Source organism: Micropterus salmoides, unplaced genomic scaffold (genome assembly GCF_014851395.1).
Source record: "Micropterus salmoides isolate LMB-PRFRI ecotype aquatic unplaced genomic scaffold, ASM1485139v1 Ms_hic_scaffold_20, whole genome shotgun sequence".
NCBI classification, from domain to species: Eukaryota; Metazoa; Chordata; class Actinopteri; order Centrarchiformes; family Centrarchidae; genus Micropterus; species Micropterus salmoides.
This window is the reverse complement of record NW_024041151.1, coordinates 26,340,734-26,484,912: the sequence shown is the minus strand read 5'-3', so window position 1 is coordinate 26,484,912 and position 144,179 is coordinate 26,340,734. Positions and strand designations below refer to the sequence as shown.

General features: G+C 39.7%; 7 protein-coding genes across 10 annotated transcripts in view; 2 read left to right on the top strand and 5 right to left on the bottom strand.

Annotated features, from left to right (window-relative positions):
• tmc2a (transmembrane channel-like 2a) overlaps nt 1-3,656 on the bottom strand; it is a 12,730-nt gene extending 9,074 nt beyond the window's left edge. The window contains exons 1-6 of the mRNA XM_038734552.1: nt 3,620-3,656; nt 2,492-2,530; nt 1,920-2,370; nt 750-908; nt 239-329; nt 45-126 (exon numbers count right to left, since the gene is read on the bottom strand). Of these exons, the coding sequence (XP_038590480.1) occupies nt 45-126; nt 239-329; nt 750-908; nt 1,920-2,370; nt 2,492-2,530; nt 3,620-3,656 (859 nt within the window). The remainder of the gene's footprint in view (nt 1-44; nt 127-238; nt 330-749; nt 909-1,919; nt 2,371-2,491; nt 2,531-3,619) is intronic.
• A 5,897-nt stretch (nt 3,657-9,553) lies between these two features.
• LOC119914275 (AN1-type zinc finger protein 5-like) lies at nt 9,554-17,095 on the bottom strand. The gene is made up of 6 exons (XM_038733473.1): nt 16,885-17,095; nt 13,893-14,077; nt 13,631-13,760; nt 13,169-13,272; nt 11,761-11,889; nt 9,554-11,012 (listed from the first exon to the last, which is right to left on the bottom strand). The coding sequence occupies exons 2-6, from the start codon at nt 14,047-14,049 to the stop codon at nt 10,864-10,866; spliced, it is 669 nt and encodes a 222-aa protein (XP_038589401.1). The 5' UTR covers nt 14,050-14,077; nt 16,885-17,095; the 3' UTR covers nt 9,554-10,863.
• A 1,876-nt stretch (nt 17,096-18,971) lies between these two features.
• On the top strand, nt 18,972-22,292 carry ccnb1 (cyclin B1). The gene is made up of 9 exons (XM_038733472.1): nt 18,972-19,068; nt 19,314-19,442; nt 19,759-19,866; nt 19,991-20,179; nt 20,260-20,418; nt 20,555-20,791; nt 20,873-21,013; nt 21,317-21,427; nt 21,535-22,292. The coding sequence occupies exons 1-9, from the start codon at nt 19,048-19,050 to the stop codon at nt 21,637-21,639; spliced, it is 1,200 nt and encodes a 399-aa protein (XP_038589400.1). The 5' UTR covers nt 18,972-19,047; the 3' UTR covers nt 21,640-22,292.
• Nucleotides 22,293-48,491: 26,199 nt separating this feature from the next.
• pmchl (pro-melanin-concentrating hormone, like) lies at nt 48,492-49,113 on the bottom strand. The gene has a single exon (XM_038734306.1). It carries the CDS (start codon nt 49,020-49,022, stop codon nt 48,615-48,617), a length of 408 nt encoding a protein of 135 aa, XP_038590234.1. The 5' UTR covers nt 49,023-49,113; the 3' UTR covers nt 48,492-48,614.
• A 7,172-nt stretch (nt 49,114-56,285) lies between these two features.
• spag8 (sperm associated antigen 8) lies at nt 56,286-63,141 on the top strand. Of its 3 annotated transcripts, XM_038734592.1 has the most exons (7): nt 56,286-56,701; nt 57,877-58,036; nt 58,318-58,363; nt 59,984-60,098; nt 60,873-60,973; nt 62,199-62,261; nt 62,626-63,141. In XM_038734592.1, the coding sequence occupies exons 1-7, from the start codon at nt 56,492-56,494 to the stop codon at nt 62,630-62,632; spliced, it is 702 nt and encodes a 233-aa protein (XP_038590520.1). In that variant the 5' UTR covers nt 56,286-56,491; the 3' UTR covers nt 62,633-63,141. The 3 variants fall into 3 exon arrangements, with proteins under 3 accessions (XP_038590520.1, XP_038590519.1, XP_038590521.1); XM_038734591.1 differs by lacking the exon at nt 60,873-60,973 and having other exon boundaries at nt 56,303-56,701; XM_038734593.1 differs by lacking the exons at nt 56,286-56,701; nt 60,873-60,973 and adding an exon at nt 56,822-56,906.
• A 3,670-nt stretch (nt 63,142-66,811) lies between these two features.
• On the bottom strand, nt 66,812-124,550 carry LOC119915036 (atrial natriuretic peptide receptor 2). The gene is made up of 22 exons (XM_038734589.1): nt 123,517-124,550; nt 114,007-114,188; nt 110,961-111,074; nt 110,440-110,575; nt 109,153-109,247; nt 105,871-106,006; nt 104,779-104,863; nt 99,208-99,328; nt 97,946-98,020; nt 96,424-96,501; nt 91,309-91,413; nt 89,391-89,462; nt 88,426-88,585; nt 88,160-88,315; nt 84,217-84,385; nt 74,774-74,920; nt 73,865-73,988; nt 71,975-72,043; nt 71,654-71,828; nt 70,221-70,319; nt 68,469-68,560; nt 66,812-67,084 (listed from the first exon to the last, which is right to left on the bottom strand). Exons 1-22 carry the CDS (start codon nt 124,211-124,213, stop codon nt 67,022-67,024), a joined length of 3,150 nt encoding a protein of 1,049 aa, XP_038590517.1. The 5' UTR covers nt 124,214-124,550; the 3' UTR covers nt 66,812-67,021.
• Nucleotides 124,551-127,496: 2,946 nt separating this feature from the next.
• alad (aminolevulinate dehydratase) lies at nt 127,497-135,014 on the bottom strand. 2 transcript variants are annotated; one of them, XM_038734226.1, is made up of 12 exons: nt 134,863-135,014; nt 133,647-133,772; nt 133,387-133,437; nt 132,219-132,315; nt 131,772-131,907; nt 131,578-131,661; nt 130,892-130,980; nt 130,270-130,325; nt 130,087-130,174; nt 129,913-129,999; nt 129,567-129,696; nt 127,497-128,081 (listed from the first exon to the last, which is right to left on the bottom strand). In XM_038734226.1, the coding sequence occupies exons 2-12, from the start codon at nt 133,763-133,765 to the stop codon at nt 128,023-128,025; spliced, it is 996 nt and encodes a 331-aa protein (XP_038590154.1). In that variant the 5' UTR covers nt 133,766-133,772; nt 134,863-135,014; the 3' UTR covers nt 127,497-128,022. The 2 variants fall into 2 exon arrangements, with proteins under 2 accessions (XP_038590154.1, XP_038590155.1); XM_038734227.1 differs by having other exon boundaries at nt 134,859-134,880.
• Nucleotides 135,015-144,179: the final 9,165 nt, after the last annotated feature.

Sequence of the window (144,179 nt, the reverse complement as noted above, 5' to 3'; positions counted from 1 at the left end):
GAGTTGCTGGGAAACAATACAATGGTGCCCTAAACAAAACTTACTTTCCACCTCTTTGATCTTCCTCTCCCAGGGGATACAGGCTGTTCTGAAATTCTCAAAATCCCTCTGGAACTTGATCCATTTCTGGGATAAAAACAACAAAAACATAAAGACTGAATATTATAGAAAGAGCACACCCACGCACACATCAACAAAAAGCAGAGAAAATGTAGAAAGTGTGAATGTTGTGTCTCACCTTTGTCATCATCACTTTGTAGGCGTACCACTTCCTGCCTTTTCCTTTGCCCAAAGCGCCTTCAAACTTATCCACAAATGCTTGAGCCTCCCTGTGAAGAAACAAGGTCACGCGTGAGATAAATCTCTGTTAAACTGAGCTGGATTCATGTTTTTTTTTTTTTTTTTTTACACATTGATTTTAATTTAGAGCCACAAAGAGAAATATTAATTCCATGTGAAGTTTTCAGATGAGTAATGATTTCAGACTCAAATATTTGGCAACTGCAAGTTTGGGGGAAGTGCACATTTAATCGTTTGAGACGAGAAGTTGTGTCACACGTAAAATTCAAAGTGAGTGAACACATGCTGACTTTCATAGCGTGAAAATGTAAAATTTCCAATTCACCAAGTGATATTTGTATTTTCTCTTTGACCTGAGATAAAATGTTCACATGATGGTTCTGTGATTCTGGGTTGAGGCAAAGAACTTTTATGTGAAGCTGGAAAACAGGTCAGGTATAACAGGTTACTTCAAGTGCGTGAGCCTCCGCTTCATCCTCCACGGCTTGTTCCTGATGGTGGCGATCAGTTTCTTTTTCTCCTCCACCTCCTCCATCAGCCGGGCCATCTCTCCCTCTGACATGGACTCCTCCTCCTCCTCATTAGAGTCAGAGTTGGAATCAGACGAGCTTGAGGAAAAAAGGCAGATGGAGACGGAGAAAGGAGGGAGGGAGTGTGTCGTAAAAAAAATACAAGTTTGTGAAGAGGAATTTCATGAACAAAGATGGAGGTGCAAACACACAACAATGGACTGCAGTTCATTTACTTCACTTTACAGCTAGATGCTTCTCTGATCGACTGTCTACAGCCATGCCAGTGGCTCTGTGAGGCTGTACTTTGGCTGGTGCTTTGTGTAATTTCAAAGATTAGCTAATTAGCACTAAACACAAAGGTTATCTGAAGTTGATGGGAATGTCTTTAGTTTTCCAGGTATTCATGGTGCTATAGGAAAAGTCAGGGGATTACTAAAATCAGTAGGATTCATCCTCTGGGATCTATTAATATCAAACAAACCACAGCATGGTGACAATCAATCCAATAGCTATTTTGTACTGGCCACTACCTTGGCTAACCTTAACTACCTTGGTTGGTCAAAACCTGTGAACCTGCAAATGGTGATGAGGGTTGATAAGTAGACATTGCTTTTTTGAGGTGTCACACGCCAAAAGGGAAAGTAGCTAATTCCAAGTATGGTTCTTAGCATAAATAAGCTTTTTGGCCTGCTATCAGCGGGGTTGTAGATGTTGTTCGATCTGTTCGTCTGGCCAACACTTTGGTCCAGAGTAACAGATCTTATTAAATACACACACAATGAAGTTTGTTGGGGATGTTCATGCTCCCTAGATGATACACTGTTTTCATTTTGGTCTATCCTTGAGCATTCCAGTAGCACCACCTCACAAGACTTCAACTTTGTTTACTTAAAAATACTGGCAGGAGTTCCATGAGTTTTGGATGCCATGACATTTGCTGAGCCCATTAATGGCAAGAGGATGAACAAATGTCACATATTTGGAAAAAGAAAGGCTTAAAAAATAGCATCATCCAAGTTCATTCTCATATTGTGAGGTGTAATGAGCACTACACAATCCGCTAGCAGCAGTAGTAAAACTTTGGTAGCTTTAATTCCTCTGGCCTACCTGCCGTCCTTCTTCTTCTTCTTCTTCTTGTCCTTGTCGTTGTCCTTATCTTTCCCCTTCTCCTTGCCTTTGGCATCCCCCTTCTTACCCTTCTTATCCTCCTCCTCCTTCCCTCCTTTCTTTCCTCTTCCTCCCTTCTTTCCCTTCTTTCCTTTCTGCACATCGCTGTCCTCCTCATCACTGTCCTGGACTTTGCCTCCTTTCTTCTTATTGGCTGCGCCTCCTCGCTTCTTCTTGGGAGCCTCGTCCTCGCTCTCATCATCATCGCTGCCGCCACGATTCTTGGTGGGCTTCTTCTTGTTTGCTCCCCTGCGTCTCTTGGGAGGGTCATCATCCTCCTCATCCTCCTCATCTTCATCCTCGCTGGCTGTTTTTTTCCCCCTACCTCTTCCCTTTGCACCTCCTCTTCCAGCTGCCTGCCTCCTGTTTGTTCTCTTCTTGGTGGCACCATCTGTAGATATTAAGATCAAATGAAACACAGTACGGCACTTGAAATTCTGGTTATTAGATGTGACTCTGTGACTATCATTCTTTTTACATCAGTTGCATGAAATGCTGTTTTTTCCACTCACCGTCACTGTCACTTATATCCCCATCTACCTCTATCCCAACTGAGGAAGGACACATAAAAAAAAAAAACACAATCAGATTTACAACAAGTTCAACAAAAAAGAAATTTCCAACTGAAAAAAGTAATGCTGTTAGTATTGAGTCAGTCAGTCTGCCATCATGGTTCATACTGAAATATGTCTACAATTAGTGGGTGGATTGTTATGTTCAGGTTTCATGTCACAGACAGGATACACTCTAATTACTTTGCTGATCCCTTCATCTCTTGCCATCATCAAGTCCAATTTTCAAATACTTTGCTGACACCAAAACAAAAGCTTCCCCAAGTTTTGGGAAGGAAGTGGGAAGTCCAAATGAAGTCATTTACAAGTCATTTAAACTGTATAACTAACTATAATTATAACATTTTTATGTGCCGTCAGGTAGATGAGTGAAGTCAGCAGTTGTTGGACAGACAACAATAGAAGGCACAGTATATTAATATCCTTTCATGGTTTTGATGGCCCCAGCATGTGGTGGTCCTTTGAATGGCCTCCTCCTCCAGAGAGCCAAAATGAAATTGGAACATCTTGGTTTTCCTCCAGAAGTATCTCAACAGTATGATGGGAAAAGACAGAAGAGGTGAATCCATGAGTGAGTATAGGGGTTGCAGATAGCTTCAGAAGAGAAGAGAATGTTGCCACAATTTCCTTTCATGGGAGCTGTAGTTTTTTCTGTGCTCCCAAAGTTATCATTAGTAACCTTTGTTAAAATCACATGGTTTAAAATGTCTTATAACAACTGCTGTAGTGGAATGTCGATTTGTCTTAGAACATGGGAAGTAAACTTCAGTAATATGCTTTTCTAGAAGACCAATGAAAGAAATGCTGAATGAGAGACTGCATTGAGTTACAGAAATGCTAGCTCAGACATGACGACATGCGTTCAACACTCTTTACTGAGAGGGTGGACATCTTGGTTTGTCCACCAAGTGTTCTCCATGGTATGTTCATATTTACAAAGTAAAGTGCACTTTAAAACACAAATTATTCTTACAAATTTGCTTTGATACAAAAGAAGCACTTTCCCAAAAGGATACACCCTCTATTTATCTATCACCATTATGACCATTATCATTACCTACAACTCACCTTCTTCTATTTTAGCCAAATCACTTTTTCTCGGCATGATGAAGATAAAGAGCGTCTGTCCTCTGTGTCCTCTGCACCGTTCACCCAGTCTACCCCCCAGCAGGTTGGCTCTACTCTGCCTTGGCTCCCCGGCAGCACCCAACTCAGGTATCTGACAGTGCCGTCACCATGACGACTGCTGCATGTGACACGCTCTCAACAGGTGTACTGGATAGGACCGATAAATTCTGGAAACCAAAAGCTAAACCACACAGCAAGGCTGTGTTATTCTCCAGGAGCTAGGAATTTATATTCTCATTACTACATAGAGGTGGTGGTAGTAAAACGCTGGATCATTTCAGTCCCATATTGATTCTTGGAAATGAAACAGCATTCAATGTGACTATTTAGCAAGGCTTGACTGTGTCCTGCTTGTTTTCCCTGAATGGCAAAATAGCCACATCATCCAAATTGCCTAGAGACACTCTCACTAGTTTTGTTATTGGAGAACACAAACCCACACACACACACACACACACACACACACACACACACGATGACCAGACGGCCTAAAGATTTAATGAAGGTTTAGGTTTCCCTCTGCGAGGCTCATTAGGCAAACAGTAAATATCCTGAGATGTCATTTTCAAGAGAAATACAGCAGGTAAAGAGTCAGCCAACCTGCAGCAGAGAGTGAGAGAGATACCTGCGTGTGCAGAGCTGGAAGAAACACCTCACAGCTTCATTACATAGCAGAGGAGAGATCATTTTCCCCATCCAAAATGATTCAGTTACACGGTTGTTAGTTTCCACAGGTGAGATGTTGACCACAGCCTTTAAGACTTATTATGGCACATGTTGAGAAAGTGTATACAACAGCATGATATTACTCTCTTAGATGTTGCCAGAGTACTGATTACATCTGCGATGGTATAATTAGTTTAGATCATCCAGCCCTACTGTAAATCTTGGTTGTCAGTTAAGCGTAAACTGACACCACACAGACCAACCTAAATGTAAAACCTAACCTAAACTTATATAGCACATATAGCCTACACCCTCATATATATTAGCTTTAACACCTTATCCCCTGTGCTTTTTGTGCGAGGTATGTGTATGGGTACGCGTGCATCTAGTGGGAACTTTTCTGATATTATAAGGAAATGCCTTGTGTTTGTGATTGTGTTGCAAAGCAATTTCCCCACGGGGATAAATAAAATATGGTTCACGAGCGGTGTTAGGTGGGCGGAGGGTATGGAGTGTCCAAATAGTGCCCTCTTCATGTTTTTCCTTTTTCTTTTAAACCTGTATTAACTGATTTCTTTGGCCACTTGGGGGCAGCAAAAACAGACGATATCTAAGGCATAACTCCAGTTTTATTAGTATGTCCATAGGAGGAGCCTCAATGGGGGAAACCAACAGCAAAACCCCTAAGAGTGAGAAGCACATATTAAAGAGAACCGAACCCGTGAGCGTTTACCCCATTGGTACAGTTTGTTTGGGTTGGTGTGAATACCTGTCAAACCGTAACACAGGTCGAGCTCAGGGAGGACTGTGAGACTGGCAGTCAGATCAGGCTCCTTCTATGGAAGCATCGAATCTTTGACTATTCGTGGTCACCCCTGAATGATGTATTAATGAGGTCATATTAAGCTTTTTGGCTTTTTCTCTTTTCTTTATTGTCCTATATAATAGGTTTGCTATGGGGAAAAGTCCAAAGTCCACCCTGAAGGGAGTTACCTTCTCCTACAGAAAATGAAGCTCGGAACCGCCGGAAAACAGCTTGTTTGTAGTCTAGCCTTTTCTTCCATAACCTATCTGCGTCACTATGTGACACGCGTCTTAATGCTCACCTATAGCAACTTGTCAGGCACGCCCTCAAAAACACTGCTGGAGAAACACACTGAGCTGCAGCACCAAGAGTGACAAAACGTCCGCCCACTGCCTCCCCTCACCTCCACCCTCCCTACTTAGCAATAAATAAACTTTGAACCGTGTCTGTCGCCATACATACAGGGAGGACAGAAACCTCCCAAGGAGCAGAAGGGAATCTTGATTTTCAGAATGAATATAGAGAATGGAAAAATTACAATCAAAATATGAAAGACATACTATAAAACATACTATAGCAACAAATACAGTACATACAATATATAATAATAATAGGCTAATAATTATAATAAGTAAAATTTATTCTTGATGAAAGATTGGCCTTGATGAAAGATTGGCCCCTTTATATATTGAACTTTATTTACCATATTGAAGTATTTACCATGTAAGTATATATGCATTCATTCATTTAATAAAGGAGATAAATATGGATTATAAACACAAGCTGCTTGGCCTGACCAGCCATTTGCATGGTACAACTTCTTTTTGCATGTTTGCAATAGTGGCCTACTTACTTCACTGGTCCACTTTTATGACAAACAAGTTGTGGTGTGATATGTGCTCAGAACATCAGCAGAGTTTCTTCCTGGAAATGCCTGCATTATTAATGTATTTAATACCATCTGTCTTATGAGACGTTCATATGCGTGACCCTCTAAAGTTGGCTGATATGCACAGAGCAACATCAATATGAACCTGATGGTGCCCCTTGATGAAATCCAGGTAGTAAATTTGAAGAGGTTTGTTGTTTTTTTACCCGCTGACTGTATGACCAATAATCAAATGACATTTCCACCATGGCTTATTTGTACAATTATAGTATATTATATAAGTATGTCTGGTGAAAATCCAATACAGCTCACCATCCAAATAACACCATTCCTACAGTAAAGCATGGAGGTGGTATTATCATGTTATGGGGTTGATTCTCTGCAGCAGGGACTGGAGCACTTATCAGGATAGAAGGAAAAATGGACGGGGCAAAATACTGTCAAATTCTTGAGGAAAATCTGCTGCTCTATGCCAGAAAGTTGTCAATGGGAAGAAGATTTACCTTCCAACATGCCACTGACCCAAAGCACACAGCAAAACTGACCACACAGTGGTTGAAAGAGAAAAAATCCTTGCATGGCCTAGTCAGAGCTCAGACTTAAACCCCATTGAAAATCTGTGGAATGACTTGAAGACAGCAGTCCACAAAAGGTCACCATCAAATTTAACTCGATCAGTTCTGCAAAGAAGAGTGGTCAAATATTGCAATGTCTAGATGTGCAAAGTTAGTAGAGACATATCCCAACAGACTAAAGGCGGTAATTAAAGCAAAAGGTGGTTCAACAACATACTGAAACAAGGGGGTGATCCTTTCTCCAACTCAGTGATTATGTTTTTTTATTTTTTTATGACATATTGGTGTTATATCTTTCACTTGGATGTTATAAGTTGCACTGAGTAAATACAGCTAAATGAAACAAAAACTGTGTCTGTCTTCATTTCAGGCTGCAAAGCAACAAAATGTGATTATTTTACAGGGGGGTGATTCTTTTCTATACCCACTGTAAGGACTGAAAAAGCAAATAAGGCATAAACAAATTATAATGCTATTTTATTTCTTTTCTGCTCTTTTATTTCTTTTCTTATTGTCTGTTGCCTGCTACAGTTGGCAGTAATATTGTGAAATTTAGCAACTCTAAAGAATGTAAGTACTGTTTAAGCTGTTTGCATGTATGAATGTGTTAATCACATTGTCCAAATAGTGCTGTCTGTATGATGTTCAAAGTTTAATTTATTTACAGTTACCAGTTTAGGTCTTTGTTTATGGTATTTATTTGTTGAGAATGTCATAATTTTACACCAAATGCATGTTTAAGAATACATTCATATTTGGGTTTTTTTTCTAGTGCTACATACAGTTTGTTAAATGGCATTGTATTTGTCTATTGTGCCACCTAGTGGCTATCCACTAAAAACAAAAGACTCAAAGATTGACCCAAAAATGTAACATTACCATAGACTCTGAACATGTATGCTACAACTGTCTGCAACTTAAGGAGTCTGCCTAAAATAAAAGTGTAAACACAGGCATTACATGAACTGAAGTTGCATGCACTCTGAAATTGAAAAGTCATACACAATCTGTGTGCAGTTACTTTACACTGAGGTGTTACTCAAAAGCTTTATTTTTCTTTAAATGTAGTTTTTGCACTTTCGGAGACTTATCATTTCAGTAGCAGTAGCTGCTACTAACTTTGTATTATAAGGGTTTTTATGCAACATATAAGGTTGTAAAATATTAAAATGTTTACTTAAACCACAAATGAGACTTTAAAATGCGGATCACATACATAAGCATGTATGACAGCAGACTGCATAATATTAATTATACAATAGAATAATTTATAGTCTATGATAATAACATATTTATCACTTATCCATTCTCTAGAGGGAGTACCTTTACTTGTAACTTTGATTTGTTAGCTTTTATTCTTTATAGATTTTTTTTAATCCTGTCTAGTAATTTTGAATTGATTGTGAATACTCTGAGTTCTCCAGGAAGCAACCAAGTAAATAAACATCAATCAGTGAGGCAAATATTCATTCATTGCCCTTTGTATGATTCATTGATATGAGTAAATCTGGCTTGTTCCATTTCTAACATGTAATAACGTACTGCCTCCTACTTACTTTATGAATGCAGACCATTTTAACACACCAGGGTAACTTGAAATGATCTTAAAATGATTGTAGGTGCACAACAATTTGAACTATGAACCTCAGAGAAGAAACAGCAATACTACTGTAACAGTAATATCAGAGCAATACTAGGTCATAACAAAATAATAAAAGGTTTAAACCCGAAAGCAGAACTAGAACACTGATTTGTATGTTCGAAGTGAAAAGATGAAAGCTCTGGGTGGTCAGTGTTTACTTCCGCAGAGACATGAGATTATTTGGGGAACCTTTTCTACTAATCCTCGGGGGACTGAGGGAGAACAAGACACCATGTGCTGCTCATGCTAATGAACAAGTACACTCTGCACGTGTGTGAGTGTGTCAAAACATACAGTCCACATGGTGAGACAGGGGAGTGGGTGTCATAACGTGACCCGAGGTCACACTCACTGCAGCAGATCCCGTTTCCCCCTGCAGAGACATGAGTCTCATGGAAACACAGCCGTGGCAGATGAACTGACAGACAGCAGCCTGTGAATGCCCGCTGGATGTTGCAGCACCTGAACCTGTTCTAGGAAACTGTGTGGGTGTAGGTTGTGTATTTGCTCCATAGTGTGTTAGTGCAGACTACATGTGCAAGCCTGGCGCTGTGCTGTTTGCCTCTATTTCTGGTCCACCTTTAAGCCCACATTCATTATACCACAACCACTACTGCCACCTGTTACCTGAGAAACCGACTTTCTACCTATTTTACATTTATATCTATTTTCACTTGGCCAGCACGGTGAGAGCGTGGGTTTGACGAGGTGGCAATGGACATCAGGTGCGGGTGGCTGAGGGGCCAAGAAGAATACATTTAGTGTAGTATTGCTCTCTTTTCTTCCTCTGTTGAATCTTCTTAGAGAAAGAAATCAATTAAAATATTTAAATTAAAGACAAACATAAATGGCTGTTAAGCCTGCTGAAATAATCCAGGGAATCTAAGTCAAGCAAATATACATATCGCAGATGCATCTTTCTTTCTTGACAAATGCCGATTAAAACTAATACTCATTCTCTAGGTCTGCTGTGCATTTTACTCCCACACAGGTTTGTGATTGATAACTGATGGCATGTGGTCAGATGATGCGAATCTTTAAACCGCAACACATTTGGGAGAAAAATCCGCAGTTTTAGTGTGCAGGTTCTTTCAGTGCATTCAACACAACTTCAGAACTGTCAGATGAGCAGTTATAGCTGATTGATTGATAACTGAACTGGTAACATTTCCTGGAGGTTGTTTGTTTTCACTCAGGACTCTCATCACCTTCAACAGTGGACACTAAAAGAACCTTATATAAAGTAGATATATCTAGAAGAGGTTAAAGGTTTAGGAATAAAGGCGTGAATGCTTGATTATATATTTGTGAACATAATTTATTTACATCATACAATTTATTCTGTATTATTGGAGGGTTATGCACACTGCAGTATATAAATAAAGATGTTTGTACAAACTTGCATAACTAAAGGGTAAAAAACACAACAAACTGATTAAGCAGCCAGACCAATAATCAACAAAAACTTAAAATTAACCTAAGACCACCGCGGCACACAACACTCACACCGGCCCTCCACATCTACTCCCACAAACACACACTTGTGTTTGATACACAGAATGCAACGGTCCAACGTTGTGAATTTGTCTGCTCACATTAAAAATAAAGGAAAACATTCAATAGTGAAGTAAAAGATGAAAATATTAGTGGAGCTAAACCCTTCCAAAGGCAAAAAATTAATACAAGTTTAGGCTACTTGTCATACAACAGCACACACACATTTTTGAAGAAAGATGAAGCAATGTGTATCGTCGTGACTTCAGTGGATGGTTTTAAAGATGAGAAGGAAGTCGACGTGCCTGCCATCCAAATCCAGGGCACAGAGCAGGTCACAGCATTCAGCCAAAGATCAACAGGAGAGAACTAGAAGTAAACTGTCCATCTACATCTTGTTTTTGGTGCCGCACACACAGCAGGAGGCAAGAAACACGAGCCAGCGAGAAAGGGCCAGCAACAAAAGTCTCTTTTTTGTTTTTAAAGTCTCTTTAGCAATATGTCTGAGCTGTGTGTCAAGGGACGAGATTCCAGCAGCACAGAGAAGCATTTCATGTCGATAAAAACTTACCAGGACCGAAAGTCTGACAAGTAAGGAGGGTTAAACTCTGACAAAAAAAAAAAAAGAGAAAAAAAAAGGACAATATCAACTTTGCTACTCAAGCCAGCAGAGTGCAAGCATGGCTGAGATGGCGCCATCAGACAACAGCAGTAACAGTCTGAGAGTCCAAGCAGGCCCAAAGTGTCCGAGCTTTTTCCAGGCAAAGTTCAAGCGATCTCAAAACAGGCTGGGCAGCCATCAACAGCATATTCTAAAAGGGTAATGACTTTATCTTCAGCAATCACCCTCAGTCCCTTCCCATGATAGGGACTCTCCCGTCCTCACATACACGCTTTGTTCAATACAACCCTTCAAAAGTGTTCACACACAAACAAGAATGAAAGCTGAAAATATATGTGAAATACATGCACTGGGGAAAACAATCCTGAATGTGTAACAAACAAGAAGGGGAAACAAGGGGGGAGGGGGGATGAGACAGGTTCAAGGCTCAAGTCCATTTTTTTTCTAAAGCCAATCGCTCCAAGTATTAAAAGTCAAACTGAGAGTCCTCTTCATATTCTCTGGATCTTGTCAGCAACAACCACAGGGTTCTCTTTGCGAATCTTGTCCGCAGCTTCAGCTTTGTAGTCGTACGGACAGTTATGCTTATCGGAGTAACGGTGAAGTCCACAGAACAGATTCCCACAGCGGCAGTCGAAACCTGCAATGCCACAGCAGAGGACAGACAGTGTCAGATCACTAGCAAGTCCTCACAATGGCAAAACATCCTTTACCGTACACATCCTTAAAAACCTTAAAAACTATCACCTGTTGCTGGGGATGGTGTGATCAGTGAACTGCTGGTTAGAACAGGTAAAGCACAGTTTTTATTTTGGATGTAACAGAATATAACACGCTGTAATGCATCACTGCTCCCCCTAACATGTTACTTTTAAAATGAGTGACTCCTAAAGGGATCTGTCAGGATTTTGGAGTAACGACACTTGGACATTAGATTTAAGTGGTGCCTTTTGCATGGCCTTCAAGGCCTCACAAAAAAGGAACTTCAGCTTCTAGGAAATCTTTAAATCTAAAATCAATAACTTCTGAACCAATATTTATACTCATATTTCTGTCTTTCTCCCATTGCTGCAGAAGACTGTGATGGATAATGTGTGTATCTTCTACTCACATTCTACAGTGGACAGTGAGGCAAAATGGCTGAAAGGCGTAGCGCGCTGTGCAGAGGCTCTGGTTTGACCACATTGTGTGGCGTTCTCAGCCAGAAACATAGCTACTACACAGAAAAATCTCACTGTCCAGCCACAGAAAGGGTTCCAGTTTGAACACCAAACGACACTCCACCTTGTACTTGCAGATTTCATGAACATAAAAACCAACCCAGAAGAAAGAGGAGTGATGAAGCATTTTCTAATGACATAAACTAAGCTATTGGTGTCATTTCTTACCTGTAAGGCCAACCTTTTTGCGACACATAAAGCATCGATTCTTCTTGGGTTTTGGGGGCTCTTGGCCTTTGTAGTGCTCACTGCCAGCAGTGGAGGGATGGGAGGCTGAGAATGTGGGCTGACTTAACACTGGAGACGCACAAGAAAAACATTTTACTCATTTAAGTATCTATCTTACTAAACTAGGGAATACACACTATTCCTTAAATAAGAATAAATTATAATTTAAAAAATATGAATTTAGTCTGTCAAATCAAGGTAGTTCATCACATCGACGTACCTTCCCTCTAATCCCAATATTGCCATGAAGTAGTTCTACTCACTGTAGTTCTCCTCAATGGGCAATCAGAGATATTTAAGTAAAAGATATCTCACTAGAAACCAAATGTGGATCATCTCATGGTACATACAATCATACTTTATTTACACTGTACTCAATAAACAGGTATGCTTTTAACTGTGTTGGTATAACTCAGATTGGTATAACATCCTCTACGAACAATAACAGGTACATTATGTGTAGAGGTGGGTAGCAACAAGTTACATTTGCTCCATTACATGTACTCAAGTATTTGGTATTTGACGCCCTGGGATGAGACTGTATTGGTGCAGCGGGTTTCAGTTATGAAGACAGAGAGCAGTGTCATATTAATGCTAATGTGTTTAATAATAAATAGCTACACACAGTTTATCATGCTAAAAACTCCTGCGGCTTTCTGCCTTAATGGCGTACCAGCAGTCTGCATTTAACTAATCATGCTCATTGGCATAGCCTGATGAAGACAGACCAAATTATGCACACACAAAAAAGACAAACTACTCTCATTTCATGTGGATGTGCCTGATGTAATGTTTCAACCAGAGATGACCTTCCTCAGGTATAAAGTGAAGAAATAAACACACCTGTATTAATAGGCAATAAATTATGAAACATCACAGCATTATCTCCTAATCTGATTTGTTTGATATCATAATATCAACAATTGCTTTTTTTAAACAATATTTATTTATAGGAGTACTCACAGACTTATAATATTAATGTGATATTTTGTAATCCCACTTGGATACACACTGGCAATATTGTGTATGGTGTATGTGGCAGGTTATCTAATCAGGAGATGATGACTTTTAATTTCATCACAAATAAATACAAAAGTAAGTTCACTTCTTTACCTTTACCTGAGAAAGACCATTTGACGTAATTCTATCCACTTTTTTTTTTTTTTGAGTTACTCACGAAGTTACTCACTACTCAAGTAATTTTAAGTAAATACTTCTATACTCTTACTCAAGTACTTATTTTGATGACTACTTTTACTTCTACTTAAGTACTTGTTTTAGCAATGTTTTACTGAGTACAGAGTACAGTTTTTGGCTACTCTACCCACCTCCGATAATATGGACCCACCTGGTTCTGTGAGCTCTACTTTGCTCCTTGATGCACCTTTCTCCTCACAGGAAAGACTCATCTCAGTCATCTGCTTTGTTACAGAAATGGTAGTTGAAACCCCGCTGCAAAGAACAAACACGACACAATTAATAAAAAGCTTTAGTGTCACTGATTTACATATATCTTATCGTCTTAATCTGCGGAAGAGACACTCATGAGATACTTTTAGGGATGTATTGTGTCAGGTTTAATGCCACCTTTAAGTATAGTTGTTTTTATGCGAAGAGTCCACGTGAATGACCCCACTGATGTGGTATTCATGAGAGTTTGCAAATTATGACATTTGTTCATTGTTTTTTTAATCTTGGTGCCTGTGGAAGTTGTTCCATACAAGCTTTGAAGTTAAATACATATTTCAAGACTGCGACCTCACAAGCTTTGTTTGAAGGTAGTATGATAAACCCTGGTGGGTCCCCTCACCTGAGAGCCTCAGTGGCAGCAGCCTCAGCTGCCACCTCTGCAGCAGCTACTGCAGCAGCTGCAGCATTATTCAAGGTGGCCTCTAACCTCTGGATGGCAGAAGCCTCAGCTGTGGGGCCACTGCTGCTGCCTGAGGGAGACAATTTCACCACATGTTCCAGTCAGACACTGAGGACAAAGGCAGTACAGCTACAGACAGGTCGGCAGTCTTGCCTTAAAAATGTCCCAAAAACAAATCTGTGACAGACACAGCAGGCCTTACCCACAGTACTCAAAGAACTGACTCCTCCATTGTTCTGTCTTGACAGGTGCTCCTTGTGGCACACAGAGCACATGCCATTAGTCCTTGGGTTACCATAGAAACCACAGCCGGTGGGGCAGAGCATAGGAACCGGGCTCTGATTGGTTTCCTGGGCCATGGCTATGTGTGCCGCCTGGTGAGCTGACCTGGAGACACACACAAACGACACACGCTGGAGAGATGAGTGTTTGTGTGGCTACAACCAACATACAGGAGGGAAACTCTGACCTGAAATGTATTAATAGATACATTAAAATAAAGCTCCAAAATAAATTCAGAATTTTCAGTTGTTCAAAAACTTCAAGATAGCTCAGTGCGAAGATTATCAGTCTGTTACACTGCAGCCCCATCCACGCTACTGCGTATTTGTTTTAAAACGGAGACCTTCTACTACGTTAGCACCTCCGGTCCTGACGGCAAAAACGAAGACTTAAACGGAGACGTTTGAAAACGCTGCTGACCCCGTTTTTCGTATTAAAACTCCGGGTAGCGTTTTAGTGCAGATGGGCAAAAACGGAGGACTTTAGAAACGATGATGCAGACGCTCAAGTTTGGCGCTCTGACTGGGTCTCATAAGTCACGCAAAGCAAAAACAGAATGCTACTAAATTTTTGATTTTGTATTTTATACCATTTCCCGGTACTGTTAGGCTGACTTCCAGTATAAATATATATTGGCATTTCCTGCAAAGTGGGCGGGGAGTGGGAGGGGGGGGAACATATGAAATTATATCGGTATGTGTCATTATACCGATATACCGCCTAGCCGTAACTGTGAGATGTGGTTTAAAGCCCTGTAAAATGTAGTAAGTGGACCTTGAGTTAAGATAATTTTGTCACACAAATTTAAGACCATTTTATTGGGCAAAAATCTTGTTCTTCTGCTTAGACAACATTCAGCATTTGAGAACTTTGGTTTCTTTTGTTAACTACAGTTTTGTAAAAGAAAAATGTTTATATTTGTCAAAGTAAAACAAAAAGAAAGAATTGTTTATCAGAGGTGAAACTCAGTAATTGTCTCTGCGTAAGTATTTATAAAAATCCCAGCTGTAATGTTACAAGTATGATGAGTTAAAGCTCCTGCATACCTATTGTGTCACAAATATGCACATATAGGTCTCAACACCAGAATATTTAGCCAATATTGATATTAGTACAGCTTACTCCAAGTTAGAACAGAGTCCCCTCTTCTCTGGCAAAATTCCTCAAGTAAACATGAACTTGCATCAGCCTCATAATAAGATTTAAGGAAGTTGTGAGCATATCACTAGAGAGGGAGGGTGTTTATAATCACTCGTAAAACATGAGAACCATAAATGGAAGTTGCATCAGAGGCTTCCACCTCTCCCCAAAACTGTCACCAACTCACAACAGCAATCTGCACGTTCACGTGTGTGCGCCTGCAGACTGCAGTGCTCCATGCAGCTCCAGGCTCACATGGACCTGTGTACAGTGGCTTTCCTCTGTCACAGGAGTGCAATGTGACACTGTAATCTTAAAGGCGCGCGCGCGCGCGCGCACACACACACACACACACACACACACACACACACACACACGAGTTACCTCAACACAGGATGTGAAGACATCTATTTAAAGATAACCTCCTGAGAGTCCTGCACACATAGCCAATACCATGCCAACATCAGAGCAGGTTTTCTCCATCAAAGATACCATCGGCTTACTAACTCTGGGGATGAAACGTATTAGTAAGACTGATTCAAAGTCCTACACAGTTTGGACCCTGTTGTACTGGCAAGGGGACTCGTGGGAACAGATATTGACATACAAAATTCAGCACAACGCCTGTAGATCGCACAACAGTCGAGCACGTTCATCAACGTGAGAAAAGCCAAAAGCACTCGTTGACCCCAAGATGTAACGTTAGTGGTACTTGACGCATGCCAACGTCAACTTCGCTGGCTAATATCATCCCGAGGCTTAACAAAACAATCTCTACTTACACGTGCTCAGTGGAGATGGTTTAAGCAATCACTATAATTTAGCTCGGTTGCTTCCTGACAAACACCGGGCCACCGCAGTATCACTTCTACAAATCCACTGAGTCATGCTAGCAAGCTAATGGCTGCTGCTAACGTGTGTCTTTCATGAGCTAAGCTAACTTTACATGGCACCATAACGTTAACGCATGAACACTATCACCTCTGGGTCAGTAGTTAAAACAACAACAACACGCAGCCATAGTGTGGTTAAGTCCAATTGTTCGTATGCTAACGGTAGTTAGCCACAACTATGAGAGCAGATTCTCGTGATCTCGCTAATGTTAGCATTCTAGAGGTTAGCTAAAACAGAAAACTGTTAGCACTGTCGTTGCCTTTGTTTTGTCTGCTCTTTGTTTTTGTTGCTACCACACAATGAGTACCGCAACATTACCAACAAGCCTTTAAGAGTATAGCCATGGGAAATAAGTACATGAATCAAAGCGGTTAAACAGACGCATCAAATAATCGCAAAACCTTGCTATAGCTAGACAAGAAGACACCATTAACTCGAGTAACGTTAAGTACACAACTGCTCGTGGTGCTGCTAACAGATTAACGTTAGCCAAGTTAAATACAGATTGTCCTTATTTTTAGTAATGACAGCTCGGTGTTGAAAACCAACAAAAACAAATTAAAGTTAATATTAAGGTTAGTAGCTAGCTTAGCTGTTACAACATAGGAACGTTGCATTTAATGTAACGTTACAACAATCTCGTAACGTTCGCAGAAGAAAGTTTTCAGCGACACGTGTTAAATTTACCAATCGGAACATAATGTTACCTTTAACTAAGAAAGGCAATTCGACATTAACGTCAAGGCTAATCAACTAAAATTGGACTTTAATATTGTTTATGTTAGTGTTTCACTGTTCGTTTGAGGAACTTCCCAAACAACCACGTATGCTAGCTGGCTTTGGTTTAACTAACGTTAGGTTAGTTAACGTTAACTTACCTTCTGTGTCTGAGAAACGTTGGTTTTTCAAGAAACTTTTTGGATTGACGGAATAACTAGGTTTATGTTGCAGCTAACTAACTAGGGCCGTCTAGGTACGTCGTTGTTTGTGGCTTTCTTTTCAGTCTTCTTACACCGACGCAGACTCCACTCCGCCTGGGAGTACCTTCAACTAATGACGTTTTCAGACTGTCGCTGATTTGTGGTGGCATCTGTTTTGCTTTACGTGATGCGTTTGCGTCTTGTCTTTTTCCGGTGGACGTCACGGAAATTGTGATCCTGATTGGAAGGTACGAGTGTTGGAGTATGGCCACAAAAGATTTCAGGCCATGGATGTCCTGTACAATAAGACCAGAACATTTAGCCTGCTGCTTCCGCCAACTAGACAGACCATAGATTCATTGTTGTGTAGTTAAAAATCAGTGTTACTGTTATCAGGAAGGGTCCAGGCAGACGTGCTGTTTGCAGATCCAACACAACCAGTACGACGAGATATGTTGCCTTCAAATGCTCCTCGAAAGCGTCACTTTTCCCAGGGATGTCTGTAGGATCACCATTCAGCTTTGATTTCTTGTTCACTCTACCTAACCATGGTTCTTTGTCCTGTATTATCCCATGGACAGTTCAGTAAAGTGAACAGTATATGGTACCATCATTGCTAGATGGATGATTGAACAGGCCTAGACACAGGAACAGGTCCAATTGCCCAAGAGCCTCTGTTTGAAGTAACTGTTACTAGTGTACTTTTTGTTACAAAGTCACAGAGCTCAGGTTAAAGCAGGGTTGGTCTGATCATTTAACAATGAGTACCAAGTCTGATATTTTTATAAATGTTTTAGTTAATATCCCCCTATTTTCTTTCATATGTATTTTTATATGGACAAGTAGACACAATAGCAAGGGCCGGGCCAACAATGTCATATACAGTACCACACCATTTATAGTTTGCAATGCCCATCCCAAGATAGGCCTTTATATAAATGCACAAAACACACCAAGAAAATACATACAAAACACAAACAATGATACAATAAAACTCAATGGCAAGCACCACATCATATGTGAATACATGCCTGATCCTTTGGATTCTGTGTGAAGTGGTTTCAAGTTGAGTTTAAAATGATGTTCTGTGGGTAAGTCCCACATATCGATCCCCCAAACAGAAAATACAGCTGCAAAGTGCATAGTTACTTAAAATTAATACAGCAATTTGATTGCTGTATTAATTTAATCTATTATTGTTATTTATTATTATTATATTCACCACACATGATGAAGCATTCTTAAGGCTGGCAGAACTGCAAGCCACTGGTCTCCTTGTACTTATTTGCACATTCCCTGATAGATTGTTTTTGAATAAGCATCAATTCTGTTACTGTGTATAGAAAGCCTCCATCATTTCTATAAAACAGTAGTTGAAGTTCATTAATAGGGTTGCCAAGCTCATATCTGTTCCCTTTATTTGTTCAACCCATTCAACATTTTTGAATGGGTTTGTGTTGACACAGTTCACCATAATTCACTTGAGGCTCAGAAGCTTACCAATGTGCTTTTAAAAAAGTTTGTGCAGAATGAACTTGGTCTGCAAAGGAAATAGAGATAGGCTTTCCATATTTTCTCCTATTGTTCACAAACGCATACAATGTAAAAAGCGCTGGGCATGTCTGTGTATGTGCTTGTCTTTGGGGTAGGGGTCAAATGAGAAAATAAGCCTTCTACCGACATATAACTGCTGATTACATGCCAAACCAAAACGAATGTAATGTGGGACAACACATGTAAACGCGTTAGCATTTTTCTTTACATTAACTAACCCGATTGTTTTGTTTTGTTTTTGAGCATGTAAACGCGTTCATTAATCTCTTCATTTATGTAAAAAAAAAATTAAAAATGAAACAGTATACGTTTAGAAAATGATAATCAGGACGTAACAGGAAAAGGAAGCAGGTGAAGAAAATCTAAATCATGTGACCACTGGTTGTCCGGGGAACGCATTTGAAGCAGATGTGCTCGACCAATCAGACGCTCGGAGAAATCATGACACAGCGAATCAGCTTGTAGGGAGCGAGGATTTAAACCAAGTCGCTGAGTCTAAAAAAAATACATCCCACCGTTCTCCATTACGAGTTGGCGTCTTTTTGTTGAAGCAGCACACATTTCGAAATGGCTCTTCGAGTTACTAGAGTAAGTACTTCAAGCTTTTTGTTTTGTTAAGCATGGCTGGAAAGTCGTTTAGAAGAAAAATATCTTTGTTTAATTTTATTTTGTTCAAATAATTACAATATTAAATGCCCTCGTGCGTCGCTGTAGGGTCTGCTCTCGTGCAACTATTCCATAATAGGAATTCGACTGAGACTCCACAACCTCGTTTTATAAATGAATAAAAGGCAATATAACTGAACGCTAAATGCCTTTTTATCCCTCTGCAGAACCGCTTGGCTTCCACCAGGTCCGACCTCAGTGGAAAGGCATGCTCGGTGGCTGGGCCCACACAGAAGCCTCGAGCGGCGCTTGGCGAAATCGGAAACATCGCAGTGAACAAAGAAGTACAGAAGAAGGTAAAATATCACGTTGGTAGCCTTTTATTCAGATGGCAAATTAAGTAAGTTAATTCATGTTGTTCCGAAGTACAACACAAACGTTATGACGTTAGCCATGCATTAAATTTCGTTATAAGCTTTGTGTACTGATTAATACTAACTTGAAAGAGGTCTCATTGTATTCATGTCTCAAGTTTAACTTTATGTTAAAGCTCCACTGGCTTTACCCCCTGATTATATGCATTTGTAGGTGCATCTCCTGATAGGAAGACATGAGAATTATTTAGACAACCCATGATATGTCAACTGTTAACTAATCCGTTTTCCATTTTAGACTGTCAAGACAGAGGCCATAAAGAAGGCCAAAGTCGCACCTAAAGTTGAAAAAGCAGTAGTTGAACAACCAAATGTTGCTGCTGTTAAAGCTGAGATTGAGGCGCAGGTGAGTGAGATGCCAGCAGCTATCTGGCCATTAAGATGAATGACTGCAAGGTGTGGAGCTGATCTGTAGTGGTTTGTATTGTGTTTTTTTTTGGTTTAAACTCCTGGGATTTCCACCCTTTCAGGTTCTACCTGAACCAGCATCCCCCACTCCAATGGAGACTTCTGGCTGTGAGCCTGCTGATTTGTGTCAAGCATTTTCAGATGTAATTCTTCACACCGCTGTCAGGGATGTGGATGCAGATGATTATGACAACCCCATGCTCTGCAGCGACTATGTGAAAGACATCTACAAGTATCTCCGAGAGCTTGAGGCAAGTAAAATATCTAAACTGTTGGCCACATCTGTCTGTGCACCACCTCCTTTGGGTTTAACCCATTTTCCCCTCTCCAGATTGACCAGAACATCAGACCCACCTATCTGCAGGGGCAGGAGGTGACTGCTAACATGCGGGCCATTCTCATTGACTGGCTAGTGCAAGTGAACCTGAAGTTCCGTCTACTGCAGGAGACTATGTACATGACTGTGGGAATCATCGACCGCTTTCTTCAAGTTAGTTTCTTTATCAAACTTTAGCCCATCAGTTGTCTGCATGAAATGTGCAGCATCTCCTATATAAGTACTAGCCTTCTGCTGACATGCTACATGCATCAGTTTCTAAAGTCGGTGTGTGATTGCCCATCAACAGGACCACCCAGTCCCCAAGAAGCAGCTGCAGCTCGTCGGTGTGACAGCCATGTTCCTTGCTTCCAAATACGAGGAGATGTACCCCCCAGAGATCTCAGACTTTGCCTACGTGACTGACAGGGCCTACACCACCGCTCAGATCAGAGATATGGAGATGACCATCCTCCGGGTGCTCAAGTTCAAACTAGGCCGCCCTCTTCCCCTGCAGTTCCTCAGAAGGGCCTCAAAGATTTATGAGGTTTGTAGCAGTGTCTTAAGCAGAAACTGGATTCGGTGGTTTTGTTCTACCAGGCACTAACATAACTTGTCTGTCCTTCAGGTAACTGCTGAGCAACACACCTTGGCAAAATACCTCCTGGAGCTCACCATGGTTGACTATGAGATGGTTCACTTCCCACCGTCCATGGTGGCGAGTGCTGCTTTGGCGCTTACGCTCAAGATCCTGGATGCTGGTGAATGGGTGCGTTATACTTTGAGAGTGAAATCTCTCAGGCCTACATAAGAGCTCCTCAAACCATCATAGCTTAAATGTTTTGCAGCTACGCATTTCTACCTATACATAAACCTGACCAGAGGTGGGGTGTTAAAAATGGGCTAACTTAATTACATGTCACTCTTACAGACTACACTATATATTTACAACATGCAAATATGAGCATGATCAGTTGGCCTCCAGGTCTAAAGTTGATATGGACTAGCCTGTGCTCAAATAGAAAAATGCTCAAGACTTCTTGTTGTGACAAAATTCTGAAATGTCTCTTAGGATGTGACACTGCAGCACTACATGGACTATACAGCAGAGAGTTTGATTCCTGTGATGGCACACATTGCAAAGAATGTTGTGAAAGTGAACGACGGGCTGACCAAGCACATGGTAAGTAATGCAACTTGCATAATCCTGATTTCCCTGAAACTTAAACAATACTACATCTGGTGCATGATTGGTACACTTGGTTACTGTTCTTTCTCTCCCTCTTGTAGGCCATTAAAGGAAAATACTCAACTTCAAAGCAGATGAGGATTGCCACCATCGCACAGCTCAAGTCTTCAGTGGTTAAAGATTTTGCAAAGCAGCTCACTCGGTGAAGTAGAGGTGTCTGGCACCATGTGCTAACTTGTACAGTTGTAACTTAAAACTTTTTTATTGTGACTGAAGGATCAGTGCACCAAGGACCATGTCAGTGGTTTGCATGTCTTAACTAACTGAATTGTGTGAATTTTTACTATTTTCCAAAGCATGCAACAAGTTTTAAATTTTCAGTTACTAATGTGGACCACCCAGACCTAATAGCCCACTCAAAATGGCAGTTTAGGCCATAGACATTGTGGTGGTCAGTGAACCACATTACCTTCAACGTATTCTGCATGAGGCTCACTTACCACTGACACTGTAATGCCAACCCATATCTTTGAGCTGAATTGTTGTAAATGGACTCTTATACAATGTACCAGCATTAACTGACTAAATCTTGAGGCATGTTAAAACCCTTCACTAAATGGTGCCCCAAATGTAACTTGACCAAGTCAAACTTGTGCAAAAGTAATTCTCTAAGTTATTTTGATAGCTTAATGTAGCAGCAAATCTAAAACTTGTGGCATGCTCTGAAAGGGTCCAGTGGGGGTTTTAGCTAAAATGGGATTGTTTGTGTGGCAGTGTAAAATGTACAGCAATACTTTTTAAAATGGGTTTTATGTCCTTGAATGTTTTATAGCATCTATTAAATGGTTCTGACCAGAAACTTGCTTTGTCGTCTTTCACCACTAGAGGTTGCTCTAAGACTAGGAAGTTCTCTTCCCTGTATGATTTCTGATGTCTATACACCACTAACTACATGTCAGGTATTTGACACAAGGAAAGTGACTGCAGCCCCAGCTTTCTCCTGGGTGGGGGTTTGCTGTCAGTTGCAAGTACATTGCAGCACCACTATACTCCTGTGCAGTTAATCATACCCCAGCATCTGAAAGGATCTGTCCAAGGAAGTACAGATCAAACAATGGCCAATAAATCTAACTATGTCAAATGTACATAGTTTGTGGTCAGCAACTGGAAATTTTCATTTGTCTGCTCTGAGAACTTGATCAGTTGAACTCATATTGAAGTTCAAATTGGTGTGCAAAGCTTTCTCATATTTTAATTTGTCTAAAGATTTAGGCTCAGTTTCAAGCAAGCCAGAATACCTTATCCCATCACCCTGAAACAAATGGAACTCAGCAATTTACACCTGTGGAAAAGGGGCAGAAAAGCTGTCATTACCTGCTTAGCAGAAATATCCTGATTACCTTTGAATGGCTGTTTAATTTACAGAATACATCAAATCTGTGTTCTGACACTTGTCAGCATAATCTAGACAACTCATGTAAACTATTGAAACAAAGGCTCTCGCTTCAATTATGCCTCAAGCCACAAGTGTTCAGAGTGAGAACGATTATCACTTTAACCCATTCACAGCTGAGACCGTGGGGGAAGCATCATCTTCCCACCCCCAGGGGGATACCAGGAGAGCTTTTTTTTCCCTTGCTCTACAAGACCATCTGCATGATGTGAGTCATGGTGTACATCAGGATCATAAAGCCTGCTGCATAACAGCTTGAATCCATCTGTTGCCATATAGGCTCAGACCATAAATCATCTGAAAGGGGGGGGAAACATTTGTTTGGGTTTATTGTAGTTCATGCATAGTTTATACAATGAAATAGGAGTGCCATGTAAAAGATCAATGGTACTTTCACTATCTTGTGAGGTAGAAACAGACAAACCATGCTTTGATAGTAATGTAATTACTATGGCATAATACTGGTGTTACAATCTCAGCTGTCTGTTACCTGACATAATGACATAGGCAGTAGTCTTGACACGTCTAGAGGACTTCCCTTTTATCCATCCAGTTCTGAGCCTTCTGTTGTTCTCCAGAGATGCATGATTATTAGTCTGTTATCCTGGAAAGCCAGGCTTTTAAATCCACTGATCATATTGAGAATTCATACTTGGAGGCTGAGGTCATGACTAGGCAGCCATATCTGTTTACAAGACAGATTCCTCCTGTGCGGGGCTCCAAACCATATACTCGCAGCTGCCTGGAACGCTGTTTGGCCTTTCTGACAAAGTTTTAGCTGTGACATTTAATGATGGAAATTTGAACATGGTGCCCGTGCGGTGCAAGACACCTCAGCAACTGAATACTTAAACGTCATGTTTAGTAACTGTGCTTAAAGGGTTAATTCACCCAAATTACAAAAAGAAAAAAATCATCAGTCAACCCTTCTGGTATCGAGCCATAAAAATATTTTTGGTTTTCTGTGAGAGGTTAAAGAACAGCCTCTGAGATTTCTGCTTTTACCCCAGTGCAATTGGGATGAATGGAATTTACTCTTGTGGTGTTCAAAATGCTCCACAAAAATGAACAGAAACCTGTCACTAGCAGCACTGACCAGGTCCGAGCTGAACAACAAATGTCATTTGGTAAACCAAAGCTTTATTATAAATTACACATTACAGCTACATTGCAACTTCTTTTTTCATCTCTTGTTAGGTTAGCAGGCTTTTCTGTTTGCTTTCCACATGCTGTATCACATCGATACTGAGTTTTCATTTATGGCGAGAATTAGCTCAGTTGGAGCAATCAGAGCAAATAAACATATAAACACAACCAAGAGCCAACGCTATTCAACAGGACCCTACTTGACCTAATTTAACTGCCTATTATTCGGACCGACTCCTGTCCTGGGTGAGATCCTGGACTCTAGGAACCTTCTCGGTGAACCTGTGAAGACCTCCACACTTGTATAATCTTGGGTTGGGCTTAGATGGCCAATGGCCCCTGTCGTCCCCCCCCTTCCATCTTCAAACTTGGCCTTCATTTTGAGCTCAACAACACACATGTTAAGTTTTGCGAATACCTCTTGCATGATTATGACGCGATCAGCATTGGGACAGTACAGGAGTGAAAAGTCGCTCCTCTGTCACCCTCAAACACACACAAACAGACTAACAAGGTCAAAACAATGCCAGCCACGCTGTCGTGGTTGGTAATAATCAAGTCATTCAATTTGCTCGTCAAAACAACAACAGAGACACACTGAACTACTTTATTCAGGCCACACAAATTCAAAATATTGTTGTTTGTGTCATGATATTTAAGCTGGTTCACAAGGGTTTGATTTATTTAAAGAAAAAAGCAACTTTAAGATTGGAGAGAGTGTTGAAAGCATGAATTCTTTTAGCAACAAACACAGTGAACTCCATATCTGTTTATCTGAATTTGAACTACTCCTGACTTTGGCAGGAGAACAAAATTTTGGCTCCTATTTTGATGATCATGCAAGAAGTTAATTTGTCTGCAAGCCTTAACAGGTCTCATTAAAGCAGTATGCTTCATTGCAACCCGTTCTCAACCCAGGGCATCACATGTGGACGCTTGGTCAAAGCCCCTTGGTGTCGGTTTTAACACCCTGGGTACCCTTTGGCATCGTTTTTGCACTTATAGGCCTCTGCGGTATGCAATGTCTGGTTACCCTTTCAAAAATAAAACTAGTGGTTAACTTTGTGAAATGTTGCAATTTGGTAAGGTTTAGGCACCAAAACTACTTGCTTAGGATTAGGAAAAGATCACGCTTTGGGTTAAAATAACTACGTTACTTACATAACTTGCGTAACATAACTAAAAACAATCGATATTAACTTTTTGTTTCACACAGGAAACCTGGGAAAGTTCGGTTTCTGACCCACCAATCCACCCAACCACCTCCTTACTCTGATTTTCTGTTATTTATACTCGGCCTACTTTTAGCGTTCAACAATGAAACTTAAGGGCTTCCCCCACTGCGTTGAACAGTGACGCCAAAGGGTGTCGTGTGTTGATAGCAGATGCTGAAGGACGTGACAAAGCGTAGGTATTTGAGGCCCTGGGAATGAGAACGGGCTGTTCATTCAGAGCAGTAATTGCTTGTGGAAGTTTGTGGTGGGGTTCCAATAACTGTTGTAACATAAAAAACAATCCAGCTCTTCCAGTTAAGAGCAAAGCTGGAGGACTTCATAAATATGTCGAAATCTTGTTTTTGTATATCCCCAGTATCAAAGGTCACTTGAGGCAAATATTTGGACTGAAATGTACATTTTATTTTTATTTTTATACACTTGATTAAACATCTCAGTCGCCTCACTGTAAGAATTTTGTAGACGCTTGGGTTCAGATATTCACGCCCCCCTCAAGATGAATTGATATACTAATAAAACCAAAACTATCGGTATGGCTAGATTCAACAACTGAATGGTAAAACATGTTGATTGAACCAACCACTTAAATGACAACAATGTACAATCACACACTTGATGGCTTTACAAGATCTCCAGTGACATTAAACACACATCCTGTGACAACAATTTGAGAATGTTTATGTATTCATTCACATTTCAGTGTCCTTAAAGCCCAAATGATTCTGTCCTTTTCCATGTTTATTCAAACTCTCCCCATTAAATGAATTTGCAAGTCAGCTCTGTGGTCCAGAAAGAATGCAAAGCTTGGCTTCAGACCTCTCAGTATTTCAGCAATACAGATTTCACCCACAGGCGGATCATCCAAGACCAGAGCCAAAGGTTTGGAACCCCTTCCCAGTCTAAACATCGTCCAAGATGGCCAGAGATTTAACAAGTGCACCCTTCAAAATGAGTCAATGCCCATTCTCACCTCCCGTCCACCAAGTCTGCGTGTCTCAATTCAATATGACAAAGTCAAACAAACAGCCGTCCCGTGGCAGCACTGTTAGGGTTTCTGAGGGGTGTTAATAGGTTGGCAGCTGGCAAGCAGAATGAGGCCTCTGGGCTCGAGAGTGGAGTGAAGCACAAATAAACACAGGGGCATTCATTTTCACAATTTATAGATTTTCAAATAAAAATCATGTGCTTCCTGAACTTTACTGACCTTGGACACTCAATGTCACCTGAAGGAAAGAAAGGCTCCCATTGTGGAACAGTGGAGTGTTTGAGCCAGGTGTGAATAGGATTTTCCCCAAATCACCTTAACCTCTCTGTCTCCGTGCTCGGTTTGAATGGCGGGCAGGAAGTCATCTTCTCCTCACGACTGAGGTTACACTTAAATGTTTGTGCAATCGTCGCAGAAAGGAGAGTGTTATCTTTCAAAAGACATTGCGTTGTGAGAGCACTTTGGAAGGAGAGCAGCAAGCTTTAACATTTTAATGCTAATATCAAAGAATGAATTTTTGGGCCTATTGTGTGTCCTGTCCTCTGTGTCTTCTGTAAATCATTTGACACAATCTCTTCAGTCCATTTAGTATCTGTTCTGGAGCTTTCTATCATAATAAATGAGTCATCAGCAGATTTAGACCGACCTGGATAAGAATTCCTCCAACTGCTCAGAGTAACAATGAAAATGGAAACATCTGCAGTTTCAGGACAACTGGGCAAACTCCAGAGGCTGATGAAGATCATGCGAAATGACCAAGTGGGGAAAGCAAAGTAAATGATTCAATGTGGATGAAGTCTCAAACATCAACCTTTACATTGGTTAAAAAATATTTCAAGGCAGGTCTATGTAATTTTCAACATAGAAAGGTCACATGACAGCCATTTATTTACTGCATTAAGGACATCCTGGATACACAAACAAAGAAATTCAAGTCAAGACGTACAAAAAAAAGCCGCTGTAGAAATCCAGATTTTTATTACATGCATGCTTTGGCAAGAGATGTTGTTTTGGGGAGACAAAACTAGGTTATTATCTTGTTTGAGCCCTGAGGGTTGTTTTTGGCCTCTGAGCAGCTCCACTGGACCAGTTCAGAGTACAGTGTGGTTGCAGGGATGCGAGCACTGTTGGTTGTTCACTTCCCCATCTGAGATTTTTCCACTGGCTTTCACTACACACGTTCTGCGGATTAATAGGTTTTAGATGCCAGAAGACTTGTAGTTCTCATAGGAAGAAACCAGCCAAAGCTTTTAGGAAGGATTAGTTTGTTGCTGGAATGTCCACTGTTAACGACCATCGGTTGTACTGTGATGTGTTTCTCATCAGTGAAAATGTATCAGGTGTGTTAGTGGGACTACATGCAAATAGTGTACCAGACTTGCAGAGGTGACTGGATTGCAGGCTACCGCTACTTGCAGGTGATTGGCTCCTGGCCTCCTCCCAACAAGCCACACTTGTCTCTATGGCATCATAGTTCATTCTGTTTATTCTGTCCTGTTTATTTTATTTAGAGAGGTAAGTTATTGGAACTACTTTTTCTTTCTGCTGCCTGTATCACTTCTCCAAGCCCCACCCATGAAACCCACAAGATGGAAACTTGGAATGGAATGGAAAAGCCCGTGTAGGGTTTGCTCTTCCCACCAAGAGCCTCGCCAAGACCCCGGCCCATCTCACTGAGAGTCCCCTCCAGTGCTTCGCAGTTCTTTTATTGCTAGTGGTTATTTCTCAGACATTGTGAACTAAAGATATTGAGCTTAACTGAGTGAGAGCATGCGCGAGGTAGGGGGCTGTGCAGTGTGTGCACGAGCAATGATTGACGCTACGTTAGAGACTCTTCCTGGCTCCGATTGGCTGAGTGGTGGATTCTTGCAAATGTCAGTAGGAGTAGTAGGAGGGGCCAGAGGAACCAGATTATTTTAAATAGATTTTCTGTCTCATGCACCACTGTGCACCACTAGCAAATATGCGAAAAAAGTGATTTTTATAAAAGTTACCTATTGCAGCTTTAAGTCTCAGTTTTATTACAGATTTTTAAAAATGTGTAAAATGTTATCAAGCTCCAGGCAAGTCTTACAGAAAGTGCCTTTCATTTTCAGTGTTTCAGCTGTATCAGAATTTGATTTTAAGTAATGAGAAATGTCATCAAAGGAAAAGTTCAGATTTTTGTTCTGTCTTAAAGCAATACTCACATTCCCATATGTACAGTGAAGGTTGGTTGCTGTATTACTACTGTGGAGAGATCCTTTAGTGCAGCCCCACAACAAAAGGCACCTCAAAGTTCTAATGAACTTAATATGTGGCTTCAGCAGTAATTTGGAATTGGCCAAATCAGTGTCATCTTGTCAATCAGCAGTCGTTTGCTTGTCTTTAAATTGTTCTAATCTGTCACGTACAGCACATGTTGATGTTCACATTACATCATAGTGACTGATTTTAACCAGAGACGTTTTATAGAGCCTATGAGGACTTTGTTTTAACCTCACATCGCTGTGCAACATAATAACCACTTAAGGGCTATTAACTTAATGTTGTCATGCACCGTAACTATCAGAGGTTATATCGCACTTGTCGTTATACTTAGAAGGAACTAGGCCGGTGTTTGTGTTTTGATTCACGAGATCAGTAATAATGAGAACAAGACTGCCCCTGAATCCAGTGCCTGGTGCCGTTATTGGAGTTTTGTTTCCATTCTTTGATGACAACGGGCCATGTAATGCAGTGCTGTAATTTTGGGGTTTTGAGGTTTGCTTTGTTAATTTTGATAGCATGTTTTTAAACATTCCTTCTACACAAAGAAAAATGTTTGATTTTCTTCCACACAAAGTAGTAATGGTGCCATTTTCTTCTTTAATTTTAAAGAAATGTAAGCAGTCAGTATGGCTGATCTTCAGAGATGTCTTCTATAGTTTGTTGTAATCCGACCTGTTTGGTGAGTCAGATTGCCTGGCAAACGTCACCTCTGAGCTGTGATAAATCCTCAGTGTTCTGGGAGGAGGGGAGGGGATGTCCTTCTACTCCTGCTGACATATTGTAATCTACCTCTGGGGTCACTTGGTCATCTCTTTTTTGTTGTCTGCATGCAACACAGAGATTGACAGAGACTGTCCACCTCTGGACCTTGGCACCTCCACTGCTTGGCTGCCTGACTGTCTGCTTGTTTGTGCAAACCTATGCGGCCTGCATCCATATGTGCATTGATAAAAATTATTATATCATATAAATTATCATTATCTATTTTAGCATTTTTTTCCTATTCGTTGAAGTTTTACCCAGTGATTTTTAACTGAAGAACTATGCAGAAATATACTATAGAACTGAATAGTTGGGTCTGCTATTAGCAGGGCTGGCCCAAGCCTTTTTTGAACATCACCCACATGTGAACAATAACAATAAATTACATTTTATGGAACTCCATAAATTTGATCTCAACACTCCCACTTTGTCCTTTGTTATGATGCAAAACGTAGTTAGTTAATGGCGCTGTAACATAATCAGGGAGTGTACAGTATCTTTAAATTATCTCCAGTTTGTGCGCCTCATGTGTCATAATTAAATTTGAGTTATAGAGTATCCATTTATCTGAAAGATAAATCACAGTCTTTCAACAAGACTAACAGTCTACAGCCATGCTCTATGAGGCTGTCCCTGTGCACATGCTAAATGCTGACATCAGCATGCTAACATGGTCACATGATCATGTAAACATAATGACGTTTAGCAGATGTAATGCATGTTTACCAACTGATGTCATGCTTTGCAGGTATTTGGTCATAAACAACAAGTATTGGGCAGAGGTGGCCTTAGCTATGTTTCACCCGTTTAGGCTACAAATGGCCTTAATGGATAAGTAGGCCATTTGTCACGTCACTGTCCTCTCTAAGACACACAGCCTTCTCCAAAGGGCCCTGACTGACATGAAAGAATTGAATAATTCACCCACTTGTAAAATAATTTAGGCTTACTAATTTAACTCCATGTGTAGAGACGTGGACACGGGAAGAAAGGGCACTGCAACCTCCTCAGCACCCCTAAAACCAGGCACTGTAAAAAAAACATCAATTTGTAATAAAAAAAAAGTGTGATGCAGACTGGCGGGGAGAAGTAATAGAAATACCAAGAAATAATAATACAAGTAAAAATTTTCAGGATCAAAGTGGTGGACTGAACAACCAACACTGGAAAGAATGTTTGGTGGACTTCATGGTGTCTGAGGCACCCTAAGCAGCCACACCATTTTTAAAGAGACAGAAACTCAATTCAAACAAATAGTAACAGCAACAACAATAAACATGAATGGACATACCAGAAACAAACTACAACAACACAAATCATACAAAAGCCAATGTATATCATCCAGCCTAACAATGTAATGATATCTCAAAATTACAAGAGAAAAGGAAATCTAAAATATCCACATTATTCATATTAATGGCGTAATTATATGGAAAACTGGACTGCTTCTAAGGGTATGGAAATATAATTAATGAATTTATAATACCAAGTTCCACTATAACACTTATCTTGCTATCACCAAATCATTTTTGTGTTGCTTACATCTAACAATGTTTACAACAGCTCTCTGTGTACAGTGCTGAGTAAGCACTTTGGTAAATTAAAAGGGATTTGTTTTTTCCTTTAGCTTTCACCTCATGAATGCGAACTCCTCCTCTGAATGAACATTTGGATGACTCTCATCTTACTCAAGAAGCCTTGGATAATTAGGCCATTTGTCACGTCACTCTGCTCTCTAAAACGACACTGCGTTTAATTGATTATGGAGCGCTTTCCTTGTTAAAATTGCCGCATCAGACACTAAACGCATGTAGTCTGTGGAGCTTCTTTTTTGCCTTGCCATAGGGAAATTATGTTTCTGATTGTTACATATGGCTCCTCGCTCAACAATGTCAAGAATGAATTAAAAAATTGCTCCAATTATTCAGACAGACAACATCTGCTCATCATTTTGTAGAGAATCTGAGTTAGAGAAACCAAATTTCCAAACTAAAGTGTAATTATGTTGGGTTACTTTTTTTGTCGTTCTCATGAGTGTTTTCTTGTAGTAGTCACCCCCCACACACAGTGACCTCCAGGGACACAACAGCGAACAGAAGCACACTTATTGATTACATTAGTCAATAAAGGCTAGTTTCCTCCCTGACTATTATACTAATGCACTTAGGGTGAATGTCCCGGCTAGCCTTGCAGGCCAGGTTATAAAGTGCACCAGAGCTCCTAAATTATTCACAAGGCCCCTTCACCAGCTCCGGGGCTCCATTAGAGACAGCAGGGGAAGAGGGGAAAAGAGGGGGGTGACGATGATGTCACCCGGCCCCATGGAGCCAGACAAGGGCACCTGGGACTGAATGATGGAGTCAGCTGTGGAGGACCACAGCTCTGCCGGAAGAGTATGTATGAAGAGACGAGTGCTATGCCTCCGCAGGCCACGTCACCAGCAGACCCCGATGGTCAAGAGGGAGAGCTGTAAATATTGTGTTTGTGTGTGTGTGTGTGTGTCTGTCAATACAAGCTTATGTAACCATGGTTCATAATGACTGATGACAGCTAAGGGTGAATAGAAGTAGCTGAAAACTGAAAATGGAGAGACATTTTTGACAAGAAAGAGAGGCTCCAGTTCAATGCTTCACACAAAAGCTATACAAGTACAGATGACGAATTAAAGGCAAAAAATAAACATGCCGTGTGATACTAAGGTGTTTTTCCGCTAGAAGCCCACTGAACAGCTGTAGTGCTCATGCATGCATGCACACTCCTGAACACAGCAACATTGCACCGCAGCTAACAAAATGGGGTTCGCTAATGTCAAATAACGACCACCTCTCAGCACAACACAGACTCCAACAAAAACTCAAAAGGATAAAAAAAGGAAAAAAACAAACAAGTTTTTATATGCTGAAGCCGTCAGGCCAAACCAGAATCAGATGGACATTGGGCAAAAACACGGTCAACATCAGAAAGGCGTTTGAGCCATGGAGAGACCTCTGCTTTGTTTTGGATATAATATATAATAATATTATAATAATAATTATATAATATTGGACAGGTAAGCTAACATTACTACAATGGCACCCCATGTGAAATATATTTTTGTGAAATATATTTTATGTTTTAGATAGCTTAAGTAAGTTGAAGTTATTGAATGTTATTGACCACAGTCTAACTCTTATACCAAAGTGTGGCAACAATCTCACTTGTATTATTCAGTCTAGCTCACTAACCATTTTTTTTATCTTCCAATAAGTTATTGCTATGTTGACATTGCTGAGCCTCTCTTGTGAAAGATACACAACCCCGCCATATTGTGTTGGCTAAATGCAGTCAATGTAGCATTATTTTGTAACGAGCATGGATAAGTACAATGTCAAGCTGATAAAAATATTACTTAACATTGCAGCAGGAGTTTATCTGTGTGATGCCTCTTGTTATGTCTCTGTTTTGGCCGATGCTGAGTGCTCATTCATTAGGAGCACACACTTGGAAACTACACATGGCCCCTTAAATACCACTTCAATTTGAGTAGCTGTTTTTTTTACACTAAAGCACACAGAGGATTGATCAACAACACTTGCCATGGTGCTGCTGCCATTGGTTTAAAGTAGTCAGCTAACATTAGGTCCGTCTCATTGATCATGCTGATGTGATGTGACGTTTACGCGCACTCCTAAGTGCAATTGCCTCTCTTAGGCAAATTTAGTATATCCACTAATGTCAGCAAATGACTGGCACCCACACATGAAAACTACGGTAACTCACAGACCACAAATGAGACATGAATTAGGTTGTAAAAACGATAGATGCCGCCAGAGCAGAGTATTTCAGGGGGCCAAGCCTCAATTATTAAGTTATTAAGGCTACTCTCCAAAAACACAACTTTATAATTATACAGGTTTTGGTGAAACTGGATAATATTTTGTGGAGAAAACATTTTCTGGTTTTCCCTCTGATGTTCTCCGGCTGCTCTGCCTCAACTCACAGTGATTTACAGAGTTTCCTGATAGATAGCTTTACTTGTTGCTAAAATAACTAACTGATAACTGTAGCTGCCATTAGCAAGTTAGCTCAGTTAGCCATGCAGCTAGCAGTCCTATTAGCTGACTCTGCCCGGACTAGGAGCTCGGAGCAGCGGGGGGAGTGTTCACACCTCTAGCACAGGAGCTTTGGAGAACGAGGTTTTCAGGCCCAGAGCGGGGAGCAGCGCCAGAAAGAACATCAGTACCAGAGCCGAGTTGCCTCCCAGTCAGCATGGCCGGACCGAACAAACTATATAGCTTTGAGAATATATGCTGTCATCAAACTGGCCTCCATCGGTCTCGGAGGCTGTGTCCCGGTCTTTCTAAGTATTCCACATAGAAACTTTAAAGGAATAGTTAACCGACATTGTCTTTCTGCTAGTGAAATGAGAAGGTACTAAACTCATGTAAATGCGTTAAGCTTACCCCGAAGCAGGAGGAAAAAGCTACCCTAGCTAAAACTATAACAGCCAATAATACCTGAAAATCTCACAAAGTAACATGTTGTATTGTCTTTGTTCAATACGTAGGCCTACACAGACATTAGTTTGTGGTTTCAGGTGGAGTGCTGTAACCAATTCCTTTCTTCAGTTCTGTCAGAACAGTCTAATGGAAATGCAAATAGAAGTAATCCACCGTAATACGTTACGTGTTATGTGTTCTTCTGAATGTCAACACGTCTGTATTTGATGTAAGACAGGGTGAAGTGGAGGAAAGCCTGGCTGAACTGACTCAACTGAGCGTTCTTTTGTCCTACACAAGTATCACAGAGTCATTAGCAGGTCTCTTCATGAAGATGAGAGCTTTTTGTCCTGTTCTGATGACTTGTATTGATGCTGCTGAATAAGAACCTCCATATACATCTCTTGACTTCAAGTATTCCCACTGTACTTGTTACATTATGAACTCAGGGAACCTTTGTGAGAGGCTATGGAAATGAAAGAAAAAAGGTTGTTAATTTAACGTGGGCAATAATGTCAAAATACAGGCAATACCCTGACACTAATCGAAATTTAAAGGCACATGAAATAAGCCATGTGTGTTTTCAACGTAGTGTGAGGTATTTCTGCTCTCCCGCTGGTCTCCTTCTGTCTCATTTCTGGGAAGTTCAGCTCGTAGAATACACAGCAAAAACACTAAAACACAGTGGAAAGTCAACACAGTCAGCAACAAAGTCAAGAGAGAAGAAAGTAATCCCCATGCCAAGACTCATCTTTTTTTCTCTCTCTGTCTCCCTATCACTCTGTCTGCCGCCCTCCGGTCGAACCTGGAAAGGTCTTCAATTCACTGGCGCAAGCAAACATTACAGTGTGTCACTGCTCTGATATCTGTGGGATGCAGGATGGATGGTGTACTGGGCCAACGGGGCCAGTATCCAAGGGCCTCTGACTATGGGAGGAGTCGGTAAAGAGTGAGGCCCCAGGTGGTCAGAGGCCCCTGAGTATGGGGCCAAGAATCACAAATTTAAGATCTTTGTGTGAATGTAGTGCTTGATTCAGAAGGAATATGTCTAATTCCTGGTCGAAAGCGAGATTGGTATATATAATACCACAACACTAGTGGATACAAGTTTCTCGGGGTGCAACTCAACAACAAACTGAAGAGGTCAGACAACACTGAGGCCCTCTACATGAAAGGACAGAGCAGGCTGTTCCTTCTAAGGAGGCTCCAGTTGTTTAAGGTGTGCACTATTTTCTACTTGTCTGTACCGGCCAGTGTTATCTTCTTGGCTGTGGTGTGCTGGCGATGGTGGCATCAGGACTTGTGGTGCCAACAAACTGGGCAAGCTGGTAAGGAGGGCCAGCTCTGTAGAGGCACAGTGTGGAGGCAGTGACAGAGAAGAGGATGAGAGGGAAGCTGAAAGCTGGCAAGGACAACCCCTCTCATCCTCTCACTGCTGAGATGAGGTGGTGCAGGAGCACATCAGGCCACATGCCTCAAAGCGCTTAGTGCCATAAGCCATCAGACTCCAAAAAGACCACAGCACCCAGTACCTCCTACCTCTACCGATTAAGACTCAAAACCACTCCCAGTTACACAGAAAATCAAACAGTGTGTATAAACTCTATACTGTACATTTTAGAAACATTGCACATGTATGTACACACAGATCTATTTATGTATATAATTGTCTTATTCCTATATCTTATTTTATGTTCTCTTTTTACTACACTCCCTTGTGCTGCCTTGTCAAATTAAATTTCCCCTACCGGGATCAATACAGGCACATTTTATTTCAACTTGAACAAAACTGGTGGCCCTCCCTAGAGCCCTACCGGAATCTGGCAACCAGCCCATTCTACAATCCTTCATAAAGAATTTCAGATACTTCTTGAATCTTGAACTTCTTGATGTTCAACTACATGATTTGTGCTGGACATGTAACCATGATACCTCATATGAAGAAGTCAAAACGGATAATGGTTTGATAAAGTGGTATGTACAGAGTAGCTAGGATGCAGGGTGGGAATAAAAAAGGAGCTGGATGTTAAGGTTTAAAGGGTTGGGCTAAGGCCAGGCTAGTCTAGGCTTTTGCCTTAATTTTGTTGTTTTCCACAGTTTTAAGTGAAGGTTTGTATGGTGTACCATAAAATGTAATGTATGCATTCATTTCAGCCTGGAACGGTTGTGGCTTAGGAGGTAGACCATGTGGTACTTGTATATGTTATCACATTATGATTGCATCTGTGGCATTGCAATCTTTTAATAACCTTCTAATGAGAAAGCAATGCACTCTATATTACAGCTGAGCTGACAGTGGTGCTTTCCACCAATGAGAGGGGATCCGCGGTTGAAATTTACAGTCAGCTTCATTCAGAGACAATGGGGATTCAGTGTTAAAGATTTGTTTGTAAATGTGCTGAACATCTCTACACTGAACCCTGAATTGCTCCTGAATACCAGGACAATGCCTCGCAGAGCGGCGGAGGTGCCATTGGTGTGAGAGCCATTGGTGAGTGGCTCCAACATGTTGAGCTGTTAAACTGATTATTTAAACTGACTGAGAGGAATTTAATTAGCACGGGACATCGAAGAGCCCTTTGGCGCCAGATGCCATGTAACTGCTTGACCAAACTATTAGAGTGATTGTATTGGGGAACAAAGAATTGAGGTGGACCAAATTAGATTACATTATCAGGTTTCATTCACTGCACTTAATGCACTAAATCTAGAGAGTAAATACAACGTTTATGGCTTGAGACAGATGGTAGAGCAGATGTTCACCTCTAAAATGATTTATTTCATTGAAGAATAACTCACTGTGAAAGATTATTGGCCACTATGTGCCTCTCTCTTAGAATCTCTTAGATTCTAAAAAGGTCATATAAAACTTGCCATGAATCAAATTTTATTTTATCTATATATTGTATAAATATATTATTATTATTATTATTGTTGTTGTTGTTGTTGTTAAAATAATAATAAAATAAAATCACAATGATAGCAGAAATATAGATATTTATTGTATTTCATGTTCTACTCTGTGTACTAACTTGTACATGATTAAGTGATATTTATTCATGCACAGGTTTATTATTAAAAATGAACTTTAGTAGTCTTGATGAGGATAGAAAACGATGCTATAATGGCTTTTTTTATCTGGCAAACCTATGTCACGTGTGTGAGGTTGTGTGTACATCTCTGTGAATGTACTGTATATACGCACATATTTATATATATTTGCGAATGTACTGTATGTCTACATACAGTGAGGAAAATAAGTATTTGTAATAAGTATTTTCCTCACTGTATGTCTACATACAGTATACAGTGGGTACGGAAAGTATTCAGATCCCTTTAAATTTTTCACTCTTTGTTTCATTGCAGCCATTTTCCAAAAATCAAAAAAGTTCATTTTATTTCTCAGTAATGTACACTCAGCACCCCATCTTGACAGAAAAAACAGAAATGTTGAAATTTTTGCAAATGTATTAAAAAAGAAAAACTGAAATATCGCATGGTCATAAGTATTCAGACCCTTTGCCGTGACACTCATATTTAACTCAGGTGCTGTCTATTTCTTCTGATCATCCTTGAGATGGTTCTACACCTTCATTTGAGTCCAGCTGTGTTTGATTATACTGATTGGACTTGATTAGGAAAGCCACACACCTGTCTATATAAGACCTTACAGCTCACAGTGCATGTCAGAGCAAATGAGAATCATGAGGTCAAAGGAACTGCCTGAAGAGCTCAGAGACAGAATTGTGGCAAGGCACAGATCTGGCCAAGGTTACAAAAAAATTTCTGCTGCACTTAAGGTTCCTAAGAGCACAGTGGCCTCCATAATCCTCAAATGGAAGACGTTTGGGACGACCAGAACCCTTCCTAGAGTTGGCCGTCCGGCCAAACTGAGCTATCGGGGGAGAAGAGCCTTGGTGAGAGAGGTAAAGAAGAACCCAAAGGTCACTGTGGCTGAGCTCCAGAGATGCAGTCGGGAGATGGGAGAAAGTTGTAGTAAGTCAACCATCACTGCAGCAATCCACCAGTCGGGGCTTTATGGCAGAGTGGCCCGACGGAAGCCTCTCCTCAGTGCAAGACACATGAAAGCCCGCATGGAGTTTGCTAAAAAACACCTGAAGGACTCCAAGATGGTGAAAAATAAGATCCTCTGGTCTGATGAGACCAAGAGAGAACTTTTTGGCCTTAATTCTAAGCGGTATGTGTGGAGAAAACCAGGCACTGCTCATCACCTGTCCAATACAGTCTCAACAGTGAAGCATGGTGGTGGCAGCATCATGCTGTGGGGGTGTTTTTCAGCTGCAGGGACAGGACGACTGGTTGCAATCGAGGGAAAGATGAATGCGGCCAAGTACAGGGATATCCTGGACGAAAACCTTTTCCAGAGTGCTCTGGACCTCAGACTGGGCCGAAGGTTTACCTTCCAACAAGACAATGACCCTAAGCACACCGCTAAAATAACAAAGGAGTGGCTTCACAACAACTCCGTGGCTGTTCTTGAATGGCCCAGCCAGAGCCCTGACTTAAACCCAATTGAGCATCTCTGGAGAGACCTGAAAATGGCTGTCCACCAACGTTTACCATCCAACCTGACAGAACTGGAGAGGATCTGCAAGGAGGAATGGCAGAGGATACCCAAATCCAGATGTGAAAAACTTGTTGCATCTTTCCCAAAACGACTCATGGCTGTATTAGATCAAAAGGGTGCTTCTACTAAATACTGAGCAAAGGGTCTGAATACTTATGACCATGTGATATTTCAGTTTCAATAAATTTGCAAAAATTTCTACATTTCTGTTTTTTTTCTGTCAAGATGGGGTGCTGAGTGTACATTACTGAGAAATAAAATGAACTTTTTTGATTTTTGGAAAATGGCTGCAATGAAACAAAGAGTGAAAAATTTAAAGGGGTCTGAATACTTTCCGTACCCACTGTATATGTACTTGGTATTTTATTTTGTCCTTTGTTGTTAAATTTTTTTTTTCACTGTTTTCACTTTAATTATTGTATTTCCTTATGCATGTAATTAAGTGCTAAATAAATAAACTTTATTATTATTATTCTAAACACTGACTAAATTCAATCTTACATTACTGTGCATTTATTTAGCCCACAATTTTGTCCATGTAGAGGTTTGGGAACACACTATGATTAGATTGGAGACCTGCAACATATGATCCACAAATCCTGTTGGCCCCGAGTGGTTTTGCTACACAGCAGTCCTCAGGCTAATTAGGTGACTCTCTCTCACTCCGGCATCTCAGTGGTCTGACCGACCACTGTTCTCTGTGCTCTCCCCCTGATGGAGGGAGGAAGTGTGGCAGATCAAGTGTGGCAGAGGAAAAAACTATGATGACCACAGTTTTCCACTGTGACCTGCTGCATTTGCCAGGGGTTAACTATGTTTGGGTCAAGATATTTCCTAGATTTAACAGCAATTGCCATATTTCAGAAAATATTTAAGCTTGACGGTGTCGTTAATTATTTTCAGAAATGTAAGGAAATTCTGGTAAATGGAATGCATTCATATGGAGCTTTTCTATACCGACCACTTAAAGCACACAACACATGCAACAACAGCATTCACCCATTCACACACATTCAAACACTGATGGCAGAGGCTGTTCCTCAGGAGCAGTTAGAGCTTCAGTGTGTTTCTCAAGGACACTCTGAAAGAGCTGAGGATTTAACCAGGACAAAAAGGCAAATGTATCTCCCTTGTAAAATAACCCCTAACTGTCAGGCTTTTAATGTGAAACACATACAGGAGGTTTTCTGTTCTGGAAAGGAGAAGCTGTTGTAGTACTGACAGAAAGAACGGCGTGGAAAGGTACAATAGTGTGGCTGTACAGATGCTGGTGCAGCAACCCAAGGAAGTGCCTGTGCAACAATGGGATGTTACTCTGTAACAGTAGATAAGGTAAACGTTAATTTCTGACATTTTAAAGACCCTATGCAATTTCTGTAGTGACCTCGTGCTGGACTAGTAGACCTAACCAAAATATTCAAGGTATATAAGGTAGTTTATTTGTCATTGTACAACACAAGGTTGTATAACAAAAGAAAATGTGTAGTCCCTTCATGCTACATATACAGAACTTAACAGATAATTAAATGTGTAATTAAAATATGGTAACATATAAAATAATTAAAGTAAAATATAACAATACATACAGATATTTATTTACATGTACTGTACACGTATACACCCACAACATTCCGCAGTGCTTTTTTTGAATTTGTGTATGGGGTGAATGTAAAAAGCAGCAACAAGATGATAATATGGTTTCATCTTCACAATAAACAGTCTGACATTTGGGAAACAGGTAAAGATGTGGGCTCAGTCTCTGATTTCCATTGCTTGGCTAACATGAGCCCCATTTTGTTAAGACCAGATCTTTAAGAGAAGCCTTAAGTCAAAGCTGGGCCAATATGGCTCCTATCCCAGCTCTCTTTCATCTCTTCTGAGCGATCACCGCAACCGCTATGGTACCTGGTCTGGTTGATCTGGTTGGTGTCTAACATTTATTTTGCCAACCAACAATGTCATTACAAATGTTTGTCTTATCACATCAAACTGCCTCTCTCTCCATAATTGATAGACTTTGGTTTGCACTTCATGGTTTAATGTCCCATCCCAAAATCCCTTTTCAAGGAAGCAATTATACCATTTCATGTGATGTGACCACTTCTGCATCCTTGTTGTCAAAAATCACACAATGCATTGTTATGTGTGATCAAGGTTACCAACTTACATGTAAATAATTCTTACGATAGGAGCAGAGTTGCCATTTGTTAAACAATGCACTGATTTTCAACTTGACAGCCCAGACAGAATAATCACTGCCAAAAATGGGTTCCAGATGTTCTCTCCCCCTCCCCCCAAGGTACCCCATTGAGGGTGAAAGCCATTTGTTGTAAACTGTGCAAAACGACTGTTGAACAAACAAAAATTTGCAGGAACCATACACAGAGGACCCCTTTCCAGCCATAATTAGCCTTCATGTGTTCACCTCCTTTCACTGCGTCAGCTGTTTCACTTCAGACAATTGCAGCCCTTCGCTGCCACAGCTTGAGTAATCTCTCTGTCCAAAACATTAGCATGTTAAAACCACCCCTTCTCTCCTCTGTAATGGTAAAAATACCACTAATACGGCTTTGCACATCAGAAAGCCACACCAGGAACTGATCAAAATTTAAAAGGTACTAAAGATAAGATAATAGATAAGTAATTCATTTTTCTGGTTTGCTTCCATTGTTGGTTCAGCAACATGCATCATGTTACATTTTTCATTCATTCATCATTCACTCAACTGAAAACATGTATAAATTATCAAAGCAAGATCACCAGCCCCCACTTTGCAGGACATAGCACATTTGTTTACATTTTTTGTGTACATGGGTTATATATAGTCTGTTTGCACATGTTTTCTTTCTCATTTTATCTTTTGTTTTCTGTGTTCCCCAAAAGTCCCAAAAGATTATTATTTTTTAAATTATCTTGTGTGCACAAGATGTAAATCTAATCATTTGTGTGCACAAGATAAGAAGGATGTTTTTTCAAGACTTCAAGGGCTCTGTAATTTTAAAAATAATACATAAACAAATAATAATAGTAGTACACAGGCAAAAACAACATAAACAAAAATAATAATTGAAAATCACAATAAAATAGCCTACTCTTTTTTTCTGTACTGTTACCTACAAAAGCCCTGGGATTTCATTGATTTCTCCATGAACTCTAAACACAAGGTACATATATTGTGCGTTAGCAAGTTATGTAGTAATCAATAAATGAAATACTCTAAAGACAGGATCAAAAACTATTTTCTTTCCCCAGAATTTCTTTTTTTCTCACTTGCCTCTCAGGGCTTCTGTAGTAAATACCAAAAATGAAATGAAATATAAAAAACAGCACCAAAATGATGCTATGATACAAAGGAAAACAATAAATCATGAAAAGGCATATAAAATAAAATGAAAGTACATACTGATAGAACAGCTATACACTTTTTTCAGTACTTACAAGGCCTCCCAACCCTTTGATCCATACTACATTTAAGAACATATTACTTACATTGTTGTATGAATATAAAACATACAGTACATACAGTTTGTAACAAAAATAGAAGGACTTTGTACTGTGTCCATGTGGCTTTAAACTCAACCCTGTGCTCACAGGCACTGTTGCTTCTCTTCTTGTGTCCAGATTAGTGTCTGTGAGATGAATGTCAGTGTACACCAGGTACAGAGAGTGGACAACTTCCATTCTCCATTCAGGAGATGGAAAATGTTCTGGGCTTCATCAAGTCAACACTTTGGTTAAAGGTCCAGTATGGAATATTTCTGAGGATTGATTGACAGAAATGTCATATAAGATCCATAACGTTGTTTGGAGGCTCCATAATGTTTTTAGTGGTGTATAAAGACCTTACATAATGATGTATTGAATGTTTTTATTACCTTAGAATGACATTTCTATCTACACAACCGCGGGTCCCCCTTCCATGGTGGTTGCCATGTTGTGTCGCCATGTTTCTATAGTAGGCGAAAACGGACAAACAATGCTACAGAGTGCGTTTCGTCGTCACGGTGTTCTTCGGCTTGTATAATTCCGGCAGTGTAGATGCCTGTCACTACATTGAATGCATAAGAAGAAGAAATAGAGGAAATCATAATAATAATAAACAGTCTCTGAGTAGTCATCTGGTTTATTAGACATAAGAAGAAAAGCGAAATTTGGACAAATGAAGGAGCACACATATTATTTAGCACGAGAGCTGACAGAGTCGGGACAGATGCAGACAGATGACAGCAGAAATCACGGATATAATTGGCGTGGATTTTCCCAGATGGAAGGTTCTTATGTGGGACAGATGTTTTCAAAGCGGTGCTGAAGTTGTCTGTAGTGTTGTGGTCAAGATCGCCCAAACCAAGACCAAGTCAAGACCAAGACCAGAGTTTAATAAGACCGAGAAAAGACCAAGACTTTTAGGGGCTGAGATCAAGTCGAGACAAAGACCAGTTTCCCACATTACATGACTCACAATAAAATGTGAAACGAGATCATAGGTACTTCTCAAACTGATCTGAAAGATCCACATTCCGATTAAAACACCCACATGCAAACACAATGAGCTGAAATCAACGTAAGCATCTTTATCCAACACTCCTTTTCCATGCTTACCATGGCGGGGAGGGGGGAGGGGAACACATTTTTAATTAGCGTTATTGGTTGCATTTGAAGCAATAAGTTTTAAATCCAATCAAAGTTAGGATGTTAACAAACAAATCAGACAACGCAAAAGCAATTTAATGATATTCCCAAAGTTATGGTCTTGAAATAAAATCCAGAGTCCTCAATGTTCGAGACATTTACATTTACATTTACTCATTTGGTGCTTTTATCCAAAGTGACTTACATTTGAGGAACAACATACAAGCATCAACAGAGCATGAAATACACATCTACAACTGACAATACATACTAGTAAGAGCAGCAATAAATACTAGTAAGAGCTAATAGCACATTTCACATCAATGGGCTAAGTACCTAGGGAAAGAAGTAAGAGTTAACAAAAAAGTGCAATCAATGAAAGATAATTGTAAGGGGATAGAAGAAGAAGAGCACAGGACGTGCATGTTAGAGGTTAGAGGTGTTATAAGAGGAAGTGTTCTTGGAAGAGTTTTCAAGAGCTTCTTGAAGTTAGAGAGGGACGCCCCTGCTCTGATGGTGTGTGGTAGCTCGTTCCACCATTGTGGTGTCACGGATGAGAACAGGGACTAAGATCAGTTTGTGTGAAGTGATGGCAGAGCCAGGCGGCATTCGTTGGAGGATAGTAGTTGCCGAGAACGAACGTAAGTTTGTATTATGGAGTTTAGGTTTATGCAGACCCAGTGGTCACTCTGTATGCAAGCATTAGTGAATCTGATTCTGGAGGCCACGGGGAGCCAGTAGACGTCACTGAGTAATGGAGTGACCAGATCCAGACGCGCTGCTGCGTTCTGAACCATTTGTTTGGGTTTCACCGCACAAGCTGGAAGACCTGCTAGGAGGGCACTGCAATAGTCAAGACGAGAGATAATCATGGCCTGTACCAGAAGCTGGGTGGCAGACGGCGTGAGGTAGGGCCTGATTTTTCTGATGTTGTATAGAGCAAAGTGGCATGACCGAGAGACATCAGCAACATGGTCTGAAAAGGACAGCTGGTCATCAATCATGACGCCCAAGTTTCTCAGCACCTTGGTTGGAGTGATGGTTGAGGAGCCAATATGGACCAAGACAGAGACTAAAATCGAGTAGCATGCAGTCGAGTCCAAGACGAGCCCAAGACCATCAAAAAGTGGTCTTAAGACCAGTCTCGAGTAGAACAACATTAATTTTCTGTTTTCTGCCGGTAATTAAGTTAGTCAGACTTTAGCGAAGCCAATGAAAACTGTTGTTCTTTAGATTGAAGATGGGCATAATCACAGAGAGAAGTGACGTGTTTCGCCTGTCAGTGTTGTAAAATATGTAGTTTGATTAATTTAATGTAGCCTTGTTATTCTCCAACCTATGGACAGCTGATCAGGAATTGGCAATAAAATGGCAGCTTCCAGCTGGAAGCTCAGATCAGCCAGCTAAACTTTTACTGCCCTGGAAGAAAAAATATGTTGTTGGATTTTAATTTCATGTAGTTATTCTCCGGCGCTCTGTTATGGCTTTGCTACGTGGACAGAAATGTGCCCTCTCCTTCCTGAGACAAACAGCTCTAAATTTTATTGGCAACAAAACGGAAACAGAAGCTCAGATCAGCAGCTAAACTTCATATTTTACTGCCCTGATGGAACACATGTATTTCTTTTTACTGCTGATGGTGATATATAACAAGACCGTGTGCCTATCAAGTGACCAATAATAAATACTTTCTGAATTTGCATTAAAAAATGTTATTGGATATTGCTTCCCACTGTGCACACAAATGTGTAATTAGTACTTTCACATGCTAAATGCACATTAAAAACGTTGCACCATTTTACCACAAGCTGAAATCATGGCTTTCAGTACTAATTTGTGTTTCTGTTGTATTTCAAAAAATAAAAAAAAAGACATTTTGGCAAGATTTGCATGCTTATCTAATTAAGTAAAGAGAGAGGAGCCTTGATCTAGAGACCTGTGCGGGACTGTTTTCTTGATCCCGCTCCCGCCCACTAGCGCTGATTTTGTTCCCACACCCGCAACATGTGTATCCATACATCCATATATATATATATCACAGACGACATCTTTTGTCCTGTCTCAGGCACCGTAGCTATACTGCTAGCTTGGATAGGGGAGAGGGGTTGTAATTCGTTGTAATTCAATATCCTCACCGCTAGATGTCACTAAAACTCACACACTGAACCTTTAAGTCATTTTCTGTGCCATAACATAGTACTGTTGATTACAATCTAATGTGTCTTTTGTAATACTGAATATATGATACCTTGCTATAACCATGTTTGCAATTACTTTCTCACATTTCATAACATATGAAATGATACTTATTTATTTAATGTCTGATGCATTAATAACATGTTAACTGCGCATCTGCAGGATATTGTTTAACCTGCCTTGTGTCTTGTGTTACAGCTGCACTATGAATGAAAATGGACTCAACACTGACAGTAATGTCTCTGCAGTCCTTGATTCTAATTTTCTGTGCTTTTATTATCCTCCAAAAATGATGTTATTCTAATTATTTCTTTTAAATCCCCACTCAAGAAGTATCACACTCATTAAATCCACATTCACTGAGCTCAACTGTCCAGAGGCTTTTTAAGAGCCTTGTCATCCTAAACGGAACTGTTCAGGGGAAAAGGGTTTCTGAGTAGTGCGTAACATTGAGCAGACAGCCAAGCTGTGCTTTTCACTCTTTGATAATGAAGTCCAAGACAGTTTCAATGGATAACTAACCTTTCTCCTGCTGTTCCTCAACTATTAATAGTGCTATTCCTCCGGAAGAAACAACAGGCAAGGCAAGCAAGCCTTACAATGCCTCCCTGCAGAGGATTTAATCCCTCCGTTAACTGTAGCAGTGTAGGGTGCGTGTTTATTCTGAGGTGTAATTAAAAAAAAACTTAATGGGAAATCATCAATAATGAATGTCCTTGATTAAGGCTTTAGTGTAGTTATGTAATAATTAGAGCTTTTATGTCAAGTTTACTGTCATCAGTTTACAGATACAGTAGCATTATTGTAGCTGCAGTACTGTATTTCATTCTGGAATAAACTTAAAACTACTAAGCAAATGGTTATCATAATTTTTCTACAACGTTAAAGAAATGAATTTATTCATCCACAGTGATATGCATCAAATACAGTTATGTATTCTCTGATGGTTGAGAAGGAGGACCCTGCACCCTGGAACAAAGAGAAAAAACATTGACCCAATCCATAGCAATGATTTTTCTACTGCCATTACTATACCACACTTTATTACAGAGAGTGATGTACCAAGAATGTGTTTTTATATATTTATTTATTTGTCTGCCAGTGATTAAAATGTGGCATTTTTTAATTTTTATTTATATAAACAAAACTCTTGAGAAATATCTCAGGGAGGTATTTGAGATTCGTCAGACTGATAACATTCATGGCAAGTTAAATTAAGAATCACATATAATAAAAAGCTGATTAAAAAAAGTCGCACAGTCTCTTGTGTAACAGTTTCCAGATGTTGTTCCCCACTGTTATCGGTAAAACAAAACACCTTCCCATAAAACGTTTATCTGAATTATATACTATTATAAGGTAATTAAATGTCAAAAGGCGCTCCTTACAATTCGTCATAATTTTAAAGGGCAAAGCTTTTGTAGGTCTTGAAGCATTATGGCATTGTAGAGCATGGATGACAAACAGGAAAGCACACGCTGCGGTAGGTATTTCTATCTGTTGGAAATTATTTATGTAGCATAATTCTGCTTACGCTACATTAGTAAATCGTCTCAACATTATGACTCATTAGTTACCATGCTAAAGCCATTTGTCCACAATAAAACAAAACTAAGAGTCTGCAACCACCCTAGCAGCTCTCTGAGGCTGTAGTAGTCATTGATATGAAAACTAAATTAAGGTTTAAGTTTGTTTTTGGTCCTCAGCAGTTGTGGTAAGGTAAATGTAAAAATGGTGGTGGTTGTCATGCTAACATACTCACAATGACAATGTTAACAAGGTGATATTTAGTAGGTATAAAATCATGGCATGTCGTCATGTCCCAAAGGTGAATAAAATAATTTTCTTCTCTTGAGGAAAACTAATATTCATTAAAATTAAATGATTAAGTTTGCAAAAACTGTAGCCATGTTGTCACACAGGTCATTATGTAGTCTATTATAGTTTACAAAGGCCCGTGAGGCATTTAGTCAGCATAGGCATTACATTTTTCACGTGCTGAATATCTTTTTCTAATTGTTTTTCCAACCAGGAGCTCATTCCCAACTACCAAAAAGGTGCAGATATTCCCAGAAACACGTCTCCCTTTGTGCTGACTCACTGCTCTCACTCTGTATTTTGTGAGGAATGTTCTGCAGTTGTTGGCTGTGCCACTTTGACAGACCCGCAACAATCAAGAACCAGCTTTTAACCAGTGATTCTTGGCATAGATGCATGACACACACGCCATTCTGCACCAGCAGCGCCTTTCTGACCCACAAGGGTTTATCTATTCTCTCTGGCGTCACAGAGAGCTCACAAAGAAATAATGAATTATGAGCATTATTCGTTGAGACCAAAACTCCTGGGCCTCATATGTCGTGAATAATGACAGAAATGTAGAAACAGGGCACAGAAGAGATGGTTTTAAAATCTTTTTCACCAAATTTCATTAAAGTTATATGGCACGTTTATGAGATCTACTAATTCATAAATAGGTCAGAAAACAATATTATTGGTAAAGGTAAAACTTCAAAATTTCTTAAACCCTCATAGATTGAAAGAAAATGCACAGAAGGAGATCTGTGTGAGTCTGTAGATCTACATTAGCTGCATTTGGAAAGGCAGGAATGGGCCAAACCACCTGTAATTAATGTTAATCGAACATCCGGAAGCTTGATTCCTCTCCTGATTGATTGAAATTACATTTCCTATCAAATCCTGCCTCTGCTAATTGAAGCCAGATGTCCAGGACACATCTGCAAAGCTTGGGAAATCACTTAGCCTAATGCTGTGGCACTATTACAATGCACACCTCCATTCTCATGGAAGATGAGCTCTTTGTTCTGCAGGCAAGAGGCCACCATCACACGTAGAACAGCAGTCATTTACCAGTATGCAGGATCTGATGTAACAAAATCTGTCTGTAATTTTAGAAGAAAGGGGAACTGCTGAAAATCAGCAAGTCATAGGGGTTATCAAGGCGTCTCCTCCCATCACAGATGTTTTTTGTTGAACCAGACCTACAATAACTCCAGAAGCTGTAGCAGCTGCAGTAACAGTTTGGCTCGGGCTGTAGTTTGTTGTTACTTCAGGAACACATTCTCCAAAGTCCAAAAACTTACCACCACTACAACTCACTGATTTACACAGATCTTGTCAGAGAAGTAACAACAATTAGTGCTGTTGCTATTTCTTGAACAATAGCTTTTCCATTCTTCTATGCCAGTGCTTCTATGCCATTACTTATGAACGTCTGAAACATCTCAGTTTTAGTTGTAAGAGTGTAGTAGTAAGACAGATCACCGATCATGCACGAGACATAAGGTAGAATTAATTTTTATTTTAATTCTCAGTTTGCAATAATTGAAATATAGATACATAGTTTTTTGGATTATATGGTATAACTAAGGCAGTGTGAGGCAGGAAAGGCTGTGGCAGCGGTCCTCTGTTTTGGCGAGAAGAGAAGAGCAAACAGTCCTAGACTTCCCAGCATGGCCTGTACACCCGTCCCACCATGCACCTCATTGTGTCCCTCCTCAGGATGGGGATGGTCAGGTCCTGGCCGGCGTCTCTGTGCTCGATGACCTGGCTGCTGTCATCAGCTCTGCGCTTGTAGAGGGACAGTCCGTTGTGCAGCACCCGCAGGTCCCTCCACAGACTGGGATCGGCAACAACGATTACCCTCGGCCCTCTGGTTCTGCCTGTCGCAGCCAGATCTGCGTCAGTGAGGCTGTTTTCTGCCACCTCGTCAGTCAGCAGCGAGGTGAAAGCATCCTGCTCCAAGGAGCCGTCATCAGTCTTGCCCATGGGTAACGCCACTGAAAGTGCATGGCACTCGATTAAGAGTGCTGCGGCAAAGAAGACAGACATGAGTGACTGTCTCATGGTGAAGATCTTCCAGGAGGTGCAAAGCGTGGGCTTTGTGGATGAGTTTCTTTACGGTGCTCTTGCTTTGTTGTTCTGACTTGGAGATCATATCATCGTCTTTTATACCATTTTGGACTTGTTGGATTGGCCACGTTGAATCATTTTTCATCATTGATTCTCCTGTTGTGTTCAGGAAATTAGTTAAGAGCCTTAAAAGGCAGTTGGGTAAGAACTCTTGCAGTGTTCAAGAGTGTTGTTTTTGGAAAGTTAATTAAAGTCCTCCCCAACATGGTGGCTCTTGACAACGAAACAGTGGGAATTCTTTGAACAGGTGACAACAAGAGAAACATTGATCCCAAACTACTGCCCTTTAAAACAACAAGGATGGATTACCCACCCGTGAAGCTCTTTGTGATATCAGATACTTGGTGATAAAATCTGTTATCTCATGGCGTTGCAACACTCTTCATAAGGGATTTAAACGCGGATTAGTGCAACAACAAAAAAAGCCAGCAAAAGTATTTGTGTGTTCGTGGCAGCAGCTCCTTGTTGACGTGTCAAAGATGAAGCGAAGTTAATATATAGTAGATATGCTCCTGGGGCTCTGAGGTGGAAGCTGATTTGATCTATTGCCAAATCACAGCGTAATTACAATCCTACCTAATTAAGGCTGCCAGTGTTTTGAACACCTGGGCTTGCACAAGATCCAAATGAAATTAGTTAATGTAATGTATGCAGGTGCCATTTGAGTCAGATCAAACACGCTGCCAAAATAACAACATTTTATTTTGTATAATTTCATGGCATTGGCTTTTTCACAAAAATGTGAAAAAAGCAGTTATGTCCTCCAACCAAGATCTTTGTCATAGAGTCTGTAGATAACAAACCAAAATATGTATTACACTTAACACTATTCAACACAGTGGGCAGAGAATGGATTTGAGATTTTACTGACATGATCTCCAGCATATTACAAAACGTTGATGGCTAGACATATAATTTGATGTCATTAAATTGTTAAGGTTATTTTAGTCTTGGTAATGTGCAGCTGGGCAGTTCAGATGGGAAGTGCTTTGGACCATTTCTTATTGAAAGCCATGTCTGTGGTTTCTGAAAAGTCTGGCATTCAAGAATCATCTACACCCTGTTTTTATTACCGTCTGAAAGGCCTTGTGTGGTTTTTAGGAGACAGATGGTTTTTATTTAAATCTTATCTTTCATTCCTGGATGTCAGCCTGTCATGTGTGTCATTGATGTGATGGGTGGAGTTCTTCTTAAGCAGTAGGTGTTAATGGCTCAGAAGAGCTTGTTGCTGTTTTTTGATGAAAACCACATGGATCAGTAAAATAGATGTTTTAGGAATGTAAAGAATAATGGCTGTTTTACCCCTAAAGATAATAATTCTTTGCCAACACCTCAAATCCACATTGTAAGTATGCCAGTAACAGGACTAACAAAAAAGATAATTTAATTTCTCAGATAAAATGTATTTAGAATAGTTCCTCATTTATTCCCTTTCATAAACTTTATACAGTTTTTTACAGTGTGTAATATTTGATGTTTTGGCAACTAAAACTGGTTGGTTAAGCGTAGGGAAAGATTGTGGATTAGGTTAAGGCAAGGCAAATAAATAATGGTTGGGTTACAGTTAAGTTATTATCCACAGAAACATAGTGAGATAACCAGGCTTAGGAAAGATACGCACAAAATCAACATAACAAGTTTGCTTGCAACTAACAAATTTTTTGGAGCTACTGGTGTGCAAAAATGGAAAATCACACACAGAATAAAGGCTTAACATTAATGGCTATGATATGCAGATGGGTAAAGGAACATGTTTGGAGCTCAGTGCTATTTCAGGCAACTAAAGTGGTGACGGTTAAAGGAAACCAATATTGGCTGCTGGGAGTAGACGAAACGTGAATCCTGGTCTGTGTTGGTCTTATGTGCTTTGGACAGCTCCCCCCTGATGGTGTGCTCACTGAATACAAGACAAGTTTTAGAGGCGGTGTGATTTACATATAAAGTCAACGCAGAGATAGAAATTTGCTCTGAGCTGTATGAGATGAGGCAAAGGGACTGTGTAAACGTACAAATAAGATGGTGGAGGGGTCTGGACGAAGGGGTCTGACAAAAAAGAAGTGAGGTTTCTGATAAATTCTGAGAGCAGTCAGATCTGAGCTAACATCATGCCATGTGTCTTAAGCTTATATTTTCAACATTCTCAATGCTAACCTACTGAATTCCTTCTTTGGATTCCTGTTTTAAAATAGGGCAGATAAAATACAAAAGCAGGGAACATTTTCTATGTTTGCCCTTGGGTGTAAGGGAGCAGCTGCCCACTGAAGGTGTTGGTGTGCCACAGACAGTGCTACACTTAGTCGAAAAGAAGATGGATTAGAAAAAAGGGGATTTCTGAAAGCAAGAGGCCAAGATGTGCTGACCAGCTGACTAGACTGACGGGCGCCAACCAAAACTCGAGGCCTCTGCTCGGGTGTTTGAAGAGCCAACCGTGTGCTGAGGGAAAACGTACTTAACTCCAGTCCCCTTCAGCACAGCAGCGCTTCTCTTTATTACGATACCGAGCGGCAGGCCACACGGCACAAGCTCAAGTGTTATTCCAGCTAGGTAAATACAGCACACAGATCTGACAGCGGTGAAAGCATTAACAGGCACAAATTGAATTATGCTGTTGAAATTCCAACACGGTGTGTCTTGCCAGCCCGCGCTGAGGTCTGACCGATTGAAATCTCAGTTTTCATTCGCTCACAGGTCGATTAAGGATTTCTATAGACAGCAACATACACAGAGGACTTTGTTTACGGGATAGGAAACTTTGGCTAATATTCACTGCATGTTCTCAAATAAGCAAATAGAAAATTCTGCTTTTACACCAAGGCAGAGGTGGTATTGTATTATTGTATTTAAATTCTGTTTACTTTTTCTCAATTACATTTCAGAGGGACATTTTGCACTTTTTACTCCACCTGAACATTTGTTTTTCAGATTGTTTGCCTTTATTTGCCAGTGGGCAGTAGAGAGAGACAGGAAACAAGGTGACAGACAGAGGGCCCATGACATGTAGCAAAGGTTCTTGGCTGTAAATCGAACACATGGACACTGCAGTTGTCCAACCATTGGGGTGCGCCACTTTTACACATTTATATGAACTAGAGGGAAACAGTCACCTATTTGGGGTGACTATATGATCACATCAAAATTCACTGTCGCTCTCCTTCTGAATTTTGTTGACATTAGCTCATATAGGTGTACTAAAATGACCAAAAACATTCTGAAGTGGTTATAGTAGGCCTTTGGCTTCATGGACCAGCTTTCTTGTCCACTTTCTCCCCTTGGTCGATTTGTCTTTCCTTTATTATTTTCTTCCTCCCTCAAGTGTTTTTCTTTCCTCCTGTTCCTTCCTCAGCTGATCAGAAAGCATGAAAACATTTTTCTCCTGACAGCCAATCTAAACTCTACTCTTCTTCACTTGTACTGTTTGTGATCTTGGAAAAGGTTAATCACTGTCACTGCTAAAGTAGTCACACACGTTCACAGCCTGGTTCCAGACTTCTAAATAATTGCCCACATCTCCAGTCGGCTAATTAGAGGTTTGTAGGCAGAATAAAGAATGGGGGATGTCATCTTCCTACATAGCTAACTAGTTACCTAGGGTAAAACAACCCCCTCTAATGTGAACATCAATGTCAGGCTGACTGAGTGAAGAGAAACACAATGGCAAATCAGTCTGATTGTCAGGCTACCCCTTTTGCTTTATACAGAATAATTTGATTAATTACTAATATAAAAACTATTGTTTAGTGCATCTGTACATAAAGGATTTTTGTAGTTCCTCTCCTACTGCATGAAGGGAAACTATTATTGCAGGGCTGTTTCCTTCTTGAAATTTATCTTGGATCACTCAGAGGGTCATCACACATTTGTGCTGGAACTGGAATTTCAAGAATTCACTGAGGACTTAAATGAGCATGTCTTGTCAGTCTGTATCCTGAAGATGATAACACCTCGAAGAGCCTGAAGATGAAACACTTCTTTTAGATAACTGAGCCCTCTACTAACAACGGCAGACGTTGTCAGAGTTGGTCTCGGGGTCAGGATGTGACTGCAGGGGAAGAAGAAAGTAAAGAGGGGAGAGCTGATGTTGGATCTGGCACTACATCTCAGGGTGATTTGGCAAAAGCACAAAGCATGAAATTCCCACAGACAGTGACATCTCCTAAGTGGGCGCCCATCTGAGCTGCGAGACACGAATGCAGGGTTTCCAACTGAGAAGAAAGAGCGAAAAAACACATTCATGTCGGATCAACATATCTGCAGAGCTGGTAGTCATGGAGATGCTTAGTTAACATGTAATCACAATGTGATACAGAAATAGCAACACTGGCGTTCTGTGTGTTGTTTAGGAGAGACAGAGAGGGGGAGGGCGGGGATATTAAACTACATGGTCAGGATTTGAATCTGATCCCCGTCCAGCTCACACTCGCTTCAGTGACCACACATAATCCACAATGCTAATGTTGTGTGAGCTCCTTACGCACTTTTGCTGTGGGAAAAAATCATAAGCTATTTTTGGTGTAGAATAGAAGGACGTGTCATTTCATATACTACCCTGAAAACCTATTACTCTTAATCAGGTAATCATGTAAACGAGAGAAACATACTGTATTTCATTCATTCATTTCATTTTAGTTGTGTGGTTGTTTTGTCTGTGCTCTTTTTTCACTGCTTTGAAAGACTAGCTATTTTGGTAAAAGGTGAGGAGCTATTTTCATGGACCGATGAGAATTTAACAATATAAGAATCAGATACAGTCTTTGTCTGAAGTCACTCCCTATGAATGAGTTAAAGTCTGAATAAGATCTAACTAAGGATGTTTTTGCTGTTATAAAGAAATGCCTAGTATTTGTTGTCTTACATGTGAAATGTTTGAAAAACACTTCATTTTTAATATACATTTGAAATGGTAGATTCAAAAAATTATTTCCTAGACTTTACCTCTTTGCTCACATCTTTGTATCTTAGTTACGCTCCATGAAAAACACTGCATAGAAACTCAGCGGAAAAAATTGTGCCAACTTTTAAGTGATGATTTAAGAACCTTTGAAGAGGAGGCTATGTGTCAAATTCCAAAGTATGAATTACTTAGACACTAAGTTATAAAGCCAATTCTGTACTTTTAAGTAATAAGAGCAGTGAGGCTGTGCTGATGTCTGATAAATATCGGCATGTTAACATTGTCATTTTGACCATGCTTACGTTAGCCTTGCTCTGCCTAAGTAGGGCTAGAATGGCTGTAGACTCATGACAATATAATAAACTACTGTATAGTATGTACATTTTTGAAATATCCTTTTCTTCTCGTACTGCGCTGTTTTTCCTTCCTTTTTGTATTTCCTACTTTATCCATGGGGGAAAAAAGATTTCTTCTAGAAAGGTCTTGGTGATTGCCTTACCCCACCTCTGATGAAACATCAATATCACATTGCGCTTTTGTTTCAGCACGTACTACAGTACATGTGGTATTTACTGCCAACATAATCACAGTTAAATCACTGTAAAATAATGGGCACTTATTAGTTTGCGTGGCGTGACGAGGCACAGTTTGACAGTCTAGTGTCCATAAAATATTAATTTGATTTCTGACTGTGCTTCATGCTGAGGTGGTTGACTGTTCCAGACACTCTGGCTGACAGTGAAAACCCCTCTGCTGTTTCTCAGCAACAGTTCTGTGTCTCATATCCACAGTAACAAGCAGCCAGTGTTAAATTTAGCAGGGTATAAATTGATATGAATAAACGATATGTGATTCTCACTGAAGAAGTGAATCAACAAGGTTACTGAGCCATTTAATTTATCCTCAAATTGTTTTTTTCAACCCAAATTATGAAGTGGTTCCTTGGTTTGGCAGCAAATTATGTTCACCTTTAGAGTGAGCTGTAGCACATACTCTGTCAAAAAGTGAGGTGATGTTCAGCTTTAGACAGACATGGCAGGTTGTAGGTGAGCGGGAAACAGAGAGCAGTACAATCCAATGGAGTTACATGGATTTGTCAAAAATACTATGAAAATAATTAAAAGAAAAGATTTTCACATTAACATTAGGTTTACATCTTATAATCAAGGAATGGGCTTTTAGGATTTAAAACAACTATGCATTGAGTATATATGTGGACTGCCTAAAACTCTCATATTGATTTTATTAATTGATGGTAACGGTAATAATACGCCTACTCAAGTCTTTCGTAAAATTGAAAACACAAATAATAAGTAAATGTTATTCTGGCAAACACAATTTTTCTCAAACATGGGAGTTCATTCTTGACCCTTGGAACAGTATGTAGAGTATGACTAATGGTCCACTTACTAGCTTTTTTTGGAGCTTTCAGCTGCAATCTCACAGTTTTCATCAGCAAATTGAACTTGCTCAGTTGTCATAACATAACCTGGAACTTGGTCATGTGACAACAGGTGGTCATACAACTCCCCCCTCATATGACCACCTTTAGTCTCTGTTCAAATATGGTCCGGAAGGAGTTTCATGATTTGAAATTGTATTTTGTTTTACTGCTAGACTTTTGTCACTTTGAACTGAGCTCTGCCTTATGCATTGGAGGAACATGGGAGTTCAATGAAGGGAAAAATTGCAATGGACTTACAATGTTACTCCAGTCGCCACCACTACCATGGCTCAGCAGGACAGATGTAACAATGGGTGATGATCGAATGGAACAATCAGTAGATGGATGTAAAGACATTTTACCACATGATCAGATGAAAGCAGTGTCATCTCTGTTCACTTTAATTGCACCTCAGGGGACAATGCTTTCACCCACAGCTGTCTCCTGGAGATGTGCTTCTGTGCTCACTTGAAAGAATCACTTCACCTTCCCATCTGAAGAAACCTTTTATAAATGTGGCTGATAAACTAGTTAACATATAGCCAGCCACTGTCACATATTCTGAAAAGACATACAGGCCTACGTTTTCAATCTAACAGAATCCTACTGATGAAGAGCCAGTAGCCTACTGCTTTCTATCCATTTGGAAAAATTAAGATAATACAAAGGCATTTAAAATTTCACATTTGAATTATGTGAAAATTCTGATTTGATCATCGCATTTTAATTACAAAGGATTAAATGCATGTGGAAAAATACAATGTGCAATTTTAATATAGTTCCTTACCTTTGGTTTGTTTGGTTTTGAAACAATACTATGTTTTGACAAGATACTGGTGCTGGATATAAAATATATGATTCTGCACTTGAATATAGCTGAATAGGGCAAGAACAGCAGTGGTGATGAAAATGCTTTCGTTCCCATTTACTTTCACTTGTGATAGGTTTCATGTAAATTTACATATGAAAAGCTTGTTTGTTTCTTTAAATGAAATGGGACATTAAATATGTGATTTCTGTCTTCTTTTATTTTATAGGCTTTATCTTACATTATTTTGTATATTTTTTATGTTTTTGTCTGGAAATAAGAATCGCCGTCGTTATGGCGACACTTCCGTCAACAGACTCCGGTTGATAAGTGGGATTCTCGGCAGGTACAGAGGACTTTGGCACATTCAAGTCAAGTCGAGCAGTCATCCTGGTACTACGATGACCGAACGGCCAGCCACTGTGGAAAATAATGTTGGAAAATGTATGTTGCGCAACTGGGAAGAAGAGGTGAGTGTAGTTAAGGTTGCGAAGTTAGTCTCGCTAATGTTAGCTAGCCAACTGTCCGTCCAGACTGCATGACACGTATGTCTTTAAACAGAAGAAAATAGAACATGTACATGGTGGTATGCTGTGTTCTGTGACCTGGATCCACCCATGGTTAATGTTAATGTGGCTGCACAAGTCAAAATGCTGTGTGGAAGGTAGTAAGTAAGTAAGTAAATAAAGTTTATTTAATATAGCCTTGCACCTTTGTGCATGTGTATTGCCACAACAATAATTTTTTTGTTTTGCTTCATTTAGTTTTATTGTAACTATTTATATAGCTGTTACCAAAAATGGTGAGCCAGTATCCACTCTATGGCCTCATCATCACCTTGTGTGTGTGTGTGTGTGTGTGTGTATCCATCCCCACCTAGAACAAAAGATAGAAATTTTAGACTATCAGAAACAGGTGTAGTTTGTGGTGTGTTTTAGTTAAATGGTACCTTTTATTTGATTCTTTTTTTTCTGTCATTATCTTAATGGCCCTGGGACTTTTCTCCCTGCATCATTATGTTGAAAAGTAGTTTATAAAAACAGCTGACACATGCTTATGAAAGGTATTCTATCCTATTTTCTTATTAGGTGTTCATACACACAAGACAAACACAGATATTTTGAATAGAGCTATCCAAGTTCCCAGAGAAATATGTCATCATCATCAATCATGGAAAACAAAGAAAAGCAGAAAATCTTTGCATTTCAGAGGTGGAAACCAGCGAATATTTTAAATTTTAATTTTTTTTTATTACCTGTCCTGCTAAGCAGCCTGGTATAGACTATGAGGAGCTGGTTACCATGTTGTACCAGACAGATTTTACTTTAGTATTTATTTAGTATTATTATACTCCTTTGTTTGTTATTTATTAAATATGTTTTTGGGCCGGACAGGGGGGCAGAAATGGGGATGGGGGCACAAACACTGCACAAACAGACAACACAGAGAAAGGACAACACCTAAAAGCATAAAGAATAATTCTACCTGTGACAACCAGGGACCTAAATTTGTATGCGTGTGTGATATCTTCATGTGAGTGCGTGCGTGCGTGTGTGTGTGTTTAAGCCTGTTACAGAATGTAGTTGTTAGTGAGAGTGGGAGTGGGATGTTTGTTCATCTAAACTCTGTCTGTCCATTTATCCAGAGGGCCGTTGCAGCTGTTGACACTGAGGAGTCGAAGACACAAATCCAGAGACATGGACACAGAGGGATTCTCACTATGGACCAGGAGTCTAAAATGGAGACTGTCACTACGCTTAAAGCGGCTTACATCCCTCCGAAAGGTCCAGGTGTGAGGCTGCGGGGTATGTATCTTTGTCTTCTTTGTCTTTCACCAGCAACAGTATGAACCTATTTCTGCCCATACATTTAAAACCCATGTACAGACTGGACATATATTTTAGAAGAGTTTATTCAGGCGATGTATCTTAAAGAATATGACACAGGTTTCCCATAGACACTGAAGGCTGCTTTGACTCTTTTCAAAAATTTGTTTCAGATTTTTATTTGACTGTTCAAATCTTTTTTTAGATGATTTTTCTGTGCATGCTCAGTTAATGTCTTCTTTTATATTTCCATGGTTCAGGCATCAGAAGCGAGCTTTTGGAAAAACATATCGCCCAGATGATAAGGTAAATCAACTGTGAAACAAGTCCTTTGATGCAACATAAATTGTTGCTGGAAGTTCTTTGTTTATGGAAATGGAGAACGCCGGCTGGCCGTGTTTCTTGAGGGGGAAAATGATGTAATACACGTCTGGGTTTGTTTTACTGTTCAATCACAGCTGTAATACCCTTTAAATCAAATTTTATTATGTTATTTTGCATGGAGGCCAGTCATCCTAATGGGGTTTATGGAGTCTGTCCCCACACATCCCGCACAAGTTAACTGCTCCTGAAGAATACAAAGCATCATGTCTTCGATGCAAACGGCTCGTCACGCATTTGACAATGTCTCATCACTCAGTCTTGAGCCATGAACTAAATTCCCTGGACTTTATAAGTACACACACCAACGTTCCTTGATTCATGCCGGTTTGGACCTCTTCTCTGTGTGGACATGAACAGACGGTGCTTGACTGGTATCTTCTTACACCTGTTAGAGCTAGACATCTTCCGCTGTTACCGTTTCTGTGGACACATGATGGTTAACTTAATCGTACGTGTTACTATTCACGTTGTCAAACCATCTAAATAGCCTAAAATAGCAATTTTTATTGCAAGTGAAGTGAAAGTGAATTGGTCTATGTCATTTCGCTAATTGAATAAATTTTAGTCAATATTGGATATACAGATCCACTTATACAGTGAGACCATGAACATTTTAGATTGGGAGTAACATTACACCTGATTTAGTTACGTTGTTATTGGTCTGCACATGCTGGTTTACGTGTGATGTGTTACGGTGATGCGGTTTCAAAACAGCCTATAGCATCCAATCACTAACAGATATCCAACAGAAGGGAGTGACAGTCAGATAAAAGATGTCCTGTAGGATGGTTTTATGTTTCCTTTCTGATGGCTCAACCCTCATCAATCCTGAAAGCAGAAAAGAGCACTGGTACGTCCTTAATGATGGCGGATGATTTCCGGATCACACGAGGCTCGAGGAGTGGTCAAATTATCTATAGTAATTCTTTTTATACTCAAGTACCTAAAACCAAGTAAAAGTAACCAAGCACATTTACTCAAGTAAAATTTTGAGGCACTTTACTTGAGAATTTCCACTTTTATGCTACTTAGGCTGCTATATTGATCATCCACTACAACTCTATTATATATAACTCTACTACAACCTTTTACTCCACACAACTCTATTATTACTATTTATTTCCCATTTTCAGATTAATAGCAAACAACAAAATGCAATCAAAGAAATTATGAAGCATTAGTGTAGGTTAAGATAAGACTTTATTTACTTTCACAATTCACAAGCTACCCAGCAATATATAAAGTATTTAAATACAGTGATGTAAACATTAATGCAGCAATTATTGGAATTCAATAATATTGTCACGGGGTGCAAGAGAGTGCAATGTGACAAATATATTGAACTTTATTTTGAAATGGGTCATTCTACATAATGACTACTTTTACTTCTGGTAATTTAAGTATATTTTTATGCTTTTACATAATTAAAATTTTGAATCCACGACTTAGAACAAAGTATTCCTACACTGTGGTGTTGCTACTTTAACTGATCTTCTTCCAACAGTGCCGAATGCTGAGGCTGATATCTTCCTGTTTTCACAGTGAGAAGATTGACGCTGAACGGAGCCCACCGACTCCCAAAACTGACTTCTGCTCCACAACCCAGCGGGATTACTGCGTCGAGGGATTTGTGCCTCTTACCCCTGAAATAACACAAGTAAGTGTATGTGTATAATACTCTATGTGTGCATGCAAGTTCAGTGATGAACAGTGATGAGCTCAAATATCCTGTGTTGAATCCAAAACAACATGTTGTTTATTGTTATGTGCCTAAAACACAACTTCGGTATCAGGACATGCAAATGTAATGCCCAGTATGTTGCACCAGGTTGATATTTGTATGATTCATTTCTTTGTTATGTTAGCGTGTGTTTTCATCTATTTTACATATAATTGCTTTTGTCAGTTTGAAATTACTAGCCAGTGTTGAATGAATGAATGAATAAAGTGAGTGCAGGGCTGATTATGCACTTAAAAGACTCACTAAAGTAGACATCCATTGTAGTGTGAACAGGCATTTTTTCCCCTCCTGCCAGTCAACCTAATTAAAAATGTAAAAGCTGACTACACTGTCAGGGATCCTGTAGAAATTCAAAGAAAGAAGCTCAGTGCAATTAATATGCAGCTGTCTGCATTTATTAGGCTGCTGGTGTGGTAAACCACACCCATCAGCCATAACATTACAACCACCTGCCTAATTTAGTGGAGGTCCCGTCTTTTGCCGTGAATGTGGTCTGTTGGATCGGACCACACTAGCCAGCCTTCGCCCACCACGTGCATCAATGAGTGCTATACATCTACGTAGAATGTTAACTGATTCTACTTTTATTGTATTTTGTTCTTCTTTTTATATTCCTCTGTGCTGCTGTGCTAACTTGAATTTCCCTTTTGGGGGATTCATAACGGAACATCTTATCTTTTCTTTTCTTAGCCTCCCATGACCCTGTCGCCTGTTTACTGCTTTTCCCTCCTTGGACCACTTTTGATAGGTACTGACCACTGCAGACTGGGAACATGCCACAAGAGCTGCAGGTTTGGAGATGCTAGTCTAGCCATCACAATTTGGCCCTTGTCAGAGTCGCACAAATCCTTACGCTTGTCCATTTTTCCTGCTTCTAACACATCAACTTTGAGGACGAAATGTTCTTTGCTGCCTAATACATCCCACTCACTGACAGGTGCCATGGTAACAAGATAATGAGTGTTATTCACTTTACCTGTCAGTGGTCATAATATTATGGCTGATCGGTGTATAATCATCATTAGTCTGATAGTATAAACCACAAACTATCTTGATTGTTAGAAACCCCTGTTTTGTACCCTGTTCTGATCTCACTACTTTTCTTTGCTTGTACACACCTCTTCACTTTATTGTAACTAAACTGCATTTATAGAGCACCTTCTTTCATGCCAACAGTCAGAGAGCACAGGCTGCCATGCAAAGTGCCAACATGCTCATCAGTGTCTTGCTCAAGGACTCTTCGACACTCTGATCGAACCAGGAACCGCTCTGCCTCCTGAGCAATGCTGTAAACTCAATACTTTTTTTCCAGGTCAACATCCTGTGGGAATAATTTTGCTTTGATCCTCTGAACTTAACCTGTGCCATACCGGTTGCCATGGTGATCTTCCCAGTTTATAAGTGGACCAGCTTTGTGACACCGGTTAAAACCCAATGATTGCTGGTAGACCCACTAATCTCTCACTTTGTGATTGGATAGGTGTGTTTACACTGCAGGCAAAGCAATTTTCTGCCTCGTTTTTGTAGCATAAATTTGAGTGTTGCCATGTTTTAGCAGTTCGGGTCTATTCACCCCCAAACAACCGCCAGATATCACTGTATTTTGTACAGATATAGCTGTAGTTGTTTGTTTATGTGTCTGTGTGACCACTCAACCTCTGATATTATATATATTCATCATTAGACATTTTTTTACATGATGACTCTAAATGTTGTTGACCTCTGGGTGCTGCTTCCAGCTTCTCAAATGTGAAGACTTGCGGTCCCCCCCCCTCTGTCTCAGATCAGTGTAAAGTGAATCATTCTGGGTTTTGACATGTTTTTCATTTTGTAGAAAAAGGAAATGAGTGATGAGTGGTTTATATATATATATATATATATATATATATATATATATATATATATATATATATATATATAAATTGTCTTTTTTTTTTTTGGTAACAATGCTTCAAAATCAGGAGCAGAAAGAAGACAATCTAACTCACAATGGCATTCTTGTTGTCTCATTTCCAGGCTCATGATTATAAAACTGACCAGGCCATCACATTTTGGAGTGAAAATTACCAGCGGATACAGGTGTGTCAGATTGTTCCACTTTTTGGACATGGGGTGTCATGTTTTGCTGTTGTCATTACATTTTTGTTTAGGTAGACACTAAAAAAAAACATTCATGGGCCAAAAGGAATATACGATGAGTCATTTTCTTTCTCATGCTGAACTCTGTATGTGCCTAGTGTCTGAACACTAAAAATAACACTAATGGCACCATTTAATGTGAGAGGACAATGCAACAACATCAGCAGCTCTCAGAAGTGCAAAGTGTCCTTCTTTTTAATTTTTCGCCAGACTTAGCCTTACTAAACACACGTCCTGCACAGTAAGATCCAGGAAAATGATTAATCGTGGTTTCACATTATTCATGCGCTGTTTTGTGTAACAGGGTGTGACCGCCGTACAGACCCCGACCGCACCTTTCAGGAAATCGGCCCTGTTCAGCACTCCCATCAGTGAGCGGCTGGATGAACTCCAGCTCCCATCTGATAACTGAGGCAGCATATCAGATCATCACATTACATCACTTCATTACCAGTTAATATTAAAGTCCTAATCCACTTTAAAGGTCTCTGTCATTCTCAACGGCAGTGATACCTCCGGTGTATAAAGATATAAAGATGTTTATTAAAAATGAGATGACAGTTTCAGTATCACTGTCTGATGAAATACTGACATTTGGACTTTAAAACCTTCCAAACAAACCATCTCTGGACTTAATAAAACACACCACTAGGTTTCTGTTGTACAGATTTGCAGAGAAACATTTGCCTCCATGTTTGGATCCTAAAAATAATAATTTACTGTATCTCTCAGCACTGTGTCTAACTCTGGTCGGTACTGACCCAAAGCATATACAGTGACACAGTGCAGACCACAGCCAGTAAACAAGTGAAAGAATGAAGAGATGTCGCAACATTGCTCCTCGTTCTCCTTTCTCATCTTGTTTTTTCTTGACCAGATAATCCTGACGTTCAGTGTACAGTTGACCTACTTTTGACCTTCCTCTGACATATTCATCTCCTTTGGATCTCTGTAGGTGTCACATGCACTACCAGTCTGCTGCTGCCACTGATGTAAATATTCACCATATCATTTCCAGCACATCTACGTACATAGATATATCTAAGTGTAAGCATTATAACCACATGTAAATGCTTTCGTGAAGTGGAAACAGGTTGCATTAGTAGCAAAAGTGGGATTTATTTGCATGGAATGTCTCTGAGCATAACTAGAAATGTAGAAATATAGAACCTGTCACTATTAGAGTATCAACATCGGCGGCTGGTTGCACCAGCTTGTCTTAGACTCAAAATGAATTTATTCGGAAGTGTGAACAAGGTGGAGATTTACAAATCACTAGATTTAAGATGGGTTGCATCACACAAAGTAGTTCTTGCATATTAGTTGTTACTAAATATTTTCCCAGAACTAACTGACAAAACTAGTTTGCTACAAAACCAAATACCGTATATGACCCACTTAAAGTAAGTAGAAGACAGAAAAATATAGTATAAAGAAATGCTGTTTGAATAATTGTTTTAACTAGCCTTACAAGTTTTGGTTCTGGTTTTAGTTTGGAATACATTTTAAAAGTACAGAAGTAAAAGTAAACAGAAGTTTCCCAGGAACTGATTTGCACATTACTGTCTTCTGTAGCTGTGGCAGTCCTTATGATTTAATGTAAGAACTTGTTAAGGATCTTTCACACAAACTTGGATTTACAACAAGCTGTCTGGGGTGTACCTTGTCTCTCGCCCAATGTCAGCTGGAATGGAGCTTGCAAAGAATAAAGCAGGTTTGGCTATGCGTGATGGAAGGTGTGAGAACAACCACGTCATGCTTTCGAAATTTTGATTTTTCTTTCAAAGTTTCAAAATTGATTGTTTTGTAGCTGGACTGTTGTTTGCACTTTTTCTTTATGCTGCCTCTGTCTGACCAGGGAGCGTGCTGTATTTACAGGCTCCATTCATCTCTTTCTATCGCTTCTCTGTTGCCTTTTGAAACCTCCTATTATTGTAATCGAATGGCGCTGAGCAACAAAAAGCCACTCTTTCCTTCTGCACCGGATAAATATCTTGCCATTGTCCTTGAAGAGAACAACAAGAAAAACCTATCAGGACTCAGAATAGCACAGAGCATGTTCTTCCACCTTTACAAAGACGTGTGCTCACAGGCCCACAGCATGCAGATGTGAAACACTGTGCATTATATGGAATAACACAGTGTTTGCCACAGATTCACATGTGTTCTGTCAATCAGAGGACAATTCAAGGCGCTGCTCATCCTTTCTGAGCTTTCAGCAGGGATTAGTAGGCGGTAGCTATGGCGACAAGTAATTTTAGCTTATATTTATGCAGCTTTTTCTCTCCAAACATTTCATTATCTCATGGGATGATACAGGAAAACCAATTTGCCCCTGAAACACGAGGCCTTGAAGCAAATTCAAATGAAATGCGACACAGCAATTTTCACTTTTGTTTCCCCACTTTAATTTCAATTCTGTCTCTGTTGTTTTTGTCTCTCTATCATTTTGGTCTTTTTGTGGGGGGGAGAGAAAAAGTCAGCCTTCAAACAGGATGTGCAGGGGAACCTACTGTATATGTGCGATGGAGTTTCCTGATCTGAACCCTCAGATGACCCAGTGAGCACTGACTTGGTCAATTCACCGCTGCTTCAACACTATTTAACATAATTTCAATGTGAAGCAGGTCCTAACTAGTGTAAGTTTGTGCCTCTCACGTATTGCCATTACATTCCAGTCACTGAGCTAAACATCCAATTTCTCTTTGAAAAATCCAGAAGGCTTAACAAGGCTTACCTCTGTTTTGAAGGTATTTCAAGAATCCTTAAGACCTTTCTACCATCTGGATCAAAAAAATAATAATTATGTCAGATGCACAGTAAAACCCTCTTTTTCTAAGTCGCCACTCTATATCCTAATTGAAACATAGATTGTGACGTGAAATGACGTAGACTACAACAAGCTGTACAAGCCAGCCCAAATTAAAATTCACTATATTTGTCTATATTAATGCTGCGTTTATTATATATTATATTATATATTATTTATTATTTTATATCTTCACGCACAATAATGCATTCATATTATTCATGTTTTTTTCAAATTGAGCAAGGAACTATTTCACTATCTACTGTCTTTGTTTGATTTAGGAAGTAGGCTAAAGGTGCAACTTGGCAAAGTGGTTACTGTTTTTTTTATTGTACAGCAGATGGTTAGAAGAGTCAGAGGATTCTGGAAATACCGTCTTGGTTTTGCCAGGAATACTTCAAGTCCTCTGCCACATGAAAAGGCAGAAAATAACAAATGACAGCATGACAGACAGCCTGGTCAGTTGTGAGGAGTTGGCAGGTCAGCGCGGGATTCAGCAGAGACCTTTACTCTGCTTGCTGTGGCTCTAAAAGGCACCGGCGTTGTGTCACTGTTGGAAAGTGGGCGGTAATTACAGCCGATGCAGGAGGGGAAGATGTTCTCCTGCAGAGATGAAACGCACAAACACAAACACACACACACACACACACACACACACACAGTGCCCATGCCCCTGTTTCACAACTGATAATGAGCAGGGATGTCATTACAACAAACACACAGCTTCCTGCTGCCGACTCGCTTTTCCCCACTTCCTTACTTATCTGTCTACAACTGCTTGCAGTTAATTAGGTTCCAGACACTTGATGCTCTGTTTCTTCCTGGCACATGTGTTATATTTTAATAATATAATAGTCCTGGTAGTATCGTGAAATGTAAGGCGACAAGGCTAATGTATGTCAGATAAACCTGAACTAATTGTCCCAGTTTGCGTGGGGGGAGGAGAGCGCAGCTGATTTTTAGTAGAACATGAAAATAGAAAATAACATCAGATGTTCCTGAAAGTTAGACTGCCCCTCTGCTGAACTGGCTCCTACACTTCTACATTAGCTCTGTGAGCACTTCCTGCCTTTTAAATGTGAAATTCTAGAGGGACAGCCAATATTTCAGTGTGGGGAGGAAGGATAGCACAAGGTCATTTATAAATTCTTTCTGGGTTAAACTTAGATGAAAACATTTGAGTGACTATTGTCAGGGGAATATGGCCCAGATATATTCAGAGAGTTCACACTTTAAAGTTAGTACATAAATCCTGAAGGGCACAGACTCGCTAGGGCTCTTCTATGCCTTTCTCATAATTTCTGGATGCAAATATCAATAACTAACCCCACTTCAAAAAGCAAATGTATAAAAATGCTGCCTGACCCATAAATGGAAAAAGAGTGTTTTACTCAGTTTATTGAACAAAATATTTTACAGTATCTTGGATATACATATATACATATTATCTTGTACTGTGTAGCACGGTTGATGAACCCCTGCAGTGACATCAGTTGTAATGCTGTGTCTCCGAACTTCAATGGATGTTTCAAGGAAATATTAATACATCATTGACTTCCAAACACATTATACAAATCTTAATATAGAAAGCACAAAAAATAAGAATTTATCAGTGAAAAGTACTCACTCTCAAGACAGAAAGGTTCCTCATACAAAAAACAACTTTTACAATTTTTTTTTCTTTTCCTTTTTTTTGCAGCTACAGTATGCAGGTAATAAATATACCTGGAATTCCCTCTGTTTTTTATTTTTTATTTTATGGTGTCGTTCTCCTTTCCTCTGCACGGAAATTACCAATAAGGACTTATTCTAGAACAAATAAAGAAGCGGCTCGGCCACCGGAGCTTCTGCTGTCGTCTCCACTGCTGCTGCCACATTATTAGCAGGCCTCTCAAATAACATACACATCAGTCTTCTCCCCAAGAAGCCAATACGTTCTCATTTTGCCTTTGCCCTGGAAAAACACAGAGATCAATAGGTTCATCAATGGAGATCAGGGGGGTCGGAGGCGGGGGTGATATCTTTTATTAGGCTGCCCTTCGTTTAAGAGTGAGAGTGGTGGATACTGCAGCTCATCTTACACCTCCACCTTTTCCCATAAATGAAGCATAATCAGAGTTAAATTCACCACATCATCGCACTACTGTGAAAACCTTGTTTCTCCAAAAGATCAAAATGTGTCTCGATCTAATTCTGAAACAATCAGTGCTCTAAGTCAATATTTTATCAGCAGAAAATCATGAATCATCAACTATTAACCAATATTCGCTGTTGAGGATACTATATATATATATATATGTATATATATATACATATATATATATACATATATATATATATATATATATATATATTTTTTTAAACTATTATCTGACAAGGCCATAACTCGACCCACATTTCCCTGGAACAACCTCACACTGCCAAGTAATGCCAATTAGACACGGGAAGCTCACATAATATTTATTAATTGAACTGTTCAGTTGTATTTTGTTGTTGGTAAATTGTGTCTTCCAACTCTTTAATCTAAGTGCTGTTTTAAAGAGGTAATATTATGCTTTTTGGCCTTCTCCCTCTCCTTTATTGAGTTATATACCTTTTTTGTGCATGTAGGTTTGCAAAGTGAAACAGCCTCTGAAACTCTTGCTCCAGTCCATGTTGCTAAGCTGGTAAGAGGAACACATACAGTTGAACCGAATCCTTGTTTAAAGAAGATTTTGAACCTGAAAATGAGCATAATATGACCTCTTTAAAGAATTCTCCATGCTGATGGGAATGTAACTGTGGGTGAAATCCCTGCGTTGTTTTAATTTTACCTTTTGTAACTTAACTGAAATTCTTTAAAGATTTTATCACTAAAGAATATCTGAATAAGCCTAATACCCGCTGTGTTTAATGTACAGTATGTAATTGCTAAATGTAAACTCTTCCTCCGAAGGTTGTTAAAATCCCCACATTCTCAAGAACACTAAGAAATACTGAGGATATAACCTAAATGGTAGCTACTCTCAACAGTAGCTGCGGCCCTGACTATCTTAGTCCCAGACAAAGATATATATAATAATATATATTAAACTATATTATTGAAAATAATATATAGATGTAGCCCAATCCACGACACAGCATAGGATTCTTCAATTATTTAAACTTTTTCATTAAAGGTATAAAAATTTGAGATGCAAAGTCATTATTGAAACAAATGGCACCAGCAATACATGTCATTATTTCACCCTGTCTGAATGTGAGGTGTACAGATAGATGTTTTTAGCAGTGTGAGCTCATTTTATTTCAAACACAAGCGGGATAACCTTTGTAAGTGCAATGCCAGCTTTTTTTCTTACCTTCATTTCTACATCTCCTCGTAACTGGAGCTCAAAGTAGCCAAACTCATCCAGCACTTCTTTGGTGGCTGAGGATACGTGGATCTTTAAGGCTGTAAAACACATCAAGAGTACAACAGACAAGACTGAGCGTTTTCACACTGCGAATGTATGCTCTTACAATATTTGAATTACCACTACACTGCTTTCCTCTCAGGCCTCAGGACATGCAGCAGCAGAGGAAAGTGAGGAGTGATACGGGACCATGCATTCAGACATCAGCGGCTGAAATTCTAACGGAGATGAAATTTTTTGTCCAATTAATGCACACTGTGCAGAGATGTGAGATGTGATTCCTGCCTGTGAAGTTTCAGGCTACACAGTTTATTGCTGGCTAAGGGCCTTTAGCTGTAAGTGCTATCAATTATTTACCAGTGGAGGCACACTACAGGAAGCGACTCAGTAGTTAATCAATATATCTGAAGATCTGCTCGCAAAATATCCAACCACACTTTCATAACAATAGTTCCTGTCACTGCCAGTTAAGAACATAAATGTGAGGGTAGAGTATGAGACAGGCCAATACGTCTCATATTCAGCTTTGAAATCATATTTTTACTGAAGAATGTTTCCATCCAGCCACATTAGCAGATGCTCATTTAGGGGAAAAAATTTGTTTACAATTTCAATAAAGATAGAGATTAAATCACAGAGTGTGTTCTGTGTACTGACAGTGCACAAGATTTAATAAACTGTTCAAACAAGTGCTTATTCTCTGTTTACTGTGATCCCCATGAATTGTTACCTTGGTTACAACTACTCCTCCTCCTTAGTCATACCGTTATAATCTCTCACTCTCCCCATGACAGCAAACAAAAAAAGTTAGAGGACAAGTCAGGCATGAAAAGACGAAAACCAGTGAATTGATCTCACTAACAAGTGTGTATCCATATACAGTATGTGTATCCAATGCCTGATGTATCCTATTCCGTGCAACAGAGCCTCCACTGTTGTCCAAAAACTATTGGAAAACACATCAGTGAGCCACACTGTTGCACTGGCTGATATGTTCCTTCATTACTACGAACACACACACACTGTAGTTTATTGTGACTCAATCCCATACACACTATCCTGCTGCTGTAAATACTCAATAGAGCAGCAAATGACTGACTGACAGAATTACTCTGCAGCTGAAAATAGTCCCCAACATGTGCACAAGTTACTCCTGCTAATTCTAACTACGCCCAGCTCCATCCATTATATTCTATGGACTGTGGGAGGAGCACCCGGAAAAAAACTCTGCAGGCACAGGGACAACATAAACACTCCATACAGAAAGGCCCAAGTTGGCAAATCCTGAATGAAAAATGTCTCATGTGCAGTAGAGGTGATAATGAATTCTTACATAAGGTAATTTGTTACGAGCTCTAAAATCACAGATTTGTCTTAGGGGGCTTTACAATTTGTACAACGGACTACACCCTCTATCCTGGATGAGGAAAAACTTCTCAAAAAGAAAAAGAAAAGTGAAAAAGAAGAAGAAACCTCAGGAGAAGCAACAGAGAAGGGACACAGTAGTAGGAGAATCACAATATGGTGAAACTGAATGACAAATATACAGTATATATAATACACAGCAGTGATGCCAATGTCAAACTACAACACTGAAGAACAGCAAATAATGAGGACAATGTCACCAGTTTGTGAAAAACATGTGACCTAGAGTCCAAGTGAAAAAATAAAACAAAAACAAGTGACAGTGACACTCACCCTCTCCGTTGGACTCCATTCGAGATGCTGTGTTGACAGTATCTCCGAACAAACAGTACCTCGGCATTTTCAATCCGACCACGCCGGCACAGACTGGACCTATAACACACAAGCTAAAAACAGTTACATTTTGCAGTGGGAAGAAACAATCATGTTTGGAGCTGCTGTCATTATTGTACAATTATATATTTTTTAAACGGGACAACAGAGGTGTGAGTGAATTGAAATTGTGCTCAGAATGATTTAAATTACTCTGCCAACACAAGTACCAGCCTTTCTGGTGCGTGTCAAGGGTCTGAAAAGGAATATAAACAGTGCCGCCGTGAGCTGATGCAGTCTAAATACTGTGTTAGAAGCCTCTTGTAAATTACATCAGACTAAATGCTGCAGACAGATCAAGATCAAACATCCTCAGTGTTTATGTCCAGTCAGTACGTTGGTTATCCATAGGCAGCAAGTTACAAATCACAGCTGCCCTACACTAAATGTGCACTCAGTTGCCAGTTTATTAGACACATTTAGCTCAAACAAATACAGGCTAATACAGGAGTCCTGCAATAAATCCTACTTTTATGAAGGTTCTCAATAAAAGCACTATATATATATGCTTTTAGAGCACAATAGTTGTCACATTACTGTAATTTCAGTTTATCCTTCTTGGACTCACAGGAGCACAGGCATTTTGGTAGCTATGAAAACCTTTAATTACACAGGAGAGGAGATAGAAATATGCTTCGGTTAGTCCAAGTTTGAAATGCTATTGCTCTTAATGGCTGAATTGTTTTGCAAAATAAATTATTGTAGCCAATTTTAGACAAGACCAGAACCCTTTTACTGATTCATTTATCCAGAAAATACATACTTTGACAGCTAACTGTACTTCCTAGTAATGGAAGCTCGAACTGAATGAGTTCTCATAATTATAATATTCAATTAGCCTGGTTTAGACCTCTGAATCACGGCCCGCATCTTCGATTTGTTAAACAGTTCAAAAAGGTCTGGTGCTGTGCCCATTACCGGCTGTTTTCCCACAGGAAACACAAACACAAGGCAGGGTAAAGAATGGGACAGTCATGTTCCCGTGCCAGAGCGAGAAAAATAGCAACAGAAAAATGGCCTCAATAATGGGGATGGAAGCACGGCTGAGATCGATGTACACATCGTTGCAATTGGACTCACTGTACAAAAGTTAGAGAGCTTCAATCTGAATTTTTGCTGATTATAGTAAAAAGTGCAGCTTTGTTCCAAATGGAAATGATTTCAGCAGGAGAAAAAAGACTATTATGGACACACACAAATCCCCTGCATGTAAAAGAAAATAAATGATGGTGCCGACTCATTAGTAAAATGGACACTAGCCGTTATGAGTGACCATCTCTGCGACCTTGTGGTTGCGTACCCAGTTCCAGATCAGGCCGAAAATTCAGACTCACCCGTGTGTATACCTATCCTGAGTCTCAGCTGGTCGTTGGGTCTGTGTCGGATCTTGAACGTTTTGACCTGCTCTAACAACGCCAGCGACATCCCAGCAATCTCTCTGGCATGCAGCTTTCCGTTCCGCACCGGCAGCCCTGACACCACCATGTAGGCGTCGCCGATGGTCTCCACCTGAGGGGCGAATCATAACAGGCATCAGAGAGTGGAACTAAAACCTAATTTATATGACTAGATCACAGAATTGAGGCTATTGGTGTTTGTGGTTGTGTTTCCTCGACTTAAGATTAGAAACAAATACGCCAATCATCCTGACTCACCTTGTATACATCAAAGTTATCTATGATGGCATCAAAACAAGTGTACAGATCATTGAGCAATGTGACGACCTGTAGAGAGAGACAGAAGGGTTTTAATTATATATATTCAGTAAAGCAACAATACTGGAAGAAGTACTGAAATGTTACAGCTTAAGTATGTCAGCTGTGTAATTGTGACATAAATGAAGACCTTAAAAATACAGACTGTAAATCCAACATTTGACACAGTTTTCTTTTGTTTGAAGGTGAAAGTGTGTCTGCGAACCCCACATAATATCTGTTTGTCTGTCGCTGGACTACTGCCCACTAAGGCTCACTGACAAACACATTTACAGGACCATAAATCAGATCCACAGATGGAATACTACAAACACAATCTGTCTTAAATGTAACATATTGTGTGGCGTAATAATTGTAATGCAGCAGTAATGTCAGAGGTTGGCTGTTTATTCAAAGACCATTTTTTTAATTTAGCCTTCATCTCTAATGTTCATTTTTCATAATTTTGTATGCAAATAAAATCCAACCCAGCTGGCTCTTTAGCTGGTCAGGACATTTTGTACTTTTGTACATTTTGTACTTTTTTGTAAGAGTGAGCAGTGCTGAGTGAATGAGAACGTGTAAACTGTAAAGGACTTGGATCTGAATTGTGAGAAACGCACAATTGTTTTGTCAAAACTGAAGTCTTAAAGGCACAATCAGCAATCCAGATGTGCACTAAAAGGCCGCCACACAGAACTCAGGATTAGAACCTTGTGTCACTCAGATGATGGACAGATCTTTTAATATAGTGGCTATAAAGTAGACAACAAACGAACAACGAAATCGAAGTCATGAATGTTAATCTAACCAGCTCAATCCTTACTTTTGTAGTGTCTCATAAATAAGGAGGCACTGTTGCATGTAGTTCAATGCATTATGAATTTTTTAATCCCTATGTATTTATATTTGTCTCACAAGGCACATATCCTTTTTATTTTATGTTGTATGTAATTCATTATTGTATATTTGGTTTACCACTGTGCTGTTTTGTTGGCTACATACTTATACATATGTTGACTACAGCTGTGTGCAGCGCTATTGCCCAAGCCAAATTTCCCCCCGTGGACTATAAAGTCTTCTCTCTCCTGATGCTGTTAAAGTTCTGTTTACATCATTAATATAAAAACAGCATTAAAATGGGCCTATATGCTAAATTGTGATAAACTAAGAAACATAACAAAAGCACAACTCTTCAGGAACATCACATATACAACAGCATGGGAACAAAGCTGTCATTTATAAGGTTGAAAACTAACAGATGGGACATTTAAAGGTCTCATGTGAATTTTTCTTGCAAACAAAAATAATTTACATATACACTTTACATATTGTGTCCATCTGTGAGGCCTAACAAGCAGGTTCAGCAGAGAAACGAGATGAAGGAGAGCACATGTTTGTTCTTGGGGTTATTCCACTCCTCCTGCAGGTGTCAGATAGGCCCTCTGCCTGGCATGTGAGATCATGATTATGTATTTGGTGTAGAAACCTCCCTTTGGTATTCAAGTGAGAGGGAGATAGTGGCATGATGTGACTCAGCTCTGCGTCAACGCACTCTTCCATCTAACATCTGTACTATTCTGAGTTGCAGCCCGTGTGTGGGAACACACGCTGTGGGAACTATGAGACACACTGTAGGTAGAGACCTAATACTGGTGAGCGCTTTCATGCACGAATAGAGAAAAAGAATTCTCTGTGAGTGTGATCACAAACAGTGATTTTTAAAAGCTTTTAGATCAGCTCGGTAGATGTTGAGGACTTTACATCGAATTTTTAGAAGTTACACAGACAGGAGCAGTGAGTGTGCATCATTTATTGGAGGATCGCAGTGACATATTGATTGTCGCGTACCTGTAGCGGTGTACTCTCTGCGGACATGGATGTGAAGCCCACAATGTCGCTGAAGTAAATCGTGACGCTGTCGAATGCCTCTGCCTGCACAGTCTCCCCTCGCTTTAGCTGCTCTGCTACTGAACTGCACGCAGAGAGGGAAAGACACAAGGTCAAACATGTGTTCAAGCTGCGAAACCATAAAGATATGTTGAGGAAAATCTAAAAGCCAGGCAGGATCAGAGGAGAATGCCTCAAATGTCTGAAAAAATAACGTCAAACAAACAAACAAAAGAGTTGATGAGATGATGACGTCAGGTTTAACATAAAATCCTCAAAGAGTCGTTCTAAAACACAGCCACAGAAAGTCTGGCAGGTTCAATTATCACCGCTTGTCAGTTCATCTTTGCTAATTCTGCTCACGTCAATTTTCTCTTTTTAAAATAATACCAAAGGCGAAAGCACTGTGGCAGCAGTCAGCAAGTCTAATCCACAAGTGTGGTGAGAAATGATATCTGTCCTTCCTCTCAGGCCCTTCTCTGAGTGCCTGGATTGCTTTGAAGGACAAAAGATTCCTCATCGTGGGAAAGAGGATAAATGAGTGAGAAAGATGGGATGGTGTTATCCAAACGCCTAGACACACTATCATGTCTGCTCTTCTGTCCTGCCTTAATGAGCGGTTTGCCTGTCAGCTCTCTCTGTTCCCTTTCATCTACAGTGAGATTGCTCCACGCAGAAATGTGGATCTGTTAATAAAGTGTGGTGTTGGGAGGCATATCGAGTCTTTAATTAATACGGCGGATTTGACAAAGTGTCATTGAGCCTCACTGGTAACACGGCTGTAACACTGCATTACTGTTATTGCTGGATAAATTGGAGTTTTTGGGCGGAAGGACAAAAGTGTGAATGTGATTGTGTTTTTTTTCTTACTGTGGTAAAATTTGATAGAGGAGGTTTTCAGCTTTCCTTTTCTCCTCCAGGTAGGCTTGTGTTCGCTCCTCTACCAGGTTCTCCAGGTTGTTGGCGTACTGCTCCATCCTCGACAGCAGGTTGTTAAGAATACTGGTGCTGCCCTCCCTAAGGAAAACAGAGTAGAATTAGCTGAGATCTAGGTATGCGGCAACATCACCTAAAGGAAGTCTGAATGGCCAGGGAAAACACGATCAGACAAGTTTAAACAAGCCCCCAGGTTAGTCAAGCTTATTTGTAAGAGAAAAAGTGAGACAAAAAGTACAATAATCATAAAAAGGGACATTTTTTAGAGCACTCACTTTCAAATCTATCTCCACATAAACTGGTTTAGATAATCTGGCTCAGTCGGAGATTCGGGTAATGCTAGTAGCAGCTTGAGCCGCTAGCCTAAAGCAGAGATGAGGAGGGGGCTACTGAAGTCTGGTAAGTTCACTTCTTTCCAAGTCCACACCCTCAGATTGTTCTCAAACTTGAATGCTGAAGTGAAATCACATGAGGCAATTTATGAGACTTCACACAGATCCCTGTGGGGCCAAAGGCTTTGAAAAAAACACCTTTTTTCACATATAAAGTAGTAATCCTCGACACCTCTGATGTGTAACATCGGTGGAATTCCTCTTTAAATTTTTGGTTATCTGCAGCTCCATCAATCATATGTGAGGGACAAACAATACATATTTTTACCATTTGGATTGAAAAATGTTTGTATAAAGACTAAAATAAAATGTCTTTGTCACTTAGCAAGGTGAAACCTACTGTTTATACTGTAAATGTAAAACCCTGTAAATGTCAGAAGTGGCCAAGCCCAAGGACTGATCCTTGTGGAACCGCTTGTCTCAACAAATTGAGCCTCTCTCAACACTTGAGAGAAGCTGGGGAAGTTCCACTCGGAGGTGTTATTACGATTCAATACATTGTGTGAAAACAAAGAATGACAGATTAGTGGGGATGGAGTCCTGATAGCAGGTGGAAGACATCAGCTGCTTGATAACTATGATCCAGATCTATGGAATTTAATATATATTCCAGTAGTTTAGTATTGCAGCACCATAAAGTTGGGAGATACACAAAAGACAAAATAATATTTCTTTAGTTTAGTCCTTAGTGTGAGCTCCAGAAATTCTAGATCCCACATTTCCCATAAAGCAACAGTCACTTTTTGTTAGACCTTCCCTGACTGGTAAATGCCCAGTTTGTGAAGTAGCTCTCTGTTATTACTAATATTTTTAGTGATGAGGTCATCAGGATTATTTTCTCAGATTGGACAAAGCTCCTCCAGGCCCACAGGAGACACCCTGCACACTGTTTTCACATGCTGAGTAGTACTAACCATGGCAAGTAAACAGACCTGTATGTGTAACAGGTGAGCAGTATTGCAGTTTGATAATTACAGGCCCAGCTTTAAGAATTTCATTTTATAATTACTGCAGTGATTTCCGAGGTTAAATTGCATTGCACATGACTGATGATGAAATCTAATCATTCGAAAGCCTCAAAGAGTCTTTCTCTCCTCCAACATGGCCATTGGCCACCGCTTTTAAAAAAACAACCTCTTTCTGCGCAGTAGTTAAACCGAAAAACACCAGAAATGTACATTACTGCAATGAGATATTTGTTCTATGTTTGTTTGTATTTCCTCCCAACATGGAGGAAAAACAGACACTCCAAACGGTCCGTGAAATGTCTCAATTTACGTCTCAACTGCTGTGATTGTAGCATTTCACATCTATTTAAGAATTATATAATACGTGTATTGTATAATGTGTGTCTCAGGATATTTCTACATTCATATGCTTACGCACACACACACACACACACACACACACACCCATTTACTCTGATGGAGCAAGAAGGTGAGTCATCCACACCACTGTGGCGGCTAAAAGCATCAATGCCTGGCATCCTGCCATGTTTCTTGTGGGTCACAGATCCTACACACACCCACATGTTTAAGTTTAAAGAACAAAACATCAGAGGGAGACATGAAAGACAGTGATGAGTATCAACGCGCTGAATGCGATCATGCAGGCCATACAGTGTTTACTGCACCGAGAATCACAGACATCCATTTTTTTTCCCACCATTCTCCCAAACTAATAGTAACAGTGGAAAGTAAGACCTGTCTCTATAGTAAGCGTGATGCTAAAGAGACGAGAAGCCATAAAATAATCATTTCAGCCAGGGATTTAATCCTGCATTGTGTTCTAAAACATCATTCTGCTCACAGCAAGTGAAAAAAATTTGTCCAGATGGATGTATTTGTTAGTCTGTGGAGGGCCGGCCATGGACCAAGGAACCTTTGGTGTCAGTAGCGCCACCATCTGTCCATTTATAAAACACTATTTATTTGAACATTCAGACCGCGAGCAGTAACCAGTGTAAAAACAGGCAGCTATGGCACCGAGGTCAGTGGTAAGGGGAGACGGGGCAGTTGCTGCTCTTGTCTCTCGCATGACGTCAGAGTTGACAACACTTGAACTTCTGTGCTACCGTGGATCGCCATGTAACCATGACAACCACAGAAACCACACTGAGGAAAATCATCCAGAAGCTAATCATGTCATACAAGCTATAATACGCTCCTTTAAGCTATTTAGTTGAGGTGGTCGGTAGCCACCCTACTGCTGCCCAATCAAAATACCGAACAACAACATCCCTGGGCAGCAGTAAATCCGATTTCGTAAATCCTCCAACCTGTTTCAACCAATATTCATAAGATTTTGTCCATAACATATTTGGATGAGCTTGTTAGTAAGTTGCTTATTTCCTTATTACTTGAAATGTGATGTAATTTGGTACACATTTTATGGAAAATGGAGACAGTTTTCAATTGAAATTTGATTGAATTTAACCAGATTAATAATTTGACTAAATTCCACTGAATTGCTAGCATAACCTAGAGAGTATTTTAGTCAGTGAGTCACTGTCAAAGGTTTCCAATAATAAATGATTATTTACTTGGGTTTGAAGGAAATAAAATTTCTCTGGAATTCAACAACTGCTTTATACTCACAACAACTGGCTTAACTCAAATAACATCCTCTGAATTTTGACCCTTTTTAAATTATTTCCAGGAAACGCCCTACAAATTATAAGAAAATGTCTGACTAATTTAAACCACAACCAACTGATGACCCTTGAACAAATTGTGCAACCTGCAACCAAATGCAGATGACACATACATATGAAATTTGAGTGATCCTGCAAAAAAACGACCCTGCAGCTATTTGATACATTTAGACAGATTAAAATAACTCAGATCTCAAAATGTCTGAGTAATTTGTAGAATGCTGTAATTTTCCCAGACAGGATTTATGTAGATTCAGGAAACCGTGGCATCATCAGCCAGTCAGCATGTTTGTCTATCACTGTGTCTTTTGATGCAGATCTGGATCCAGATGATCCGACTATTTAAAAAACAAATGTAGAGGGCTTTACAGTCTTGGCGGAGCTATGCCCTCTCTGAGTGCTTTCTTGTTTACAGAGCAGCTAAACATGCTTCAGGACGTTTTCCACAAAGCTGCTTTGCCGGTTGTTTCAGAAAAAATTTCAATATATTATTTTACAACATGTTAAAAAGGAACATTTCAATGCTGAACACAATAAAAAATACATATTTTTTTGCTGTAGTGTTGGCAAACAGTGAGAGACTTGATGTGCTCGGGGAGAGGTCAGCTATTCATGCAGAGCGAAGTGTCAGCTCCCTGTGTGGGTTAAACCGAACCCGTTTACTGCTGAACACCCCTCTTGTTACTGTGCCCTTCAAGCCCAAGCTCATACACGCTCCAAAAATAACAGCACATCCATCACGTCATGTCAGCAACATACATTTACCTAATGAAAATAACAAACATTGTGCATTAACGCATAGGCCTGTGTGGCGAGGGGCTTCATACACTGCAGCTGTCAAGAGCATCCTTGAGTGCCTCAGAGGATGTCAATCACAAAGAGCTCTCTACTCTAAGCCACGATAAATGGAAAGCTATACATCACTGGGCTCATCCAGCATTGACTTACAGAGCTAAGAGAGGAGAGGTCAGGCTCAGAGGAAAAACACACCAGCCACACAGCTCTGTTTATAGATTCCCTTCCAAACCACCTGTTTTTACATTGCTACTCCACCAAATCAACGGCTGTCACGCTGATTCAATCTTTAAAGGATCATAGCTTTTTGGTTTTACTCTATTAACCACAAATCATGTATACTTTACATTTCTGTCAACCACTTATCAAAGTGAAATATATTTTCTATATGTATCGATCGTGTGAGCATTTACCTTGCCTTTTTGTTGTCCACGTTTGATTCTTTATGTGCAGAGGAACTTTTCCTTGTTGGTAAGGTAAAAGCTGGTCAGTCAGCTGAGAATAGCCTTTTAGTGCAAAAAATAGGTGTATAGGTATTATTTACGTAAGTAACTGTGTACACTCACCGGCCACTTTATTAGGTACACGTGTTCAATTGCTTGTTAACACACATAACTAATCAGCCAATCACATGGCAGCAGCTCAATGCATTTATGAATGTAGACTTGGTCAAGACATCTTGCTGAAGTTCAAACAGAGCATCAGAATGGGGAAGAAAGGGGATTTAAGTGACTTTGAACGTGGCATGGTTGTCGGGAGTATTTCAGAAACTGCTGATCTACCGGGATTTTCACACAAAACCATCTCTGGGGTTTACAGACAATGGTCTGAAAAAAGAGAAAATATCCAGTGAGCGGCAGCTGTGTGGACGAAAATGCCTTGTTGATGTCAGAGGAGAATGGGCAGACTGGTTCCAGATGACAGAAAGGCAACAGTAACTAAAATAACTCGTTACAACCAAGATAAGCAGAATAGCATCTCTGAGCGCACAACACGTCGAACCTTGAAGCAGATGGGCTACAGCAGCAGGAGACCAAACCTGGTGCCATTCCTGTCAGCATGCTGACCATGTCCATCCCTTTCTGGCCACAGTGTACCCATCTACTTCCATCAGGATAATGCACCATGTCACAAAGCTCAAATCATCTCAAACTGTTTTTTTAAACTTGACATTGTACTCCAGTGGCCTCCACAGCCACCAGATCTCAATCCAACAGAGCCTTTGAGATGTGGTGCAACAGGAGATTCGCATCATGGATGTGCAGCCGACGAATCTGCAGCAACTGCTGGATGCTATCATGACAATATGGACAAAAGGCTGAGTGTTTGCAATACATTGTTGAAAGTATGCTCCAAAGGATTGAGGCAACTCTGAAGGCAAAAGGGGGTCCAACTCAGTACTAGCAAGGTGTACCTAATAAAGTGGCAGATGAGAGTATTTACATAATTTCTTTTCTTTATATTTTATTCAATACTAAATGTAAATATTTGTATATACAGTATGTTCGATGTGTGTGTAGCATGAAACGGCTACAACTTACATTTCATTGTGAAATTCTATTTTTACAAAATGACAAAGAAATGACACACAATGACAAATTACTTTGTTTGTCCTTCGAGGCTCAGCAGTAATTGTACAATACAGGATTGCACAAAGAAACGCAGCTGTAATCTTATGGATATGATCTCACAACAACGTGGCTCATGAATGTAATGGTCTTTGGCATCCTACTCTCAAATCTGTGATATCAGAGTGGCCTTGAACTCACCAACAAGGATTCATGCTCACAAGAGGTGATGGTGCTTTGACGAGGAACAGTAAATAACTTTGCACCCCTATAACGATAGATAGGTGAGTCGGAGGGGGACAGGAGAGTCAAAGGTAGCAAAGAAAAACTCCCGCACACTGTCTAACTTGCAAAAAAATATATATTGACACATTAATGATAATGATAATGAGGATTAAACCTTCATCAGACAAATGGTGTTACATAGTGAGAAGCCATCTTTTGTAGGAGGTGACTTATTTGTCTACACCAATCACCTACTTCCTCATAAAATAAGGCAGCCATTATAAAACATTCATTCATATTTCCATAAGATGAATGTAGATTTTGGTATACTGAATGTACATCAAAACAATATCATAAAATGCAGTCATAAATAGTCATACTGCAAATCTTACTGGTGCCTTATATCAATAGCAAATAAACATAACGCTAGATAAATAGAGGAAAAAACCTAATACATACGACATATGACCCAAAAAACAACAATCTCATACTTCAATAATGTAATGGTAAACTAATATTTATAAAAATTCCAGAACAAGAGGAAAACAAATCACCACAAATGTCAAAATCTTCACATTATTATATATGTGCAACAAATAAGTTGTAGCAGTGCATACATATATGGAAATAAAATGGGAATGAAATCTTCACTGTGGCGGATTACTTGTTTCAAGCACACTTCAAATCTCTACAAGCTCATTTGCTCTGACGCTTTAGTATTATCTGTGCTGATTATAAAGTGCCCCTTTAAGTCAATAGCAAGATCTCCTATCAAGTAATGAATAAGACCGGAATCACCACTGGTGCATTGGCTGTATTTGATACCTGGCTACAGGGCTAAAGCTGGATTCCAGCATACACACACACACACACACACACACACACACACACACACACACACACACACTTCACAATGGTGATTAGTCAGCTCGAGCTGCTTGTGTTTTCTCCTATGCCGGTGGAAATTGTTGACAGGTGAGGAAGACATCAGGCAAGGGGAAGGAAGGGTCAGTGATTTTCTCAATTTCAATAACAGACTTCGAGTAAAGCGCCCCCCCCCCACCCCCTGCACACCTCCTGGATTGCCACTCTCTATTGCAGTGAATGAAAGAACATCAACATGATTACTACTGACTTCACGGTAACAGTGTCCTATTCAGCAGTGAGACAAGGTTAACCTTCCCGTCATCGCTTAATATCGCAAAGTGACCTGAAGAGGTATAAAATTAAAGCACAACCTAGCCTGATTATGTGTGACACATCTGTCCAGTGGCTATAACAGGTGAAAATCAGAACAACTACAAATCTGTTCCTTCTCCAGAGGCACTTCCATCTTAAGCTGAGCTAGCTACCATACAGCGTGACCATGTTAGAGGGAGAAAGCTCCAAGCTGCCATTCAGTGTAATGAACCATGACCTGTGTTTTGATCTTCATGTCACAACTCACAGGCCAGGAAGGTCGACGGCACCTTACGGGCAGAACACTACAACCTCTGGCAGCTAGGCACTGCATTCACTCAGGCACTCTGCTTAACCTCCTGATCTACCCTTAAATATACCTTTTCCACATTATATGTGGAATCATAGGTATGGCAATGTTACACACATACAGTATAAATTTCTGTATCTGCTTGTTCCAACTTATTATTGAAACTATGTGATGCTTTGACTAAGTGAAATATTAAAACCCAAGACGTTTGTTATGGCACAGCAAGTTGAACTTTTCCAGATGTCTTTAAGCATTATTTTATACACATTTCCTCGCAGTTTTGCACCACATTTAGGTGTTTTTGGAAACTTTGGGCTCTTGACTGGACCCAGAACACTTATTTTCTCAGTTACTTTCTTACTGTGAGTGATGGGGACTGTTTTCTGCCAAAGTCAGAACACTTTGGTTATTTCCCATGATGAGATTGGTGTATTTTGTCTTTTTCTCTGTGCTGGCACAGTTGTGATGTGGTTTGGCGATGGTGCAGTGGATAAGACACAGCCTTTGGTATGAGAGACTCAGGTTTGATTCCCACTGTGACACATCCACCAATGTGTCCCTGAGCAAGACACCAGTTACTCCAGAGGAGTGTGTGTATATATATATATATACACACACTATACATTATACAGGTTTGAACAACGAATATTCACACAACATGCGTTTGTAATGATGGATCCCTGCATTGCACCATTTGACCGACCTTTTCTCATAACAATGTCTTAGCAGAAAATATCTCGCAATTATGGGAAAGCCGAGCTATTTCTTCCCCACCCAAGTCCCGCCCCACTGTGCTGTGATTGGATGCTGACTACGACGACAGAGATTCTAGGCGCTCCTTCGCCTGTGACGTATTGCATTCATTTTCTAGTTTGTCTTTATTAGGCTACAAAATAGGAAAGATCTGATTTGTTAATTACCCACACTGACGCTAATACTTCTGAGGGCCATACGTTAAGATAATAAAATAACCCTTTGTTTTCTCGATGGCAACACATGGTTCAAGACTGAGTGTAATATGAATAAAGTGATGGTAATGAATACATGATTGCTGAGCAGTAAATTCTATATGGGTTAAATTGTGCATTAAATTGAGTTACATCCCCTCTGTAGATGTAAGGATTTAAAATATATTATACTTGTGTTATTCATGGCAAACCGTCACAGGTTAATTACAACTCTGCACACATAAACAGGGAACTGTCTCTGAGAATGAATGATTTCATGATGGTGATTTATTCCTTTATGATTTTATACTATACTGTACTATATATACAGTATATATGTACAGTATATATATATATATACACACACATTTATTCTCTGTCATGGTCTTTCTTTACCACCATATTGTGTTTATACAGAATGAATTATAGCATTGTACACTTTCCCAAACAGCTGCTACCTGCCATTAGTTCATATCCAAAAATGTGCTGTCAATCGTGTATATGTGTGTTTGTGTGTGTGTGTGTGTGTGCTCAAATGGAACTTTGCATCAACAGGGTTGCTTTTTACAGTAACTCTTTCTGACAGAGCTGCCCTACTCAAGAGAAAACATGCCTGCCTCTCTTCCTGCGTCGACATGAGACTCAGAACCAAAATATGCATATGAATGATTCATGGGATGATTGAAAACAATACCAGAAACAGGGACTCGCACACGGGGATTGTGTGAGTCCCTGTTTCTGGTATATATTTCTTACACAAACACAGTTAGGGATGAAAAGGCAGCAAATAGCACTTCCTGTCAAGAGCTGTCTGTCAGGAATTACAAACAGCCTTTTATCCAAAACCGTCTCAGTGATTTCCAGAACATGATTATTTTTCCCGTTTGCCTTTTTGAATCTCTTAAATGTATCAGCCTGCACGGCAGTCTGGGGGGACATTGGGATCTTAACACAGTGTTCACATGTTGAGCTTGGCAGGGAAGATACTGATAGTCTGGGAAAGAACAGCCTCGGTCGATTTCAATTTGTCAAGTTATCGCCGTTAAATGAATCAAGTGCTTCCAGCACCCTTGTGTTTTGCTATAATTTATTCCTGTCATGTAAACGATCAGTTTACCCAAATTATAAAAAAAACTGTTTCTCACTGACCTCAAGTAGTATCTTGCCATGCAGATAGCTTTGGTTTTGTTCGCTGAGTTCTCTGTCTTTGAGATTTCTGCAGTTGTTTTTGTAATTTCAGTGAAGTGACTCTTTAAGGACAGGCAGTGTCAGACTGGGTAACGAAAACTTGCGACGTGTGGGGCTCACTTGTTGAGTTTGGCAACGTAGATCTTGATGTGGCCAAAGTCGGGCCTCTCTGCAGGGTCCTCGGCCCAGCAGCCCTCCATCAGGATGGTCAGCTCCTCCGAGTGGCATTTGTTGTCCGTCGTCGGCCGGAAGTACGGTTTCTGACCGTTCCTCACCTTCTGTATGATCTCTGCAGCGGAGAGGACAGAGGGTGTGTTCTCCAGTGCGAAACATAGTGTGTGTGTCAGGAAGTTATAATCATCAGACTCAGTTCACATTTCTTCCTGTTCTGTTTGACTTGATGCTCTGTGCTGAACACCGCTGTGTCAAATGTGCATACAAAGGGTGGACAAAATAACTGAAACACCACATGCAACACAACAACTCTGCACTTAACAAACCTTAAACCAAGTTCAACCAACACTTCTGATGTCAGTTCAACTCAGAGCTCATTTCTGCAGCTTAACTGTCTTGTGAAATTGCTGCCCAATGAAATCCATGTATCTCCAAATTTGGTGACATTGAATTTTTTAGATGAGCATTTAATGCTTCTTCTAATGGGTCTTCCTTAAATGTTTTCTCATGTGAGCTAATAAAGATTTACTGAGCATGTATTTAAAGGTCCAGTGTGTAATATTTAGGAGGATCTATTTACAGAAATGCAATATAATATCCATAACTATGTTTTCAGTGGGGTATAGAGACCTTACATAATGAACCGTTATGTTTTTATTACCTTAGAATGAGCCATATCTATCTACACACCTACATAGACGTCACCATTTTGCACCGCCATGTTTCTACAGTAGCCCGAACAGTTAAACGGCGCTACAGAGCGCGTTTCTTCACTATGCGTTTCTTCACTATGTTGAATATGTACGAAGAAAAAGAAAAAGAAGTCAAGTTATTATTATTATTAGTAGTAGTAGTAGTCATTGTCTGGTTTATTAGAGAAAATTTGAAAAACTTGAAAAAATCAAATGGAGGAACACAGTTATTATTTAGCACAAGAGCCGACAGGGCGTGTCACCACTGTAGTTTCTCCTGCATGCTTAAAAAGGGAGGGGTGAAAGGTGAATGATGGTGCGTTCATGTGCTGTTGGAAGAATAAGAATATTTTTTTCCTCCTTAAATCTTTATTGCAAAAAGAGAAACAAAACGTAAGTGGGACATAAAGAAGTATGCAGAACGTTGATTCATGCAAAATCATATATTGCATTCACATATTTTGCATAAATGTCATATGTAATATGGTTTTAAAGGTTAGTTTGCTGTCCAGATTAGATGTCTGTGTGTTGTTTATATGCTCTGATAATGCAAATCCAACACATCTTTGCAGTACACATACCGATTTAAGAGCACATGAACACACTGAAGAACGACTTCACAACTCGTGAAATGGGACCATCCGAGCAGCACGTGAATGCACAGTGATAGCAATTCGCAAGCAGTCACCACTAGATGCCACTAAAGCTAACACACTGAACCTTTAACTAATAGCTCCTTAGTGATCTCATAATGCCATCGCAGTGTTACTAATTTCAGTAGGACGCATTTCCCTCAAGATTTTTTAAGTGCAGGAGATGCTGTGCACAGTGACTGCTCAACTGAGTGAACTTTCAAACCTAGATTCCTGTTTTCAGGAGTACTGATATTCTTTTGATAGTTCTGTATTTGTGTCAATGTTCCTTTTCTGCCAGGTGAGCCTTAATCTGTTCGGCACTGCTGATCATCTCTTTGTTTCTCCTCTTTGATCCATTAATCATATAAATTTAGAAAGTTTGTAAGAGACATCCTTTCCCAAAATGATTTCTCCACATCCTCTCTTTTCTGTTATTAGTATCATTCTGAAAGACGTATAAAAGTAATTAGAAGATTCTGCTGTCATTTGAAACCACAAAAATATCATTACAGCTCTGGAGTTAACACATTCAGACACTAGAGAACAGGTGCCTGCTTTCACTGCTTTCAGCCTGTTAATGGATAAGTAGCAGGCACTTGTACAAGCAGCACAAAGCGTGACTATGAATAAAAGGCTATTTAAAGTCATCACATGGAGGATGTGCCTAACTTCGGATGTGTAAAAGTTCAACTCCTGATCCTTAATTGCTTTAGAAGTTAGAGTTTTTCCTGCTGTCACAAAGCAGAAGCAGCGGTGGAGGTAAAAGTAGATGCTGGTGAAGAAACTGGTCAAACCGCAACATCTGTGCAGTAAGCTGAAGAGCCAAAGTGTCAGCAGATATTAAGCTTAAGCCTTATTTAACCTAAGAAGATAACAAGGAATTCTGTCACATTGGCACTAAGCCCTGTAGCTACTGTGGACCGGTCCGTTTTTTCCTTTGCTGATGGTTTTTGAGGTTCAACCTACCAATCTAGCACACAAATGTATCATTTTCACAAAGGTTTCACTGAGCCAATGTTGGAAATTTGTCTTTTTTAACTGTAGTGTTGGTAAAGGATGGTTTCACAGCCTTTTTCAAGCGTGTCTTAAAACAACACTCACAAAGTCACAACAAGTCCTCCAACCTAAATGACAAAATAGGTCGTTTGTCCCCCTCACCAAAACGACACATATGAGCGTCTGTGACCAGCACAGGCAACTAGACCTACTATGTTACATAAGTCATGTGACATTTAACAGACAGTTAACGTTGTGAAACTGTGTCAGTTTGGTTAGATATAGGCAAAAAAAAATGACTTGGTTAGTTTTAGGAAAACATTGTGGTTTAGATTTAAATTAGTATGTTAAGTAAGACGTAAATCTTGTGACAGAAGTCAGTGATTCTGTTTAACTTCTCCTCTGTCAAAGTCCTGGGTTCTACCCCTCCACTTCCACTCAATCCACCTCTTTACACGGACAGGCTGTCAGTGTACATTGAAAGCATTACTGGTCGCTGGAACTGGTCCCTCTGTCCATACTGGTAATGAACACATACCTTTGTAAATGGATTTCAGTGCACGTGATATTGGACTAAATCCATTGTCTTATTTCTGTGCAAATCAAGTGGATATCTTTCAAAGTCACAGTCTTTTTAGTTTCATTTTTTTGGGGCAAAGTCATCAAACTTTTTCAGCGTTTTTTATCAGATTTTACTGGTGATTCTATACATGCAGTGTTTATGTCTCTCTCCCTATTTATTACCCGGAGGCGTTACCAAGATTGGTGCCGATTGGAGGGACTTGCCTATAAGGACTTTAGTTTAACTCAGAGTACTGAAGCCTTGTAGTAGCTTTGGCAGTCACTTTTCCCTTGAAACTGTTTTAGAAAGAAAGGAAATTAAAACTACCGATAGTGCCATACGGGTTTGTTTTAATTTGAAAAATGTGAACCCATCCTTTGAGGCATCATTAGGCAAATACCAACTTGCCTCTTGGTTGCTTTTTTATTTACCTAGGGTATCAGTTTTGTTTCTCCTTCTATGCTCTTGGATTTCTTTGATGTAATGTCAATGTCATATCTTTTAGACATTCAGACTACACTGACAAGTTGACTTTTTACATTTGTTTTTACTTACATTTTTTATTTTCCTTTTCTGTGCTTTGTTTGGGTTGTTTCTCATAGTCTCATATCCCAAATATGAGATGTGTTGGACTCCACCTGCCTTTGACATCTGGCCAACATGTGTTCTTTGTTTGTGTACATAGCTGCGGGGCCACGGTATAAGAGTCTGACCTTGTGGAGCTCCACTTTGGAAATGCCAGTGAAAAGCCAATGAATGAAGTTCCTATTTTGTGAACTTCCATCTTTTCTGTCCTTGTCAGAGGAAACTGTTAGTCTGATATTTCTCAGACTAGTCTCTTATAAAGCAGCTTAAAATGTTACAGAGACATGGTTTAGTTTGGGACACAAAACGTGTTTGTGCTGATTATCCGTTTGATTTACTTTTCTTTTGTGTTCTTTCTTTTTGATATATCCAGGGGTCAGCTGACTTTCCTGCGGCCTAAAAAAGACAGTTGTGTTTACCTTTGGGGCTGAGGTCCATGCCTTCCACATAGAAAGGGCCATTCCTCAGGGCTATTTCCTGCAGTATGATGCCAAAACTGTACACATCACCCTTCTGTGTCCCTTGAGGAGGATGGCGGTCGTATATGAGCAGCTCAGGAGCCGTCCAAAGCTTCTCTGGGAAACCAAGCACAGTCAGAAACACTCGGAAAATGTCGGAAATACAGCAGGAGCTGCTGTTTTTGTGAATGAACAATTCAGTGACAGAGTAAATGAACTCGACTTACTTGCATAGAGTGCGTGCGAGTCATCGTTTTCACAAGACGAGCGGAAGCTGGCCAAGCCATAATCCGTGATTTTCAAAACAAATCGACTGTCCACCACGCAATTAGATGACTTCAGATTTCCATGGCAGCCAATGTAGCTATTGTGGAGATAGTTCATTCCCTGGTGGAGAGGAGCGTTAAGTCAAGCATTAAGGGGGTTCTCTTTCTCTCTCTCTCTCTCTCTCTTAATTTTTTCCTGTACAGCAAATCATACATGAAAACACAAAAATCCAGACATATGGAAATAATATGCTTTGACAAGTAGATGTATGCTGAAGGTTTTGAGAAGAGGCCATGTTTCTAGGATGACACCGTCACGAGGGAATTTCTGTGAAATTACTGTTAATGCCTTCGCGAAGGGGACAGTGAGTACTGAATGTACTCATGTTCAATATTTTGTGGAAACAGTGAGTCAAACATCCCTCAAAGCTTCACCGGCGCCTCTTCTCTGCAGAACGCGGCTATCTGTGTGGAGAAATGTAGACGGAACCCATCCAAGAGGCCGCTCTCTTGACAAAAAGCCTCTTTGTTTATACAAATTAAAAATAATCTTCTAAAGTATCCATGATTAGTTTTGATTAAGCTGGAAGGAAATTTTTTTGCAAAGTTTATGATTATGTTTCTGTTGTACTTTACACTATATAACAGCAATATTTACTGTAGTTTCATCCACTGTCCTGTGCCAAAAATAAATTTTTGTGCATGCGAGTCCCTCTTTCTCTGCCTCTCTCACTCTTGTCCATGTGAAACCATAGCAACCTAGACATTTTTTTCTGTGTCTCTAAGGCGCACAAAGCATCTAATTCAACACTGAAAAGTGACCTTTTGCCAACATTTATATGAAAACGGCATAAAACTCAATGCTCCTGTACTGCCTTTGATTTCTGCTTTTTGTTTACAGCGCTTTCAATCTGACCAGCACGCACCTTCACTATGTCATTGATCAGCGAGTAGCGAAACATCCAGTCCAGGTTGATGCTCTCATTCTCCAGAATGTCCTGGAAAAACAAAAACAAATCCAAAATGGAGCAGAAAACTTTTACAGACAAGAAATAAAAACTAGCTTCTGCTTTATCTTTTAAATTTACAAGAGCCTCTCAGCAGCCAAGACAGACCCAAAGATTATTTTCTAACTAAATACAGAACCACCTAACATCCAGATACCATTTCTTTTATATACTCATAGTCACAAATTTAGCCCTGCAGCCGGCCAGTTACTGGAATATGGGTCTAAGCTGTGACATCCAGCAACGTCAAGTGTTCTTCTCTAGAAGTGTGAGTGATGAGTGAGTTTCCACTGTTTGCAGCTCGTCCATTTTAAGAAGCTGCTAGCATGTAGGAACTCCATGCCAAGAACAAATTCACTTAACATGGGTTTCTTACTGGAATTAAAAAAGACAAATTGCAACGATTGAATACAAGACAAAAACGTGTCAAAGGTAAGCTGGCCACATTCTGTAAGCTCACTGTAGGCTAAATAAAGGGATTTCACTAGAGCTCGGTACAAACACAGCTAGAAATAGCAGTTTGACGAGGCTGTCCGTGCTAAAACAGTTCACTATCACGGTACTGCAGCAAGAACAGTCCATCAGTTGGCTTCTCCTTCCAAAGCCACTCCCCCAAAACACGTTCATGTGCAGTGATTGCACGCAGTTAGGCAGGTAGGCAGGTAAGCTCATTACAAGCTGTGACAGCCACAAATATCGGATTTTTTTGAAATGTCTGGTCATAAGCCAAGAAACAAGGGATTTGTTTTTTTGGTGTTTTTTAAATTTCTTTAAAGGACTTCGTATTGGGGAATTACACTAATATCAAACAAAGAAGATCAGCTGTTTGACCTTGTTGTTGAGCTCTTAATTATTTTCAGGTAACCAGCGGTGTGCTTACAGTGTGGTAATATTGTGTCTTTTCACACATTGACAACATATGGGGGAAAACATCTGAATATTTTATCAATATATTTGTTTTCAAACTCTGCCACCAGTTCAGCATTGAAAGCATATCGCTTACTTTCAGGCCTGTTAAAAAATGTAGAAACGCAATGAAACCACTGCCAAGCTGTGGCTTAGTAGCTTATTTGCATTAGTGACGTTACTGTTTTTTTAAAGAGCACAATACTGTTTTAGGCAAGAGCCTAATTATAATTTGAACTACAGTACTGTATTACTGTATAGTGTATTTGAATTATACAGTAATTTAACTTGCACCGTAATCAGTGTTTAAAACCAGCTATGCTGTATTTTTAAAGTCAATTAAATTCAGTAAATAGCAAAGCTGCCCATTTTATTACTTTATATTCATGTAATAAATATACACATCTCAATTATCTGCATGAGAAATAAAGAAAAATGTGTTTATTCTTAAAGATCCCTTCCAGACGTTTTTCAAGATGTATAAAGATACTCTGCTATGAATAATGTGTGTCTCATATGGTTTATCCACAAAAAGGTAAAAAAAATACATAAAAAATTCAGTCTTATTAAAAATGTAATTTATTCCTTCTGCCGCGTTGAAAGATCCAAAATCTATGAATATGCAAATATTTAAGCTTAACTGCTGAACACAAGATGTCTCTTGCGTCACTGAAAGGTGTAATGTGACCTGGAGTTTAACACATCACACACAGCACACCACACATAAGTTGCGTACTGGACCATGAATGGTTTCCTAACGAGTTGTGGTGCCACAAAATCTTGTTCGTACACACATCATGTCTTATAGAGACCCTTCCCTCCTTCAGCCGATAAATGTGAAAACAGTGACGCTCAAACATCCGAGTCAAGTAACAATGATTGTGGCACTAGTAATGTATGAAAGTAAAGGTATAAGAGCAGGAGACATTACCTGCAGGCTGCCTCTGGGACAGTACTCTGTTACGATGCAGATGTTGGGAGGGTCAATGCAGGCTCCGATGAACCTGGTTAGATGGTTGAACTGAACGTCTCTCATCTGAAAATAACCACACAAACACACTGCAACTGTGAGTGCAACTCTTTCCAAACATCACATTCCCAAACCCCATGGAAACAGAGGACGGGGGAGAGGACTGACGGTTCATTTATATACAAAGTTTTGAGAATAACGCTGCCAGCAGTTCATCAAAATAGTCTATTTGCAGTAGACTGGTTGGCACTACGTCTTTTTCTATGTGTTGAGACGCATTCCTGCTCAGGGCACCCAGTTGAAACTTGTGCATGTGCATAAATTGCCCCTTGGAGGTTATGAATGAGCCTGTGTGCTGAGGGTGATGAAAAAACAAAAAAAAAGGTGAGGTGTTGAGAGGATGTACGAGCAGGAATATCAGAGCGGAGCAGGCAGAACGTGTCAAACAGCTCTACATGGAAAATAATCACAAATCACACACTGGTTTTACGATACAACTTCCAAAACATGAATCACTTTTGAGAAGTATGAAAACAGAGATGTCTGAGGTTAAGTGATTAAGAGGGAAACTCATTTCAGGAGAACATTTTCTGGCAGATTGCTTTTATGAGAAAGTGTGAAAAAGTCCAGTCATTTTCTTTTATAGAAACAAGCTACATGGACGTCCTCCTCGTGCCTTCGTTGCAACCCGTATGAGCTGCTGACAGAAACGGCACTGGAGGGGGAAAAAAAGGAGGAGGAAATCTTTCCGCAGCCAGCATGAAACTTCAAAAACGGTGTTCATAATTTCAACAGCGTATTTTTCCTCTTTGAGCACAGTGAGTGACAGCCGCTCTCGCACCAAAATCAGGGAGTTGGTGGCTCCTGTTTCACGGCTCCAGAGATGTTAGCCTACCCTTTGGCCTATATAATTTCCCCTGCTGCACTCTGGTGGGGGTGGGGGAGAGAGTGCTGGAAGACAAGTGGTTAAGTTTCCACTGGCAGGCCTGTCTCTTCCCCCATCTGGTTGGCTTTTTTTCATGAGCTGGGGTTTGACAGCCGATCATGCCCCCGGGGCGTCTGATAAGCTGCCAGCCCAGACAGCAGCCTCTCTCCAATGTGTGCCTGCTGACTGACCGAGAGGCCACAGAGGCATCCAGGAAGCCCAAACAGGCTGCATCTCACACGGAAAGGAGGAGCAAAGATAGAGAAAAAGAGAGTTGAAAGTAAGAAATATTAAAAGTGAAGAAACGGCCAAAGATCTTCCCCACCAGCATCCATCTTACTCGTGAGCACCCATGTAATTTCCCGAATTATGGGTTTCCCTGTGCCACACTGTGTTTCCATCACCAAACCACATAAATGGTGTGGATTTTTTTCTCGTTCAGCTTACTTATCGCTTACGCCTAAATATATCCCAACCAAAGAGACCATTTCTGTAAACTCTTTAGCAAGCGACATCCTGCGGTGGCACTGGTTGAGCAGGTACCATGTCCTGAAAACAAAAACATTTGAAAATAAAAGCTTTTACTGGCCTACTGAGTCAGAAATGATATTCTATACTAATATGATGAGATATTTCCACTTTTCAGGAACTCCTTTTGTAAAGCAACTGGAGTGATTGAACCTTGTATGAAGAAAGAACAATAATGTCGATTCAAGTTTTTTTTATTTTAGTGAGTGAATAAATGATTTGCTGAATACAAGTTGTTGAGGTCGAGGTGGGTTTTTTTCCCTTTTCTTTTTTTCTTTTCTTTTTACAATTCACCCTCAAGGTCTCCATGCATGGCTCTCTTCACACTGAGGCCACTGAAAGAAGTTAACAGCACGAGCCAACGATTTCTCAGATGGATTTCACAGTCAAGAATTTTGGATCCCTCTTCTGAACAAAAAAGGCTAGAAGTGACACCACAAAATACAAAAGTGTTGGACAGAACAAAACATTATTTCACTGTTTTTAGTAAAATACAATTTTTTAGTAAAATACCAGAGCTGGAGCTAAAAATGCACATTTTGTACTGAGACTGCCATTAGAGGAAAGGTCATGAGGTCATGAAAAGAAAACTGGTTCATCCTGAGGGGTGGGAAGAGCTCAGCTGGTATTTCCTTTGTAGAAGCAGAAATTTCAACCTTATTGTGGCACAAGAACTTGTTAGCTTATCTATACACCCATCAACCATTGGCGACATTATCATTCATTTGAAATTGTGTTTGTATGTACGTTCATGATGATGAGCGTCAGTCCAATATTCATTCTCTCTTAGCGCTGTTTTGGGCTCCACCAACTCTAGCAAAAATATCTGGCTGTTTTGCACTTTCTTCACCAGCTAATCGCTAACATCCTCTGTCTGTGGTTTGGTGCTGGGCAGGTTTTTAGAGCTTTTTCACTGAACACAGCTGCCTGCTGTGGCTGAAAACAGCTCCAGTGACAGCAGTGAGGCCGAAGCTAAACAGTAAAGTGAACAAAGAAAGAACTGAAAGATGCTGAAATGCTTTGTAGAGCTGAGGGGAAGAGTTGGTGATAATTCTCTTGGATTAATTAAAATGAGAGACCCCTTTCACATCCAGGCAGTCATGTGATATGTTGTAAGTATAAAAATATTGATTATTGCAGCTTTAAATAAGCACATGTGTTAGCAGTCTGTCCATTAGATTCTGAGGTTTCTTTTGTACAAGTAGATGAGCTGGCCTGTCGAGTGGTACTAACGACAATAGAACTATTCTCAGCATAGTTACAAAGTGGTTAAACGAATGAGACATGAGAGAGCGAAATATAATTATACAGTAAAAAGTAAAACTAGATGAAATGAAAAAAAACTTGTCAATTAAAGATAAGTTTAAAAGGAACATTTTAAAGAAAATACAAAAGCAGCAGCGCGGACTGTGAGAGATTAGGTGCCATGACAACAAATGTACGCTCATCCTTGGCAGCAAGACTTTTAGAAGAATGTTCACTGCTGTGCTCCCTTATACACTCTGGATTTAGTAGGTCACAAATATAGCATGGAGCCAATCAATTTAATTCCTTATGAGGAATTTTAAACAGTATTCTTGAAGAACTGTAACTGGAAACCACTGAAGGGATTCTAAAATTGGGGTTATGTATTCTCGTGGTTCCAGTTAAAAGCCTTGCAGCTGCATTCTATTGCAGATGATTTTGTACTTTTCCATAAGATCTCAAAATACCAGACAAAAATAATTGATTGCAAGAACTCAAAAACAGGACATATGTACTGGTGGAAAGTAACAAATTACAATTACTCACATTACTGTACTGTACTTTTTAAAGTAGTTTTTTAAATCTGTAATTTTACTTTTACCTAAGTATGTTTTGTTGAAAGTATTGTAGGACTACTTCGCTACATTTCACATCACATCCGTTACTGAGTAAAAAAAAGTCGCGACCACTTTGGCTTCAAGTGCAAGAGAACAGCAGCTTTATCATGCAGTGTAAGCTGCAGAAAAAAAGAAAAAATGCTGTATTAAGTTACTGCAAATGCAGACTGAACATTTCCTGCTGCTGCTTCACATTAAAGGCATTTATCTGGCGAAACACAAGTTGACTTTTATTTTTAAGTAGAAATGTAATCTGTTTGTAAATGAGATCAACGCTGACCGCTGTCGTGTAGACCGCCACAATGCATCAACACAACAAGACAACCGTTTCAACTGTTTCAACAGTTTTCTGATAGCGGACCCGTTGGGAATATTGCAGTGAGTAATGCAACAGTCAGGAGCAGACACAGTGAGCTATTAGATAAAGAGCTGCATGCGACAGGCTGCACACCTCCACCCAGGGCTAGACTGGGACAAAACATTGGCCCTGGCATTTTTGGCCCAGGCGGCTCAGCAAAATCGGTCGGACACCCCTCACCAATACACCATCCTTCAATTTAAAGGCTCAGATTTGGGGTGTGATGAAACACTTAGCCCATGAAACGTAACACTGCACAATATTGGGGCCATGACAACAAGACAAGAATATATTTTAATAGGCCTACTAATTAGGAAAAAAAATGTATTGATGAAATAGTTGATAGGGAAGAAGATTTTGAGCATTAACCGGGCATTTTCCCGGTATGCCAGATTACCAATCCAGCTCTGCCTCCACCTTCTCAACCCGATAACCAACTCCTTTCACTTTCGCTGTTTGCAGACTCATGTTGTGTGCTGCATAATGTCAGATCATGACTGCTCACATAATTATGGAAAATACCAATAACTGCCCGACAATAGTTTGTTTAGCTTCCCCAGACTTCTGTGCCCTGTAGTGTCCGGCCACCACAGTGCCTGCTTAGAAAAATTTGTGCCCTTGAACAAATGTAGTTGAGGACCCTGATGTAGAAATCAGTTACATATTTTCATATTTATCTTTACTCCAAATAGCCAAAAAGACATTGGTGCATGACAATGTTGGTTGGCAATAACAACTTGCTGGTAACTGGTTATTTATTATACTAATGCTTATCATATCCCATTAAAATTACCACCTGTTTGAATGTACGTAAATAGGGATATGACTTCATATACAGTCCAGTGTTTCCCATTTTCCCAGTCCAGTGCAGCCCGCCAGAGTCTAATCTGTTCCGCCACAGTTTCTTAAAGAAGCAAATCATTCTCAACCTTCTCATTATAACATTAAATGTCATTGTTTTTCGCCATTGATTTGGCAAAATATCTGTCAAACAAACTAAAATCGAAAGCACCATATGGCTTTATTCCCTTATCAAATGGCAAAGACTGCAATTTAAAGTATAAGATATAAATCAATATAAATAAGTTATTTTAGGTGGTTAAAAAAGTAAGTAACATTTGCTCTGAGTAAATTTTAAATGAGCTACTTTTTACTTTTACCTGAGTAGATTTTTATATACCCTTTATCTATCTACCTTTGACAAGTGGAACTGTGCTAAAAGAATTTCCCATTGGGATCAATAAAGTATTTCTGATTCTGATTCTGATTCTGAATTAAGTATAATATTTTTGTACTCTTTCTACCTCTAAATGTACTTTTCTTGCCCATTTTTAAATCTACAAATCATTGGTCTAAGGATAGAGGCTTGCATTCAGGACAGATTGTAATGCTCTCTGACTTACATGTTTGAGTTCCAGTAAAACTTGTCTGGTCAGCTCTATCCTCTTCTTGTTGACATGCTTGATGGCCACCAGGTTCCCCTGTGTGCAACACAAGAAGAGACAGAGAAATGAATCCAGTCCGACACTGACGTAGAGTTCAGTTTATACACAGCTTTTTATGATATGAAGACAAGAAAGAGGATGAAGGTGATGCCTTTGGTTTAGATGTAAATAAGGCAGAAACATACTGATGCTCTAAAAACAGGGTTTCCATTGGGTCTTAAAAAGTCTTAAATTTCAACATTTAAGGCCTTAAAAGTCTTAAATTCGCTTAAGTTTGTGTTCTAGGTCTTAAATAATTTTAAATCCCATGAGTTACTCCATCAGCAGTAGGTTTTGTTTTTTTTCTAGATATTTCCACCCGTGATCCTTTCTCACGGCAGCAGGTGCACCGCAGCATGTTAATTATGTAGCCTGTCAATGTCGTCGTCCATCCTGGTGTTTCATTGTTGACATCGTCCAATGCCAATCACCCAACCCTAATTTGAATACATTTATTTACTCTGCAAGTCATTTTGTGACTGCATGCATTTCCTTTGCACGTTTCTTTTTTTGATGTTGTGATATATGTCTTAAATTTCATTCATAGTGGTCTTAAAATGGTCTTAAATTTGACCAGGTGAAAACTGCAGAAACCCTGAAAAAGTACAAACAAGGACCATGAAAATGGAGAGTGGAACAGCAGCTTGCTATATAGCCTACAGGTTAATTTGGAGCCTATTTCAGTCTGCTGCAGAAGAAGAATTGTATCTGTCGCTTTGATATGTGAGGAACAGTAAACGAAGGAAGCGAGGCGAATATCTCAGAGCCACAGACATGTCAGGCCGGAGAAAAATGCTGTTGTAGCAACGATGAAACACAGCCGCCAGTTCATGTGTGAGCCCATGTGGGAGCTTTAACTTTCAGGACCTGATGATGGCCATGTTTCAAGGCAGATACAATTGGCTTCTGACTGAATAAAAAAGCCTTTCAGAGGTTGTTCCAGTATTTGCAGGTCGGTGTGGCTCCTGCATATCTTTCTGTTGAGCTTCGGTGTCAGATTTAATCACCTGTGGCCTGTATTGAATTTGAGAAGTGTATCAGTACCTCCAATGAGACGTTCAAACTGTACCATGACATCAGTATTTATATAAAACTGGCATCATGCAGCTGAAAACAAAGAGAGCCATCACATGTTTCAGGCTCTCCTTGTGACATTTCCACACACCTCCGCCATCTTAAACGGATAAATTAACAGCAGCAACAAGTTGATGGTCATGTCCAGACTGCGAGGCGGGAGTGTAGAAACAAAGGAAGAAAAAAATAAAAGACGAAGAAAATTGATGCATTCTGCAGCTCACATTAAAACCAACTACCTCAACTCGCCCACACTCTCTCTTCCTCTCTCCTCTCCAGCTCTCCGGCTTTCTCTGCGAGCGTGCACATGTGTGGGTGGGAAAGGAGTGCGCAGGAGTTGAAAATGTCAGAACTCACTAAGCCTTACCTTAAAATAGCCGGTTTTTGCAAATAGCTGATATTTTCCATGGGCAGTTATCAAGGAGCCATAGCTGGAGCCTCTCTGAGAAGGTGGGAAGGAGTAGTGAGAAGAGGGGGGGGGGAAGTCAGTTAGTGTCAAAGTCAGTGTGCAGATTAGAGCAAAGAGGATTAAATCTTCTGTGCTTCCACTTCACTGCAACATAGCTTCCTAAAAAGCATTCATTGCCTGACATTCTCTTATCCAAAATACCTTTCTCTGTGCAACATGAAAATTCTCCTGTATTTGAGAAAATAAAGTGCTTTCAGTTTTTATAACACCAACTCGAGTCCTTGGGCAAATGTCTGCCGTGCACACAGAGTGAATAAAAATCAAGTGGGCGCACTGCATACAGACAGCCAGCACAGTCAACTACGCATTTGTATAGAATGCAAATATTGGCTACACATGGCACACTGGAAAATACATGGGTCTGGAAAATGGCTGAGTTTTCCACACACACACATTATCCAAGGATTTGGACCAAAAACCAGTAATGAAAAAGGTGTGTGTGCATGTGCTTTTCATGAACGCTTGCACGTATGGGACGGAACACAACCCGAAAGGAGATGCATTCGCCCTCAGACAACAGAACCTGATACTTGAAGAGCGTGTTGAGGTATTATATATATATATGTAGGGACCGGGGCCAGACGAGGGCTTATTTTAACAATCTGCCACCGCAAATCAGAGCCACCTTCAATAAACCATTGGGAAAGTTTCAGGAATGTGTAAACTAACAAAAGATTGTGACTCTCTCGGGGCTGCAGCTTTGCTCTAAGAAAAACCATAAACTGCACCTTAATAAACAGCACACAGCGTGTAAACAGGCTGCAGCTCCAAACTTCAAACATGTAATATTAGCATTTTCAATTCCTGGTGGGTCCAATTTTACAGCAGTGACATCTCCAGACTGATAATCAGCCATGTATGAATGGAAGCTGTGGACCCAGTGTTGAGTCTGTCCCACTGGCAGACATGGCAACATAACCTACAACAACTTGTTAATCACACATTGGAGGCTGTGCCAGCAACACTGAATGTGCAGGGCTGCCAGCTTTAATATGAGATCATGTGGGTGTAACATTTAGTCTTTAACTCTCAGAAGCCATGAAGCACTTCGGTACATTTGTTTTTCGTCACCTCATCTTCACATTTGGAATTGTTTTTGTCTTTTACCACGATGCAAGTATATAAATCAGCAAACAGCACTGTTTGGGAAGCCCATCTACCTGCGAGAGGGTGAGCCGACTGCCGGCTCGTTTGTGGTATTTATTGGGGCTCTCGAACTGAAGGTCCTCCCACCGAATCCTCCACAGCATTCCAGCCAGCTCTTTCTCCAGCTTCAGTTTCCTGGAAAAAAAAAAAGAAAAAAGAAAAACCAGGTGGTGAAATCAACGAGGACAGCAGCAGGTTAGAATCTCTCGGCACGCAGTGGAGTCTTTCTAATTTCACTTTTTATGGTCTGTTGACAGTTTTATTTTGAGCAATAATTGTATGAAATTTAAAACAACGTGTTTAATATAGTGAAGAGTTAACTGCTCCATTTATGCATTTACATCTGTCCTGGTGGTATTTCCTGTGCGGCCTCTGATCTGATTGCAGATTGCAGCAGCGTTTGGATGTAGTGATGTGTGTGCGTTGATGCATGCAGGCTTGTGAGTTAGCGTTTTATTAGAATTTAACTTCACTGATCCACATTCTCTACTTGAACATTGACTTTTAGTGTCCTGGACAAAGAGCTCTTTTCTTCATCCTGAAATATTACCAACATAACATTCTACTGTAAAGACCCATACAGGAATTTAGTGAAATCAACAGATTTCAAATTTGCAACTTTATGTAAAGTTAATTGAACCTCGAAAGTTTGGTCAAAAGTCAGATCAACACTAAACAACTTGTATACCCTTATAAACGTCTAATCATTCATTGTGACTTGAAATGATAAATTGGCTGAATGTCATGCCGAGTGTGCACTAAACACATCAAATGAAAGGTCTTATAACTCCCTGCGTGTGCAGTATTTGAGTTCAAACTCTACAGAAAACCTTCTTTCTTGTATTTGAAGATGAAGACTTGTTCTGATGACTCATAGGTCTTTTCTTCTTTGGAAGCCATGATGAAGATTAGAACCCACTTCAGTTCTTCCTCCCACACTCCATTTTAAACAAACTCACTAAGAGCGGACTCAGATGTTCTAACCTTATCTAGGCACTAACACTGGTACAAAAATAACTCTTAACTCAAAGTGTAAAAAAAATATTGTTCCTTAAAACTGAGAGAAGAGATGTGTAACCTGAACCAGTAAAACATGTCTATATGATTAAAGAGTTAGTGTCTTAAAATAAATGTCTTAAACAGCATTTTATAATTGTTTAAGCTCAGTTTTCACAACAGAGTTTTCATATAACCCCCCTCCCCCCCCCAAAAAAAATTAAATAAATACAACACAAAGAGCTATCATCCTAATTTTGGGCTCAGACTCTCTTAAGCATGCAATTCAATACAGCTGTATCAAAACAGGTAATGCGTCATGCATGTTTATCAGAGCTTCACACAATTTCATTTGAATCATTGTTTCATTTAAAATAAAATGCTCATTATAGAGCTGTCAAACAACCATATTTGATCATGTAGAGTAAGACTTTGAATACTGGCAATGAAAATACACTAAGCTAATACTGTAAGCATAAATGAGTAAACTGCAATTTAGACTACAGGAACAGAAACATTTTATGGTGTGGGTTATGGTTATGTTATGTTACGCTGCGTTGGGTCATATCATGTGATCTTACAGTATCTTAGGTCTGTTATGTTATGTTACACTATTTAGGTTAGGGTAGTTTAGGTTATGTTATGTTATTAGTATATTAAAGTACAACTGGCTGGTAATTCTTGTCTCTCCTTTGTTCAAGGAGACTTTCCAAATGATGTTATATAATTGTGTAAATGTAGAATATAAAAACATCCATCATTACCCCCTTTTTTCCCTGATCACTGCTGGATGAACTAAAGTAGAAATACACAGAGAATACTCCACAATGCAAAACTACTTTCAAATGTTTGCACATCCTAACCAGAGTAATTAATCATGTAATTTTCACGTCAGTTATATTTTTGACATGTTTTGAGTGTTATTTTTGAGTATCAGTCTGACTGGCAAACAACAAGCGCCACAGAGGGGAAGAGGCATTCCAGAGAATAAACACATCTGGGCCAAATCTGAGAGGGGCTGTTGTTTCTTGACACTTAATGATTTATAGCAACAACACAAAAACTATTAGTCCAGAGTTTTAAAAACCGGAAAGTTTTTTTGTTTTGTTTGTTTGGGAGGGAGGAGGAAATTCATTTTTGGTTTGAAACACTTGGGTGAAAGAAAATGAACAGAGCACATAGAACCATACATTCCAACCCAATCTAAAAGGTGTAAAACACTTCCAGATGGCTGAAGGAAATTATTGCAGCGTTTGCATAATACCTTATTTTAGCCTTTTCCCGAACCATCCTAGCTGGCTACAAAAGTGTCTTCTTTTTTTTTTAACCTGTTTTTCACCAGGACAAACTGTGTAGTCGGACTCCAGAAACTTAATGGAGATTCTGATACTTGTTTGTGTGTACAAATACTTAAGACCTTGCCTGTGTGCAACCATTTTGAGGGCGGGAAACATCATTAAACCACCGGTGCCCTCCACCCCATCCACCACCACCACCACCACCAAAAAAAAAAGGTATTTTTCTATTTAAGGAGCCTCGTTTAGAGAGACCTCTGGCAGCCAGAGGGGCAAAGTGTGGGGCTCCACACTGGGACTATTGTTTCATAAGTCCCATATGTGAATACCTCTGCTGGACCAAGCCCTCCATTAAAACAACAGAGCCACTGCTGCTCTGCTCAACATCCCCTCACACTGCTGCTGCACACCAGACTCCAAAATCAACTGAGAACAGCCGACCACCTGGTTCAATCTACTGAGTGCTGCAGGATGATATTTAACATTTGCTCCATGAAAAGTAGAAATCAGTGGGCAATGTTTTTTGGCTGAAAATGTTCCATATGTGCAATCCAAAACATCTATCTTAACAAGTCATTTGGTCTGTTTTCTAGTCCTAAAGTGTTATTAAAAATATATGTTGAGAAAACCACCTGTTTCTCATAGAAATCAACTCGTTTCACCAATACTGTACTGCTTTATTCTGTCCTATTTCAGGAGGTTTCTAATAAAGACTTAAAAGCTGAATTTAAGGCTAGATTAATTATCAAATGTTATGTCACAGCTTGTGTGTGCCTGCAACACAAAGAAACAGACAATTTAATACAATGGTTGCTTTTTATTGAATTCCATATTCACCAAATTTTACTACTGTGTACATTTTACACTGGCAATAGATGCGAGACGCATCATGTCAGAGGAGCAACCTATTACCAAAAGCATCTAAGCCACCCACTTCTTATAAAAAATCCAGTTTCACAGTATTGGGCCTACTCATTATATTGCAGACTCGTTCGGGGTTCCTTAACCTTAACTGCCCTGTGAACAAGATTTAAATTTCCTATCACCCCATAAATTTGAAATTAACTTAGTCTGAGAAAACATGAAAGCAGCAGCAAATATATAATGGATAGAATGACTATATATTTTCTATTTAAACTTTCCTATTAAAAATATATGAAATAATTATTAATATATCAGTCTTATATATTGCAACTCCCTGTGCATAACAAGCGACCCCAAGATTCTCTGGGTTATCGGCTGATTGATCTGAGAATAACTACTAACAGTGACAAAACTCCAAAGTGTCTATAATATTTTAGTGGTGTTTTTGTAGGTCAAGTACAGCAGCTGGATGATCTTTAAGATGGCTGTAAACAGCTCTGCTGTCTGCCACCCTGTCCATCAGCATAGCTCCACTGGTGTCTGCAAAAACAGGAAGTGATTTGTTAGCCTTTGGCATCAAACAGTCCGATCACAAAAAAAACTTTCACTTCTACCCATAGTGTATTTTATACGTCTTACTTGAACAGTCTTACTTGTCTTACTTGTTTACATTTACAGTTTCATGGCCTTGGGGCGCATTAAGTCAACAAAGTCAATCCAATAAAAGACAACATGCTCAGGTCTGTGCATAGCTTTCCATATTTTTTATAAAGATGATAAATCTAAATATAGTCGGACTAGAGCAGACTGCAAAACTATGGGACAGGACCAAAAATAGATCGTAGAGTTTCCCTGTTGGTTTCCCATAACAGAAATAGATACTTGTTGCCGTAAGTCACCAAATGTTATACTTGGATCCCAGATTTTTTTAAAGGAACTCCAAGAAAAGAAGAGCATATTTCACAAAACTTACTGGCCAAGAGTCCAGGAAAACTAGCTAGCTAGTTAGGAAACCATGCTGTGCTTGCTGAACTGAGAGCTGAAAAAACAGAAAAGAAGAGGTATATGTTTTCAGAAGCAAGTGCACACTCTGCGCCTAATTATCAGGTAGTTTTTTGATATTGAACATAATCAACTCAGATTCAGGCTCAGTGGATTTACCTCAAGTGGATAGCTGCTCCTCCATCTTTCTTGCACCATTCCTCTGATCAAAATCCATTCTGATTGGCTGGTGATTAGCACTTGTTTATGTTAATAGTCAGTATTAGAAACGTGATCAGATTACCGGTGTGATTTGTTAGTTAGAGCTGTATGGTGACATATATTCCGCTTGACATAAAAGTCATTGTGTTTATTAGTCATGAACACAATTAACTGACTGAAGTAAAAACACCTTTGATGAAGAGATGAAAATCACGTAAAACAGAAACATTAATTTTCTTTCATTACATGCAGATTTTGCCCATGACATTACCCAGAAATTAGAAATCCTTCCAGTAGTTAACTGCTAAGGCCATGCATGATTAACTTCTTGTATAATTAAATGAGGTTCAATCTAATACTCAGAATGATTTCAATAAACATGTAGACTGTGCCACCTGAGACAATGTACCGATTTCATTTGAATTTGTTTTTACAGCTGAATGCAGATACAACCAATAACCGTTAGAACAGTGGCAGCCAATTATTTTATCCAAAAGAAATGCAATACGAACACTTATTTGAACCTGTTTTGAATATAAATCAATTTCTAGAAATGTGAGCATCAGTATCGATCACGGAACAACAGATTAAGACTGCTGAACGACAACACATAAAAATGAGACTTGATTCGACACACATTTTGAAACTGTTGATTTGTACTGGAAGCGAATTATGTTACATGCATTAGCACAGAGGCAGATTTTTTCTTGACTATGACTTTAGGACTCAAGACTTATCACAACCTACAAACAAACATGTAATCATTTGACAGAAGACACAAAAATCACCTTGACATGATATTTTTCATTGACATTTCATTGGCAGTGTGTGGATTATTAAAATAGGTGGCATTTAGCTTCAATCCAGTGCAAAAAACAAACTTAATGAACACACTAATAATCAAGAATAGAGAACAGCAGCGAGGGTTGTTTAGGGCCGTTACATGAGCTGACTTGGCAACTTAAACACACTTCAGCGCTGCTTTAACGCTGTCACCTGCAGAGCTGTTGCCGTGGCAACAATCATGTAAATACCACACTGGCACCTATAGCAGCGCAACCTATAAATCCTCTTTCAAACACTCCTCTCTCTCTCTCTCTCTCTCTCTCTCTCTTTTTGTCTTTTGTTCTGTCTTTGAGAGGAATAAAAGAAAAATCTCTGCATTTCTACTCTTTGAGCTAAAAGCAGCAGAGACAGGAAGCATCGGCTCGACGCAATCAAACTCACCTGTAAATGAGGAAACTGGAAATTCCAAAAATGATGAGCGCCAAGCCGGATCCCACAGCTACAATACCCAGAACTGGCAGATGACCTGGAAAAAGGAGAAGGATTCCACACTCAGTTGTCTCTCATATGTTCACCACATGTCCACATTCATATCTTTGGAAATAAAAGAGAAGCACAGTGCTGTGAAAAACACAGCTGGGACTTCCTGAAGTGCAGCTGCACTGCTTTAGCAATCTGTCAGCCACAAACACGGGCAACAATTTTACACAATTACCCCACTATGACGTTCCTCATATATATTTAAAACCCAAATGGAGACTAATTACACCACTTGCTGTAAATCACAGGGCACGCTGATACTCGGAATTATTAGAGAGAGAAATATAATTTCTAAAAACACTATTGTCATTGTGCTTTGTGTGTCCGTACATATTGTGTAAAACTCCTCAAATTCCTGAACGTTCATTGTCCTTGGTGCTGACAGCGACACTGGAGAAGGCGACATCCAGACTGCGCAAATTATTTGCGGATGGCTTCAGATTTGGGGCAGAGTTAGATCTATTGCTCCTCCACTCGTTATCCCTCCTTCACACCAAAATACATTTATAATTGCAGTGGTTTTCATCCTCATTTTTATGTCTGTGGTATTTCCCTCTAAAACTGGCGCCCTGTTCATGCAACAAAGCACCATTTCCAGCGCTTATCTTTCACGCTGCTTAAATGTTACACATTTGCTCTTTAATTTCACTGAGGAAAAGAGTTGGGATGAAATGAAAGAAAAACAAGAAATGTATAATCAATGCATCAATGAAAATATCACAGGCCCTATAGAGATTACAGTAATAATATAAACAAAGCATTAGTGCACTATAACAGCCATCTGATGAGCAACTCAATCTTACTCTAAAATCTGCCATTAAGTGTGGGATAATTTGACATCAATGCTGTGCATGTACTTCTTTGTTATAATTCTTTTCATGCAATTTCCTGAAAGCACCGTGTCCATTAGTCATCCATATATTGCTTGTTTCTAGAAACAGGTATAATCATCTGTTGGCAGACTGAGAAGGGACTCAGAGAGAGCTGTCATACCATCATTGCAGGAGGGGTCGTCTGTGGAAAACACACAGGGGGGGTTATCCAATGGTGGGCTCCCTTTGGGCCAGTGGATCTTCTCTGTCTGGGACCAAATGATCTCCTTGGTGGTTCCATTGTAGTACGCAACAAGCTGCAAACACAGAGGAAAATGCTCATTTAAATGGGTGAAAGTAAAGGAAAAAAAAAATCCTGGTGTTTACTACCCATATTCTAAGATAAATAAAGCACTTGCTATTACAACTCAACCCCAACAAACTGTGATTTGATTAGTTTTCTATTTATTTTAGCAATTTATTTGTTATACAAAAAAGCAACGGCTCCCATCAAGTTTTACCAGCTTAGCAGCAAAGGAAACATGAACAGAATCCAGAATATCCACGTGCACTCTCTTGTAATGTATTTGACATGACCTCCATCTCAGCCTCAGCTGTCGTGTTTGTGCTCTGCCCAGAGTTTAAAAACTCTGGCTTCTGCACCCTCTAATTTTTTAGAAATGAACATGGTGTATCTTGTTAATTTAAACCATATGGAAACATAAAGTAAAAAGGTCAAGTTGTGGTGTTATAAGCAGTTATGTGTTGGATTTCCCAAAATGTCATCTTTGAGTATGAAAGATACAGCAGTAATCCAACAGATAATCACCCAGCCAATTACCACGATATCCCAACGTAGTTATATTGTTACCTCAAGTTAAAATCAAAGTTGTAACCACAATATGTAAACATAATTAGTTAATTATCCCAAGATTATGTGTGTCTATTATGCAAAGCTCCCTTGAGAGACATTTATCTTGTGACAAAATAACAAATAAATCATTGCCTTTGGAACAAAAGCTAAAAAAACTAAATAAGACTTCACATGCCAATAGTCCCAATCACATAACAATTTTTGAACATTTTGAAATAATAATTTCAGGTCTTGGATTCAGTAGTTAAGACTGATGATGTTTGTCAGAGAAGCATCTTGCCAGTTCTGTGACATACGATTAAAGTATTAAAGCTAATCAGCAGTTATATTTATATTTTGAGAACTTATTAGCGTGTACTCAGTGAGTGAAACTACGGTGTCCCCATCATGCCCCTTACATCTACACAAGTACAACCTCATTAGCTTGTGTGTGAGTTTTATTTTGAAGGCACAGCCTCATGAGCAGCATCTGTTGTCCTGCTGTGAAACACGACTCCTGTGTTTCTAACCAGCCGGTGGAGTTTTTATGTTTTCAACCCATGCCCCCAGCATGTTGTGTCTTCTCCAGTAAAAACCGTGAAGGCCTTCACCCCTACAGAGTGCCATCAAAACAATGCAGAATGTGATAGGTGAAGGGCAGCGGGAGCACAGTCTGAACCAGCTGCAGTATTTCAGTGCAAGGGCTATGTTTACTGCACTGCTAAAAAAAACTCCTTCAAGAGTTCACTTTATCATGTGTTTTATCTCCCCCACGTCTGCAAGTAGACATGGATAACTTTGCTTGTTTCCAGTGCAGCTAAATAAAAGCATTGATAATACTTTGTACACTTTGTGTAGGGTGCACTGTCTGTAGGTTTTGACAAGTCCTGTACATTATTATCTGCCTATTATGTAGGTTAACTCTTGTCCTCACAGAAGGAAAAAACTATAATCTGAATTTAAGATCATATGTTTCTATGTGTACAGATGTAGAACTCGTACTTTTACAAAAGCCTGCACATCAAATCAGCCTGAAAAATTTTGATGGATGGATATTCTATGTAGAAAATAAAGTTCTTTATTATATTCAGCAGTTTGAGATTCTGAAAGCTGAAACCGACCTTTGATGTTTTTAATCAGGCTGCTGGCTACTTGGCTCAGTCGGCCATATCAATCGACCAATTAAGAGCCGTGGATAAATGAGACCAGGAGGTCACTCTGACAGCCTCTGAGGGCCGCTATGAAATTCTAACTGAAGTCAAATCTCGCAAACCCACATCTTCCACCGTGAGAGGGGGAAAAACACATTGGAGCAGTTCACAGCAGTGTTTGCAAAGTGCAACACACACTAATATTTTCATCAAACTATGAGGGAAATATGAGGTTTTATGCATCTTATCATTAGGGAAGCCTGGACCTCAGGATATCTCCCAGAGAGCAATATCCATTTGCTTGCATTGCATCAATGGCCAAAGACAAGCACAGGTGGAGGTTTTAAACTACACATTGTGCTGAAATTAAGTTTGAGAAAAAAGTCAATTAGACCTGCATTGTTCTCAGTCAATATCAGAGAGGCCTGACTGAGTGTATGACAGGTGCGAGCGGGTGTAATCCTTTTGCTGCCAATCACTGCATGGTGATGTAACCAGTACCGTGCTGGTTCAGATCATATGAGCTATGATATCAAATGTCTCAAAGTAACTCATAGATAGATACCTTAGTTTTAGTTATTATATCTTGTGGGCCACAGAAAAATTCAAAAGGACCTGATAGCCTGAATAAACCTGCTCTACAGTTTATATAAACATGGTCCCTGGTGACATAGTAGACAGCAAAGACTATTTTGTAGAAGACATGTTTTGTGTTAATAAATATTTGACTTTTTATCATTAATGCATGAAAACATGAAAATGAAAACACGGTACCGCATACCAAAAGAACAACCTGTAAGAAAATAATCTACAATTACTCCTCATGTATTTACCTGATTTTGAGATTTTGGAAATTTCAGCCAACCTCTCTGCTCTTTACGTTAGTTTTTAACACTAAGCAATAACGACATCACCTATTCTGACAAGAGACTGATGATGGAGGAGGCAAATGATCACTACCATCAGTAAAATCAGGGTTTGTTTCTTCTGTTCTCCTAAATCACTTCCCTTTTTAATCACTTCCCTCCAACACATTTAATCCTGCACCAAAACTGCTGTTTCACGCAAATGAATTTCATACCGGAATATTTTTATTATTTCATAGCGGAAAATTGCTTTTTAGTCCACGCTCCGTATTTGTATAGTGCCTTTCTAGCACATCGGCATTCACCATTCACACACTGAGCCTATGTGCTCAGAAACTAACATTCACACACATTCATCCACTGGCGGAACAGCCGCCAGGTTCAGTACCTTGCCCAAGGACACTTTGACATGCAGCCTGGAGGAGCTGAACCGCCGACCTTCTGATTAACAGGCAACCCGCTCTACCTCCTGAGCCACAGCCGCCAGACATTGACATGTCAATACAGTCATCCACCACCCCCATATCAAACTCGGTTGATGATCACGAACACATTAAACACAAAGTGACAGTAGCAGTAAAGGCATAACTTACCCCGTACTCTCCTGTCTCCTGGTTGGTCATCGCCCACAGGTTGACATCTATATCCCTGGCATTTTTGTGGTCCGTGGTAACAAGCCCCGTCACTCCTAAAAACACAAGCAATAACATCATATATGGTCCTTATACTAACTGAGATGTGCTCATTGTATCTGCTCCCATTCATATTTGGATGATTTGTTGTGCACACTGAGGAGTTTTTCTCAGTGTGCAATTTGCATCATAAACTTGGAATCTTACTGTACTGTCACAACAAGAATATCTGCAGGATTTTGCAAGTCATGCTTCAGCAGACATTGAAACAGCAGACACCAGATGCACAGAACATCGGTTAGACACACAACATTGATTTCTTTGTACATTATGCACCACGCTCCTAATGGAGCTCTATTCAAACAAATAATTCTGGAAATGCTGCCGCTGTGATGATTTTCAGCATTACCTGTTTGAATAGAGCTCCATTAGAAACCGTGGTGTAAATCTGTGTCACTACATCACTTTATAGCTTTACAAAGTGCACTATTCTCATCTCTAACTACTGATCATTGTAGTAAAAACTAAAAAATATTGGAACGTAACCTCTAGGAAAAAGTACTGGATATTTGAAACAGTTGTAAAACCCGGTAACGATAAACATTGGCAAAAAATCCACAATAATGAAGCGGAAGTTTCCATTATTATTTTCAACATGGGCTCTATTTTCCTTGTTTTTTCCCATCATGCTGAGCAAAATAACCCTCATTAACCCTTTTAATCAACAACATCCCATTGTTCTGCTTCTTCCAATACGATGTGAGAGAGCAGATCTGGCAGCCAGCACGGTAAACAAGGAAGTGTGTGAGCACCCACATCAAACATTTAATGGACTATTAACTAAAGTGTTGTGTGATAACTGTTCAATGATGCTATAATTATTGTGTTGAAAGGTATTTGAATTGAATTTTGGGGTCAAATGGTGCTTTACAGCCGGGCCGGTCACTCGGCCTCACTGCATGTTTGCTGGAGAGCAAAGTTCCCTGTTATCTGATCGGCAGCCATGGCTTTATGGTGAAATGACTGACAATTTTAAGTGGAGGTGAAGTTTGCATTTTGCATGAGATCACATCCAGGAAAAGCCATGTGTAGCTGCAGCTTTGGAATCAGTGCGGCACACACATCTAAACCAAAAAAGTAGTAGCGTGTACGTGAAACAGTAAAAACATAATGGATTACTACAATCAAACATTTATCTTTTAAGACCAGCTCCACTATGTCAAGCACACGTTACCAACACTTGCTCACCCCAGAAACGGCGGTTCTGCGTTCTCATCGTGATGTTAATGCCATCGTTCTGGGCTCCGCCCTCGGCCAGTGTCTCCTCCAAGGCCCTTGCGTACAGAACGAAACCATCATAGAAGCTGCCGGCGATGTAGTCCATCTGCATGAAGAGAGGCGTCATTTCGAAAAAACCAGCAACAATGGGAATTTGAGCAATACAAACAGTTATGGTTAAAGAGCTTAATGATGGAATAAAAAAATACTTAACAATTTTAAAGGGGGGAAATGCCTATAGCTCAGCCAACATTCAAGAGCCCGCTTCTACAAATTATACGATTTAAGGTGCCAAATACTAACAAACACTAAATTAAAGCACTGTCTAATATACTTTTGTGAAACTCCCATACTTCATCATACATTCATTATTAACTGCTGACAGTCGCACAGCACAGTGGGGATTCTTCTGCACAGAGTATCCTATAAAAGATTAAAGAGGTTAGTGATTCTGCTGAGATTGCTCAAGGTTTTCATAGGCTACAATTTACCAGAGATGGTTCCAAGTGCACACCAAAATCCCTCTGGGCTTTGGCATGGAGTTTCCTCTGGAAGTCTTTGTACTCTGGATTATCAGGAGACCGGTACGTTATGATGAAAACAGACTGGAGGAGACACAGAGAGGGAAAAATATTTTTAAAATACTACGGCATCAGATATTGGCAGTTTAGCACTGATCCTTGAAACATCCAATGTGCCTTTGTCAGACTGAACAATACAATGAAAGCCAATTTTAATTAGGTAACACCTAATTTGCATCATACCAATGTGGCGATTGTGATGACGTTATAAGACACAAATTTTACTGTATTCACCTGTAGTGTCTAAATTAAGTATTATGATATATTGCCCTAGCCAAACTTTAGCTAGCTATTACATTAGCTAGTAGCTCATGAGGACGCTGCATATTAGCAAAACACAAGTCAAATATTTTTGGCTTTTGTTTAATTAGCGGTAAACTCAAGGCACTGGTAGCTTCAAGTCTTTTGTTCATCACCACTTACCACCACTCAAACCAGTCATTCATTCATTCCTGCACTGTTAGCGTTTTGTGGCCCGAATTCTCATATTTCTGATATCAGAAACAGGCAATGACAACACCTGTGCTCTGTTATAACCTACATTTGTACAAAATATGGTAAGATCAGAAATTAGGTGGTAGTATGTTAGCCAAAGCACCCAAATGTCTCTTTTCAATGCAAATTCCTTATAGTTATGTTACTGGAATTTTCTAGAAATTAGTCAGTATAAAATGAAATCTAAAGTAACATGGTAAATATATGTATATAAATAATAGTAAATATTATTATATAGTAATATTTCTTTCTACAGTTTACTAAATTATATAAATATAGTAAACTCTAGAAAGAGTGTAAGTACAAGACAATTGGTTTGTATTTCACTAAAGCAGAGCACCGATATTTTACTTATGCAATCTTTCAGACGTTAACATGTTAACTGTCTAGCCGAGACTATAAGGAACAATCTTGGGATGTTTTGTGGTTGTCAATTTTGATTTGTGGTTAATGTTATGAAGCTCAGAGTAAGGTCAACCCGGGAGGACGACTTTCATGCTTCATTCACTCACAGCTCTCTCTCTCTTCCAGCCTCTCTGATCAGCTGACTATGGGCATTCACTCTTTAGTTTACCAATCAGAGTTTGACATGATCTCCATCAGCCAACAATGTAATCAAACTTTAAAATATGTTCTCCTCTCTGCTGCTGTCAGCTGTCTTTTCAATACAAAATCACTGCAGCCTTCCTCTATCCCATTCACCTCCTGCTCAGCAGATCCAGGCTTAGTTCAAGCTCACGTCAATAAATGAAGAAATGTTGGTTACAAATTGCTATAATGCCACTTGATTAGTGACAGAGATGTTTAATGTTTGATCAAGTGTTTGGATATAGAAATAAAATGTTCAGCCAAAGATTTCAGTCCAAATATTTGCCACAAGTGACCTTCGATTCTGTCGATATGCTTGCTGCTATCACAAAAACAAGATTTCGACATTTCTATGAAGTCCTCCAGTTTTGCTCTTAACTGGAAGAGCTGGATTGTTTTTTCTTGTTACAACAGTTATTGGAACCCCACCACAAGCTTCCACAAGCAATTATTGCTCTGAATGAAGCATACTGCTATAATGAGCCCTGTTAAGGCTTGCAGACAAATTAACACCTTGCATGATCAGCAAAAGAAAGCTAAAATGTTGTTCTCCAGCCAAAGTCAGGAGCAGTTCAAATTCAGATAAACCAATATGGAGTTCACTGTGTTTGATACTAAAGCGGTTCAATACCAATTCACTTTTAACCCTCTCAAATCTTAAAATTGCTTTTTTCTAGAAATAAATCAAACCCTTGTGAACCAGCTTAATTATCACGGCACAAACAACAATATCTTGAATTTGTATGGCCTGATTAAAGTAGTTCAGAGTGTCCATACTCTGTCTTTGTTTTCACATGCTTTGACGAGCAAATTGAATTACTTGATTATTACCAACCACGACAGCGTGGCTGGCATTTTTTTTGACCTTGTGAGTTTGTGTGTGTGTTAAGGACACCTACTGTAGCAGGAACTAGAAGGTAAAAAAAAAAGTTTTGTCAGGACATAATATTTTGTGAAATTAAAACAAAGCAACAAATGGAATGCAATGGAAGACATCAATTTACATTAATTTCTTAAGCTAATGTTTCAAGTGTCTGTTTTAAGCATTTTAAGGGAACGTGTTGAGTTCATTATGACAGAAATGGCCATAATCAGTTTAATATTATGCTAGATTTATATTCCAAAAGCTGCTGTCCTTCACAACTTCGTGGACACTGATTTTAAAAACAATTAAAAGGATGCAATGTGACATTTAGGGAGATTAATTAGATGAGGGACACATCTGTGCCCAGTCTCTTATGTCTCACCGCACTAATTTGTACGGGCTAAATGGCTTCCTGTGAAAACGCATGCCCTCATTCATTAATGCCATGCAGGAATTTCACTCCTTAAAGTGGTCGAAAGGGTTGAGGGGTCCCTTGTCCTTAGTGAGACCCAATTTGCACACCCATCATTGCATGTAGATCATTAGTTAGAGTGCACATTAGCTTCTCTTATTCATGTGTGTCGTTACCATAAAAGCTTCCCCTGATTTTGATTTGTTTTAAGAAACTTCTTGGAACAAATTATATTTAATCTGAAACAATTGATTTTATTTTAACTTAAGTGCCAATATTCAGCTAGATTTAGGGACTTCATTCTAGTAATGCAGTAAGTGGAGTCTGATAAAGATTATGGAATTTAGAGAGAAAATTAACAGAAACAGCAAATTAAATAGTCACTGTCAGATACATCTGTTTTCAATGCCAAATGGTGGTTTTGGTCTTTTTATTATTTCCTGCCTCCAATTACAAATCGGGTGAACCTGTGACAGTCCGCATTCAATAAATCTACAAAGAATCTCACAATCAAACTCATCAAGAGCAGTGATCCCAACAGATGCACAGCTGTTGATGCTTGCTGTACATGTGCATGTGTTCTGTGTTCGTCATACCTTAAAGACCTTGACAAGGTCGACCCTGTCAGAGTCGGAGTTCTGCCACGGTCTGCGATCCATCAAACTCTCTGCAAACACGTCCAGATAGAAAATGGCGTAGTTTTCTGGGTCCTGGATCTCGCTTTGAAACAGTTTCATGATGTTCAGGAACGTCTCCAGAGGGCCACAGATGTATACAACTGCAGAGAGAATAAGAATAAAAAACATGACTCAATTGCCTCTTGAAAATATCGCTTTTCTATAAACATGGCCAAGAGTCTCTGGGTTCAAGTGGGATTTTTCTTCATTCTCATGCAGCAACCTGCTTTATTTTGTCTTCTTTTTATACTTACACTCAAGAAAATCATTTAAACACGTTGATTTGTGTTCGAAACAGGCATAAAACACCCGACACGACAGGACTCTTTTTGCCTATATCTGAATTTTTGGCCACCTCTTTATATTAAAGTTTAAACAGTGAGCCTATTTGATTATTTACACTCAAAATAAGGAGTATGCATACATGAATAAATGCCAGATTTAAGGCCATGAATACGTGCAGAGCCAAATCACCATCTGAGACAAACAAGACAGGGGCGACAAGGGGGTGGGCTAGGAGCTTGGAAGCTCACCCTTCTGAGGTTGGAGGGTTGACTTCAACAGTGTGAGAAGCCTGCTGCAAGTGGGCAGGGTTTTACTAGCTTCTTTGCTAGTAGATACACTCCTTGTTGTTGCTCACCCAATTCCCCAAATTTCCTTTCAACTCGCTCTGCGACCTGCATTGAGTTTCAGAGCATCCTCAGTGAGCTGGGAAGAACTTTGGGGAAGATACTGAGGATATAAAACAATCACCTTTAAAGCAGAAATCTGTATCTTCTTTTAGTTAAATAATTGTCATTTTATATTATGTCCATGGTGCTGAGTGCTGTAAGACATTCAGACCTGCATATTTGCTGCGGCTGGATTTCTGGCTTCTATGTGACTCATTTTAACTGCTCTGTGTAGCAGCTCGCTACCATTCTAACATGACGACAGTACCTTTAATGTATGTTAAAACCAGTCGTGTGACCCATTTTCCACTAGTTTTGTCACACATCTTGAAATCAACAGCATACCATGACTAGTGCATAATGCACTTCAGTAGCTGGTGCATAGTTCAACTTTTGCAATATCTGTCAGATTTTGACACAATCTTCTGCATATGCAAAAATGAAAGTAACAACAACAAAAACATCTATCAGAGGCAGCAAAAAAGCCAAAAGGGAGACAGAAATCATTCAAACATGAGGGTAAATATTGGATCAGACCAAAAGAAATACAGGGATGCAAATGAGACTCTCTTCCCAAGAAATGCAGTCCTTTCAGCAAATACCCCACACCACCATGTGTTTAAAGTTAAAAGACCTTAAGCTTTTTTAGGCCTAATCCATAACCAAACCAATGTAAGATCAGAAAATATTTTTCATTTTGAAACGATGATGTCATCCTGCAGAGGCGTCAGATCAGAAAACACTAACACAAACAATTTTGTCATTATTTTTTAAAGGACTTACCGCTGGCTATCTGATTTTTTGGTACTATTGTCAATACCCAGATATCAACATGAAAACAATACCTTTTTGACAAAAGAAGCCAAAGTTCTTAAATTTTGACTAAACTAAACTCAACTCTAATTTTTAAACCTACATAAAATACAATCAAAATTTTTAGATCCTATTTTTGCCAACTTTTGTTACTCGACATTTCTGGATACTTAGTAATTCATTTACACATTATGCATTTTGTTTGGGCACCAAAAAAGTATTCAATACCCATGCCTTCTCAAACACTGTCTTGCTCATGGACACTGCAAAACTTCATTGTTCGGTGCAGGAATCAAACTTGAGACCTCTGCAGAAGACTCTGACTGTGTCTCTACCCACTACCATCACCCTACCACCTACACCCTCCTGCTGTTGAGTCATGAATAAAAAACTTAGCATTATTTCCATTTGCGCCGTATGTCAGAGTGGCTGCTGCCAGCCGCGAAGGCAGTCATCCCAGTTAGCAGACATTTCCTCATGTGTTAGACCAAAGTCGGCTTCTGCTTAGACCCCAACTCTCATCTCTTCCAACATGGCTCACCATGCCAAGTAGTCCCGCTGTCTCCTGGACAGCTCCCAAAATAAATGTGCTACACAGCCGGGGGAAAATGTCCCCCTGTGTTGTAGCAGTCTTACAGTATATGGACCTGCCGAGGCTTTACTTTACACATTAAATTGTTTGGTACAAGTTGTTCCACTTCACAGGCTCCAGGATGGCAATCAGCCCTGTCCATGCCCTGCTCTACCACACTGCAGGCAATCTCCTTCTTAAATAATTTCAATAAATGAATTAATTTTCATAAGACACGTTTGTTTGAAGTAAACTCTGCAAGTTTGAAGTCTCATTTTTACATCCACTACAGAGGCAATGATTTCAGTAAGTTAGCATTTAGATTAGCATGATATCTCAAAAAGTTTTTGACAGATTTCTATGGTTTCTATGGTAATCTCTCAACATTGCCAGATAGCACATTCACTATTCTCATGAACTACTGCACTTACTGCATATACTGTACATTTTCTGATTTTCTGTTACTGTGTATATTTTGATACTGACCCAGATCTGAATGCAAATTTACATTTTTGTTATTAAAATAATACATACAACAATGCATACATGGATAATTAATATTTGAGCTCTCAGCATGTTTTCTACTTGATAGAAAATGCCGTGCCATGTTTCAAGATAATGACTCATTGAAAAAAAAAACAAACACTAAACCGAGGGATTTGTTCCAAGGAAAACGGAAATATGATAAAACATATGACTAAGAGGGATGTTTTCTTTCAGTGTTCCAGACTTGTTCAAACTCTGCATTGTGGCTAAAATATTCCGCTTTTAACAAGAATGCAAAGGAATACTTGCTTCTGATTGGCTGCCAGGTCTCTGTTATAATCCATATTGTTATATTAAACTCCAAGTTTTATACAACTATTGGCTGTTTTTTTCAGTAGTATAGCCATTCAGCATATTTACATTCTATAATTACCTCTCTAGCAGTTTTATTGTTTGTGGCAGAGTCTGCCATTCCCACGCAAGATTCAGATAACCTCTCTATGTACAAGGTATTCACAGGAAACGGAACAGCATTACTTATTTTCATTGATATCAGCTTCATGGTTTACTGTTCATGCTCCCTCTGCTGCAACAGAGCTGTATAAAGTTACTGCTAATGCAAGCCTACTGCTGCTGCGTCATGTTAAAAGCATCAAGCTGGTGAAACACAAGGTGGCTGTTATTGCGAAGCATCCACAGGACACACAATGTATTTGTCCCTAAAGTTAGCACTTTCTGCACTAACCCTGGTCAGTAGCAGATTTCATTGTTACTGGAAGACTTTGCCTTTATTGCACACGATCACATTGCCTCCATGCAAAAGGGATATACAGGAAACAACAAATGCCCATACTAGATGTGATGTGCATTAGAAGAAAGTCAGTGCATGCGCACATTTCCACATCTGTTGACTGTCTTTTCTACTCTTTCTTTCTTTAAACAAGTGAACGAAACCTCTCACTATAATCAGATACACCAGTTGCTCTTTTTGTGTTACATGAGCAACTAACGATGTGTGGCGCTATAATAAAATTTTAAGGATTACAATGTTATATGGATGAACTACTGTCAAGTAAATGGCATGTGATGATATAAAGTTTTGAAAACAAGCTGATTTGTATTGGAAATGGGTGAGAGAGTCTTGCTTCTTTAGCAAAACATTTTTATAGTTTACATGAAGGCCTGTATTACAAATTCTCTGCAACAGTGGAAACAAGTCATGTCAAATTTAAGCGATTTAGATTCTTAATTACACTGTGTTTAGTATGGTTTGCAAATTTTGGATGGCTCCATAGATAATCACATGCAATTGCGCAAACAGCCAACTACTGCACTCAATGTGTTTTTGTCGCCTTCTCGATTGGATTATGCTGGATTTTCTAACCTGACTCTGTGTCATGTTTGTCTTGTAGCTAAATCTTCTTCAGAGAAGATTATCCTTCAGCTTTTTGTTTCTTCATGCTCTAATCTGCCTGTAGGGGTTTTACAACTGACTTGTATAAATATTTGATTTATATAGCTTTGCCTCCATATCATTTCATAGAAAACTGAACTTGTGAAAGCAACATGCAGTTCATCTAACCTTCAGGTATTGTTGCATCTTGGGATTGTTTTCACAGAAAACAGGATTTCTGTAATTACACAGAACAAGCACTACCTGAGCTTCATTGTGAAGAGACAGACACTCAACACAAGAATGTACTTTAAAAAATGCAACACAGCCTATTCATCCACTCACACAGCTGAAATGTTCCCTCTTGTGGTCCATTAATGGACTGATCACGGGAGAGTGTCACTGGGCAATGTGATGAGCTGGAATATATACACACTGTTCGGAGTACTGCTTTCATCTCGCACTGTGCCAGAGCTGAGAGGGTCTCGAAACCTTTAGCAGGTCAGACAGTTCCACAGATAGTTTTAGTTTTATCTGTCCAGGTTTTTACACATTCATCCCTGAGATTTTTTTCCTCCACCCCAATAGAATGCAAATGAATTTCACTTGTGATGCTCATAGCTTTGAAAATTTGCAACACTTTTGCGGAACTGACCCTTTAAGTAAAAATACTTCATTACAAGAGTCCAGCATTTGTGTAAAAGCAAGAAAGTATTAGCAGTAAAAAAAAAAATACTCAAAAAAGGAAAATCCTCTGTGAGTGTTATGAAAATCCCACAAACTGGAGACTGTCTTGCTTTCACATCAGCTGAAAGGTTACATGCTCTTCTACGGGATGAAGGAAATTGTTTCATTTATATAGATATTTATAGAATGCATTGTGGCAACAGTGAGTGTCAACAACTTCTCCCCACGACTGACGAAATATGCCGGTTTAGGAGTTATTTCGGTAAGTGGACCAACGTGTATGCCTGTATTCTCATTCATGATTCTCCCCCACGATCACGCCTATTTTTCTGTTGCCATATTTCTGGTCCAGGGAGATGATGCCCTCAATCCTAACCCCACCTACAAAGCTCTGATTGGCTTGAATGTTTGTCTGTTTTTATCGCGATTAATCAAACTACCAAACATTGACATGCAGTGATCCTGGGACTTTTGGACCCCCAGAGGGCCTGGATAGTCTGTGTGTTTGGCAATCAGCTTACCTAATGTTGAATGTAAAATCGGGAAACTACAAGTTACAGTGCCTCCGGCTGTCAGTAGGAGTAAAAATAATGCAGTGGAGGAAAATACTCAAATACTAGTTCCTTAAAGAGGTGGTATTCTGCCCATTTTCAGGTTCAAAATCCTATTTAGGGGTTGTACCAGAACAGGTTTACATGGTTTCATTTTCAAAAAACACCATTTTTTTTTTTCATACTGCACATTGCTGCAGCTCCTCTTTTCACCCTGTGTTGAAGGCTTCGTTTTAGCTATGGAGTGATGCATCTTGTCTCTAAATGATCTTTGTTGGGAGTTGCACATTTGCAGTAGTTAAGGACTACTAGCCAATCAGAAGCAGAATAGGGTGGGTCAGTGAGAAGCAGGTAAACAGCTTCGGTTCAGCTGTACATGTTGGCGACCAGCTTGGCAACATACACTGGAGCAAGAGTTTCAGAGTGGTGAGTTATTAATCTGTAACAAAAGTATCTTTCATCCATAAAGTTTTAACTGAGCTCTGTCTCTACATCACAGTAACAGCTTTATGTCCACTGACTGCCTGGAGGGTAGCTAGTGTTTGGAAGGGAGAGGAGAGGTGTGTGCTGTAGCTCACTGTTTTTCCACTGGTGTTTTTGAGGGCGTGTCGGAGTAGCCTCTTGGTGAGCGTTATATGAGGTGCATTTAGCTTTCATCTCTGTGATGTCACAGGGATGAAAGGAAAGCGGCTGGACCACAAACGAGCTGTTTTCAGGCAGTTCAGAGCAAAGTTTTCCCTTTGGGCTGGACTTTGGGCTTTTTCACTTTGCAAACCTATTACATGCACAAAAAAGGTATATAACTCAATAAAGGAGAGGAAAAAAGCCAAAAAGCATAAAACCACCTCTTTAAAACTTAAAGAGTAAATGTACTTGATTGCGTCTGCATTTTCCAGGTTTTAAAATGAGGAATTCGGGGAATTAGAGTTGGTGGTGGGAGGGGTGTTTAACTCTGCAAAAGCATGCAATTACTTGGTCAGCTGTCAAAGCTCAAATGATGTGCGGCTTCACATTAAGAGCCCAAGTTTTCCTTTCCCACCTCAGATCAGCCTCTTGCCATTTGAACCCTGTCAGCATTTGGGTGACATTACAGCGCCGATAGCCTGGAGGTTATCTGCTAGTAAAAAAAGTGCGCTGAATGCCGAGCCAGGACAAGCCCTGACAAAACCATTAGCTTCCCTGACCTTCAGCTCATTGCAGCAGCTCCATAATTCATCTGGGAAGGGGGGCTGTTTTCCGGCTTGCACCTTCCACCTTTTTCCATTGCTGCTGCACCACTGTTTAATTACCTTTACTCTGTGTTTATTCCATTATTTGTTGATGCCGTTACTGTAACAACAGATTAAGATGTTTAAAACTCAGCTTGTGCGACAGTGCCAAAAACCACATTACTCTAAGATTTGCTGGTTGGAAGCAAACTTTGCTCTGAGATGTTCCAAAAAGTGATTCCCTCCGAACATTCCCAGGAGTGTAAGGAGATAAATATTTTGCAATGCAGCTGAATATCAGGATCAGCTATGCATTTCGTCATTCTCGCATTTACGTTTGAGATAAAAAATATGACTGAGATAATTGTGTGTCAGATATGTAACAAAAAAGCAAAGGTGGGAAGCACATTTACTCAGACTCAAACGTTTCATAGGGTAAATATTGGACTTCGGCCCCTTACTTTCTGTCAGATTTTACATTTCAAATAAGATACAGAAGATACAGCTGTTCAAATATATTTATAACTTTATTTATTAAGTGTTTCAGAGAACTATCTGAACCTGTAAAGAAGCCAACAAGTCACTGAGAATGCCTTCCAAAATAAGTCTTAACTGTTCTGACGCTGGGGCCTCGTCCACAAGAGGACTTTGTTTGTCAGAGCCTTTCAAAAGTGTCACAAACTACTATTTATTTATTTATTGTGGTATTTCTGATATAACTTCTATAGTTAAGGTTCGGGCACAAGACTGACGCTAATGGTTTTTCTTGAGAAGACAGTCTCGGAGGAGCATTTTACACCTCAAAATGCTATGAAAGCATGGGAATCCCCAGAACTGAGGATGGCAGGATTTTTCACCCAATTATTTTATTGTGCCTTATCTTCAGTTTGGGAGGAATGTCAATTTTGTAACACTATGAATGGCATCACTAATGCTCGTTTACTCTAGTAAGGAACTCTTTACTTTGAAACTAATGGCATTATTAGTGATTTAAAAAAATCAGCGATCATTGTCTAATATATCAGTTATAGGTCATTAATAAAAACAACTTTTATTTTGTCAGGTTGTGAAAATCCCTTTGACTGAAAGGAATATAAGAGGAGAAATAATAAAAGATAACAATCGCATGCCTTACACACAAAGCTAGAGTCAGATCGTGATTAGCCTAGCTTAGCATGAAGACTGGAAATATGGGGAAACAGTTGCCCTGGCTCTAACTTACACCTCTTAAGCTCACTATAATTAACACATTGTATCTTGTTTGTATAATTTGTACTAGAACAGAAGGTAAAATGACTGCTGTTTTAGGCAGACTTATAGGCTACCTGTATTGACAAACAACAGTTGACAAGTAGGCTACTATTTCTATGAAGCATCTCCAGATATATGAGCTGCGGTTTTGGTTTGGATCTCTGTACAGGCTCGATGGTATCTAATAACCTCACTGTGACTACATGACTTCTAAAAACAATAAAGAGACGTTTTTACTTTTGTGTCCTTGTACAGGTTAAACATATGTCAATTAGGGGGGCTTTACAGGTATTGAAATTCTTTTTTTAAAAAGAACTTTGATCTGTTTTCCCCTACATCCAGTATTTAAGGTAAGCTAATCACATCCTCAATCTATTCATTTAGCTCCAGAAAGAAAACAAATACATTCAGCCTATTTTATAAATGTGTTATTATTAATATACTATTATATAAATTAATTATTACTATTTACACTAAGACGGATAACTCGTGCTTTTTTTCACAACCTGCATCATTTTGCACACTTTCCTTCTGCAGTTAATTATGGTCTTCTATGGTATATGGTATTCTTAGTTGATCTCTCTCTCTCTCCTGCAGCTGTGCGCATGCACGTGCACGAGCCACGCTCACACAATCCACTTTTCACAACAGCAGTAATGATTAAGGCAGCGTCGCGATGTTTCCAGTTAATTAAAGTTAAGGCGAGAACAGTGACGAGTGATTTAACAGCCGCTCTGCTGTGTGAGTTGGATGGAAAACAACTGTTGCTCTTACTTGCTAAAAAAAACCAAATGGCTGTTTTACAACTTGATATTTCAAATGAAACCTATTAACCATTTCGTTCCCCTCCTTTTATTACCTCTTAAGTAGATCTTATTAACACTGCTGACAGCATCATATATTGCGTTTCAACTGAGTGACACATTCAAACCCAAGACTCCGTGTTTTTTATGGCAGCATCATTCCATCAAATAGACATATTCTAGCTGCTTTTGGCATTTTTTTTTTCTTTAGAAACAGCAGCAAGAATACATAAAGTGAAACCCATATACAAGACATGTTTTGGCTGAGAGGGCAGCCATTTGATCTCAACCTCTGTGTCTCCCTCCCTCTTTAAAAATACGCAGGTGGTGGTCCTCCGCAGGCAATAAACCAGCAGCAGCAGACTGCCCACAGCCTAAACATTCCTCTGTAGGAACTCCGGAATAAACAGGCTTTTCCCTTAACCTATTCCAGTCCACCTCTGTTTGTATCTGCTGGGGGAGAAGCTTCACTGTGACCTCATTGTATAAAAGCGGAATCTCCCATTACAGCTTTTTTTTTTTTTTTTTTTTGTTAAACACCACAAATGAACGTTCCAAATGAAACAGACATGTATTTTTAAGCAGGTCGACCAGTGCAGTTAGGTCATTAAAAATCGTTAACCTCGAAGAAGATAAATCTACCTGCAGGCGACTGGCGTGAGACACTTTTACTAAACTGTATCCCGTGCGTATTATTCAGTTAGAGGGAATTTCCTTCACCGTCCGCTGACATTATTTTTATGGTAGTGAGCTGGTCATCTGCATTATTTCGAGATAATGTCACATACTTCAAAGACAGGCTGCAAAATACAGCTCATGCAGGACATTCGTTTTTTGTTTTTTAAAATCTTGATCAGAAACACTGGGGTTGTTTGGGGGGGGGGGGGACACCACAGGCCTGCATATGCACATTTGTAGAATTAGCAGTGTTTTCATGTGTTAATTCGTAGGACTTAAAACTTTAAATCACACTTTTTCCTTCAGCATGAACTTACTTCTTCCGTGCTCCTTCATGAAAGTTATAAGATCCTTGTAGTACTTGTAGTCGTCCTCGTAGGGCAGGGCCTCCACCGTGATGTTCATCTCCTCCTTCAGATTCAGGTAGATCCCCTCTGACAGAAAGTAGTGCGGCCGGTCGTCCTGCCGCAGGTCGTGGAAGATCACCACGGCCCGGGATGTCCAGTTGAAGTGCGTGTGCAGGACGTTGGCGAAGTCCCCAAGTTTGGTGGTGGACGGACCGCTGCGCACGATGGTCCGGTATTCCTCTCGCTTGTCGAAGCCGTACGCGGGTCCTCCGGCGGTGATCAGCGGGAGTTTCCAGTGGGACGCGAAACGTCCCACGGAGGCAAGCGGGTACACGCAACCGGGTCCGAAGAAAGCGTCCGGGCGGATGTAAAGCTTGGCGTCCACGGCCACCACCTGCGCCCGGCTCTCGGCACACGACCCCGCGACGGGGTCCTCTGTGCTGTAGTTCAAGATGTTGATGTAGCGGCCGAGCAGCAGCCCGTGTTTGCCGTGCAGGTCCTCGTGCGCCATGAGGATGGCCGGGAGGACGCGCGGCAGAGCCCACGGGTACTTGTGGTGGTTGTCCGGGAGCATCACCGCCACGGTTATGTTACCTCTGCAGCCGGGGAGGAGGCAGCAGGACAGCGCGGCGAGCAGACAGCATCCCAGTGCGCTTCTGCATCCCATTTCGCGTCCCAGCCGCTTGGAAGTCCGGGAGAGGAAAGTACGGCCACGGAGAGGAGACACAGCCGGCTGTGGCACCGTGACACCAAACCATAAGTATCCGTCTTTCTCACTCACCTATCGGTCTCCTTCAGTCTCTCTCTCTCTCGCTCTCTCTCTCTCTCTCAAAAGTCAAGAAAAGTCGGTAAATGCATCATCCTGTCGTGCCAGTCCGGCTGCGCCATGCGTCTCCGCTGCGTAAATCCACGTTAAATGATCTTCATGTACTTCCCAAAGCGACTTTTTCCAGCGCAGCGTGGTCCTCAGGTTTATAGTCTCCGGGAGAGTGATAACATCCATCCAGATGACTGCAACTTAAATCAGAGCAGCCCTCTGCTCGGCCCCCCATACGTCACACACTGCAAGAAATGTCCACGTCCATTAATCTAATCAAATAATTGACCATTGGGTTTGAAATAATAATTTCTGAGGTAAATAGTCTAATGTTTCCAGTGAACTGAGATTTCGGTGTAGATCATATTTCTATGAATGTTCTTATCAAATGAGAGATATTCTACCTCCTTACAAAATAAGCCAGATCCTGACTGACATTTGTGTTTCGAAGAACAAACTCACAAATTAAACTGCACTGAATACAATAGAGCCACGTGTGGACACAGAACCACGTTGTTGATGTTTAATGAAACATCTGGCTGTAAAGCAAAGTACGACAGACTAAATTACGTGTTCATTATTTTTTGCAGTGCATGAATAATCCTCTCAAAACGCGCGCGAGTCGCCCCCTGCCGGCCATTTCTCAGGATACTAAAGGCCTGCTACAGTCTCTGGTGCATAAATACAGCTGAGCAACTGGGGATTATTTTAGGGGTCCGCGCACGTGCTGTTTTTAATGGACTTTTACTGGGTGACTGAACAGCTCCCCCTGCTGGTCTGGGCTTGGATTATGGCTCAAGGAAAGTCCCGCTCCCTCCAAAAAGGTGTCCTGCTTATTACTGGTGAAGGGCAAAAGTTTCTTCGTGCTCACGTGAAATATGTTTAAGATATAAACGCCAACCGTGGTCCATATGTAATATTAAGTATTTTTAACCAGGTAATTGAGGGAATATTTTTATTCCTGGCAGAGTATATTTGTGTCTTGGAGTTGCTCTTTAAGGTCCAATTCTTGGGGGACTTCACGGTTGGTCTCTACAAAAAGTCATCAGTAGTTGGCAGAATTCTGTCTCCAGATATCACCAGCCACCCAGGCTTCAGCATCACTTTGAGAGGATTGTCCATGTTACATTAGGTTTATTTTTTACTTGTAGAATGGTAGTAGTTTAGTACTATTGAAAAATGTTATTCTAAATGAGTGCTTTCAACAATATATTAAAGGATCAGATCCAGTTGTCTTGTGTTTCCCTTATCACAAACAGCCAAAGAACATTTAAAGTTTGTGATGATTGTGAGATAACCCTTTGCAACTTTTTGTAAAGACATTCATGATTGGCTGGCAAAGGCCTCCTTGTTTCAAATAATTCTCCAAAAGAGACAATTTTCTAAAGTAGAATTTCTGTTGATTTTGAAGTGTGGATTTCTCAAATGTTCACCTTTAACAGCATGTTCATATTAACTTTTATTACTGTGTGCAAACACAATAAGCCATGCAGTAGAACCTTCTTTTCTTTTTTTTTTTACATCCACTGTGTGTTAACCATATGTCTTCTGTTTTGCTGCTCATATCTGACATTTTACTTGGAACTGAGTTCTGTCTTTTTTTACTGCAAGAACGTCAGAGTTCAATATTACTTTGATCCACTGTCTCCCCAACTCTCTAATTAAGCCAGGGACGTGCCAGACGGGTGGCCTGGTGACTGAAGTTAATAATGAAGGGAAATGACAGCAATGTCAATATATTTAATTGTACTGTAAGCTCAGCAGAAACATATATATAACACAGATCCGAGAGGATGCTTGTAAAGAGAGGTGAAAGGACATGCCCTGCAGTATTCTAAGTACCGAGTGCGGATGCTGCTGCTTGCAGCTGTACATGGTTGTTTTTGGTTTCCTGTCCAGTAATCACTTCCACCCACGCAGCAGCACCTTGAATTAAACATTAATGGTTCATTGTTTTACAGCCCAGCAGGGCTTTACGCTGCGAAAGCATCCACCTTATAACTTATTTAGTTTAGCAATGAGTAATTTTGCTGTCATTGACACAGAAATATTTGAGAGAGAGGGGTTTCATCTCAGGAAAAAAATAACCCCAGCAAAAAAAGGAACAAATAATAAAAATCTTAAAATACACGTTGTTGTGGAAACAAAAGTTTCACCACTGTGTCTTTGTATGTATATTTTTGGTATTGTTATAAGAAATAAGATCTTGCACTGCACTTACTAGCAAGCACACTAAATTGCATGTCATTAATGTATGCCTTTTTTTGACCAACTACAATTGCAATTTATGTACTTACAACATGTCATTAGTACAACTTAAATACTAATACTGTGTTATTTGGAAACAATAAGTTCTAATTAAATGTATTTCAGTACACTTTTTGTATAAATACTTTTTATATTTTTTACATATACTTCATCTTTTGGATAATGTACCTTAATATACAAGATACAATATATTTTTTATATATCATATACTACTAAAATAAGTAGCAACAAGTAAACTGAACTTATTTCAAGTGTATCTATATTAATTGTAAGAACAAGTGTATATAACATAATGATGTCTCAAAATAGCAATAGTCTGTATATATTTTAATTTGTGCTTGTCTTTGTAATACTCTAGTATTGATTATAGTATTATTAAGTTCCATTAAACAAGCATGTCCACATTAGCACACATTAAAATAATAGTCAATCTGTAAGAATGAATACTTCCTAACAATATTTTCTATGTCACATATGTGAGTTGTACAATGTGAACAATGAGAGCAAGGATCTAATAGAAAATTAAATTCCCATCTCACTTTATGATTTAAATCAGCCCTAGACATGCATAGTATCAAAGTTTTTTTATACTTACTCACATACTCAAAAGAACAAGAGGATATTCAATATCCATCTAACTCCAACCAAATGAGATTCAGGCTATTTAAACTGCATAACAAGCAGGATGTGCTAAGAACACAAAGGGAAGTTCCAAAGGGATAATAAAAGGAACTAATTAACTGAAAAGTTTTTAATACAGCGCTGGCAAAGCTGTGATACCTGCCATGCGATGCAAAGAGGCCCGTGGTGGCTCATTACACAGCATGCCTCAACTTTAAACAACGCACACACTCACGCTTACAGCTCTGAGTGAATGATTTTATTTTTTTCCTGGTCAAGAAGAGCTTGTTAGGGAATGACATACATACATATCAGACATTTGTGTGGCCACGATTCATACAAATATACATTCCATAATCACGTTAGTTATGAGAAATGACATTTAATGCTGATCCTAATGACACACACGAGACATATTCTGATAGAAATCAAGTTTTACATTCTGAGTGTTCTACTCTATGTTAGCCCTTCAAAAGCTTCAATATAAAATATAACTTGGAAAGAGGATTCTTTAAAAATAATCACTGCTGCAAATCAACCTGATACACAAATAAACATGTGCATCCCGTTATGTGAACTGTTACCTCGGAACTGAACAGAAAAAGTTCAATAAAGCCGTCAAAATAAACAGGCTGCTTGTTTTTATGATTGTATTTCCCTTAGTGCTTTGTGTTAGCAAGATTGAGTCTACAGCAGGTTAGTACTTTTTAAAAAGGAGTCCGCTGGTTCGTCTCCGTGTCCGCCCATCCTTTGGCCTCAGATCAGTCCCTTTACTCCTTCAGCCAGCTGAGCAGCTGAGGGGTGTAATAGGTGATGATGATGTCAGCACCTGCATCACAAAGCGAGGAAAAACTATTACTACATCTATAGCTAAACTGATGGTGATTCATAGTATAATGACATAAACTTAACAGTAACATATACAGTATGTCACAAAAGTGAGTACACCCCTTACATTTTGTAAATATTTGATTATATCTTTTCATGTGACAACACTGAAGAAATGACACTTTGTAAAGTAGTGACTGTACAGCTTGTATAACAGTGTAAATTTGCTGTTCCCTCAAAATAACACATCACACAGCCATTAATGTCTAAACCGCTGGCAACAAAAGAGTACACCCCTAAGTGAAAATGTCCAAATTGGGCCCAATTAGCCATTTTCCTTCCCCAGTGTCATGTGACTCGTTAGTGTTACAAGGTCTCAGGTGTGAATGAGGAGCAGGTGTGTTAAATTTGGCTCTCACACCCCACACAGCGTGAGCAAAGGGTAAGCGCAGCATGTCTACACTCAGTATACATCAGACCGGCACATACAGGTACTTTGTGAAACTTTATGGCTGTGCCCCTTTAAGGAGGGAAAGAATAACTTATGGCTGATCAGTCCACTGCCGTGCCCCTTCAGTCTTCCCCTTTCCAAGCGTGTCCAATGCAGTAGCCATATACTGCTTATCCAACAACTATACATTTTTGATAGAATCACCAGGTATCGTGGGGCTAACTGTTAATAGCCAACTGTTTGAGCTAGTCTATGTTGAGATTTAGTTGGAAGCAACTTTCTAATTGTGCTATACTGTACTCCTGCAGCCTTCCACTCAAGCTAGCTAGCTAGTCGCGCGGGGGCAGTAGCTCTTGCTACTAGCAAGTGTCACCAGCATCATTTACCTATTTACCACACTAACACTGAAGATTCAGGTATCAAATATGCTTCAAATCAGATCTGGATTCAACAATTATTGACATTGTCCTGTTTTTCTTGCCTTGGCACTTGCCACTGATGCAGTGCAGTGCTTGCTGAATCATCCAACAGCACCTAAAAATGGGGCCCATTTTCCACAGCGGATGACATATTGTACAACGTAGTTTGTTTAAAGCACACTGAGACCTTAAGCTGACTAAATCTAAAATTGCATTTCCATGTGAAAACGCTGTTGTCAGATTGTTTTTGTTGCAATCTCCATCCACACTGAGACGCCAATGTAGGAGAACTGCTAAATCTTCATCCTCCAGCTAACAACAAAATTGTGCATCACAGACAACATCTGTTAAGTATTGGTACAGACTGGTTACTCGTCTGAATCTCAGCTAGTTAAACCTCCGTAATAACCTCGCTCACTCACAAACATTTTACATTTTCCCCAATGTGAAAATGGCATATCTGTGTGAAGATTTATCCACTCATTTTGGGGAGCTAAACGCTGGCTTAGTGTAGAAAGAAGGCCGCGTTTCCAAATTTAGCCAATTTAGGGTGGACACTGTTTTTGTTCAGGTACTCTGAGGGTTAGATCTTCCCTCTCCTACTGTCCCCTCTCACCTGCCCTGCGGAAGGCGGTCATGGACTCCATCACAGCGGCCCGCAAGTCGAACGCTCCAGCCTGCGCTCCATGCCACATCATGGCAAACTCCCCTGACACGTTGTACACCGCCAGAGGGTGAGTGGGGAACTGAGAAGAGAGACACGGGAGAAAAATAAAGATTAATTACAGTGGGGACATTTCCTCCAAAAGACACAGTGATATTTTAATAGGCTTTTAAAATCTTGATGACATTTTAGAAAATATGGTTGTGGGATTTTCTCTTTAATAGCAACTGAGCACATTTCCCAAAAAACAGAACTGCAGCATTCTTCTTTGATGTCCTCAAGTGATGTAGTTACAGACCTTGTCCTTGACTTCTCTTACGATGTCCAGATACGGTAGACCTGGTTTCACCATCAGCATATCAGCTCCTTCTCTCACGTCTCGCTCCTGTAGCACAGGACAACGGTGAGATCCCCCTACAACTGTTTCAACTTAACACCTGTAACCCAAATGCACACACTCATATCAACTTACCACAGCTCGAATGGCGAGTCCTCTCGCTCCGGGAGGCAGCTGATAGCAGCGTCTGTCCCCAAATGCAGGTTTGGACTGTGCAGCATCTCTGTATACAAACACAGCAGGGAGCTTCAGTCTAGTCGCAATTCTACATGCTATTTCACTGATGTGTTTACACCTGTTCCTGGAGCGGTCACTTGCCTGAAAGGTCCGTAATAACACGAGGCAAACTTTGCACTGTAGCTCAGCACTGAAGCCTGGAGAAGTAAAGAGAAGAAAACATTAAGAAACTTTATAATAGACTTTGCAATATCATGTTTTTCTTACTATCAAGAAGTTCCACGAAAATATCCAACAAGGAACTGATCACATTTATACCAAACCCTGAAATGTCTCATTCCTCTGTGCCACAGAGCTCTATTGTTGTCAAAAACGTTTTAAAACACATCACTGAGGCACACTGGCGACATGTTCCCTCATCACCATCAACACATATACTGTAGTTTATTTTGACTCAATCACACAAATGAACCAGTAAGTACTGTTGTAGTAACGTTTGCTAAATCCTATTTTGTTGTTTTTTTAAATGAAAGTATATTTTACTTGCTGTTTTTACATTTGCGTCTTCAGTAGGAACGAATGACCTTGGAGCTAAGAGAGCCACAGACAGGGTAAGGACGTCAGAGACTACTGAAAGACAGATTAACGTTGAATAGAGAATAAAGCGAAGACCTTGATCACTATGCTTGACTGTTTGTACACGTCGGCTCATGTACCCTTCTTCAAACTGTTTGGTGTTTTTTTTTTTTTTTTAGTCTTTTACCTTGTTTCCCAAACCATTGGATATCAGGGCTTGTTTTATGGCTCTCACTCTTCCATCCATCATGTCAGAGGGAGCGATGATGTGACAGCCTGCAGAACAACACATGACCAAGGTGAAATAATGGTTGCTAATGTTTATTTTAGTAGTACATGACACACCAATATAATGTTATCAGTTTTGTTAGTCTTAAATGAGTCAAATTTAAAATACGTGCTCTAAAAAAAAATCAGTCTCTCTGTCTTTTAAAAATGTAAAATGTGACTTCCCTTAATTGCTTAACCCCCTAAATTAAAAAAAAAATACAGACGACATGGTAGCTCTGACTCTGTGAGGTTGTCAGTTAAAAATTGTCAACACACACAAACTAACATGTTCTCCTTCTTAGAATCCACATAATTACATGAAGAAGGTCTGAAAGCTTGCGTTTTACTTGCATTTGCACAAAGTGTTAGAGCCAAAAGGACATAGATATAGACATATCAGCCTCTTAATCAACTGGTATGGCAGAATGGAAATATGTAATGATAAAGGCTCAATAAATAAAATAAAATCTGGATTTTTAAAATTTTTTTTAAAGGGTGCATCCCTAACTTGAATAGATTAAAATAAAAAGGAGAGGCTCACTGAGAAGAAGGAAGAGTTGGCGCTTATTGCTCAATGTTTGTTTCTAAACATAGAAGATTTACCAGCTCGAGCGTAGGCCAGCGCCACTTCCGCCAAGCGCAGGCAGCTGGCGTCATTATTCAGAGTACCGTCATCGTTCAGGATACCTGCAGGGAGAAAAGAAAAACACATAAAATCTGCACATTATTTCTGTCCTTTTCACACTGCTCTTTAAGTCAAATGAAGAGAAGGTAATTAAGTCGGGGGAGACACTGACCACAGTGTCCATGTGATGTGTACGGACACAAGCAGAGGTCGCACGCCACCAGCAGATCTGGGAACAAAGATCGGATCTTCTTCACTGCCAGTACAGCCGGCGTGTCGTCTGTGTCGGCACCTGAACCCCTGTCATCCTAACGGGAAGAGATCAGTGTGTCTGAGTGTCCATAACCATGGACATTAATCTGCTGCTTCAGACCGGTTAGATTTACACGGTGACTTAGAAAGCTGCGCATTTACCATTTACCAGAAAAGACCTATTAGATATATAGATAAGGTTCATTTTGAAATAATAAAGGCAAACAAAAGACTGCGGGCACACGTGCCTTTTTATTGTTTAATCTATTTCTAGAAAAATCAATGTTGCAAAAGCACACTAGGCATTAAAACCCATTTCAGTCAGAGAGCTTACCATGTCTTTTCCCCCTCTTTTAGTTTTACATACCTTTGCTATTTTTGCAGGGACACCAAATATCAGCACACATTTCAAGCCGTTCTCCACGAGCGGCCGCAACATGCCCTCCACCTTGTTCACCCCGTATCTATGGATGGAAATAATGACTTAACATGAAAACACAAAAAGGGCCTTTTAGGGAAGGAAATGGCAGCAATGTCTAGTGTTATTTCAGGGAAAAAGTAACTAAAAATCTCAGAGATAATATGTTATTATAAATTAGGGCTGACCCCAAATAATCGAAGATTCGATGCTTCGATGGCCGGAGCCTGATTCGACTGTCAATCTCGCAGTCGAAGCTTTGCAGCGAAACAAGGATCATGCCATTTTGGCGATATGGGGGTGCTCAGCATCTGATTTTACATAGAACTACCAGTTTTCTCCCAGTAAGTTAATATGCAGCCTATTACAATATACATTTCAACGTTTAATGCTGTAAAAGAATAAAACTTTCAATAAAGTGCATGAATAAATCCAAAATTGTAATCCTAACCCTGGGTCATCAGTGTGCATGTGTAGGCGTAGCGTGTATGTGTGTAGTGGCAGAAGAGACGGAGCCCCAGCTTCACTGGTGTTGTGCCAAGTTGTCTGCACCCCGCGGGACTTTAGGATAATTTATCACCACTGATGAACCACACAAAGAATATTATAACGTTTTTAAACAGCTGGCTACTTGAAATAGACCCACGAGGAACCGCGACGTGGAGCCACCATGTGCCCCCCCCTCCCCCCAGGTCGGGGACAGCCCTAGTATAAATACTGACACTACATTTAAAACAGGAATTTCTAAAACTGTGTGCACTCCAATATCAGTACTCTAATTCAGAAGTGCAGAGAATGTGAAGGCAGGCTTGCATCTTCTTTTTGTTATGTGAGGAATAAAGGTCTAACGGATTCTCCTCTTATCTTGGTCCAGGTCCAGTGTTTCGCTCTGGGTCCGCCCTGCCTGACTGCTTTTATCTGAAGACAACACCCTCAGCTGCAGGGTGACACCATGTGTTTCATGTGACTTCTACTTTAATCCCCCCAGTCAATGCCTTGCGATTAGAAATGTGTTAAATTGCTCAGAAAAAAAGAAGGTGCTTTGTTGTTAGGATCTGAACCTGACAGCTTGCAGTTATGGGATGGCTAAGATAAGATTTGTTGCTATGATTCTTACCTGGCCTGTCCCGGCAGGCTGCCAATGGGCTCCACTGCATCTGCACTGTCTCTGTAGGAGAGAGTGACAAAGAACCAAGACTGAGATAATTTAAGCTTAATGTCAGAAATATTGTACTTGTGGTGAAAACAACCAAATAATCAGTGGTAAATCATTTCCCTGATCTCTGCGAAATCAAACGTCTCTACACTCGTTTTATTTGCCCTTTCATATCACTGTAATTTAAATACATTTGTAGGTAACAGAGATATTTCACTTACGTAATGAAGATTGGGTAGATGAGATTGTCAGGTCTTAAATCGGCGACACATGTCTGCCAGTAACGGAGGGTCGGGTGGAAATAGCCGCTGTGGATGATCGACTCCGCTGGTGTCTGCATCTTTACCCTGAGAACAAGAGACCATAAGTGACACGACACAGACAGTGGCACAGGAAAGGTCAGGTTTACGAGCAGAGCCGAAACACCGCTTTCGCAGTCTTGTGCTTCATCTCAGCTCAGTCACCGTTAAAACTGACCAGGCATGCGTGATGCTGCTTCTCTAAACACTGGCTTGGCTCCGTCTCATTGCAGAGTAAGCAGGCTACAGGTTTTCAAACTCTGTTAAATAAGAACTCTTTATCTGAACGTTTCACCATTTTCTCCTCCATGCACGTGTTTTCTGAGCATCCATGACATTACATTCCCTCACTTTCTTTTGCACAGCAAGTTTCCTTTTTGTGAATTATAAATAAGGGACCATAAGGCTGGAAGATACTCAATATTATTAAATGGTTTTGTTTATTCAGTATATAAGATTGTGAATATTATGTTATGATGTCACAAATTCCTGTCGTTCATTTTTTTTAATTTTTTATAGCAAGAGTTTGATCTCCTGTAATTCACAACACTGGACCACAATGCATTGCTTTGAACATCAGTTTGATTATCCATCTCACCATGAACAACACTCAACATAAACGCGCAGCACCTGAGTTGACATCAGCAGTAGTAAAATATACAGACACTGATTAGATTTAACACGAAAAGAAAATACAGGACTAATAATTGAAAACAATGTACCGCGTTGTGACATTATTATATACAGTATATCTGTAATGTTGACGCTAACATGATCTGACCTCGGACATGGAGAAAAGTGGCAGCAGCCAAAACTGCAACTTTAAGACGACGAGTCATTTCTGTTACATGGAGTAACGTTAGTGAGATTTAACTCGATTTTACTTTGAACACACTAACGTTACACATCTTTAACACGAACATGTGGGGTTTCTTTTTTTTGGCATTTTCATGTGTGCTCGCGAGCTATTGTAACCACAGCGGGCTCAGTTCACCTTAACAGTTACTGTAACATGTCACTGTGTCACCTTGGCTGGGAAAACACCTTCGTACTAACTATGTAATGAACGTGGGCAGTTTTACCCGCAACCCGCAGCAATAATGACTGCACACGGACTTAATAAAAACAGCGTACCTACCAGAGAGCCTGACGGTGAGGACGAGAGCTGCCGACTTCCCCGCACGGTGACAGGGCTTCTTCTTTGATTTTGACCGAGGGCTCGCGGCCGAGGTGGCTGCGCACTACCGCCACCTTCTGACTGAAGTGTTGTTTACATTAATCTGTCTGAATAACACGTGCCCCACAGTGCAATACATTTTAATATAGAGCAATCAAACCGACCATCATCACAATTTTTGAGGCACTGTGGATCCGCCCTTGTTCCACTGAACTGCTACCTAAAACGGCTTGATAATCAGACTGCAGGACAACTATATGTACAGATACACACTACATGCTGCCTTATTATTTAGCCTATTTTCACCCTCTATAAAGAATTGGCCAACTTTTGAAGATTGACAAGGACTGGATTTTGTAATTGAACTACAGAAAATCAACATTGGTGTTGTGTGTCGATATCCACAATACATCAGCTAAGGAGTTCATGCTTGTTTGTGCCATGGAGTCTGCAAGAGAAGCTGCATTTTTACCCCCTTTGAATCAAACAATGACATTTCATTCTTAGTTTATGCAAATTTGGTGGAAAGGTCTTTATTTATCAGTGCTTAACTAGAATTACGAACTGTTTTATCAAAATTTAATGTCATTTATAACCTGAAGCTGCAACAAAAAAAAATTCCTGACTAAAAAGGTCAATGTCGCCCTTTTTTCCCCAAAATGCCTAGCCAGTATCAGTATGTTGTGCCTCATTCTCTCCTCTGTCTTCCTGGTTGTGACCCGGGAATCGATCTGAGCGCACCATCTAGAAGGACATCAAATCGTAAAATGCACCTCAAGGAGCAAGGAGAGAAGGCTTGCTGGTGGACCAAAGGGAAGATGCACCAGTGAACCCTTTGCAGAGTCTTTTCGGGACTGGTGACCTTTTTTATACATGTTGAAGGTTCACGTTATGCCTCCCAGATCATCCCCAACTCTGGTAGGCACCCTGACCAAAGTCACATGTTCAATGACAAGAAAATGATCTGCAGTGCATGGTCCTTTAAAAGAAGTTAAAATTATTTGTTATAATAAGTCTTCCCTAGAAGGTCACCTTCTGGCTTTCCAGCAGGTCCCTTATAATAATAATAATAATAATCTTTATTTGTAGAGGAAAAACACAAAACAAAAAAACAAAAACAAGTTACAAAGTGCTTTAACAAGTGTAAAGACAATAATACCCAAAAGACAATAATACAAAAACAATACAAGATAAAAACATGAAAACATTGAAAAGACTAAAATACACGTTTAAGATAAATATAAAATTAGTAAAATAGAATAAAATAAAAATGATAAAATAAAGTCAAATAAGATCGGGAAAGGCTCTCCTATAAAAGTATGTTTTAAGAAGGGACTTAAAAGAGTTCACTGACTCAGCTGATCTTATTTCCTCGGGCAGGCAGTTCCAGAGCCTCGGGGCCCTGACAGCAAACGCTCTGTCCCCTTTAGTTTCCAGTCGAGACTCTGGAACAGACGACAGACCACTGCCCAAGGATCTCAAGGTACATGCTGGTGTGTATGGGACTAAAAGTTCAGAAATATAACAAGGCGAGAGACCATGAAGAGCTTTAAAAGTGATCAATAGAATTTTAAAGTCAATTCTAAAACATACTGGGAGCCAGTGTAATGAAGCTAAAATAGGAGTAATGTGGTCATATTTCTTTGTTCTGGTTAAAAGCCTGGCAGCAGAGTTCTGGACAGTCTGGAGTCGATCAGTAGATTTTTGGTTAAACAGGTGAAAAGGCTGTTGCAATAATCCAGGCGTGATGAGATGAAGGCGTGTAAAATGGTCTCGGTGTCCTTAAAAGTTAACATAGATCGAATTTTTGCTATATTTCTAAGTTGATAAAAACATGACTGAACAAGTTTTGTGGTGTGCTGCTCTAAATTTAAATTACTATCAAACCAGACACCAAGGTTCTTTGCCACAGGCTTAATGTGATTTACTAGGGAACCAGCAGATGGCAGAATTTTTTTTGCCATCTGCTGAGACCCGACTACAAGGATTTCTGTTTTGTCTGAGTTCAGCTGGAGGAAATTATTTGACATCCATTTTTTAACTTCACAAAGGCAGTTGTTAAGTGAACTCAGCATTCCAGGGTCTGTGGATCTGACGGGCAAGTATATTTGTGTGTCATCAGCATAAATATGAAAAGAAATACCATGTTTATGGATAATATGTCCAAGGGGAAGCAGATACAAGGAAAACAAAATGGGTCCTAAGACCGACCCCTGAGGCACACCATATTTAACTGGACAGAACGAAGAGACATAGTTGTTTACAGACACGCAAAACTTCCTATTTGACAGGTAGGATGAAAACCATTCTAGGGCAGTACCAGAGATCCCCACCCAGTGCCTCAGTCTGTCTAACATGATGCTGTGATCAATGGTGTCAGAAGCAGCGCTAACGTCCAGGAGTACCAGGACACATACCTTCATCAGCAGACATTAAAAGGTCATTGGTGACTTAAGCAGGGCAGTCTCAGTGCTGTGGTACTTCCTAAAACCAGACTGAAACTTTTCAAATATTTTGTTATTTTCCAGTACAGTGAGCAGCTGTTTGGACACAAGTCTTTCTAGAATCTTTGCAATAAAAGGCAGTTTTGAAATTGGTCTTGGCTGTGGGAGGGAGGGATCTAAACCAGGTTTCTTTAAAAGTGGGTTCATGCAAGCCGTTTTAAAATAATCAGGGACACAAACAGTAGATAGGGAGCTGTTGAAAACAAAGATGAAATGGGGCCCAACAGAATCTATTACTTTCAGTAAAAACTTTGATATTACATCAAGTGGGCTGGAGGACACTCTCATTTGTGATACTGTTTTTAAAAGCTCAGACAAGTCAATGGGATAAAACTGGTTAAAACTCTCTTGTTGCTGGTGAGGAACCTCTGAGTAAGAGGCCGTGGGGGTAATAGAGGCTCTGATTGACACCACCTTATTGGTAAAATAAGATAAAAACAATTCACAGTCATCATTACTTCCAGCTGAGGCACAAGGAGGGGTTGGGTTTACCAGCTGAACCAGTCTTAAACTGAAACCTGGGATTGTGTTTATGTGTAGTAATGAGTTCAGAAAAATAGTGTGTTCTCGCATCCTTAACCATGTTATTGTAGTTAATTAATAAATCCTTCAGACTGAGGTAATGGATTTGGAGAATGGATTTTTTCCATCTGCTCTCTGCTTTCCTGCATTCCCTTTTTAGGCTGCGAATGCTGTCATTTATCCAGGGTTGCTTACTAGCTTTAGACGTAGGCCTAACCTTTAGAGGAGCAGTAATATTTAGTGAAGACAAGCAGATATGATTGAAGTGATCGACCAGATTGTTGGTGTTGGAATCAGACAGGTGTTGGCTTTGGCTCTGAAAGAATGTGCAAAACTTTGAAACACTTTGTTCATTAAAGATGCGAGAACACACGGAGCTTGGTGAGGCGGCATGAGTAACAGGCGAATCACAGCTAAAAACAATACATCTGTTCCCTAATTCTACGCTGCTTGTTTCTACGCTGCTTGTTTCTACGCTGCTTGTTTCTCTCCCTTATGATGGCCTGCAGCTTGGGTGGAAGAGCAGCCAGATGAGTCAGGGGAAAAATTAGAGGAGGAGGAAGAGGTAACGAAGGAGGCAGGTGAAGAGCTTGGAGAGAGGCTGTAGGACAAACCAGGGTGCAAAATTTACTGTTCATAGTGTACCAGTTAGGGCTGGGCCATAAAACAATAATGATAATTATCGCAATATAATTTTCCTCTTAAACAATATAACAAATGTTCAATATATCATCAGTAAGTGTTTGATTGAATTCATTTGAATCATGAACTAATTTACACTTAATTATTCTATTAAGATATTAATTTTATTGAGGAAAAGGGACTGAAAAAAGATTCACTGATCACATTTGTTGAAAAACATTTTATCAGAATCATTTTGAATGTTCTACCTCAGACTTGTTAAGTGATCCACGGTCAAGCATTTGTCAGGTTCTGACCATAAAGAAAAGTTTCAAACCACAATTAACCATCAGGTTTCTTCAACTTTCACTCTGGAGCAAAAATCAGCCTTTAAACTTGAAAGAAATGACGATATGTCATTTATCGTGATAATTAGCAATATCAAATGATAAGAAATGTTTGGCTGGTGTGTGAAATAAATCTACCAGCCATTTGCATATTTTACCAGCATTTGACTGGTGGCTGGAGCTAATTTTGCACCCTGGGACAAACCATGGGAAAACTAGAGGTGGACGAAGAGAAGGAAGAGGTAGGTGAGGAGCTTGGGGTGAAGCTGCAGGATGAGTTACAGGATAAACTAGAGGAGACAGAAGAGGAGAAAGTGGTAGGTGAGAAGCTGCTGTAGTGTGCTTGTAATAGTACTAGGGATGGGTATCACTACTTGATACGTTTATGGTATCTACCGAAACAGCCCAGTATCGAGTAGAGTCAAAACATCTCCAGTCAAACCAGTACTTCAGTCGATACTTTTTGTAACCAGATCGCAGCAAAAAATATTATTTGTATGGTTTTGCAGCCAAACAGCTAGCAACACACCTTATGTGCCTGCACTATAAACTGTATAAAAAAAGGCAGCTCAGCTGCGGTCTCAGGCATGTTCGTCACTGTTGCATGTTTATCACCACAAGCTTGGCTTTCTGTTGGTTTCATCTTCTGGTATCATTTAATTTTACTCACGGAGTCTCCGGCTGCTTCAGGTGTAGTTGGTTTGATGGGCTGGGCGTGCAGCCTCTTTTTTCCTCTGTTTGTGAGTAGTTAAGTGACTTGTTTAAACAGACTAATTACTCGTTTTATACTTATGGGGGTCGTTTTTGGAGGAAGTTTGTGACTCACCAATAAAGGAAAAATATTTTAAAGCAGTTTATCGATCGTAAGTTAACAAAATTATTTTCCGTTGTTTACTTTCAGAACACGTAGCTATCAAAAATTTACCTTAAATTCATTTCCCACAACTTATTTGGTCACTAAACTTTTTTACTCCACCTCTGGCATTCAAATCTAAAAAAATCTGGAAGCTGTAATCTTTCCCCGTATAATACTACCCGTCAGGATGACCTAGGATGAGGAGCGATCTGATACAATTTCCCAGTACTTTTATGTAACCGTTATTTGAAAGAGAAAAAATAAAATAGATAACCTTGCTTGTCCATAACAACAATAAAAATAATAAGACAACCAATGAACTACTATGGGTTCAACAGGTGGTATTTTATGCAAGGTATCGAAAAAGGACTCTATTGGTATCGGTATCACTTGGGTACTGGTTTTGGTACTGGTATCGTAAGATTTTATACCCAACCCTAAATGGTACCCTTTCTAAGTCTTAAATGTGGGCTGCTGGGCCGATTGGAGTTTAATTTTAATAAGACATCAGCAGTCCAAGTGAAGTAATAACATCATACTGCCGTAACTCAGAAAATATTTGGTGAATGAAAATTGTATAATATAGTGACTAAAATATATATATTATTACAGTATAAGGCCTAATAAATGACAAGTGAGGTTGTATAAAGTTCATTGTCATTGTAGCCTACTGAATTCACTTCATTGATGCAAGTTCTAAAAGTAAGCATTATTGGTCACTTGATAGACACACTTTCTTGTTATCATAACGCTGTTAGCAGTAAAAATAAATAAGTGGCAGTAAAATGTGAGATTTAGCCTTCCATGCTGTACCCTTTTATTGGCAATAATATGCTATTCATCAGCTGTTAGTGTGTATCACGAACGTTACCAGGTGTTGTGCCGAATCCTGCATGCCTGCAACTTGCGGGTGGTAACCATAGGTGGTAACGCTTATTCATGCTGAGAAAAGAAGTGGAAGCAAATCACTTCAGGTAGCCCACAACATCTGTTCGTTTTATTGCATTGAATCTCAAGGAATGCTACTTCCCAAATATGTACTACTAGGCTACTTCATAAAATATGTACTTGAATCATTTATGACCATTGATGAACCACACAACAGAGATGCTCACAAGTCTCTGAGCAAGAGTCCAAGTCAAGTCTCAAGTCTCTGAGCAAGAGTCCAAGTCAAGTCTCAAGTCTCTGAGCAAGAGTCCAAGTCAAGTCTCAAGTCTCTGAGCAAGAGTCCAAGTCAAGTATGTTGTATCACCTGCTGCGTTCAATCCAGGTTGCTAATAAAACTGCATAGCTATAAGCAATTCTATAACTTTAACCTGCTTTTCATTTACAGAGCACAACCATGTAATGTGTAATGCAATTACTGACAGCTTATAAACTACTGTAAGTCAACACACCCTGCAGACTCTTAAACCCAGTGTAAGTTATAACTAAATAAAACTGTAAAGTTACATGGTCAGCAATAAACCTGTAACCTGTTTTTAACTTACAGAGCACAACCTGTGCAATGCAGTTAATGACAGCTTATACACTACTGTAAGTCAACACATCCTCCTGACTCTCAAATCAATCAACTGTAACCTGTTAACTTACAGAGCACAACCAAAATGTGCAATGCCTTCACTGACAGCTTAAACTACTGTAAGTCAACACACCCTGCAGACTCTCAAACCAGTGTAACGTTATAACTAAATAAAACTGTAAGGTTACATGATCAACAATAAACCTGTAACCTCTTTCTAGCCAACGGTAATAATTAACGTGATGGCAGCCAGTGGGACGTAATGATTACGTTAATCGACCACCACAAGTTTGGCAAGTAAACAAACGCTTGTTCATCTTTTCATATTGAAGGACAGTTGGAGTTAAACCTCTCGTCAGTCGTAGCTGAAGCAAGAAGCAAGCTAACGTTAGATGGTCAATGCTGAGCTAAACATGTTTACTCACCACAGGTTACTAACCTATTTGCGTTCAGCGCTTCTTTGTTTGGGTCTTGTTTTATGAAGTTTTAAAGCCAAAGTTTATGATAAATGGCTCAGCAGCTGCCGGGGTGACACCAAAATTGGTGACTCATCAGATTCTGTGACCCAAATGGAAAGTTGACTTGTCAGGGCTTTCTAACCCAACACGTGGATGACACTGAAGATGCTACAGTTTGGTTAGGTTTAGGCACTATAGGCACTCTGGAATTCTACAAGAAGAAGATGTTTGTCCGTTTGGGTTACTATGGAAACATGGTGGCACAACATGGCAACTTCCATGACCACAGACTGTGTATAAAAATTTGTTTTCCCCTGATATTTAGTGAAATTATAAACATGAAACAATCAGGGGTAGGCCTACATGTATAAAAGAGAAAAATACCTAAATAAAAATAAAAGAAAGACATAACATAAGAAATAAAAAGAGTAAAGCCGTTTCAAAATAATAAATCAACTGTCCAAAACACTTTTGTCAAACACGTCATGATTGCCTTCTTGTTCTTAATGTTTTGTGGTGCTATACTGATGCAGTTCTTGGAGAAAGTCTACAAAGTGTCAGTCCATTTTTTCTTGTGTATGTGGAATTTTCCCAACAATAATACCAACTGTACAAAAAAATAAAAAATATTTCCTTCTCGTTTCTTTCAAAACATATAAGAATGTCTTTTTCCTGAAGTTAAAATGTTTGTACAGTTTTTCTTTTTATATAAAGCTCAACATCCAACCAAAATATTCTACAGTATATACATTGATAAAACAAATAACAAATTGATTCTTCATGTAATCGAGGAAAGTGCAAGAATATCAATATTTATTCTAAATCTCTCAAACGTCTTTTTTATCTTAAAGGAAAACTCTTTTACTTTGTTGTTAAGACAGAATTTATCTGCAATAAGCCACATTTCCTGCCAATTAATTTCTCCATAAAGCGAAATCCAAAAGACTGCCTGCAGACAGAGTTACACGGTGTATGCAGTTCCAGATGTATTTAATTGAACATTTATTTTCAGTAATATTAATTGGTTGGATCCTTGAGACCTCAATAGCTGAACCTCTAAGAAGCTGCAGCACAGCATCAAAAACCACTGCATATTCCTTTGGCATAACTGGTAAACTGAATTCAGAGAGGAATTCCTAATACGTTAGTAACTGCCCATCAGCATTGACAAGCTGTTTAACTAGTACAAAACCATTGGCAACCCATGTCTCATAATATAGTGATTTATTTTTATATTGAATATTCTTGTTGTTCGAAATGTAGTAATTAGTCTGTGAAACATTATGCTTGTAAATTAACATCCAGGCCAGCAGAAATTTGATAACTTTTATAGTCACATTTTAATACAAATCTAATTCCACCCATTAAATTAGATATAGTTTTAGGGAAGGTGTTACAAATATTATCTTTTTCTTTAATTAACTTAGTCAGCCATTTAACTTTGAAAGTACTGTTTAATGTTTCAAAACTTCAGATCTCCAGACCTCCATTTCTTTTTGTCACATATCTTTCTTTAAATAATGACATTTATTCCTCCATATGAAATTAAATAGGATTTTATCTTTTTTTTTTTCTCGTATATTTCAGTGGGCATTTCCAGTGATAAGGATACATAGACAGATCTGAAAATTCCCTCTTCTTTAGATAAGAGAACTCTACTGTTCAGAGAAAGATCCCTTATCAACAAAATGTCAAATCTTCTCTTTATTTGTTCAATTATAGGGCTGAAGTTTAGGTTACTATGGAGTTTCTCATTCTTATCCATGACTACACCCAGGTATGTAACTGTGTTCTTCACAGAGATACCGTTGTTGGACTCATTCCTTAAGTGGTAATAAGACAGATTTGTTCAAGTTCATTTCTAAGCCTGAAATCGTAGAAAAATCCTCATTTTTTCATGTGTACGGCCATAATTTGTGTGACAAGCGAAGGAACAGAAAGGGGCTAAGTGGGACAACCTTGTCTTATCCCAAGACCATTGTATATAAAAAGGTGACCCATGCTGTATGTAGATAGAAATGGCTCATTCTAAGCTAATAAAACATAATGGTTCATTATGTAAGGTTTTATACATTATTGAAAACATAGTTATGGATCTTCGTATATTGCATTTCTGTCATTAGATTCTCCTAAATATTACAGACGGAACTTTAATACTATATTGATGCAGATCATTCCCTTTATCCTTAGTGTGTTATTAGGAAATTAGTAACATGTAAAGAGCACTTGTTTTAATATATGTATTTAAATTTATATTTCTTTAATTCATTTAAATAATCCTTCAAGTTTGAGAGAAAGAAACACCAGGTAATCTGCTGGATGGCCTGATTGAAATCAGGTTTATATTTTATGAAGGTACAGTATGTTCAATCCAATAAAGCAACATTGCTAATTGCAATTTCATTTTATAGCAAAAAGGGTATGATATAAATTAAAATGCTAAATATT

Coding starts and splice junctions, on each gene's coding strand:
- pmchl (XM_038734306.1), bottom strand. CDS start 49,022: ATGAGACAGTCACTCATGTCTGTCTTCTTTGCCGCAGCACTCTTAATC.
- LOC119915036 (XM_038734589.1), bottom strand. CDS start 124,213: ATGGGATGCAGAAGCGCACTGGGATGCTGTCTGCTCGCCGCGCTGTCC. Junction 111,075..114,006: donor ACCTTGTCAAGGTCTTTAAG/GTATGACGAACA, acceptor TGTCTCCTCCAG/TCTGTTTTCATCATAACGTA. Junction 71,829..71,974: donor ATAACTTTGATGTATACAAG/GTGAGTCAGGAT, acceptor TTCGCCCCTCAG/GTGGAGACCATCGGCGACGC.
- alad (XM_038734226.1), bottom strand. CDS start 133,765: ATGCAGACACCAGCGGAGTCGATCATCCACAGCGGCTATTTCCACCCG. Junction 131,908..132,218: donor TCCCTGCAAAAATAGCAAAG/GTATGTAAAACT, acceptor TCTTCCCGTTAG/GATGACAGGGGTTCAGGTGC. Junction 129,697..129,912: donor TAAGAGAAGTCAAGGACAAG/GTCTGTAACTAC, acceptor CTCTCTTCTCAG/TTCCCCACTCACCCTCTGGC.
- ccnb1 (XM_038733472.1), top strand. CDS start 19,048: ATGGCTCTTCGAGTTACTAGA. Junction 20,792..20,872: donor GGGCCTCAAAGATTTATGAG/GTTTGTAGCAGT, acceptor TCTGTCCTTCAG/GTAACTGCTGAGCAACACAC. Junction 21,428..21,534: donor ACGGGCTGACCAAGCACATG/GTAAGTAATGCA, acceptor TCCCTCTTGTAG/GCCATTAAAGGAAAATACTC.
- spag8 (XM_038734592.1), top strand. CDS start 56,492: ATGTTTTTGTCTGGAAATAAGAATCGCCGTCGTTATGGCGACACTTCC. Junction 58,037..58,317: donor TCCAGGTGTGAGGCTGCGGG/GTATGTATCTTT, acceptor TCCATGGTTCAG/GCATCAGAAGCGAGCTTTTG. Junction 58,364..59,983: donor CATATCGCCCAGATGATAAG/GTAAATCAACTG, acceptor CTGTTTTCACAG/TGAGAAGATTGACGCTGAAC.
- LOC119914275 (XM_038733473.1), bottom strand. CDS start 14,049: ATGGCCCAGGAAACCAATCAGAGCCCGGTTCCTATGCTCTGCCCCACC. Junction 13,761..13,892: donor CAGTTCTTTGAGTACTGTGG/GTAAGGCCTGCT, acceptor TGTCTCCCTCAG/GCAGCAGCAGTGGCCCCACA. Junction 13,273..13,630: donor GCTGCCACTGAGGCTCTCAG/GTGAGGGGACCC, acceptor TGTTCTTTGCAG/CGGGGTTTCAACTACCATTT.